This window comes from Rhinatrema bivittatum, chromosome 2, assembly GCF_901001135.1.
Source record: "Rhinatrema bivittatum chromosome 2, aRhiBiv1.1, whole genome shotgun sequence".
NCBI classification, from domain to species: Eukaryota; Metazoa; Chordata; class Amphibia; order Gymnophiona; family Rhinatrematidae; genus Rhinatrema; species Rhinatrema bivittatum.
This window is the reverse complement of record NC_042616.1, coordinates 546,107,773-546,251,951: the sequence shown is the minus strand read 5'-3', so window position 1 is coordinate 546,251,951 and position 144,179 is coordinate 546,107,773.

The window sequence follows — 144,179 nt, the reverse complement described above, 5'->3', positions numbered from 1 at the left end:
TACGCGCGGCTACGCGCGTATCTTATAAAATCCAGCATACTTTTGTTCACGCCTGGTGCACGAACAAAAGTACGCGATCGCGCAAGTATTTAAAATCTACCCCTTTGCATAGGCCGCCGGTGCGCGTAAAGCCCCGGGACGTGCGAAAGTCCCGGGGCTTTCGAAAAGGGGCGGGAGGGGGCATGTCCAGGGGCGTTCCCGAAATGATGCGGCGTTTCGGGGGTGTGCCGCGGCATTTCGGGGGCGAGCCCGGGGGTGTGGCGCCGGCCCGGGGGCATGGTCGAGGCCTCCGGACCAGCCCCCGGGACCGGAGGACGGAGCGGGGCTGCCGGCCGACACGCGCAAAGTTACGCCTGCTTTCAGCAGGCGTAACTTTGCCGACAAAGGTAAGGGGGGGGGTTTAGATAGGGCCGGGGGGGGTGGGTTAGGTAGGGGAAGGGAGGGGAAGGTGGGGGGCGGGTGAAGGAAAGTTCCCTCCGAGGCCGCTCCGAAATCGGAGCGGCCTCGGAGGGAACAGGAGTGCGTGCTGGGCTCGGCGCGCACAGGTTGCACAAATGTGCACCCCCTTGCGCGCGCCGACCCCGGATTTTATAAGATACGCGCGGCTACGCGCGTATCTTATAAAATCCAGCATACTTTTGTTCGCGCCTGGTGCGCGAACAAAAGTACGCGATCGCGCAAATATTTAAAATCTACCCCATACTGTACGTTGGCTTGCCAGGGACATGGTAATTTCATAACATACGCGTGCATATGTGTGCAAGTTATAACCCTGGCTGCACACACGTGCGCCAAATTGTAAGTGGGTGTGCGCATGTCAGCACAAATGCCGCTCCTACAACATAAATAGGGAGATTTTAAAAGGAGCGTGCACGGGCACTATTCCCAGTTTTACCAGTTCGCCCCCAGTTCACCCAGCTAAGGAATAGGTCCTCCTTTAATAACCTTCACTGCCCCCAGAAAACCCCACAGATCTGGCTGGATTTTTTTTTTTAACATAAACGTCATCTATAGCAGAAATAAAGTTGCATGGCAAGGATCACCTAAATATTTACGCACTCATCTCAGGTTCATGCCCTGAAATATACATGCCCCGCTCAGACTATGCCCTTACCTCACCCCTTTTTGATAACTTCTAAGATGTGTGCGCTCCGGGACATATGTGTGTATCTTGGCTGCTTTTAAAATCTGCTCAGCGCACACAAGCCCAACATATTCATGTATCCCCTAATTAATTCACATGTGAGGCTTTTAAAAATCATCTTCTTGGAAGAAAAAATCAAGATGTATTTTCAGAATTTCCAGTACACACATATTCAGCCCAACATAATATCTATTTATTTATTTATTAAAATGAATTCATTGCTTTCCAGATTCAAAAGGAATCACTCAAAGCAATTTACTACCAATATAAACTTAAATACAAAACAATAAAACACAAAATATAAAAGCAAAACATTATAACTGACCCTGGGGTGATGGTAAAGCAGCGACTTTATAGGATTCCAGAAGCTAAGCAAGAAGCCATAAAAGTACAGAAAATGCTACAGCTAGGAATAATTGAAGAAACAAATAGCAAGTGGCCCTCCCCTATTGTCCTCGTCCCCAAACCAGATGGCTTGATAAAATTCTGCATAGATTTCATAAAATTACGTTTCCAGATTTGATGCTGATCCCATGCCATGGATAGATGAGCTAATTGAACAACTAGGTGCTGCAAAATTTATGTCCATACTGGACTTGAGAAAAGAGTACCGGCAAGAATCCTTAGTTCTCACAGAAAATCAAACACCCCCCCCCCCCCCCAGCCTTTTCTATCCCTGGGAGGGTTGTATCAGTTTATATTTCTCCCCTTTGGATCACAGGGATGGGGGGGATTGATCGACTGTTTCATATGGGCCCATGGCAACTTTGCAGCCACCAACTTAGATAATGTCATCCTTTACAGCCCAGACTGGTAAACTCATCTTAAACAACTTCAGGAAGTCTTAAATATACATTAAAGGAAGCTGGCCTGATGGTTAATCCCTAGAAATGCCTTTTTGACAGACAACAAATGCAATATCTAGAGTATAATATTAGGAGATGGTAAAGTTTGGACACAAGTAGATAATGTAGATGATAGTAGGAAAACCACAGGACTAACAATGAGGAAACAAGTTATTTTTTTATGGGCAGCATTTGGTGTTTCCTTCCACATTTCACTATTATAGCTGAATCCCTAATATTGACCTTAACAAAAGTGGAACCTCAAAATCTCCTCTTGTCAGGGGAGTGGAAGAAGGTCTTCCAAATTTAAAGGATATCATATATGCAAAAGCCAGCCCCAATTTCAAGGAGCCATTTGTGATCCATACAAACACCTCATATGCAAGTCTCAAACTTCCTTTTTACAGTACTAAAAAGGGACAGGAACCCCCATTGGATTTTGTCAGCAGAAAACATTTTCCACAGGAAAGAAAATACTCCATTGTAGAGAAATAGGCATTTGTGAAAAAATGGGCCTTAGAGATATTCTTTATTGAAGAAAATGTTTTCCCTGCTTAGACATCATAGACCAATAAAATGGATCAAAAGGAATAGGGAAGCCAAGCCTATGGTAAAGTTGGAACTACAACCATTTACCTTATTCATAAATGAACACTGGCTAGGGAAAGACAACATAGGGACATTAGAACATATTGCAGCCTTTCCTTCTAGATAGGTGGCGTTTTTTTGGAGCAAGCGCTCAGGCCCATGGCCTCAAGCTAAAGGGGAAGGATATGTGAAGGAGTCTATAGATTCTTCTGGACAACTCATGCAAAACCTCCTTTCATGAACCAGAGGATCATTAGAAAGGTCAAGAAAGAACAACGGAGTCATGCAGACACACAGTGCTCTTATTTAAATACCTCTCAAGGAAGAGACACGAAGAGAGATAGATTTGGCTAAGCTTCCTGGAGAGCAGCTGCCTGATTTTTCCCAGTCAGATAAGGCAAACTTTACTTAAAAGAATTTTTCTGTGAGGTTTTTAACCCATCCATTTTGGTTAAAATACCTGTTTAAATCGTGGCTGGGATCTCTCTCTCTCTCTCTCTGTGTGGCAGCAGAGCAGTTCTACAGAAACCTTAATTTGAAGGAAAAATGTTCCTCTGATTAAGCCCTAGGTATAGGTATCTATAAAGACCCAGTACATTTTGCCCCATTGCAATCCTAGAGCCTGGCTGTGGCTGTAAAGAGACCAGTCTTCTTCTTGCTTAGAAGTAAGGGTTTGGTTCTCTAGCTTGTAATATTGGAGTTCCATTTTTGTAAACTGTACTGCTCCAGAGCTGCCATACTATACTAATGTATTTCACTGAAAATGTTGTTTTCTTAAGGCCAGGAGCCCAAGTGACTTTGATTTTTTGGAGAACATATGTTTTCCTAATAAATGTGACCTTGCTACCTTTAACTACTTCATGTAGTCAGTCTAGTGGGTCCCGCACACCTGCCAAATTGCTGAAGATGGGAACAGAAAAATTGGCAAGCAAGCTTCATCTATTGTTTTATAAAATTCAAGGTGCTAAAGAAATTCCCTTTAAGTTATGTAATGCTACCATTTTCAAAATGTGAGATAGGGATATATATGTGAATTAGAGAGGCATTGCCTTTCTCTCTACTATTGGGAAAATGCATGAAAAATTTTACAGCATTATCTGCTTCCATTTGGGTAGCTTACAAAAGACACCTGAAAAAGAATCAACATCAACATTTTATCAACATTTCTCAATATAAAGTGGAAGGATCACCACATTAATGCTAGAGTTGTTATGGAGATCAATATCCATTTTATTGGAACTCTGATTATCTAGCACAGGCATAGTCTATGATGTCTGATGTACATTCTCCCAAACAATTGCTATATGCCCAGCTTGTTAAGGGTGACAAACAACTGGGATTCCAAAAGCAACAATTTAAATATATAATAACGCAAACCCTAAAAGATACAGCATTAATCTTATATACTGGGAGATGGCAACTAGAATAGAAATAGGAATAGCTGGTGAAAAATAATACATCACCATCTCTGAGGAGAACTCTATTGCCCTCGATGCAGAAAAATGACACAAAAGGGAAGATAGACAACTGTTATGCTGCAAACATTCTCAGTCTTTATCTCTGGTACCATCTGTACAGTGTGCATATTGTGGTTCAAGAACTGGACTTTTTAGTCACTCCAGAATTCACTTAAAATAATTGTTTTCTGGAAGGAGATGATTCTTACTTCAAAGGTTTATCATCAGTACTAAAAAACATCTCAACAGAAAAACATTCAGAATTGGGCCCAGGTTACTGCATAGATTTTCCTTTTATCCCTAAACCTCTCTTAGCAATGTTAGAAATACTTTCAGCATCTAGTTGGGATTATTAACGATATGCATAAGATAAGAAATTAATTCCTTGTAGATTCATTTTTACCAGTAAATACTCTTCCATAGATATAACTGTGAACAACAACATAACAATAAAGTTTCGCAAAAGTAGATATGAAATGAAACAAGGAAAAAGTAATAAGTAGAGATAAAGGTTATTCTAATTGGGCAGTAACAGTTCTGAATGGGGTACATTCAAAAAGATCGTGAGCAGTGAAGTTAACCAACTAAGATAGAATGCAAGGTAAATAACAGTATATTCTCAAGAGATTTCTCTCTTTTATGCTCTCTTTGTTAATCCCCAAACTCCCTTTCACACACTCAGTTCTGAATAGTGCTCTCGTTTGTTCTGAAACTCATTCCCTCCTGACATAATACAGTGCAGACACAAAAAATTAACTGGATTTTAAAGGTCACTCCCAGGGTACACTCAAATCCAATTTCCCCTAACTCCCTCGACACCAAACAATCCACTAAGCATTTTGGTGCTTCCAAATACTAAACTGTATTCTGCTCTTAACTTACATGTTTTCTCATTGAATTCAACAAGTATAATAGCAGCATGACACAACTAGCATGCAATTAAAACTCTTCTGACTTACCAAGTTCAAATTCATACTATTTCTGCATTCTGGTAATATAATATAATATAATACCAGAGAATGCAAAGCAAGATTTTACAGTGATGGACTTTCACTGTCATATCAGTATTACACAACCATTAAGGATAGACATTAAAGTGGTCATCTCCCTTTTACCCTTGTTCCAGATAAAATCTGGAAGCACAAGCTTTCTGGATTCTGAGAAACAACATAGTTCTATTCAAGGGGCACAGGTTGATATCAATGCAGCATATTTGGTGATTTACTGTTGATTTGACCATATTCTTTTTGCATGTTTCCTTATAATATCTATGAGTGCCCTCTCAGGTTTTCTTTCCTGGACCACCTTTCATTGTGCTTCTGCTTGGTTTTTATTTCTTTTTGTAGTTTTTCTATTGGTTTTGTTTTCTTTCCTTTGCCTTGTACATAGCTTATTTGACATGCAATATGTATTATTTGAAGTTTAGTATATATGCAAATAAAAATTTAGAAAAAAAAAAGATCTAACTGGATATTCAGCCACAACCTCAGCTAATTAGCTGCAGCTGAAAATCTGGACAAAGTAAACTAGTTAAACTAAAATTAGTGACATACTTTTTTTATTGAAAACTTTCATCAGGTCCTACAATATGCGAAAAGCATAACACAGACAAAACAACATTATAGCCTAAACAAATAATTCCTAACCAGAAGTAGACACTGTAAATAGCAAATAACTGTAGATGTTTGGTTACTTTCAGAAATTTTAAATGTAGACAGCAGAGGACAGGATGCATTTTTTTTACTTTGAGTCGCGTATTAAGTTCAAAGTGTTCTCTCTGATTTTTAAAGTAATTCGTGGATTAGCATTTCAGTGTATTAATTCCGCAATGAAAATCTATCACCCCTGCCATACACTTTGTTCTTTGCTTTGGAATCTCCTTGAGATTCCCTCCTTCAACAAGTTCATCTCATTGAGCTCTAAGATCATTTATTAGGTGTTGCTCTCCCTCATCTCTGAAATCTTCTTCTGGAAGAAATAAAGAATGACTCATCTTTGTCCTGCTTTAGGAAACAGTTAAAAGCCCATTTATTCAACAAGGCATTTAATGACACTTCATAATGTGTGATGTTGTCATCATGCATTTGTGGTTGGTCTGTGATTCAGTATAATTATTGGGTAAGGGCTGGAGAATTATTCAGTTAACAGAAAACAGCCAGTTAATGCATTCACCAGTTAGGCACATTCTCCTGTCTAATTATGTACAATGTCCTGAGCACTTTAGACTTGTGTATGATTTTTAATTGTTTGTATTTTCTTTAATCTTTTATTTTTATTGGTATATGTGTATTCCTATTGTGAATTGCCAAGAATATTAGATTAAGTGAGATATAAATGTCTTAAATAAATAAATAAATGTGTGTCTTGTAACCTGATTTGAGAATTATTATTTTTTTTTTTTTTTAGAAAAATGGTCTGTAAATACAAATGAAAACTGGAAATGTATATGCATTTTTTGTGCATATGATTTTCCAGCACCCTTCCAAATAATATTTTATGGATTCTATTCATTAATCTGCAATGAAGGATTTTTCCACATCATAACTGTTGTGTTCCATGGCTGTGGAAGGCCACGACCGTGGTCCCCTACCGTGCCCGTGACGGCGAACCGCCGCGGGAGCTCCGGAGGAAGCCCCTGATCCTATGCCCGTGCTGGGTGGGGAGCCGTCCCTGCTCCTCCCTCGCGGCGTCCAGCAGCGTTTCCTCCGCAGAGGAAATCCAAGATGGCTGCTGCCATCTTAAGGTATGAGGCCATGCCTCCTTGTCAGATTTAAAGGGACCTGATCCCTTTAACTACACACAGCTGTTCCCTATGGGCCAGAGCAGAGGAAGTATAAAAGGAAGCTTCCTCTGCTCATTCCTTGACTTGGCAATGTCTCTTGTAGCGCTGTTTAAGTCTGCTTGCTTCGGTGAGTTCCTGTGCTTCGGATCCTTGTTCCTGGTTCCTGTCTCGTCTTGGTGTTCCTGGTTCCTGACTTTGGATTGGCTAGCGGTGACTCCTGGTGTGTGACTTTGGACTGGCAAGCAGTGATTCCTGGTGTGCGACTTTGGACTGGCAAGCGACAACCCCTTGGTGTGTGACCTCAGACTGGTAAGTGACGACCCTCTGGCACCTGACCTTGGACTTCTTCTTGACCATCATCTCCAAGGGCCCACCTAAGTCCCAGCGGCCCAGGTCCCTATGGGCTCCTCCCGGGGGGACCGCGGGCTTCCAGGGGTGATGCTCCAGTCAGCCCTTGCACCGAACGCTCGTCTCCTTGACCTCTCAAACGTCCACCTAAGTCCCAGCGGTCTGGGCTTCCAGTGGCGAAGACACAGTTCCTCTCCTCGACGTCATGACTCTTCATCTACCTCCACAGTTGCCTCAGTCTCCAGTGCCGAGGGTCAGCTGGTCACATCTTCTGTTCCTGCCTCACCACCCGACGGGAGAACCTACGGACCTTCCTCCTAAGGTATTCCCTCCTCCCGTCTGCCCAAGGGTTCACAAGCCTGAGCATAACAATAACATCCATTTTGAGTGAAAACAATTATTGCCATATACATTAAGGTCTTATTACACCAAAATATTACACCAAAGATCTACTTTTAATGATTGGAATGTTCTTTTGGCTGAAAATCTTGCAATATATACATTTCCATGTTGATGAGGATTTATCACAAATTATGGTATTCTAATTAAGCAGAATATATTGTAATATGTAAAATAGATTGGTAATGAGAAAAATGCAAAATTAAGGGTTCAAGTGCTATTCATTAAACTGATAAGCTGTGAAAGCAAAATTGAATGGAAAAAATAAGAACATTTTTAAGACCTGCTGCAAGTAGATGCTAGAGTTCAATTAAGATCCTATATAAATTACGTGTGGATTGGAAAGGGGATTTCTTTTTCGCACAATGTAGCCCTTTGGAGCTTGGATGCTTTATTTCCACAAACTGTGGCGAACCAGGCATAGAAAGAAAACAATTCACAGAGAGAAGGCAATACTAAGAGAGAAAGAAAAAGAGAAGGAGAGAGAAAAAAATGGACTGGAAAAGGAGGAGCAAGAGACATGAAAAGAAGTAGCATTTGTTGAAGATGAGTGTTAGGTTTATGTGTTGCGTTCGTGCCTGCTCTTGCCCTCGCTCCACCCTCTCTACCTCTGAGGTGACTCCCTTCGGGTCTGATGGACAGTTGCTGCTGCGGCTTCTCCTCACCGTTTCTTCCCAGAGTCCCCGGGCTGGCCTGACGCTGCGGATCCGCCATGTTCCTGATGACGTAGGCACTCACGCGCGCTCCGAAGTTTGTACCAGCAAGGGCGCGAACCTCGGGGGCGTCCCCCCGTAGTGATGTCATCCGCTTCCAACATAAAAGGTCTTTGCTTACGCTTATGAATTGAGTTAGCAAGGGATTGATTGTGGGGATCATCTCGACCCGCTTCATTCTCCGCTGCTCAGCCTCTTCGAACTTACCAGGGGTACCTGCTCCTCGGGGGCCCCGCTCTCTCTTCTTGTTTTCAGATTGCTAAGACGGGATCTGGTACTCACTCCTCGAAGGCCTACATCCCTGAATGCTCAGAAGACTCCCTATTGCCTGGAAGCGATCGCAGACGTGAACATTGTGAGTTTCTATTCCAGTTGCATATAGGAACCGGTACTCGCTCCTCGAGGGACCATGTTCCTAGAACTCTGAAGATTCTCTTCTGTCTAAGACGCTATCGCAGGTATGGAGATTGTGAGTTATTATTACAGATTGCAGATAGGAACCGGAACTCGCTCCTCAAAGGCCCATGTTCCTAAAACCCTCCAAAGACTCTTCTATTTCAGAAGTTATTTCATGCACAGATATTGTGAGTTCTTATTTCAGTTTGCTTATAGGAACCAGTACTCGTCTTGCTTATAGGAACCAGTACTGGAACGAGGAGCGAGTACCTCGTTCCAGGGACAGCTCTGAGAGAGCGATGGTAACTCACAGTTATCTATCTCTGTAATGGTTTCTAGGCAATAGAAACCATTCTCTATTGCCTAGAAACCATTACAGAGATAGATAACTGTGAGTTACCATTGCTCTCTCAGAGCTGTCCCTGGAACGAGGTACTCGCTCCTCGAGGGCCTAACTCTCTCCAGCTACTGAGCCTTCTTATTAATCTATTTGAGTGTATCATCTGCTTCTGGTTATGTATCCAGCATACCCTGTCTACTCATTATCTATGAGTCTCTCTCTACAGCTCAGCAAACCCGGACACAGCAGTTCCAGGATCTGAGGGACTTCAGCCCTGCTGGGCACATCAGCTCACTACTGCCACCTCTGGTGGTTCTACTACCTGTCTAAGAAAGAACTATTTGTGTCTGTCTCCATACTCCAGCCTAGCCTGTGGTCCCTCTCATGATATCCTCCTGAGGGCGCTGTCATCTGCCATCGGCCCAAGGATTCACCATTCTACATTAGAGTGCTCATCTCTCACACTTCAAGAGCTGAGTACAACAAACTGCTACCTTGCAGTCTACCCTCAACTGTTGCTAACATCTCCTTCCTCAGGAACTGTATTATAACCAATTGCTACTTCTTAGCAAGAACCATACAGATGGCTAACACCTCCCTTCAGGGGAACTCTCGTATATCACATTGCCACTCTGTGCGGAGATCCATAACCGATACTAACTCCTCTCCTCTGGAAGATCAGATCTTATTTGGTTGCTGACCTCTCCCCTCTGGGGAGCAACTCCATAACAGTTTGCTAACAGATTGCTAACCCTAGCAGAGTCGCTATGAGATTGCTAGCTCCTCCCCTCTGTGGGAGCAAAGCTCCCACAGAGGGGAGGAGCAATCTGTTAGGGTTTGCTCCTCCCCTTGGGAGGAGCAAACCCTAACAGACTGCCAACTCCTAGCAGAAAAGATAACAGATTGCTAACTCCGCCTACAGAGTATAACAGATTGCTAACTTCCCATCTGCTTGCTGCTCCCATCAGCATAGCAGATTGTAACATCATGTGAACCCAATGATAGAAAGACAGCCTTACCTGAGCCTAAGCCAAGGTGGATGCCGGCGAGGTGGGTAAGGATGCCGACCCAGCCCAGGTCATAGGGAGTCAGCAAGCAAGAGAAGTCCAAAGTCCAGTCCGGGTCCAAGGCAGGCGGCAGGCAAGAGGAATCCAAAGCAATCCGGATTGTAGGCAAAAGGCAAATCCAGCAGAGAGACAGCACCAGCACAAGCAAGCCTATAGCCGAGGTGGTTTGTGTCTGGAGGCCAGGTTTAAATAGCCCGTTTCCCGTGCTAGCACGGGGACCATCAGGAGGTGCACCAATTGCCAAGGGAGTGGAGCCAAGATGCTGCACAGGTCGGCCAACGTCATGTGACCGTGACGTCATTGCTGCTTCATGCTGCTTCAGTGTTTTGCAGGGTAAACACGATACACAGTGGTAACAATGAGGAAGAGGGAAACAGCAGCTGAGTTCCAATGCTGAATGGTACTACATGTGAATTGGATTCCCAGACAGGGATCATATAATCTCATACAAACAAAATTCCACCTTAAAAATTATTCCTCCAAATCTTCCTGTTCACATTTTCACCTGCTTTTTTAGTACTTTTTAGTGCTTTTTAATGGAAAATTAAAGTGCAATTCCTTTCCTAGCTCCACTTACATAAACACCCCCACTCAGTCCAGGTAAACTTAGGTGTGAACAGGACATACATGCACAGGTTTACCCAAATATTGGACAGTCAGTTTTTTAAAAAGCCCATTTCATCACATAAAGCACTATTATATCTGTGCAAATGCTTTTGAAAATTACCCTCCCTGTGAACAGCAGAATCTGTTTCTTATGTTACCAGCCTCTTTTACGTGGCATTTACTCTGTGAAGTTAATATGATCCTGACTGGGAATGGGCACTTGAAATATCAGTAAATGAAAAGGATACTACAAATGGGTTATATTACTATATGCAACACATTTATGCTATTTATCTTTACCAGGGCACAAAGAAAATGGAAGCTGGGCCCAATTCCTCATACCAAATATTGTTAATGCCAGGACCTCTACGGCAAAACAGTATAATAAGGCATGCAGGTCACTTGTTCTGTTATTAAGAACGTATTTTAACTGTTGAAAAGTTGTTTGTCGTATATATATAACTGAACATATGATACAATAATGTTCTGTATAAGCTGCAGCACTTATGGGGATTTGCTGCATTTTGCATCGTAAAAGGGTAATGAAGACCAGCTTTAGAAACAGAAGTACGTCTTAATTCAGGTCAGGTTTTCCAGCCAATCAGCTGAAGCTGGCTGACTAAAGCCAGGTGAAGATATTCCTCTAATTAAGGAGCAACTCTGATATCCTAAAAGACTTGATTGCAATTTAGGGGAAAATTTGTCTGGCTAAGTTAGGGAGGTAGCCGGACAAATCCCGAGTTTTGGAATTCCCCTCTCTCTGCTGAATGGATACGTTTTAGCCGGGTAAAACTTAGCTGGATTAAGAAAGAATTGCCATGGGGGTATTTCAGGGGTGTGGCTTCGTCATCCAGTTTGTGCCAAATAACAGTGCTATCCAGATAAAGTTATCAAGCTGTCCCAAAATAAGAATACCTTTTTAAAAACCAAAAGTAGGATCCTAGCAGCAGCTGATACCCCTTCTCACTCCATCCACCAGAACTAACGGTAATTCTGAATGAGGATTGGTCCCTTCACTGACAGATGACAGAGAACAAACATTAATTGTAAGCATCACTTAGCTATCAGAGCTATCGACACTCAGTGTTAAGCAGAATGGGAAGATGGAACAGCAGTTTCTCCACCTGCTCTGTATTGGGGAGACTTCAGGGACTTCAAGGATGGGGGTGGAGGGGGAAGGGTTTGTGGACACATATTTTAAAGGTAATAAAATGGAGAGGGAGAAATAGAGTCACAGAGCAGACTGATTTATTTTACCATATCTTGTGTGTGTGTGGGGGGGTGGGGGGGTACCTGTTTGGCTCATTTTGGGTGGGAGGAGTCATTGCTGCTCTGCCACATGTTTTTTGTTTTAATTTTTTTTACAATATTCAGTAAGGCAGTAAGCAGAAAAGTTGCCCTGATTACTTTATCCGGGTACCTTTGGCCAAGTATTTTCATTGGGAAATTTGTCCCTTTGAATATATCAGCTAATGTTATTTAGTTAACCTGAACTGTGCAACTTGCTGCTTGTCGTATTACTCAATACGAACCTGTCTTAAGAGGCCTGTGAGAGAGGATTGCAAATCTTTGCCCATTCAGTGAAAGTGCTGTTCATTTTTCCTGTTTCATCTGTACAGATGGCATGAAACTGTAGGGGTTAGGATTTGTGCATGCTTTTTTCTGCTGCTGTGAAGCCATTTGTTTTGCCACCAAGAACTGCCAAAATAAATGCTGTTTTTGCCTTGTTTTCTGATGTAGCTGAGCTGTCATGCTCTTTTCGCCACCCTAGTCTACCACGTACCATTGCACTGAACCATGATATTCCAAGTCAAGCAGTGCAGGAAACAGCGATGGATCCTCTCAACCACCCCGTCTGGAGTCCAGGAGATCACAGTGCATCAGTGAGAATGGATAAGATCTGCAACTTAATCACCAGGGATTATTTTTATTGTAAGCTTTATTTATAAATGATACCTTCTTTTTTTAAATACCATAAATATTCAGACACTCAAAAGAAAAGACATTTTCTCATGTGTTTAGAGAACATCCTTTGTGGATGCTTGAGTGTGCTGTGGCACCTTTATACTTTATATCACATGTGCTAGGGGTACATATGGAAAGAAAATGATTCAACTGGTTCATTTCCCTCAGTAATTTGTTTTCTTTGGTTTAGGGCCAAAATAGTTATTTGTATTATTTATTTCTATGTCCCCCATTAAAATCAATGGGGGACTCAATGCATAGTATTTTGGCTCAAAATTTGGGATTTCCTATCCAAGTTTAGGGTAAACTTGCAGGAAGACATCACCAGCCAAGGAAAGAGTTGTCCAGGATAACAGCAGTGTGGCAAAGTGACAGCAAGAGTGGCATGATTAGCCCAAGGCACCATAACAGGGCAAAGCAGTGCAAACAGAGACATCGGCATCAAAAGGCACTGTGAGAAGAATAAGGCCGCACCAACAGTAGCAAGAACACTCCAAGGCTCCAAAAGAGAGGAAAAAGACACCAACCACAGTGGCATGAACAGCCCAAGACATAGGTTGAGGGGTAAGGCAGCAAGCAGAGTGGCATCAAAACCCCAAAGCATCGCGAGGGGGGCAAAACACACCAACAACAGAGACATGAACGGCCAAAGGCACCAAAAGAGCAGCAACACAGCACCAACATTAGCAGGAATGCTCCAAGGCACTGTGAGAGGGAAAAAATGAGAGGAAAGGCTGAAGAGGTTAGGGCTGTTCAGCTTGGAGAAGAGACGGCTGAGGGGGGATATGATAGAGGTCTTTAAGATCATGAGAGGTCTTGAACGGGTAGATGTGAATGGGTTATTTACACTTTCAGATAATAGGACTAGGGGACATTCCATGGTTAGTAAGTAGCACATTTAAGACTAATCGGAGAAAATTCTTTTTCACTTAACACACAATTAAGCTCTGGAATTTGTTGCCAGAGGATGTGGTTAGTGCAGTTAGTGTAGCTGGGTTCAAAAAAGTTTGCATAAGTTCTTGGAGGAGAAGTCTGTTAACTGCTATTAATCAATTTACTTAGGGAATGGTCTCTGCTATTACTGGCATCAGTAGCATGGGATCTTCTTAGTGTTTGGGTAATTGCCAGGTTCTTGTGGCCTGGTTTGGCCTCTCTTGGAAACAGGATGCTGGGCTTGATGGATCCTTGGTCTGACCCAGCATGGCAATTTCTTATGTTCTTAGGAGTTCTCAAAGGCACCATGAGAGGGCCAGGAGCATACCAGGCAGTAACAGTGGCAGAACCACATAGCAAGGCACTTAATCAGGAGAGAGGCTGGGTAGTAGGAGAGGTTTTTTTTTCTTTTTTTTCCTTATTTTCTTGTTTTTTGAGATCAGAACACTCAAGTATAACCAAGAGACAGGGTGGGAGGACTAAGCTAGTCTATAAGAGTAATGCAACAAAACGGTAAGGTGATGAGTCAGGGGAGAAGCAGGGAACAAGGACTGGCCAGTGCAGCAGAAGCAAGTCTGCAGGAGCCCAAAACATCCAGACAGGGGCCAGAGAGGAAAAGGATTTTCTTTTTTTTGTTTTGTTTTGGGACCAAAGCAGCCCAGTAATAGAGAGGAATGGCAAGAAGGAGAAACCTGGCCACAACAATACAGCCAGGAGCTAAACCAGGAGAGAGACAGAGCATGGGGAGTGGGCTAGATTGTTGTGTCAAGAGTAACAACTAGCAACAACACAGCAAGGTACTTTGGGCAAAAACTGTGGGGAATAGTTTACTGTGGGATCTGCAATTGGTCCTCCTTACACTCACATGGAAATTCAAGGAAATCCAACAGAGGTAGGTATATTTTAATGAAGATAAACTTTTCCACTATCCCTGGTGCCAGCTGTGAACCATGCGAGCTCATAATGTCTTCTGCCTTTCAAAATAGACATCTACTAGACTCACTGGTTAGTGGGCAGGAAAGGAAATGTTGGCAGCCATGGCAAGGTCATGGCTTCTGGTCAAATCAATGAGCTCTGTGAGATTGCATAATGACTGAAATTTGTGCTGGGGTGTTCTTTGCTGGGGTAGAATAATCTTCTTTGTTGCCATATCGCATTTCAGGAGACCCCCATTCTGTGGCGGCTATTGGGGGTGATGCATAAAGTGGGGGGGGGGGGAAGATGTGGTAGCTGATAAGGTACTGCTCGTGCTGATAGTACTGTGTAGGTGCCCACCCTTTCCTGCCCATCTCTTTGTCCCCGACACTCCCATTCCTGAACCCTAGCCACCAGCATCACCTTCCAGTGAATTAGACAGTGGGACCAGAAAATGACACTCTCTTTCTCCTGCAGGTCATACAGAATATAAATAGCCTTTTCTCTTAGGGGGTGTGAGCTTATATTTTTCCTGCTGACACAAGAAATCCACGAACATTAACACTTCTTGTGCCAGTCCCTGTTCTTTCCAGAAACCCTATGACTTCAGTTCCAGGATATTGACTATGAGGGATGATTTCATCAAGAGTGGTTCTTGTGGATCTGAGACCTCTGTGGCATCTTGGAAGTATCATGTGTGGCCAATCATGATGCCCCAGGGGGGTAATTGACACCTACCTTGCTTTCCAGAGATAAGTCATGAGGGGCCATCTGTTGCTCCACTAACCTCTGCAGTGTCAGATAGGTGGAATTCCACCTATCTGGCACCCGTACTGCTTCCTTTTTTACCAAAAAGGCAGGAATATGTTTCTGCTACCTTTCCTTGCCCTAAGGTGGAAACTGTAAGGAATGTTTTCAGTGACTGATCTTTCCTTCTGAAGGCTGCATCTGCATCTGTTTTAAAAAGGAGTTTGGAGGGAGAAAATAAAAGAAGGACACCTAGAGATCCCCAATGGAGTTTCCATCCCTGGGATAGAGGATGCTGCCAGTTTGGAGTTTGGTATTCTTTGTGGACTTCAGGTACTGGGCATGGTATCCATCATGGTTAGGATACCCCCAGCCCACTTGGGATACTTATTCCCTGCCATGGAGGATAAGCCAGTTTCAAGCCCCTGTCTGAAGAGACTGTATTAGTAGTAGTGGGTTCTGCTCTGAACTTGCCCTAAGGTCTGGATCACACAGACAAACTAAGAAAATAATAACACTCACTATGTCCTTTTGTGAAACAAGGATGTTATATTTTCCATTTTATATATATTTATACTATGAGAGAGAGAGAGAGATACAACAGGTGCTTATGAGAACTCCTGAGGTAAATAATACAACTACATATATACAGTAAATCAGCACAATAAGCAAAAGTAATTTCCCCAACAAATAGGGTATTATTATATACAAAAGCTTAGTGGAAGCTGTCACCTTTCCTGAAAAGGGTGTCTCCTTGCCTCCCAGACAGGTGAATTAGTGAAGCGAGTTCTCGTTTGGAGACAGATCAGTGCTGGAGATTCCTATTCTCAGTTCTCTGCAGGAAATCTGGCTAGAGTTTGAGTTGTTGAGGGTTTTATACCCCTTGGGATAGGACATGCGCTATCTAGGCTTCTTTGTGTAGACTTTTTTGATATATTGCCAAACAAGTGAAAAGAAAAACTTTCTGCATATGTACTCTATCATGATGGATGTCTTATCTTTTTGTCCACCACTTATAATCGCCATATTGTCTTTAAACCTAACATTGGACATTTGCCAGATGTTTCAGTGCTCATCACTAGTTTGTGACCTTGAAGCTAGCACATTAGAGAAAGGGAGGGCTACCGGAGGAATCTGAGGTTGAAGAAGGAGGGGGAAATTGTGTAAAGGGGCCATGGGGAATCAATGAAGGAGGATAAAGTTGGGGAATTGTGTGAAGGGGAGCCAAAGGCTAATTCTAGCAGAAGCAGGAAGAGAATGCCTGTGTGCATGTGAACCATATAAGCATGAAGCAAAAATGTTTCTTAGTGACACAAATCTATATGCAATCATTATAACTATATGATAGTATTTTTCTTTCTTAAAAGACATAATTATATACACACTAATATAGGGGTACATCCACAGAATTAGGGATCATTTAAATCCTGGCTCATGTAAACCTAAGGACCCTGGATGTAACTGGACATTTCATTTGTTGCACCTCTTGATTATTTTGAACTCAAAGTAAATTGTAATTTAAACACACATCCAGAGAGTCTGGTCTGATTTGTAAGTGTCATTGTCCCAAAGAGCAAGGGTTACACACACCCATGAGATACTACACAACCCTTCCTGGGCCAAGAAGATTTTCTGTTATCTCCACAGAAGGGACCCACCCCTTGGATAATATAATGTGGAACAAGAGACTAAGGAGCTAGCCACATATAATAAATTCATTTATGACCCTTTATAATATGGGCCATCCACCAAGAAAAAGTTACATTTCATTGTAAGGCAAAGAATTAATGGTGCACAAAACATTTCCTTTGACTTTTGGAACTTCTATTTTGCTAAAGCCAGAAGGCCATTAGACTGCTTTTGTTTTCCACAGTAATATAATGGCATTTCAATTCCCTCCATTAGTTCTTTGGGTTCCATGGTATAGGAACCCCCAGGTCTCTATTAGATGGACCTAGATCCCTGCCCTAGATATTTTCCAGCTTAGTGGGAGAAACCTTTCCCTTGTAGCACCTGCCTCTGAGGTTGGATATGCTCCTGGGGAGGGGGGGTTAAAGATTCAAAGTGGGGTCAGTTTGAGTTAACCTTTGAGGCATGAGGAGAAAATTTTGGTTACTCTGCTGAGCTAGAGCCTATCTCCCTAACTTGCTTTTTTTCTGTTTTAGAGGAGATTCCTGACAGTGCACTGCCTGTCTGTGTGGAACTGCCATCTTTTTGAAAAGATGCTCTTAAAAATTTGACTACTTTTTTATTTCAACTGGAGGTGTAACCTGGGTCCTTCCTGGTGATGACCATTTCCCAGATCCAGAGGCCAGGGAACTGAAAATCTATGAGCTCCTGTTTTAAGTGAGGAAAAGAACCACAGTAACAGTGTTTATTCCAGAGGAGAATTTTGGATATGAGATGTTTTTCCCCACTTTTGGTTTGGTGAGAAGATTTTTCTACCACCCCTCCTCACCTTGGGGCTGGGGTTGAAGAGCTGGGTTCCAATTTTATACAACAGACCTTTCCTCCAGAGAGGTCACATTCATCAGAAGATTAGAGAGAAGAATAAATATCTCGGGGATCTACCACTGGATCTCCACCCTACGGGACACAGGACGTAGGTTGGGAATAGAAAATTGAACTTTGTGGACTCACAATTTTTGCTGTGATTTAGGAGATCCCCTCACTCATATGATTTCCTTGGCTCACTGGGACAGTTTAAGCACTCAGCCAGGAGTGTTAACTTCATCCCAGGCACCTAAGATCTAGGATATCTACTCTGTGAGAGATAAAGGACAGAACCCATTGTAAAAACTCAATTGTAATTGTACACAGTTTTTCTACTTGATTGGACATGTATTTATTCTAAGAAATCAAAGTACATTTTTTTTAAACCCACTACTGTGTTCTGTATAGTCTCTGCAGCACAGCATCACCGAAAGAGAGAGAAATTGCAACACACACATACAGGAAAGAAAATCACACCACCACATGGGCCAAGAAGGTCAGCCTTACCCCCCATAGAAAGTGCCCACACCTTGGGACATGCAGCTAGAGGGAAGTATGCCATTGGCGTCAGCCCCAGAAATAAATGATTTTGTGTTCCCTCAGGAAAGAGTAAAATACTCCCAAAAGGGTTACAAGCTAATTTAAACCTTTAGGTGTGTGTGCTTGATGTACTTTTTGCCAATAGTTGCCCCCTTTAGACAGTTCTGCTGTGAAACAGGGCTTCTGTTGGGTTCTGGAGATTTTATCCCACTTACTCTAAATAGAAACTACTGTACACCAAATTCTTACCTCTAAAGCTGAAGACTTCATGCAGCCTTAAATAAAAAAATTATTAACTACATTTACTTATTGCTGGACTATATATAATTTTCTTGCTACAACTCCTGGACTTATCTACTCCATGTTATGGGTATGCTGTCAGTTTTCTCCTTTTGCTGTTTAGAATAGTGAGAGTCTTGATGCCCTATGTTTCCGCAGATGGGGTAAAGGCCAGTAGAACTACTTTCATCTCTGTAGCTGGTCACTGAGCTGAGGCTTTGAGAATATTGAAGGCTACATAAATGAAATGGAATCAAAGCTCTCTTTTCTTCCAGTAATGAAACATAAGTGAATACAGAGCTCATGAAGGTCCTCCCTTAGTTGTACAGTATATTTACTTTGCCAAGATGTTTTACAATATACCTTGAGTTCTATCAAATCTGAATTTATGAACCATAAAAAATGCCTATTCTTATAATTTTAAACACAAAAGTCTCAGTTCAACATACTGGATAAACCTAAATCAACCAGTTGCATAAGTAGGGTCCTATGTTTTCAATTTTTATTTTACATTTTTTATTTATTGAATTTTACAACTTTCAAACAAGTAACCACTTTGTGAAGAAACATGGCATTGAGTACAAAAAGAAAATTACATAATGAAATTCACATTAGCTAAGAAAAGCCAATACCCTTTAGACCCCCATAAATGGGGGGGAGGGGGGAGGAGAGAGATCAGCAAATATAGGAGAACTTCACTGAAACAAAAAAAAAAGTGTAGCAATGGCTTAACTTACAAAGGCATACACATTCCAATAATGGATGATTTTTAAACTCCGATGTTACTGGAAGGGATGTGCACACATTTTTTTTTTGTTGGTGTTTTGTTTTTGGGTCCAGGGTGGGCCATTTCGGTCCACTCCCCGAACTCGAAAACTTTTTTCATTTATATTTCAAGAAAAGCCCCAAAAAACAAAAAAACCCACCCCCAACCCTTCAAATTATTTAACTATAATCTTCCCACCCTTCTTAACACCCCAAGACTTACCGAAAGTCCATGGTGATCCAGCGGGGATCCTGGGAGCAATCTCCCCCTCTTGGGCTGTCGGCTGCTAATAATCAAAATGGCCCCTGTCACATAGTAGGCGCAATGGATGGCCCACGCCATCTTAAAAATGGACCCCCACTGGACCACCAGGAACTTTCAGCAAGTCTTGTGGGGGGTCGGGCAAGTCTTGGGGGGGGGTCATAATGGTGGGGGTTTATAATTAATTACATTTGAAGGGTTGGGGTGGGTTTGGGTTTTTTTTTTTTTAAGTGCCCTTTCCCCCTCCCCTAAAAAATGATAGGAAAACCAAACAAAATTTCGTGGGTTTTCCTTTCTTTTTGTCAGCCCCACAAAATGCAATGAAATAGGAAATATCTTTATTTCCTATTTCGTTGCTAATGATTGCACATCCCTAGTTACTGGCTTGAATCAAAATCTTCTTAGAGTCTATAAAGTTTTTAAGCTGTTCTGGTGCAAAAAATACATAAGGGTAGATTTTTAAAGTTATGTGTGGGCGTAGATTTGTTTGCACAACCTGGCGCGAACAAATCTACGCCCAATTTTATAACATGCGCGCGCTGCCACGTGCATGTTATAAAATGCAGGGTTGGCGTGCGCAGGGGGGGGTGCACAATTGTGCAACCTGCGTGCGCCGAGCCGAGCAGCCTGCCTCTGTTCCCTCCAAGGCCGCTTTGAAATCGGAGCGGCCTCGGAGGGAACTTTTTTTCCCGCCCCCCACCTTCCCTTCCCTTCCCTTCCCCTACCTACCTAACCCACCCCCCAGCCCTAACTAAATCCCCCCCTACCTTTGTTAAGAAAGTTACGCCTGCCTGAGGCAGGCGTAACTTGTGCGCGCCAGCCGGCTGCCGGCGCGCCATTCCCCGACCCAGGGGCTGGTTCGGAGGCCTCATCCATGTCCCTGGAATGCCCTCAGGCCGGCACCACACCCACGGTCCCGCCCCCGGGACGCCCCCGAATGCCGCACCACCCTGACACGCCCCCAGCACGCCCCCTAGCAAAGCCCCGGGACTTACGCACGTCCCGGGGGTTTGCGCATGCCGGCGGCCTATGGAACATAGGCACGCCGGTGTGCAGGGCTTTTAAAATCTGCCCCATAATTGTCTCTATTATATTTAACAATACATGGGAATCTTAGGAAGAAGGTTGATCCAATAGCCAGGGTATCCTGGCGCAAGGCCAGTTGTTTAAGTTAAATCAGGAAATATCCTGATTTTTTGCCCCATGAACAATGCGTTTGATTTTTTAAAATAATTCTTCATAACAATACTAAGATCCTTTTCAGTGAATAGATATCAGCAAGGTAGCTCGCTCAGATATTTCAAAATTAGATGATTCTAAATATTCAGATAAATTATCTGTATCAACAGGAGAAATCTGAACCCGGGCACTGGTATAAGAAGGTAAAAAATACACCTTATCCAAGGGGGGGAGGAGCCAATTCATTTGTAAATTCCAAAATTTCTAGGAAATAACTTCTAATGGTAACTCGAGGAGTCTCTCCCAAAACCCTGGGAAAATTCAGTACGAGCAAGTCCAAATGTCTTAAGGAGTTTTCAATAAATTCCACTTTCCTGTTTAAAGCTGAACAGTCTTGAATAATTGTAGACTGAACATTTTTAACATGTTGTATTTCTTCTTCCATACTTTTGAATTTATCAAAAATTTCCTGTCTGTTCACATCATTATTTTTAACCATAGTATCCACTTGCTGTTTTAACAAATTAATCTTTGACAAGCAGTCTGAGAAAGCTTTCCCCAAAGAAGACAAGTCCCACAAAGAGTCTAAAGTGACCACCGAAGGTTTTTTCAAGCATTCCAGTAATCCATTAGTTGAAACATTCAGTGCGGGTGAACTTCCACCTCCATCCTCAGTCCAATTTAATGGAGCACTCGGTACAGTTGAAATAGAACTCTCTCCATTAATCAATGAAGAGCTGAGCATAGCCATTTCCAATGATGTTGCTCCCTCGACCTCCAATAACTGGATCTCCTCTCCAGGACTCCATGTGGGGTACGGCGTCATGGCTTCTCGTGCTGCCGGGAGTCTCCGCGAAACCTCATCCAAGGTCACGGCGGGTTCTCCTCCACATGCCGAGACAGCTGGAACTTGAGCCCCTAACTGCGTTGTAGTTCCTGTGCACTGGAAGATGGTCTTCTGTCCAGGTAAGGTTGAAGGGACCGGGGGATATGTTCTAATTCTCCCTTTCCTCTTTGCAGGCATTCCGATTCAAATAGCAGAAAAAATTTCGGAGAAAAATAGCAAGCAGGCAGCAGGGTGCACAGTCTAAGCTGCCATCTTGACTCCTCCCCCCTCAGTTTTTATTTTATTTTCCTAGGAATTTCAATGTTATAACAAAAAGATTAAGTAGAAAAATGACTTTTCCACTGATTTTTCTCCTGTGTATTATAACAATGTTATTTTTCCACAGATTATTTTTTGGTATAGCATTGAAATTCCCATAAAAAGTAAAATAAAACTGAAAACGAAGGTTCCTACACAGAAGTCAATTCCAGCTTTTCTGGCATGGAGATGATTCCATATGACTTATAAGTCATCTGAAAATCTACTCTCTATAGGATAGTATTTTTCTTTTTTTATTTCAGTACAGCTAGAGAAATGTAACAACAGCAGCAGAATAAAATTAAAAGTTATTAAAACTAATAATGCATACAAGCAAACAAAAATTGTTCTGGTATTCTCACTAGCTCAGTAGTTTATGTGTTCATCCTCTTTAGACGATCAGTGGAGCCAAGTTCGAGTCAGAAATTATCCTAAACCTGAAAGCAGCCTTGCCTTTCTTCTTTCTGTATGTTTTAGAAGGATCTGTCTTCAGAGGAGAAGCCTCATAAAGCAATCAGTGGTGCTTGGTGACCTTGCCTGTGCAATCTATTGCTCATTGCAACTGGCATCTTTTTAGCCTCTGGTTATGCCGGCACTGACAGCTGGTTTGTCAGATTGCCTTAAATTGCAATAGCAGTGGAATTAAAAGGGGCTTTACTTTTTACAACAACAGCTGCAGCAGCGAAATCAGCATATGCAGCCAAATCTTGATAGCAGCAGATCCTATTCACTAAAAGATTTTATTCCTTCATCTGTGATTCTTACGTTTTAAGCAGTTTTATTAATCTCAACAAAATGTATAGATCATCTGTCTGAATATTGGTTTAGCTATTTTAATATTGTAAAGGATCACTTAAATGCTAAAGATGATATTATTTTATTGAGAGAATGACAAGCTCTTTATGGAGAAGACCTACCTCCCTACAAGTGCACCCTTGGTGTTATGTATCATGAGGAGTTAATGCATCAATTCCCAGACAACCAAGATTCTCCCAGGAATAGAGAACACAAGCTGAGGCGGAAATGTTAACAGTTATTATACTATGAAAGGACTAGCATTTATTTCTAAGCTCTCTAACAGCTCCTTTCGCACTATTATAGCTTTAATCTATTTTAAAACAAACGCGGGCGGATTTTCAAAGCCCTGCTCGTGTAAATCCGCCCAGATTTACGCGAGCAGGGCCTTGCGCGCTGGCGCGCCTATTTCCCATAGGCCGCCGGCGCGCGCAGAACCCTGGGACGAGCTTAGGTCCCGGGGTTTTCGGAAGGGGGCGTGTCGGGGCGGGGCCGAACGATGCAGCGTTTTGGGGGCGGGGCGCGGCATTTTGGGAGCGGCCCCGGGGGCGAGGTTTTGGGACGGGGCGTTCTGGGGGCGTGGCCGCGCCCTCCGGAACCGCCCCCGGGTCCGGTCTCGGCGCGCCAGCGGGTTGCATGGATTTAAGTCTCCCTCCGGGAGGCGTAAATCCATGGATAAAGGTAGGGGGGGTTTAGATAGGGCCGGGGGGTGGGTTAGGTAGAGGAAGGGAGGGGAAGGTGAGGGGAGGGCGAAAGAGAGTTCCCTCCGAGGCCGCTCCGATTTTGGAGCGGCCTCAGGGGGAATGGAGGCAGGCTGCGCGGCTCGGCGCGCGCCGGCTGCCCAAAATCGGCAGCCTTGCGCGCGCCGATCCAGGATTTTAGAAGATACGCGCGGCTACGTGCATATCTTATAAAATCCAGCGTACTTTTGTTTGCGCCTGCTGCGCAAACAAAAGTACGCGATCGCGCAGTTTTTCAAAATCTACCCCATAGTGAACAAATCTGCAACTGGTGTTTTTCAAAATGTGTTTGCTCCAAATTACTTCAGGCTAGTTACCTGATTGATGTAGACAATTTAACAAACACAGGGAGTCATTTACTATGCATTTTTTCCATAGACACAAAATTGGAAAAAACCTTTAGTAAATGACCCCCACAGTTTTCAATGCTTTTGCTATATTCTCTGCTAATTGCATTTTCTTCAGACATAAATCCTTCAAGTTTAACGAAGTGGGAGCCCCCTTCTTGAAAGTCCTTCCTGAAATAGGCAAGGGGATTCCTTCATATATTGCACAGTACTGACCAACTTGTTACAGCTCTGAAAACAGGATTCTCCAGTGGGGGGCAGTAAAATATTTCAAAACCCAAGGGGATTGCCAAGGAGGGATGTGCATTCATTTGCAATGAAATAGGAAATAAAGATGATATTTCCTATTTCATTGCATTTAGGGGGGTTGACACAACGAAAAAGAAACCCATGAAATTTGGTGTGGTTTTCCTATCATTTTTTTTTTGGGGGGGGGGGAGAAAGGGCACATTTAAAAAAAAAGAAAAACCCCAAACCCACCCCAACCCTTCAGATTTAATTAATTACAAACCCCCACCACCCCAACTCCCCTCCCCCCAAGACTTGCCTGACCCCCACAAGACTTACCGAAAGTCCCTGGTAGTCCAGCGGGGGTCCCGGGAGCGACCTCCCCCTCTTGGGTCATCGGCTGCCAGTAATCAAAATGGTGCCAATGGCCCTTTGCCCTTACCATGTGACAGGGGCTCCTGGTGCCATTGGTTGGGATTGAAAACAGGAAGACTTTTCTCCAAGAAGATCCCATGGCCTCTTCCAGCAGTCAGGTTGTAGGCCAGCAGTCTCTTGACATGCGTCTGTGACAGAAACTCACCATAGAGCAAATGGGTGGTGTTCCATATAATTGCCTTAGGGCAAGAGGCAGGTAGCATTGAACATACTAATGAGCAGCATGGGGAAATGATTACCCAGCATGACTAGCCCCTGCAGGTAGCAGAGAACATATGTTTTAAGCATCTGCTGCATGTGTTACCCACCATTTTTAAAATCACCTCCATCACTACATTTAGTAGGCAGATTATCCCCTCCCTGTACAACCAGTGCCATAGTCACATGCAGACACAACTGGCTAAGGCAGAAAGGAGTGACATGCATTTCAGCAGTGTTATCTGGACTAGCATGGACATTGTACACACTTACCTCTTCCTGATGGTGCACTGATGGAAACCTTTCTGAAGCAGGGGAAGACAGCAGCTCTGGCTGGATAGAGAATCAGGGTGCAGATGGTTTGTGCTAAACACTCAAGTGATGATAGACACTAAAACCTTGTGTAGTATTTTATCAGCCTTAAGAAAGATGCTGGAGAGTTAGCAGCTAGACTGGAGAAGTAGATGTCTTCAGGTAGGTTTTTGTGAGAGATAATCAGAAACACATGTTAAGTGCAATAAATGACTGGGGATTTGTATTTATCTGTTGCTTTGCACATTGCAACACTTGACAGTGAATGATGCCTGGTTCTGGGACCCAAAGACAACAGGAATCTATTCTTGAAGGACCTGATAAAGATGTGCAGAAAAATAGCAGAACATTTCCATAGAAGGTTGAAGGGTGGCCAGCTTCTTCATGACCAGCAGAAAGAATTTGGGATACCTCATAAGCATTTGATTCAATATATTAGTATCTGATGGAACTCCACCTATCTGATGCTGCAGAATTTAATGGAGCATCAGGCACCTCTTAATGATTTGTCTCAGGAAATAGTGTTGTGTGGATTGACGCCCCTGAGGCATCATGATTGGATAGTGATGAGGCAGTTAATACAAATCGCAAAGTCCTTTAAGGATGCTACGAAGGATCTGAGTTCCAGAAGCACCACCTTGGGTGAAGACATCCCTAAAGTAAATATTCTGGAGGGAAAATGAGAGGGTTTCCGTGAGCAAGAAGAAATGGAAGCAGAGATGTTGCAGTTTGTGGACTCCTTGCAGAAGCTGGAGCAAGTGAATCTGAAACCTCTGACAGGTTGCCACACTTTGTGATTCTTGGGTAAAAAGGAGTCTCACCCTCCAGTCCTGATGCCTCACTTCCATGAAAGAGATGCTGGTAGTTAGAGTGTGTGAACAGGAGCACCAGAGGCAGAGGCACAGTGGCAATTTAGCACAGGAAATAGTGGCCACTCCAGAGAGAAGTGCAAGTTTGAGCAGTTCTTTGCTAGCAAGGACTTTCTCCCCATCCTCACTATGCCAAAGCCACATTGCTTGCAAAGAACCATCTCTCCTGACAGAGACCATAGATAAAGCAGTTGGCAAGAGAGACCATCGGTCCACCCCAGTAAAGGAGACTCCAGCAGAAATTTCTGTAAAACTCTATTTCACAGAGCATATTGAGGACAAGGACACAGAATGTTGGCATATATTTTGAACACAAGATGGTAGTCTGGCCAAATCTAGCCAATTTGGTTTAGCAAAATCTTTCCTGCCCACCAACAAAGATGCCCAGGGAATGTGTCTTCTCAATGGCAAGGGACAACATAAGCCCTCATTCTTTAAGGATAGCACAAGACTTGATGAAAATATATTTTTTTAATGAATATGCAGTTCTGGTCTTCCAGAATTCCTGGCAAGTGTCAAGATGACTTAAACTACTTTTAAAGTCTTCCTGCTGCTCTGCCTACCTGTCATGCCGCAGATATGCCACCTTAGAACGCTTAATACCATTCTTCCTACCTGCCAGCCTGTGGTATACCACCTTGGGTGTTTTGCTGCCACATGACTCTCTACCATGGGCCAGATATACCATCTTAGGGGTCCTGTAATCATCCTACTTACATACCAAGCCCTAGATATATCACCTCAGGGGTATTGCTTCCATTCTGCCTACCTGACATGCCCTGGATATACTAACCTAGGGATCTTGCTACCATTCTACCTACCTGCCATGCCCCTGATATTCTATTTTAGGTGCTATGTTGATACTATGCCTATCCACTATGACTCTGATGTCCCTCCTTAGGAATCATGCTGCTACTATGCATACTTGCCATGCCTCAGATGTACCAGTATGGCAGTTTTTATACCTCCTTGTTGTTTTCTGTTTGGATCTCAGCTTGATTCTTCTACCCTTCCTTTTTCAATGTTATACTGGGGTGTTTTTTTCCCCAGAAGAAAAGTATGAAAAAAGAAGCAAAATGAAAGTTTCTCCTCCCACCCCCACCTCTTTTCTGATTTTTCACCTTGGTGTCTAGGCATGTCTAGGCTTTTGTGCTGTTTGCGGTGGATCTCAATCTATGATTTGGGGTTTTAGACATATGTGGTTTGTAATAGAAAATACTCTATGCCTTGAGGCTTTAGACACCTTTGTGCTGTTTGAGATGGGCCATAATCTATGTCTTGGGGGGTTTGATGACTTTGTGCTATTTTCAATTCCCTAGTCTATGTCTTGGGGATTAGCACTAACTGGTATATCTTAACTCTACAATTACTACAGTTATCCAAATAGCATATGGAACCATAACTGATTCAATGAACCATTCACAGTTTCACTGTACTGACCATGTGAACTTAATACGTGCATACCTGCATGGTTTGATCCATACTTTTTAAACAAAAGCATATGTTACTGGTAGGATCAACGAGGTAGCCAAGATGCCAACTGAGACAAGCACCCACCACTCTGGCTGTCTAGTAGGGATGTGCAGCCAAAAGGTTTTCATTGCATTTGTGATACGTATTCGTGGATGGTCGATTCCGTTTCATGCGGAAGTATGGAGAATTCCATACTTTGTCGATCTGTCAATACGTTTCCCGGTTCGCATTAAAGTCAATGGGGAAAGGATTTCCTAAATAAAAATTTAAAACCCCCCACCCTCCTGACCCCCCCAAGACTCCCTGGTGGTCCAGCGGGGAGTCCAGAAGCCATCCCTGCACTCGTTTGCCGGTTCATTATGGCGCCGATAGCCTGTGTCACAGGGGCTACCGGTGCCATTGGTCAGCCCCTGTCACATGGTCACCAGTGCCATCTTGTGCTCCTACCATGTGCCAGGGGCTGACCAATGGCACCAGTAGCCCCTGTGACATAGTATGGGCAAAGGCTATCGGCGCCATTTTGAGTCCTGGCATCGGAAGGCCGGCGTGGAGAAGGTCGCTCTGGGACCCCCGTTGGACCCACAGGGACTTTTGGCCAGCTTGGGGGGGCCTCCTGACCCCCACAAGACTTGCCAAAAGTCCAGCGGGGGTCCGGGAGCGACCTTCTACACGCCGACCGTTCGATGCCAATACTCAAAATGGCGCCGATCGCCTTTGCCCTCACTATGTCACACATAGTGAGGGCAAAGGCGATCGGCGATCGGTGCCATTTTGAGGGTCCGGAAATCATTTTGAGGGTCCGGGAATCAAAATGGTGCCGATCGCCTTTGCCCTCACTATGTGTGACATAGTGAGGGCAAAGGTGATCGGCGCCATTTTGAGTATTGGCATCGGATGGCCTGCGTGCAGGAGGTCGCTCCCGGACCCCCGCTGGACTTTTGGAAAGTCTTGTGGGGGTCAGGAGCCCCCTCCCCCCACCAAGCTGGCCAAAAGTCCCTGTGGGTCCAACGGGGTTCCCGGAGCAACCTCCTACACACCGGCCGTCCGATGCCAGGACTCAAAATGGCGCCAATAGCCCTTGCCCATACTATGTCACAGGGGCTACCGGTGCCATTGGTCAGCCCTTGTCACACGGTAGGAGCACAAGATGGCACCAGTGACCATGTGACAGGGGCTGACCAATGGCACCGGTTGCCCCTGTGACACAGGCTATCGGCGCCATAATGAACCGGCAAACGAGTGCAGGGATGGCTTCTGGACTCCCCGCTGGACCACCAGGGAGTTTTGGTAAGTCTTGGGGGGGGGGTCAGGAGGGTGGGGGGGTTTAAATTTTTATTTAGGAGGCCGAATAAAACAGAAATCTGTTTAATACGTGGGGGGTCGCGATGCGTTTCGCCTCCCCACGTATTTAACAGATAGCAAAAAATAAGTTGCGGATTACAAATACGTGGAAAACGGATGCACATCCCTACTGTCTAGGACCTTCTTTCCAAATCCTATTACCTTATGGTACTTGCCAACTCTTGGTCTTGCCCTAACCATCCATTGTGTTGCATGTTTGCTGAACCAGTCCTCAGGCTCTTGATTCTATTCTTTATCCTGCCTTAGTCCTCAAGGTACACCTTGTGGATGTTTGGCTTCTCTTCTTGCTTCATTGCTCTCCTCCTACTGTTTGTTTTAATTGCCAGTGCTAGTGCTGCTGCTGCCTCTCAAAGCCAGTTAGTACCTTAGGGTGCTTCCTCTGGTATTCCAGCTATTTTCTTGGTGCTTTCCATATCCCCTTCCCCTGCAATACTTGTCAACACTTGGTCTTGACCTGGACATCCATTGCTTTGCACACTTGCTGCACCACTCCTTTGGCTTTTGATTTCATTTTTCCTCCTGTCTAATTCTTCAACCTTGGGGTTGTTTTGACTACTCTTCTTGCTGCCTTGCTCTGCTCCTACTATTTCAGTTTTTAATCACCAATGCCACTGCTGCCATTGCCACTCTAAGACAGTTTTGGTACCTTAAGGTGCTACCTCCACTGCTCTAACTGTCGTCTTGGTGCTTTATAAATCCTTTTACCCTACGATACCTGTTCACGCCAGGTCTTGCCCTAGCCATACAATAAATTACACAGATCTTATCCACCCAGTTATCTTTAACAGTTTCATGCTGTCTTGGATATTTTTTTCAAACTCTGTTCTCTTACAGTTTTTGTGATTATTAGTCTCAGCTGGTATTTAACCTTTGATGGATTATACCAAAACAAAAGGCAAGGGCTGTAGAGGTGCAGCACCCAGAACTATGACTATGCTCCTACATGATTACTGCTTTTGAGGTAAAGGAGGCATATTTGCAAAAACGTATTCAGAGAAAGAATCTAGGTTTCCCTGAATTACAGGATATGAAACAAGTAGTAGCTGAAGAGCTTTTGGTGCCTCTAATCCATGGGTGGCCAACTAGGGACCTCGAGAGCCACAAAAACACAAGGATTTCAGGATATCTACAATGAATATGCATGAGATAGATTTGCATATTATTTCAATCATATGCATTGTGGATATCCTGAAAACCAGGCCCCAGAACTGGCTACCCCTGCTCTAGCAAATAGCATCTAACCTTCACTGAAGACCAACTCCAAATCTGAACAGCCAGCTCCTTCACCTAATGATGACATATGGAAATGACATCAGGACTCCTCCATGGATTTCCTTTGGCTTTTCCCTGCCTGGGGCTTTCTACCAATTTGATTGGTGCCCTTTTGACGCCTTCAGGTATTCTTGCCATTCTGGGTTTGTGCCTGTCATGATACTTTGTGGTTTCCATGCCTCCTGTGTAATAGCAAGCAGTCTCAGGGCATCTGTGGGGCATAAGGCAAAGGGGGTCCTTATCCCTAGCCTGTGGCAAATCTTATATGTGATGAGTTTAATACCAGTGTCAACTAGTAAGCCTAGCTCTATGCAGAAGACTGGATTTTCATATTTTCTGCTAAACTATGTCTTTGCCCTCCACGGGGAATCTCTCTTTTAACTTCAAACAAAACCTGGAAATGGACTTTCATCTCCTCATGTCATTTCTGGCCATGTTCTACTTCTATCTCCCCAAATCCTTGTACCATTCTAGTCCTTAGTAATGACTCCAAACCAAGCCACAATTCAATTTCCCAAATTCTGTTTATTCAGTAATAGCTAATACTCAAGTATAATAGTAACAGTTTGGAATAGGTATTTACCAAGCCTTAAGAGAGCACAACCTTTAAACTTTCCATTAGACACAAACACAAGCATAAAAGTACTGCTCATAGTCCTACTACTCCTGGGATGGCTTGCACAGATTAAAAGGATTCCATGCCAGAGTTTCCAAGTGATTGACTAAGATAACCCTTATAGCCTGGAGTTTCAATTGATATAGGGGGTCATTTATCAAACTGCTATATGGTGTTTTTGCATGCGTTAAGGCATTTTGCATGCAAAAAACACCTTTAACGCATGCAAAAATGCCATAACACATAATGCAATGCAAATTAGAAAAAGGGGAGGAGTGGTTTTTTTGGGAGAGAGAGAGAGAGTGAGAGAGAGAGAGAGAACGCATCTAGCCATAATGTGCCCATGCTAAGTAGATATTTAGACCTCTATATGAGGCCCACCCAGTCACTCGAGGTGAGGTTTAGGTGTTAGTGTAGGGGTTAGGGGCCACTTTGACATTCAAAGTGAGATGTACAAATAGAACAGTGCACCCTTGTGAAGATTTGATGACCTTCAGAGTGAGGAAACTCACACAAAGATGAGATTTGTGCAATGTTCTCTCAACCTCTCTCTCTCCTCCCCCAGTGATTATAGGAAGGCCCTGATAGCTAAGGCTGTTCTCCAGCAGCTTAAAATGGTCCCCCCAGTGGTTGTATATAGGAAATACAATTCTGGCACTTATCACAAAGTGCGAAAATGTTATCGCAGTTTGCGCTAATAACTATGCAAAGCGCTAAGCGCACTTTGTGATAAACTGGCTATTACCATAAAAAACGCCCCTTTTCCTATCGCAGGCGATATTTAGTGCATTTTGATAAATCTAGGCCATAGTTTGCAGTACAAGTTACAGACAATTAATGGGAGTACCTTTCAAATTTAAATGTTCAGGGTTTCTAAACACCACAGTTTCACACAAAGCATACAGAAATAGAACTTAGCAAATACGGCTCAGAAGTGCTAAACCTTCACTCCACAGCTTCAGTATTTCCAGCATAAGAGTTTCAGACCACAAATTAACCAATCAACCCACATGCAAGCTGCCCCATCATTGGTTGAGATAACTTCAGCCTAATACGGCTGGGTGTATACAGCTCAGTCTTTCTGCTGTCTCTAATTCTAGTCTGGTCTCTCTCTCTCAAACCAGGTTCTAGCCAATAACTTTAAACTTAAAGTACAGCAAAAGCTTCTCTACTTGAAATTGGCCACCAGCTTGATTAGTGTTTCATGAGGTTTGAAATAAGCCCTTTTCTTCTCTTTGTTTTTGTACTTTTTTTTTCTTTTAGAGCTCTCCCTCTCTGGGTTTCTCATGAGCTGTACTCTAACAGGCCTAGTCTTCTGCAGTAGTTTCTAAAACATTAATTCAAGAGTTTAACCTTTTGTTGCTTTCAAAACATGCTCCCCCCAAAACCCTAGAAATGGCCACCCTTTCCCTGCTATTTCTAGACAAGAGAATTAGCTTAGAAATGGGAATGTCAATCTGGATCTAGGTCATCCTCCTCAGCATTGCCTTCCATTGTTTGCCAGGTGCCTCCTGACTCCACCTCCTTCAGCCCAGTCCAGTTCTATTCCCTTCTGGTTCCTTTTTTGAGAACAAGCAGCCTATTGGAGAGCTGAGTGCATCTCCCTCTGATTCCACATCTTTTCTTGTACCACCTCTCTTTAACTAGGTGACTGGAATCCTGGGATTTGTAGTCTTGTTAGTGTAAACGTTTGTTACCCCAGCTTCAAGCTGTTGCTGCCTTTTGCTTAAAGTCTGCCTTTTTGCACAGTGACAACTACACACATACCTAAATCATCACACCTCCCTTCCTGCTACTTTGACCCTCTATCACTGCTTTCTTCTCCCTTCAAGTTGCCTTGAGCTGTTCATGTCAAACTTGATGATGCTGTGCCCCTCTTGTACAGCCTTGAGGGATTCATGACACTGTTGTTGGTGCCATTTGCCCCACTTTTGCATCCTTGGGATGATCTGGCCATCTTGTTTCTGTTGTGCTCCTCGGACTGTGCCTTAGATAACTCCTGCCACTACTTATACCATTTTGCCCTATTGCAGATCCATAGGCTCTTCCTTCCACTTTTGATGTTCACATATTTTGATGTGTTGGCATGCCTTCACTCTTCTGATGTCTACCCACCAATTTCATTAGAAATGATTGGAAAAAGCCAATTTGGGAGCCCAAAATAAGCTGCATTGCTTCCCCCCATTGACTATAATTATAAACAAATAAATGAATAAAAATAAATAAATAAATTGTTTTTGGTTTAACTAAACCAAACAACTGTGACCTACAAAACAAATGTATAAAACAAACAAATGTTTTGAATCTGTTCATCCCTATTAATTGGATGAGGTCATATTCTCTGGTTTCTGCCCTCCTAAATATCTGCAGTTCACTTCCTCTAAGAACATAAGAACATAAGAAAATGCCATACTGGGTCAGATCAAGGGTCCATCAAGCCCAGCATCCTGTTTCCAACAGAGGCCAAAACCAGGCCACAAGAACCTGGCAATTACCCAAACACTAAGTAGATCCCATGCTACTGATGCCAGTAATAGCAGTGGCTAATCTCAGAGGGATAGATTGTATAAAAGTACGCCCGCGCATACTTTTGTTCGCGCACCAGGCGCAAGCAAAAGTACGCAGCCATTGCAACTTTAAAGAGGACACAGACACGGCAGTGTAAACTGGAGATGGTATTCTCACATGTAAACCATCTCCAGTGTAAACTGGAGATGGTTTACATGTGAGAATATCTTTTCTTTTTGGAACATGCACATAAAATCATTCCTGGGCAAAATAGGTTGGCTTTTTCTGTCTTTATCTTCTGCCATTTAATATGTTACTATGTAATTTATTTTTAGATGGGGCAACCCAAATTGTGAACTTCAGCACTGCCATTAGTAAATGCAACTTTCTGTACTATGAGTGGCCATTTAATCTGACAAAAAGCATCTGCTGCTTTTTTTGTACACTGTTTTAATCCCCACCTAAACTTAGTTATTGTAGATAATTAGAAGTCAATAAAAATATAAAGCTGTTTTTTATTTGGAAAATTATATGTCATCATGTCTTCCTTAGCTGCACACAATTTCTAGACTAACAGGAAAAATTAAGGCCTGGGTTATAAAAATACAAGCCGTTAAGCCCGTTAAAACGGGCTACATCCCTCTGTCTCTCATCTCCCCCTCTTTCTCTCTCCCCTCACTCTTCACCACCCCCTCCCTCACCCACTCCTCCCCACCCTCCCTCTCCTATCACTCAGTCCCTCCCTCCCACTCAGTCTCACTCACTCCCTCCCCCCTCTCTCCCTCCCTCTCACTCACTCAGTCCCACTCACTCTCACTCAGTCCCCACTCCCTCCGTCCTCTCCCTCAGTCCCACTCCCTCCCTCCCTCTCTCTCCCTCAGTCCCACTCCCTCCCTCAGTCCCTCCCCCTCACTCAATCCCTCCCTCCCACTCAGTCACTCCCTCCCCCCTCCCCTCTCACTCACTCAGTCCCAACTCACTCTCCCTCAGTCCCACTCCCTCCCTCAGTCCCCCCTTCCTCCCTCTCACTCAGTCCCACTCCCTCCCTCTCACTCAAGTCCCTCCCCCCTCACTCAATCCTCCCTCCCACTCAGTCCCTCCCTCTCACTCAGTCACTCCCCTCCCACTCTCTCTCTCCGTCCCTCCCTCCCACTCAGTCCGTCCCTCCCTCTCTCTCTCTTCTCCCTCCCTCGCTACCGCCCGCTACCGCCGTCGCCGCTACCGCCGTCGCTACCGCCGTCGCCGCTACCGCCGTCGCTACCGCCGCCGCTCGCTACCGCCGTCGCCGCCCGCTGCCGGTACCGCTGCCGCCGCCCGCTGCTGCCACTGGACGCCGCCATTTTTTTTTCTTTCTGAAGCTGCCTCAGAGCGACGTGCTCGCCCGCACATGCGCGGTAGAGCTGGTCTCTACTGCGCATTTGCGGGCCATCGGTCACAGGCCATTTATAAGGTAGATGAACTGAAATTTTTTTTTAACACAAAATGGGCCTACCAAAATGAAGCTTGTAGATCACTGCTGCTTACCTTCCTTGCTATTCCTTGCAGAGCATTGTAAAACAGCTTCTGGTTCATCAGTTGAAGCAAAGAATATTTCATGTTCAGTGAAACTGAATTTTGTTGATGAGCTGATGACATTTAAAAATATCTTAGCTTGCACTAATATTCTGTCAGACGTGTTGAAGTCTTTTAAACTTGACCTTGTATGTGCTTTGCACTTAATTGCTTCTGTCAAAGAAAAACTGGAGAACTGTCAGAATGAGGTATCCTGGGATGGATTATGGATAAAAACTGAAGCAATATGAGGAAAACATTTCTAGATTAAAAGTAAATCATTTTTTCAAGTACTTACAGAAATCACTAACTGGTCTGACAGATAGTAAAGTAAATGAGACTTCTGGTTAATGACAGTATCTCAGCAGCCAGTCTGACTATTGCACACAATTATTCTGCTTTGGACAATATTATTTGTGAAACAGTTACAGTAATAATTTCTCTAAATCAAACATGATGTTATTTAAAGCAATATGATCAATTAACCAAGGGAGCTCTAACTTCTTATCTTACGAGGCCACATTCAGTCACTGGCCAGACTGCAAACTCAGGATCTCATTTAATATACATGTTTTCCCATAGACACAAAATGGGAGAAAATCCTTCATAAATCAGGCCCCTAATAAACTTATCTGGCTAACTTTGAAAAGATATTCAATGGTGCAGCCTTACTACTGAATCTAGATTACTATCTTAAAGATAGCAAATAAGTTTGTCCTGATAACTTTAGGATAGCTTTAGGGCATGACCAAAGTTAGCTGGATATGTTATCTGGCTAAATCTGAATATCAAAGTTAGATTGATAACTTATTTAGCAAACCTAACTCCTCCCAGAAACACCCCTGGAATGCCCCTACATTATCTGGATACATTTTAGCAGGATAATGGGACATCTGGCTAAAGTTTAGTTAGATATGTGCCCAATTTTTTCAAAAGTGAGCATTTAGATGGATACTCTCTGAGTTATTCAGCTAAATGCCTCTGAATATGGACTTCTATGATTTCATTATTCCTATGGCAGAATGCATGACAAGGAAAAGCAAAATAATAGAGGTGAATTAATATCTCCTTTACAGCTTTCATGTTTCTGAGAGTCATTCAAAGGTAAGCATTTCCTGCTTTGTGTCAGCTCAATCATATTGCACTTGCACTTCAGTACCTGTCACATCTGCATCCTATGAAAGGAATTTTTCAGCTCTCTGCAAAATAGAAGAGTATTGGCAGACAAGAGACTTGCTGATTTATCATTAATAACCATACATTCAGGAAAGGCTCAAGGGCTTAATATGGTTAAAGTAGTTGACAGATTTACAACATTACCCCAAAATAGATGGATTGATTGTGCTTGCTTAAATTATAAGTAGGGGCCTTTGTTTCAGATATTATTTTATTTCTCCTGAGATTATGTGTTTATTGCAACAAGAAAAAAAAGATTTACCCAGAAAAATGGGACTGCTGGCGCACGCAAGTGGGCATCCCCTTGCGTGCGCAAACCATGGATTTTATAACATTCGCGCGGCAACGCGCAGATGTTATAAAATCAGGTGTTCATTTGGGTGCGCCGGGTAGCACGCACAAATGTACCCCGCGCGCACTGGGGTACATTTTAAAAGACAGCGCGCGCGTACTTTTGTTCGTGCATCAGGCGCAAACAAAAGTACACTGTATTTTATAAGATATGCGCGTAGGCGCGCGTATCTTATAAAATCCGGGGTCGGCGCATGCAACGGGATGCACATTTGTGCAACTTGCGCGCACCCAGCCCTGCGTGCGTTGCCCGTTCCCTCCAAGGCCGCTCTGAAATCGGAGTGGCCTCGGAGGGAACTTTCCTTCTACCCTCCCGCACCTTCCTCTCCCTAACCCACCCTCCCGGCCCTATCTAGACACCCCCCCCCCCCCCCCCCACACACACACACACACACCTTTATCTGAAAAGTTACTACTGCCTCCGGGCAGTAGTAACTTACGCGCGCTGACACGGGGGGCCCTGACACAGGCCGCTGTGTCGGGGCACTCGGCCATGCCCCCGGACCGCCTAAATGCCCCCGAACACGCCCCCGATCCAAAACCATGCCCCCTGGCCACACCCCCGACCGCCCTTTTTGCAAGCCCTGGGACTTGCGCGCATCCCGGGGCTTGCGCGCGCCGCTGAGCCTATGCAAAATAGGCTCGGCGCGTGCAGGGGGGTTTTAAAAGGGTTACGCTCATACCTTATGGGCGTAACCTTTTTAAAATCTGGCCCATTGGTTTCAAAATCTGCCCCACAGTTTAAGATTAGCACAGCTTTACTGCTCTCAGTTTGTTTTCAATTTGCTCAGAAGGAAAATTATTAAAGAGTAAATACAATTCTTATTTTAAGACTAGCATATAAAATCAAAATAGGTTTCTAATAGTCCTGTGTCCAAGTAAGTATATTTTATATACATACACATACACAGTTGTAATGACCTGTGTCACTTAAATAGATTTAATCAATTGTTAAACTTATCAAACTAGCATGTGAATTATTTCACATACACACACACACACATTATTTTAATGAACTAAGAATAGCATAATAAAAACAGTGTAAAACTGACTTTTTGCCAACATGTGAATACACTCCAGATGTGGCTGCATGTCTCACATTATTTAAACATCTACATTCTATATAGACCATATAAATATTCTTCCTTACACTATGCTTAACAGTGATAACAAAACTAGAATTTATTTTATTATGAAAATAAAAATTCATTAGTATTCTCGAAAGGAAAAGCAAAACAAAATACGGATATATCTAAACTATGACTGCATGGAATAAAGCCTGCAAATTTTTGCTATATCTCACAAGAGAAGAAAAACAATAGTTTTTCTTCTCTTGTGAGATATAGCAAAAACACCTTTAATGGGAGTAACTCTAAGCATATGGTTTCATTTTACAAGATCTTTAGCCATTGGAACTGTTTTAAAGTATGTTTTAAATCAAATCTGATATTGTTTCTAAACTTTGTAAAATATATAGCATTTCCCTGTTTTTCTCTGTGTTTTAGGTTACTTTTAATATACATAATAATGTTGGTAGTTAGTTTTTCCTTTAAGAGAAAGAGAGTGTTTGCCTATAGCTTGGCACAAGTGTGAACTAGCTAACTAGCTTCAAAGATATAAGAAGAGATCAGTTAAAGCAGGAAGTAGAAGAAAATTCTAGAATGGATTTATATTTTTCAGCTTTCTAAATACAGAAAATGACAAATGACAAAGGATATTTTTGCAGAACGTCAACCAGAATCTTTTATAAATCAGAAGATAACTCACTTTAGAAGATATTTATACGATACAAAAATACACTATTTCCAAATACACACAGATCTTAATTTTATAAAGCATTTATATGCTTAAAATTGGATTTTTTGCATGTAAATGCACTTTACTTGAGTAAGTGGGCTTTTGAAAATTGCTACAATATAAGCCATTGAATTGACCAAAGGATTTATTTATGTAAGTGCACTTTACTCGAGGAAATTGCTTTTGAAAATTGCTATGATATTATGTTGTATTTACAAGAGTAATTCCTTTGAAAATAACCTCCATACAGTTTCCCTGTTGGCACTAGTGAACAGTTCACACAGAGCACAGATATAAAAATCCATCACCATGAGGGAGGAAGGAGAGCCCTATGCACAGGGAAGACCCCACTGTGAAATGCTGTTGAGCTGCGCTGACATCGTGAGAGAGAGAGGGAGAGGCGTGTCCTTCAGAGGTGCCATCATCATCAGGAGTAGCCCGGAAAAACTTTAAAAAACAGGGCCCGGTGGCACACAGGGCAGGGAGGAAGGAGAGCCCTATGTGCAGGGAGGACCCCAGTGTGAAACATTGTTGAGCTGCGCTGACATTGTGAGATAGAGAGGGAGAGGCATGTCCCTTGGAGGTGCCGATGTCATCTGGAAGAGCCCAGAAAAACTTTCAAAAACACGGCCTGGCAGCTCACAGCAGCTGGTACGCAGCCAAAGCCGTGTGCCAAAGGGGCGCGCCCCTTGGTAAAAGAAAATGGGAAAGAAGAGGAAATCTAAGACCTGGACTTCTTTACCATTGCCCTCCATATCTATAAAATTTGGGGCCGATGGATAACCACATTGTACATCTGGGTGGGTCATCCATGAGGGATAGTACTGGGGTTAATTCACCCTTGGGGATATCCTTGAGTCCTGGGCCCCTACAACCACCTCTTCAACCTGCAATATTACTACTGGATATTGGGACATCAACTGGGGTAATTATGGGAAACCCAGTCCAAATCCACAGTTTATATCTGTAGGGGGAAACACTGGGGAGGAGAAACTTTTGGGTTCTATTTCTAAATCCTCAGCTATTAATGAAAATAATTTATCATGGATACCTTTTCCCTCTATAATTCCTGAAGTGAGTGATTTATCTGAAGGTGATACAGAGTAGAGATGTGAATTGGAACCGGAACGGGTTCCGATTCTGGTTCCGATTCACATCATGATTTGTTTTTCGTCCTGCCTGATCGGGTTTTTTTTTATCGGCTGCGCCCGAGCCGATAAACAAAAAACCCACCCAGACCTTTTAAAACTAATCCCTTAGCTTCCCCCACCCCCCAAAAAACTTTTCCAGGTACCTGGTGGTCCAGTGGGGGTCCCAGGAGCGATCTCCCGCTCTCAGGCCATCGGCTGCCACTAATCAAAATGGCGCCGATGGCCCTTTGCCCTTACCATGTGACAGGGTATCCGTGCCATTGGCTGGACCCTGTCACATGGTAGGAGATTGGATGGCCCGCGCCATCCAGTGCTCCTATCCAGTTCTATGATCCTTTACACTTAGAGCAATTTATTAGGAATAAGGCTACTGTCTAAGTAAAGTAATGTTGCTTTGAAAGTTTGTATAGGTTGCAAAAGAAAAAGTGATGATACTGCTCAGTAGGTTTTCTCCTTCTCTCTAGATATGGGCTAAAATAAATATATATGTGGTGGATTATGTATGCTTATTGTATATGATTTTCTCTAAATTCCTGAATTATTTCATTGTAAACAATGTTATAAATCTAATCACCACTTACAGACTCTCTAATCACTCTTGTCCTACAAAGCATCACAAGCACTATAGGCATGGGTTTCACTAGCACCAGCACTCATGGTACACATGAAGAAGAAATGGAAGAGGGAAAGACAACAAGGGCAGTGTTGGGAAAGTGAACCCTTGAGCCAAGACGAGGTTATTGCTACCTCCAGGGGATGGCCCCTGGAGGTCCTCATCGCTGGGGGCAGTTCTGGGGGAGAAGACCCAACAGGACCTTCACCTATACCAGCCCTCATTCCCTGCAGGTTAATCCCTTGGATACTGGGGCTGGCAGAACTTAGGCGCGGGTCTTCCCAGGCATGGAACCAGTAGGCAAGGGTAGAGGCAGCATCAGAGGAGTCCAGGTGTTAAGGCCAGTGGAAATCAAGTGGATTCAAGTACCAGGTAAGGAATCAGGGCAAGTGGAGATCAAGCAGAGTCAAGTACCAGGCAAGGAGTCAGAAATGAGAAACCAATCCAAGGGATGAGAAGCAAGGCAGGTACCAGAGGCAAAGAACAGGAATGCTGGAACCAGGGATCAGGAACAAGCAAGGCAGAGTCAGGAACACAGATAACTCACACTCTCAGAAGAGCAGGACCCATTGCTGAGGCAAATTGGAAGCAGAAAGGCAGGGTTTAAATACCCGCCTAGCCTGACGTCATCAGCCTGGGCCACAGGGAACTTTCCTGCTGCTGGCCCTTTAAATCCCATGACTTGGCGGGAGGAGACCACGAGGAGCTGTAGTCGGCAGCATTTGGGGAGCCACACGAGCGGGGTGTGGGTAGAGTCGGCGTCATGAGCAGTGGTGGCATAGCCAGGTCTCTGGCTGGTGCAGGTGAGGTGACCCGGTCGAGGGCCAGTATGGCCGGGGTTCCTAACAGTACCCCCCTTTTTGCTCCCTCTTAGAAGGCCCAGGCTTCTCAGGATGCAAAGTGTGAAACTGAAGAAAAAGAGTTTTATTGAGTATGTTGGAGACGGGCTCCCAAGTGTTTTTATTGGGCCTGAAACCTTCCCAAGCAATTTCGTACTCCCATCTCCTGTGATGGCATCATACATCCAGTATTTCTTTTACCTGATAGATTTCTTCTACAGCTAAAATGTCCTGGGGTTCCAGGATCTCCCAGCATGGCCAGGTGGACACCAGGGCTTAAGGAATGAGACATGGAACGTGTTGTGTATTTTTAAAGAGGAAGGCAGTCTCAAGCGGTAGGTGACCGGGCCGATTCGTTCTGTGAAGGAGAAGGGACTAATGTACTGGGGAGCCAGTGTCATCGAGGGTACTCGCAGCTGAATGTGGTGGATGCTAAGCCATACCCGGTCTCCATGTTTGAAGAGAGGCGCAGGCCACCGGTGCTTATTGGCCGTCTATTCTGCTTCCTCGGCCACCCATTGAAGATGGACCTGTGTGCGGGCGATGGCACCAAAAGGGTCATGGGAAGTGGCAGAGCTGGTTGCCTACCATAGACCACCAAGAAAGGTGAAGAGCCGGTCGCAGAATGGACGTGCGAGTTGTGTGAAAAAGCCCAAGGGTGTAGAGAGGCGCAGTCGTCCTGTCTGCTGTTCACAAAGGTGCATAGGAAGGTTTTTAGGGCCCTGTTGGTGCTTTTGGCTTGGCCGTGGCTCTGCGGGTGGTATGCTGTGGTAAAATCAAGCTGGATCCCAAATTTCTTCACAAGGAGCGCCAAATGTTAGCAGTGAACTGCACTCCGCGGTCTGATGCGATATGCTGGGGGAGTCCATGTAGGTAGAAAATATGTTGGGTGAATAGGTGGGCTAGCTCTGGGACCGAGGGCAGTTTGGGAAGGGTGGTGAGATGGACCATCTTTGAAAACCTATCTTTGAACACTCAAATAATGTGATGGCCATTGGACCGTGGCAGATCCACCACAAAGTCCATGGAGAGATGGGTCCATGGCTCCTTGGGAACAGGTAGCAGTTGGAGTAGACCCCATGGTCATCCAGCTAGGGGTTTCTGTTGGGCACAAGTTGGGCAGGAGTCGACATAGGCCTTAATATCCCCTTCTCCTGAGGCCACCAGTAATAGCGTTGCAGTAACTCAAGGGTGTGGGGTTTCCCAGAGTGTCCAGCTATGAGAGAATCATGGGCCCTGGACAGGACCTTCTGTCAGAGTCGAACAGCTACCATGTCTCCCTGGAGAAAGCGGACTGGGTGACTGTGAGAACCACCTTCACCTGGTCGATGATGTGTTGGGGAACAGGCGGAGAGTCTTCTGTCTCAAAGGCTCTAGAGAGCGTCAGCCCGAGTATTCTTGGAGGCCAGTTGGTAGTGGAGGGAATAGTTGAATCTGCTGAAAAATAGCGATCAGCAGGCCTGGCTGGGGTTTAGTCATTGGACGCGGCTGAGGCACTCAAGATTCTTATGGTCTGTAAAGACTGTAATGGTGTGCTGAGCCCCCTTGAGCGACTGCTGCCACTCCTTGAATGCCATCTTGATGGCCAGGAGTTCCTTGTCTCCAATGCTGTAATTCTTCTCAGCAGGCATGAAGTTCTGGGAAAAGTAAGAACAGGGCAGCAGGGCTCCTTTCTGAGAGCATTTGCTCAGAACCACCCCCACGGCTATGTCAGAACCTCCACCACAAATGGGCATGTGGGGTCCGGGTGCTACAGGCAGGTATCTTGGAAGAAGGCACGCTTCAGGTCTTTGAAGGCTTTTATCACCATGAGTGGCCATTGTTTGGTGTTGGCCCCCTTCTTGGTGAGGGCAGTAAGGGGTGCTACCAGCTGGGAGTATTGCGGGATGAAATGCCTGTAGAAGTTGGCAAACCCAAGGAGCCCTGTTGGTTGGGGCCAATTCTGGATACTACAAACCTTTTCCGGGTCCATGTGAAATACTGTGGATGAGATGATGAAACCCAGGAAGGGAAGCACCTCCTGTTCGAACAGGCATTTTTCTAGTTTGGCAAAAAACCTGTGATCCCGTAAGCGTTGAAGTACCCATCTGACCTCCTTGCGATGGGAAGCAAGATCCTTGGTGAATATAAGCACGTCATCAAGGTACACGATGATGCAGGAATAGAGCATGTCCCGGAAGACCTCATTCATAAGGTGTTGGAACACCGCAGGTGCGTTAACAAGGCCAAAGGGCATCACTAAGTACTCATAGTGGCCATCTCTTATATTAAAGGCGGTCTTCCATTCATCGCCTGGCTTTATGCGCACAAGGTTATAGGCCCCTCGAAGGAGCTGGAGTCAGCGGCGTTCGGGGCGCCACCTGAATGGGCCATGGACAGAGTCAGCGGGTAGAAGCAGCAGTAGCAGAGCCAGGCCTCCAGCTGGCACAGGTGAGGGGCCCAAGTCGCGGGCCAGCATGGCCAGGGTTCCTAACAGGCAGACATGAAAATACAGTAATTCCTTATCATAACAGGCAAGATTCCATGAGGAGAACTCTGAAGTCTGTGCAGTAAGATTATCATGACTACTCTGGTCACCCAGAGCTTCTGGGCAGAAGAACCAAGACATCAAAAGACAATTAAACACAAAATTGGCCCACTCGTGTATTACCCAAGATTTAAAGTTATTGTATATTTCAGCAAAATAGACAAAACAAACATTATATCACCCCAATAATCAGTTTCAAGCTTACATTTATTCTGGATATCCCTAAACACTGTTCCTAGTCTGAGAAACTTTATATTCTACCTATCTCTAGCAGGAGGAACATCCCAGAGGCTTTAACCCTGAGATTCATGTCACTATTACTAATCTGAGATCTCCTGCCCAGGACCAGTGCTGCTCAGGGAACTAACTGTTTTGTGTGCCTTGGGTATTCCTAGGCTCATCCAGATCAAATACTTGCCCCTCAACTACCAGGGAAGTCTGCCCAATTATCTTACAGTAAAATTTAGCCAGATCTGACCAGAGCAGTGGAACCTCCAAGCTCTAGATATGAAGGTAAACCTAAAAAACTTTATATTCACCTTATATCTATTAGGCAAGTCTGCATAGTACCCCAGGGATATGCCCTATATTTCTCAGGTAAACCTAAAATGCCTAAAATTAACAAGTCAAGTTTAAAAGGTCCTCGAGTATGACCATATTGGGCACCTGAACAAAATATACTCAGTTTTATATTGTGCGTGCAAGTACAGATTAGGGATGTGAATCGTTTTTTGACAATTTAAAAAAAAATCGTCCGATATGTTTTAAATCATCAAAAATCGTTAGAGTGCACAATACAATAGAAATTCCCCCGATTTATCGTGAAAAATCGTTAATGGGTTAGTGTCCACTAACGGGAGTTATTTGGGGGAGGGCTGAAAAACCGGCACACCAAAACAACCCCTAAACCCACCCCGACCCTTTAAAACTAAACCCTTACCTTCCCCCACCCTCCCCGAACCCCCCCAAAACGTTTACGAGTACCTGGTGGTCCAGTGGAAGCCCCGGGACCGATCTCCTGCTCTCGGGCCATCGGCGCCATTTGGGCTGCCACTAATAAAAATGGCGCCGATGGCCCAATAAAAAAAACAACCCACCAACCCTTTAAAAATGACCCCTTTGCTTCCCCCACCCTCCCGAACCCCCCCAAAACCGTTTTAAAATTACCTGGTGGTCCAGTGGGGACACGGGAAGCAATCTCCCGCTCTTGGGCCATCGGCTGCCCCTAATAAAAATGGCGCTGATGGCCCTTTGCCCTTACCATGTGACAGGGTATCCGTGCCATTGGCTGGCCCCTGTCACATGGTAGGAGCACTGGATAGCTGGCGCCGGCCATCCAGTGCTCCTACCATGTGACAGGGGCCGGTCATCCAGTGCTCCTACCATGTGACAGGGGCTGGCCAATGGCACAGATACCCTGTCACATGGCAAGGGCAAAGGGCCATCGGCGCCATTTTTATTAGCGCAGCCGACGGCCTGAGAGCAGGAGATCACTCCCCGCGCCCCCACTGGACCACCAGGTAATTTTAAAATGGTTTTGGGGAGGTTTGGGAAGCAAAGGGTTCATTTTTAAAGGGTCGGAGTGGGTTTTTTGTTTATCGGCTTGGGTGCAGCCGATAAACAAAAAACCAATCGTGCCGGACTATAAAAATTGTAAGATTTTAATCAGAACCTGAACCGAACCGATTCCGGTTCTGATTCACATCTCTAGTACAGATACACCATTTAGCATATCTCTAGCATGCATATGAGAGAGAGAGACTCTTTTAAAGGGCAATTGTGAAACTCTCTATATATTAGGGATGTGCATTCATTTTGTGATGAAATAGGAAATAGAGACGATATTTCCTATTTCGTCGCGTTTCGGGGGGTGACGAAATGATAAGAAAACCCACAAAATGTCGTGTGGTTTTCTTATCATTTTTGGGGAGGGGAGAAAAGGCACATTAAAACAAAAACACCCTCCTGACGCCCCAAGACTTGCCGAAAGTCCCTGGTGGTCCAGCGGGGTCCCGGGAGCAATCTCCCCCTCTCGGACCGTCGGGTGCCACTATTCAAAATGGCACCGATGGCCCTTTGCCCTTACAGTGTGACAGGGCTATTGGTGCCATTGGTCAGTCCCTGTCACATGGTAGGAGCAATGGTTGGCCCGCGCCATTTTTTAAGATGGCACTGGCCGTCCATTGCTCCTACCATGTGTCAGAGGCCAGCCAATGGCACTGATAGCCCTGTCACACTGTAAGGGCAAAGGGTCATCAGCACCAATTTTTTTTTTTTATTTATGCAGTTTATACAATTTTAGACTATAATCAACTTGTCAACGACAGGCTTACATGTATAGATTATTAATCCTTGATCAACTTAATACAATAAAGGAAAAAAAAGAAATAGTCATAATCTTTATACATATGCCTTTTTATAAAGAAAAAGAAGATCCTAGTTCATTCAAACTGGAGCAAGTTTAGGAAAGTTACATTTAGAAATAGGTGGGTTTAAATGCTATTTCTCTATATACCAATGACCAGCCTGGTGGAAAAAGTATCATTTTTTAACTCTTGATTCCAAAAAGTTTTGGAGTTCTAATGGTTCTAAAAAACATAATGCTCATTTAGATGTTTTATAATGCATTTACAGGGAAAGTAAACTGTCATCTGGGCTCCCAGTTGTTTAACTTCTGAGCCCATCTGAAGGAAATTTTTCCTTCTTATTTGTGTGTTTCTAATAATGTCTGGGTACATCCAGATTTTTTCAGTGAGATATAATTTTTCTTGGTTCCTTAGAAATAATTTTAAAATATTATCTCTATCCTCTATCTTTTGAAACCTCACACACAAGGTACCCCTTGACTCAATTTGATCTTCCATTGAGCCTTCTAAAAAAATTGTGGGGTTATCTAATGGTTGGATTTGATTTAAAACCTTATCATCTTCTTGCTTTTTGGTTACAATGTGAAAGATTTTCTCTATTGAAGGAATATCTTCAGGGGCAATTAATACATTTTGATTTAGAAATCTTTTAAATTGTTCCAAAGGAGATATAAGTTTCACTGAGGGGAAATTCAAAATTCTTACATTTTTATAGTGAAAATTTTTTTCTATGACCTCTAACCTTCTTCAATTCACTGTTTCTCCCTTAATCAATCCTATTTGTATCTCTTGAACCTTAATTAGCTGTTTCTCTAAACTCTCACATTTCTGTGAGTTCTTTTTTACTTTTTCATATATTATTTTCCCTTGTGTTTGTACCTCAGACATTTTAGCTTCCAAGTTATTCATTGAAGTTTTTAAATCCATTAATACTTCCCATATGTTTTCAAGAGTAACCCCACAATTGTCCTTAAATGGAGAGTTTTTCTTCTTAACACTATTTCCACCTTGCTGCGGGTAGCTATCGATCCTCAAACCTGGGGATCCTACTCCTTCTATAACGCCTTTCGGTGTTGATGTTGAGGGATCCAAAGATAAAGGTCTTTTTCCATTTCTATTCTCTCCCACCGATAATTGGTTATCTCTGGAACTTCCTCCAATACCTGCACTTAGTCCGTTTCCTCCCCCGAAGCTAGGCAATAAGTCCACATCATCGGTAGGACTTATCACCTCTGGATTCAGATTTTGTGAAGGCTTAGGCAGATCTGGAGTCAGAGGAGCTCCGGGACTTAAAGAGATCTGAAACTGTTCCTGAGATACCAGAGACTGCTCCTGCTCTATACCTAATTCAGAACCTCCTGGAGATTTCTCACTTAAAACCTTGAGAAAGTTCTCAGTTAATGGTTGGGAAGGGACTAGATTGAGGGCAGTCGGGGTCTCTGGGCGCAACCTTCCCTTCCTCTTAGTATGCGGCATTTTCAAGAGGAAAAACAATTTTCTTTCTCAAACACCATAAATATCTCATCTAGGACCTTCGTGAGGGACAGAGAGATTCTGGGCGAGAAACACAAAAGTTGAAACTTACTTTGGAAGAACTATTTTGCATTCTTTCTTCATTTTTTCTTTCCAAATTTATCAAGTTCCAAATTCCCAAACAAAGCCGCCCGCCCCTTTGGCGTGTGTGGCTTCAGCAGCACGCCAGCCACGACTGTGTGCTGCAGGGGGGCTGGTTTTGGCACTACCGATCCCTCCCCTTTGATGATGTCTGACGCGGCTGGGCAGGAAGTAGTCCATGAACCTCCATAATTCATATGATTTCTTGTAAGTTGAGACAAGAAGGCAGAAAAAAAAGTTAATATTGACCTTTGACATACTGACTAACCTTTGGCATACTTTTACTATTTCAACAGCCTTGTCTTGGGCTGTTATTATCATTTGGTTTCTTTAACACCACCAACTGGTCTGGCTTCACAGAAACACTCTTACACCTGTAGGCTAATGGTTGGAATTTATCTGAGTGGTCATCAGCCATAGTTGAGAGAGAATTTCCCTCTCAAAGAAATCCTTTAAGCACAACTCCCTTGGCTGCCCCACCCCTGAGCTCTGTGTAAGATGTTTATCAATATACATCAAAACAAAACTCCTCAGACACCAGACTCCGACTCCTTTCTTTGACTCATATATATCCTGATCTTACATATCCTGTTACTCACTGATCCACCCTTTGATGGAAGGACCCTTCTATCACTCATTTAGGTGCTTTCACCCTTAAACCTCCCATTTCTGGAAAATTATCTAAGTTAAGGAGTAGTAGGGCCTAGACAATCTTACACTTATTTTCATAACTTCTCTTGTTTGAACAAGCTTCCAAGGGCATTACCACAAATGCATGTTTAGTTTTATAGACTTGTAGATTTTATTTCACAGTTTGGGGCCTTATGTTCAGCTGAATCACTAGATCTATCTCAGTACTCCTACCCCTGAGTAATAATGATGGTTCTACCAGATCAATAATCTGAATTGTTTTGCCGTTGGAAGAAATTAGGCTTATGATCATTTGTTCTTGTGGTTAAGAACAGAAGATTTCTAGAATTTCCAGCAGACAAATAAAGATTATTTTGCATTCTTTTCAAATAAGACATATTCTTACGAAAAGTAAGATATAAAAATAACCTTTTTTAGAGCGTAGGTTTCAGTTGAAGGAATAATGTTTGTTTTGCACATCCACAATAGGGTTAATATGCAAACTATAATTTTCAAAGAAATAACTTGTGTCCAATTTTCTTTGCTAATTATTATAAGAACGGTACAAGCAACAACAAATAACATAAGCAGGAGAGCAGGTTCTACACAGTTTCCACCCAATAATGTCGGCATTCTGGATATGCATGAAGGAGCAGAAGATACTTTGATTATCTTTCTTTAAAAGTTGTTGTTAGATATCAAACCCAGATAACTTAGAAACTTAACCAGTGATATTCAAATTTAGCTAGCTAGCTAGCTTGGGGTGGAGTCAGCCCCAGAAGAGGAGGAATCAGGACGGCATGGGAGCCGACGCTGCGGACAGATCGCTGGTGGCGAAAGGTAAGATTCCTTATCGCTGCCAGTTTCATGCTGAATAACTACACTTTTTATGGTTTGGTATTATTCGGCATGAAAGCCAGCAGCGATCACACCACTGAGGTGAGATCGCTGCCGGCTATCGCAGGACTGCCCCCCACTTTGCCCCCCCCCCCCCCCACTCCCTGTTACCACCGGATTCTCTAAGGTATTCGACCTTAGAGAATCCAGGCCTTAGCTGGTTAGGATTCAAAGATATCCAGGTTGCTATACATAAAATTAGATATTTTTTTTGTTTATGCTGTGATACACAGGTGCTGTTTTTGACTGCCAATTATAACCTAAACCTGAATGTTTGACTTACATTTCCTGTTTCAATGTCAATATTAAGCAACTTTCCTGTTCTAAAATAGCAGAGACATCCTGCACACAGAGGGTTAACTTGAACAGCACTGTGTTTCCAGGCAGTGAGAAAACACCTATTTCCTGGCAACCAGTGAGTGGTAATTTTATCATCCAGTCAAGAGTAGAGCATTAGGCTTCCTGTTGGTTTTAATTACCTCACGAGTTGTCAGGATGCCAATTTCTCCCTGGTGCTAATGTTTCCAGAGACAAAGAGAGGAGAAAAAAAATTCAGTGTCAAGCAGCGTACATTCAAGCTAAAGACAGACCCAGTGTTTTAGCAGGGTGAGAAGTCCTCTCTGCTGAGCCTAGCTACAAGAGCCTCATAGTAAAGTAGGTGAAAACCTTGACCGGAGAAAGGAAAGAGTACAGTAGAGGGGGAAAAAAAGAGTCTCCTAGTGTTTTATGAAACCTGAAGAGGGAAACAAGCAAAATGTGGGAGAATAACCCCTCTGTGATGTGTTAAATCCCTTTGGTGATTTCAAGCCTTGCTAGCTTTTCACATACCCACAAACTGAAAACAGCAACATTCCCAGAGTGGGAAAACTTCCCACGTTCTCAGAGAGATATTGAGATAGAGGAAGCCTATTAGAGCATAATATACCGAATCATACCATTGCAGGCTTGCTTCCCCATTCTTTGCTATAACTCACTACATAACAAGGAAACTTCTTGTTATGTGGATATTTGTGCGGTTGCCAGCCTCGAGGCAGCCTTTTATTTTGACTGCCCCCCTCGGATAGCTCCAGTATTTTATTCTTTATTTCTTTTCACAACCAATTTTTTATTAATTTATTTTTGCATTTTATTTATAATATCATTATTCTTTCCAAGTCCATTGCTCAATTCCCCCGTTATGCGGATCGACCCTTTACCTTCCGAAAGTTATATTCAGGTTCACTTATCTTTTAACAATTGCCGCTGGTTTTCAGGTCTATCTCCGCCTGCCCAACATGAGCCATGTTTCGGCGTTCACTGCCTGCTTCAGGGGCCACGGGAACAAGCTTGAGATGGAATCTGCGAGTGGACTGTGTCTTGATATTTGTTCATTAACGTGAGCGGGTCGATCCACATAACGGGGGAATTGAGCAAATGGACTGGGCAGGCGGAGATAGACCTGAAAACCAGCGGCAATTGTTAAAAGATAAGTGAACCTGAATATAACTTTCGGAAGGTAAAGGGTCGATCCGCATAACGGGGGAATTGAGCAATGGACTGGGCAGGCAGAGATAGACCTGAAAACCAGCGGCAATTGTTAAAAGATAAGTGAACCTGAATATAACTTTCGGAAGGTAAAGGGTCGATCCGCATAACGGGGGAATTGAGCAATGGACTTGGAAAGAATAATGATATTATAAATAAAACGCAAAAATAAATTAATAAAAAATTGGTTGTGAAAAGAAATAAAGAATAAAATACGGGAGCTATCCGAGGGGGGCAGTCAAAATAAAAGGCTGCCTCGAGGCTGACAACCGCACAAATATCCACATAACTCACTACATAACAAGAAGTTTCCTTGTTATGTAGTGAGTTATAGCATTATTGCACGAGGTTGGTTATCCCCATTCTTTGCAGCAAAAGGAAAGGGTGCGGCCCAATATTAATGACAAAACTTGTTGCCCTTTTGGAGACCTGGCTGGGATGTTTGGAGCAGATGTTCTCAAAGAATCTAGACCTTTCTCCAAAGGTATAGAACCTGCATTTATGCACATTTTGGCTGTGTGGTATATAGCCACACATTGTATAATTTTTTTTCAATGGTGACCAACCTTGCTTTCCTAATCTTACACATCTATGGGGGGGCTCACAATTGGCTAGAAGATTAAAAATCATAACACTTTAGAGCTGTTTTAGTCTATGGCAGCAAAAAAAACCCAAAACAAAAACACAATAAAGAGGCTGGTGGTTCCTTAAGACTGACTGAAATATTAAAGCATGAGTTTTCGAGGACAAGAGTTCACTCTGTTGAAAGCTCATGCCTCAATTAAATAGATAATCTGTAAGGTCACCAGCGTCTTTGTCATTTTTAGCACATTGTATAAAATATAAAAAGTGCTTACAGTTTCTCTTTTGTCTGTTGATCCATCCATCTATCTGTGATATTGACATCACAGATGGGCACTAGCAGCAGACAAAGAAAGGCTTGAAGCAACCCACTCATTGAAGAAAAAGAAGAGCCATGGAGAGTCAAACATTTGCTGCTGGAGTTTCCCAGGACCTCCAGCTGAAGACCCATAGGAATCCTGGAGAAAGAAGAAGGGTTTCAGCGGGAATCTTAAGGCCCCACTGGGTAAAAGATCCAGAATAGCATAGCTTCTCATGTGGCCCTTCAGCTGTCATCACTGTCTACACTAAAACCTCCTCCAGTGGCCGACTGCCCTGTCTGCTTTGCAATTAGCAATGGAGGTAGAAGGGAGAGCATCAGTGCATCCCGGGGGGGGGGGGGCAATCAATATTGGGGAGATGGAGATATTAAAGGGGATGGGAGAAAGTAACCAGGGGGGATGGGGAGAGTAAGTGGGAATGGGATGGAGGAAAGATCACATGGGAAGGAGAGTAAGTAGTATGGGGTGAGGAGTGGGGAAAGAATGCTGGTTTGGGAGAAGGACTGGGAAGCTTGGAGAATGTGCGGGATATCTTATAACACCTTGTCCTACACTTTTCCCCAAGCACCCCCAACAAATGTCTTTATACATACACACACACATACAAACATTCCCAAACACACTAATTTACTCAATACATTTCCCCTGCACACACACTCCCTTTTTCCCATACACATCCATAGCCCCCCCTTATATATACACAATCACACCTTATTACCCCTCCACACACTCATATGCCTATATGTATCCCCTACATCCCACATAACACCCTCCCCCCCCACACACACACACACACAGCCACCACATCTAATTCCACCCACTTCTACAGCCTTCTCTTTACAAATACAGTTACCCACCCAACCAGAAACAACTGTAACTTATAAACATGCAGGTCACAGAGTTATAGAGCATGGTCCTTGAAGTTGCCATGAGATTTAAGGCTTGTAAAGTTTGGATAATACTTGTTAAAGCAGTGACATTCTGGTATACAAACATAGCCCCCTTTTTAATAAATCTTTGGATCCCTGCCCACGTATCCAAAAAATGCATTTTTGTATGTACTTTTCATATTAAATGTGATCAAATATATAATAATATTATATATTATCTATCTCAGCAATGATGATTTGAATATTTATACCCATGTAAGTTGTGATGAAAATTAGAGTAAAGTAAAATTACAACTAGTTTAACAGCAGGTTCCAGGCCCATCTAGATTGTTAAAATACTCTGTATTACCAATTAGTAACTGAAGTTGTGATTTTAGCCAGCAGGATGTTATTTCAGATAATAAAAGATAATTGCTTGACAGTATTTAAAACTGCACTGAAGTTTAATTGAGCATTAACCTTTATGAGACAAAAGTGACATTCAGAAATTCATTTTTAGATACTCAGATTAAAATCAAAGTGTTATCTTCTCTTGGGACTCCTACGCTTTCCTTTAAGGACTATGAATATTTTATAGATTTTGCATAAAAAAGCTTGTTTATGGTTCACATTACACCACAACCAGATCACTTAGAAGACAATATAACATGAATAACAATAGCAGAAAAGCATCTTAAAACAAAGGAAACCTATTAAGGGACCTCTGTTATAAAGTATTTGAAATATAACATTATTTTATGTGACTAACACAGATGATACATGGATGGGCTGCTAGCTAGCTAGATAAAGGGATCTATTTACTAAGCTTTGTTAGTGCATGTTACACATGACGTTTGGTGCTTAAGGGGTGCAGAATAAAGAATGAGCTTTGGGTCCATCAGCACCATTTAAAATTTTGGCGCTAGAGTGGCATGAGTGGCTACACAACTCTCCTGCCCTGCTGAACATTGGGTCCAAGAGAGGTTGCCATTCTGTTGAGAGGTTTTGTTTTTTGTCTTCAAGTGGGAAGACAGGGTTTGAAAAAGGATGGGATTTGCTATGAGGTGGGGAGAGGAAGGGAGGAGCTGCTTGGGGATAGGTTGTCTGCTGAGGGAGAAGAGGTTGTTTCTTTGGAAGTGGAATTTAATATGCGAGGCTAGGTGCAGAATTGGATTGCGGACTAGGGGCTGGTAACATGCTTTCTCATGACCAAAAATGACTATGTAACCACTGCTGTTAATGTATTCATAGTTACAGTCAAGGGAATTCATGAATATGGTGTGAATGTGGGATTTACTATGGGCTTAATACCCTTTAGTAAATCCCACATTTGCTATGGGATACTAAAGCACATTAAAGTATGTATTTAGCATGCTTTTCTAAATAGGCCACATAGGGCCTCATTTTCAAATATCACATGCGATACCAAAAAGGGGTGTACCTTATGCTAATAAGCATGTGTATCACAAATTGTATGTTTCTGGACAGGCCAGTTTGAGAGAGAGAGAGAGAGAGAGAGAGAGAAAGAGAGAGAGAGCACCTTGCTATAGTGCCTCCTCCCTAGACAGGTATTTGTATCCCTATGGGAGGCCCACCTAGTAACTCGAGGTGAGGGTTAAGTATTAGTGTAGAGGGTTAGGGGCCACTTTGACATTCAACGTGAGATGTACGAACAGAACAGTGGTCTCTTGTGAAGATTTGTTGTTGCCCAGGTAGAGTGTCCATCAAGCTAGGTTGAGAGAACATTGCCCAAATCTCATCTTGGAGTGAGTTTCCTCACGCCGAAGGCCAGCAAATCTTCACAAGAGACCACTGTTCTGTTCGTACATCTCACGTTGAATGTCAAAGTGGCCCCTAACCCCCTACACTAATACTTAACCCTCACCTCGAGTTACTAGGTGGGCCTCCCATAGGGATACAAATACCTGTCTAGGGAGGAGGTACTATAGCAAGTCTCTCCTCTCTCTCTCCCTCTCTCTCTCCCAGACCTGTCTGGAAACATTGTGAACCATGATAAACCTCTAGCGCACAACGTAACACAAATGAAAGAGGTATAGTTATTGGCTGCATTAGGAGCTGCACTAACACTGCAGCTGTTTCACAGCACATGATAAATCCTCCCTACTTTACATTTGCTCCACCCCCTGAATACAAAATTAAAATTTTGCATTTGCAAATCGCGTTAATGGCTGTTAGCGCGATTTGCGGAATTATCACCCGCGGTAACTCCTTGGAAAATGACCCCCATAGTCAGTAGAATCCTCGAGAGGCCATCTAGTCTAGTCCCATTCCTCTAGGCAGAATCCACTATATCTACAGTATCTCAGACAGATGTTTTTCTAATCTTCTGTTAATTGCCTCCAATGACACAAATTCAGTCACCTTCAGTCCTTAACTAACCTTACAGTTAAAAAGTTATTCCTAATGTCTAATATAATTTTACCTTATTTATATTTAAATCCAATACATCTTGTAATATCTCCTTGTCAGTTCAAATCAAATGTTTCTGGCCTCTGGAGGGTAAATAGCAGAAAATATTCATATTTTTCTGAATAGCAACTGTTATACATGCAGATTATCAGCACAAATTTGGCTGAAAAAAGAAAATATTTGTCCCAATTCTGCATCCACAGATTTACCCCCAAAACAGCTATTTTCCCAAAACTATTAGCCCATATAGCAGTGATTTTGAGATGTAAACCTTTTTTCTCTACTTTTGGATACATAAGGAGGCTATTTTGGACAAAATCCTTTTCTTTTACTTTATTACATACCTTAACAAATAAAACGTATAACAATCTTCCCCTATTGGGTTGTTTTCCAAGAATGGAAAAGTCAGGCTAAATCATCATCCAGAGCCTGAGAGCATAAGCCTTGCTGCCTGCAGCCTCCATCCCTCCCTCCCAAGCTGTAATCAAGCTGACCATGCCTCCTAGTTTAAGGCTGGAAGAGATGCCAGAGGGCACCATGACCAGGAGCATGCATGTGCCTCATTGCACCACACAAAGGAACATGGCAGAGGAGCTGCTCATTTGTGTATGCTTTGTGCCTTGTGTCCTGTGCCCAATTTCTTTCTGGCGCCGACTTTTATGCCTCCCTTCTGCTATGGACCAATTTGATATTACTACTGCCATTGCCACCATTCAAGATAACTATGGAAACCTGTTTTACCACTGATACCAGACTACTTAGGAAGGTGCCCTGTGGCCTAGTCTCTGTTCCTCTCTCCTTTGGTCCTACCTTGGCAATTCTAACTCAGACATTGACAATCGTACTTAACACTAGCTCTGTATGAAAGAAAGTGCTTGCCATTTTCGATCTATTGAGAGACTTGCGCCTGAACTTCCTGTGCCTGACTGATTCTTACTATCTGATTCTTGCCTATCTTATTCAAGTAAATCAATTACAGTATGTCTTTCTGATAATTGTGTGGTTTCCTAACCATGCACATTCAAGTAGGGAGCTGTCTTGCTCATCATATATAAACAATTGTTTAAGATGTTGAAGAACCCTTTGCTAGTCTAGCTTGATGGACTCTCTAACTGGGTAACATCAAGCTAGGTGGAGAGAACATTGCACCATTACCTTTGGGTAAGTTTCCTCTCTCCGTAGGTCATCAAATCTTCACAAGAGACCACTGTTCTGTTCGTACGTCTCACATTAAATGTCAAAGTGGCCCCTAACCCCCTACACTAATACCTAAACCTCACCTCGAGTTACTAGATGGGCCTCCCATAGGGATATAAATACCTATCTAGGGAGAGGACATCATGGCTAGTCTCTCTCTCCCTCCCTCCCTCCCTCCCTCTCTCTCCAGATGGCTAGGCTAGTGCTCCAGGAGCTTCAAACCTACTAAAACAGGCCTTTCAGGAGACATCACAAAATGCACTAACACCTTCCCACCCTGCAACACAAGCTAACACTACTGAAAAAGATATAGTTAAAATCAGCATTAAGCCTGTGCAATAGCACTTTGCAAACCCAGCCCACTCCTCCTCTTTTTTGGATTTGCATCACACCATACAATATGGGGCTTTTCGCATGCAAAAACGCCTTAGCACATTTTGATAAATGACCCCCTTAGATTGTAAGCCCTCTAGGCATAGGGAAATACCTACAGTACCTGAATGTAAACCAATGTGATATCTCAGATCAAATGTCAATAAATAAATTCTTTAGCTCAGGTGATTCTTTACTTATAGGCACATGGACTACTTTTGCTTTTACTGGAACCTCTCTGTTGGGATGCCCTAACTCTCCTGTTTCATTAGTATCCTTCAAAGATACATTCCTCTGAACCATGCACTGCCGAGTGACTGTCAGGTTTCCCCCTTATTCTAGTTTATAAGTTGCTTCACTACCATGTTCGATTTTCTAGCATCAATCTTCTTATTGGTTGGAATAGGAATGTCCCAGGCGATCACAACTTCTTTATTCTCTTTTATTCTGTGAGGGTTGTGCTCCCAATGAGATTTGTTTTTCTTTGTTTGTTTTGTTTATCAATGTTATAATGTTTATATAGTTTCCAATGAATAGCCATGCCACCTTGATGTGCCTTTCTGTATACAGGCCTTCTGGCATCACCATGTCACATCTAGCAGTGAGAAGTATAACCATTTCTAGTTCTGTTTTTCAGAATCTGCATTTATTGTTTTACCATTCTTTTCTATGCAGATTGTGAACCATCTTGTCCGTATTCTGCTATCCTGAACTGCAATTATTAATCTCTCATCTATAGGTTTGAGTTCACCTCTCCATAACAATTGTTGTGCCAAATCATTCTTCTAAGTTTCTCAATGTGTGTATCACTTTAATTTTTAATGATTGTGTCTTGATGTACCCTGCCTTGAACTGTGGAAAGTGCAGGAAATCAATTTTTTTTAAATAAATAAATAAAAATACTTTAAAGGGCCAGAAGTGCTTAGCCAACTAGAAATTGTGATGATTGCCTTTTACAAATCATGTTGGCCTACCCTAACTTCTATGATTATCCATACAAAAATAATACCATCTCTCTTATTTTATTCTAAGCTCTTTCTTTCCTTTCATTTATCTTTCTGTTCTTTCATTATCACACATCCAGTAATTCCTTCAGATTTGTACTCCATGAACAACATCTCACATACTGATACATACCAGCAATTCAAAGAGATATATGAATCTTTAATACTGACTCAGTGCAAATTATATACATGTGCACCTACCTGTGCAGTATTGTTATTCACTACAAAAATTGATCCTAAAACTTTGTCAGGCACAAATTGCATTCACAGCCACAGGCTTTTTTGTAGCATACATACAAATCTCAGCAATAATTTTACTTTCAAATATACTTTTATTTTGATTTATTATTACAATTTGATAACCCACAATCCCCTGCAGCATCAAAGTGGGTTACAACCAAAGCAAAATATAATAAAAATCATAATTACAGTTACACAAAATAAAGATCCCACTGACCCCTACATAAAAATTCAATACTCTAAAAACAATATTCATCTCCTATTAGCAAATCTCCACTCTACTACTGATTCCCAATATCACATCAAATCACAGACCCCAAGCTGATCCTAAATATCTTATTTGAAGGCTGAGGTAAATAACCATAACTTAAATTTCAAATATTTAATCTTGCTATGGATCTCCAAAGGGACTCCATTCCAAATACTTGGCACAAAAAGCAGTGTTATGTTTCAGCTGAACAAACCTCACAGAATTGGTAGATAGCAACAACTGGTAGGAGGATCTCAGTGCATGAGTTGGACTATACCATGATAAGACATGGTTGCAATTCAGCTCATGGGAGGGCCCTCTGAGCAGCCTTACTCACCCAATACTGCCTCTGTCTTGTTGCTGCATCCTATGGTGGGAGAGACACCACTATAGCACCTGGTCTCTGTGGCCTGGAGTGCCATCAATGCTGCCTATGGCACTGAAATGCTGCCACCTCTCCTCCCTAGCACCACTGATACCAACAGTTCCATACATCGGTGGAACTCCGCCATCATTGCTCCCTCATTCTGCTCCATCTCCCTAGTCACACACGTGCCCATCGTCACAATTTAAAGGGACCATGGTGGGAAAAACCCTGCAGTCCCTCCTGATGACATCCTTCCTGCAGCCCTATAAAAGAGCTCTTCAGTCTGCTTCCTGTTGTTTTTGATTACTGGTCCTCCAACGTCTTCTGTTTCTTGAGGTTCTCCATGTTCCTGGTATTCTGGTTCCCACGTCCAAGTCTTCAGTCCAAGTCTTCATTCCTGTATCCAAATGTTTAGTCCAAGTCTCTGTTACGGTATCCAAGTCTTCATTCCAAGTCTTTACTCTGGTACCAAAGTCTTCAGTCCAAATCTTCATTGCTGTAGCCAAGTCTTCAGTCCAAGTCTTCAGACTCCTGTCCAAGTCTTTGCCACTGGTTTAAGTCTTTGGAGTCTCTTCCTGAATCTGCATTCCTGAGACTGAGTCCAAGTTCCAAGTTCTTGAGTCTGAGTTCCAAGTCCAAGTTCTGAGTTCCAAGTTCCTGAGTCCTGTCCCTGGTCTCTGGATTTCTTGTTCCAGCCCTGAGCCCTCATCTAGTTTTCAGTGCCTTCATTGTGTCAAGAATGTCCAGACCCCTCAGGCTTTGTCAGGCCTACATTCAAGCCATTCCTAAATGGTTGATCTGAAAGGGCTTACGGAGTGGCCAGAGGGCTACCCAGAGACCAGCATAGGTTGCTTGTTCTCAGTTCCTAGTGTATGTTGGACACCCAATTGTTCCTGTTCCAAGTCAAGAGTGTTCCAGTTCTAAGTCCAAATGTTCTTGTTCCAAGTAAAGAGTGTTCCTGTTTCAGCCAGCCCATGCCTGGATGCATTCGCCTGCCCCGAAGTTGTGTCAGTTACATTGTGGCACAGGGGCTCATACTCACATCCATCCATGCTCACAACAGGCATCTACCAAATATTGTGGTCCCAATTCGTGCAAGCAAATAAATACTAGCATATGAGTACTTTTGTACATTCATTGTGTATGCTGGGAAGATTTTCAAAAGGGAACTCTATGAGGAGTTTCCCTTTGAAAATGAACTTGCAGTCCTGCTGCCAGTTTCAAAATTGCCCTCTGAGAGACTTAAGGAAAAGCAAAAGATAAAAACAGAGAACAGATGAGAAAAAAATGGAAATGTTTCTCCAGTTGAACTTAATGCTCACATGGCAATAAGGTCCATATTTAAAAGATTTATGAGGGTAAAATTGGCTTTTCCCTGGTAACCTTCTTACAGGGCATTTGAAATGATGAAAGTGTCTGATGTTCATAAGAGCTAAGCACTGATTTCTCAAGGTCCAGTCAAAAACTGGTCAAGCAGATGATGTAGTGGATTTGGCTCTGAGGCAACGATAGTATTTTCTAAGCTGGTTAGGGAACATTTTACTAACACCTCTTTCACGCTAAGACCCCTCTGACTGTTTCCCATCCTCCTTCAGCACTGATATCAGCCTCTGTCAAATCCACACCATGGGATAAAAAAGGGCTTCACTCCAAAGGGTATCATCAACACAAAACGTTTTATTTGGAATCTGGGGATACCAGCAGTCAGAATAAAATTTACACAAAAAATCACAGAGTTTGTAAGGGAACACAGGCTTCCTACAGCAAGAAAAAACACATTTTCTTCCTCCAAAGTTAAAAACCGTGAAGTTTCTAGGTAAAATATCTACATTACTTTCACTCTTCCCTCTCCGGAAAGATAGATTACTCCACATTCCTCTCAAGGTTCCCTTCAAGCATAGTCACATCATTATTTATCTCTCAGGTGCAGTCTAATTCTGCTTACTATGCTAGAGCCAGTGAGCCACTCAATATCCTCCCAGGATTGTACAGGAACACTCCTTGGGACTATAGGCCAGGCATCCGTGGTCTCCCCATGCCTTCATCCTTCTGGACTGCACATCCTAGACCTAGACTCTTCATGCACAGTGGGTCCTCAACTCATTTTTTCAATGTTTGGAACCAAATTCTGATCTCCTAGTAATTTCCTCTTGAGGAGAAAAAGTCTTCCTGCCTTGGGGCTCTCTCTTTGAGGGAGAAAGCTCCTGTCGAGCCCTCTTCATGAGGAAAGGCTCCAAGACCGTAGCCAGGCAATTTGGCACTATAGCCAAGTAAAAAACTGCACCCTTACCCATTACACACAACATGACACCATGAGTTGGGAGAATCTAGTAGTTATTTGTATAGCAATGTCCAAGGCCGGTACAAGGGTATTAGGTGCTCTAGGGGAATCTTACAGCCTTGCACCTCACCCCCACCCCCATTATGGTCTCTCCACACACAATTAAAATGTATGCATCTATAATAAATTTTACATGAAAAAGAATATTCAAAGTCCAGTCTTTTGAGGTAAAAAAAAAATCACTTACAATATGAATATTATATTTATATGCATTGCTGTGGTGCCAACCAGAAAAATCCTCAAAACAGTAATGACACTTGGAACTTTAACACTTCTTCAGCATGGGCTTGGCCCTCAGAAAGCCATGATAAAACAGAGTTACAATACAATAAGAACATAAGACTTACCATACTAGTCAGAGCAAAGGTCCATCAAGCCCGGTCTCCTGTTTCCAACAGTGGCCAATCCATGTCACACGTACCTGGCAGGATCCCAAGGGTAGATAGATTGCAAGCTGCTTATCCTAGGAAAAAGCCATGGATTTCCCCAAGACCAGCTTAATAATTGTTATTGACTTTTCCTCCAGAAGCTTGTCCAAACCTTATATTAAATAAGATACACTAATAGTTTTCACCATATCCTCTGACAATGATTCCAGAGCTTAATAATGCATGAGTAAAACAATATTTTATCTCTTATTAGTTTTAAATCTAGTAATGTCATTGTTTGTCCTTTGGTATTTGTAGTCTTTGAAAGAATAAACAACTGAATAATGTTTACTCATTCCATTCCACCCATTATTTTATAAATCTCTATCATAATTCTCCTCAGCCATCTCTTCTCCAAGCTGAAGAGTCCTAACCTCTTTAGCTTTTCCTCATAGGGAATCATTCCATCCCTGTTATCATTTTGGTCACCCTTCTCTGTTCCATGTTTAATTCTGCTATATCTTTTTTGAGATGTGGTGACCAGAAATGCACACAGTACTCAAGATGAGGTCGCACCATGGAGCAATACAGAGGCATTATGATATTGTCTGTTTTATTCTCCATTCCTTTCCTAATAATCCCTAGCATTTTATTTGCTTTCTTGGCTGCTGCTGCACACTGAGCAGAATATTTCAATGTAGTTTCAACGATGACACCTAGATCCTTTTCCTGAGTGGTGACTACTCATGTGGAGGTTTGCATTATGTAGCTATAATTTAGGATACTCTTCCCTAAATCTATCACTTGTCTACATTAAATTTCATTTGCTATTTGAGTGCCCAGTCTCCCAGTTTTGCAAGGTCCTCTTGCAATTTCTCAAAATCCTCTTGTGATTTAACAACTTTGAATAATTATCTGCAAATTTGATCACCTATTTCCAGGTCATTTATAAATATATTAATAAGCAATGGTCCCACAACAGAACTAAATCACTCTTACAAGTTTTCATGAGGACGGCTCCTTGCCTCCCTCCCATACTCTCTTGTATATAGTACTCTATCTTCATTCTCCCTTTCTTATTTCCTACTCCCAGTTAAGGCATTCTTGTTATAATGTAACTTTATGCTCCTTCAAATTGTCTCTTGTTGATTGGTTGGTTATAGTTACTGCTTAGTTCGATGTAAACCGAGTTGATTTGATTTGTATCAAGAAAGTCGGTATATAAAAGCCTTTAATAAATCAAATAAATAAAATAAACTTTCTATATCAAAACAACATTAACTGCCAGCACTCAAATAGCAACAACCCTACCTTTGAAAAGGCAACACTGTAAGTATTACACCAATATATCCCCTATTAAGAAAACAGAACAAGCCAAGCTGCTATAGATGCCTACATATAAACTACACCCAATTGGAATACCTCACTTCAGTCACACATGCAAAACACAGATACACCCTCAAATACAGAATAAAGAGACCATAAATATAAATAGAAATGTGCAGACAAAAACTGAACTGGAAACTAAAACAAGCCAAATTCTGTATGTAGTGCAACAATGGAAAAACAGAAACATCACCATTCCTCATAAAACAATAAAATCAAGAAATATAAATATCATCAAAGTAGTAAAGACATAGCAATACAAAGAATAGGTAAAAACAGCTAAGGCACAGAATAATATCCAAAAATTAAAAACTCATATAAAAATTTTCCAATCACCAATAAAATATTTCAAAATGGACACATCAATTAACACCTAATAAATAAAACTAATACAGATTTTAAAAAATACACTTTCCATACCTAGGAACTTTTGATTTCCAGATGACTTGAGATTGTCATGGATTAGCAGGCAGAGGGGAAGGTGGGTTGTTTTGCGTAGACTTTGTTCTCTCTCCTACACATACACACACACACACACACATACACTCTCTCTCTCTCTCTCTCTCTCTCACGCACACACACACACATGTGCTCTCTCTCACGCACACATACTTGCATGCTCTCACATGCATATACACATGCTCTTGCATACTTGTGTTTATCACAGTCACACACACACATGTGCTCTCTCATTCTCACACACATATACAACATGCATGATCTCTTACACCCACAGGCTCTTTTACCTTGCCTACATACACATGCTCTCATACATGGGCACTCTCTTACTCTCACACAGGCATGCACTCTCTCTCACACCCACAGTCACATAGGTACTCTCTTACTCCCATAGACGCACAGGCACTCTCTTACTCTCGCATAGACATGCACTCTATCTCACACCCACAGACACACAGGTACTCTCTTACTCCCATAGACACACAGGACTCTCTTACTCCCACAGACACACAGGCACTCACTTACTCTTGCATACACATGTGCTCTTACACTCTCACACACAAACAAAATATGCATGCTCTCTCACACACACAGGCTTTTTTACTCTCAACCACACACACATGTTCTCATACAAGTGCACTCTCTTACTCTCACATAGGCATATGCTCTCACTCACTTCCACACACACACACACAGGAACCCTCTTATACACACATACTTATGCAGATGCTCTATCTCATACTCCCATGCTCACCCCCGCCTTCTGTCATTCACTTGAAAGAGCAGCAATAGGCTTCTTCTTCAGCATTCATACACAGCCTATACCCCTCGCGGCTGAAAGGACTACTTCTTTGGGGCACAAGGGCCAACTCTGCTGTGTCCATGTCTTCTTTCCTGAAGTACGTTTGACGCATCGCCTCCTCTTCCTAGGCCCCACTGGGAAGGCTGTTGTTTCTGGTGGGCAATTCAAAACCATGCAGCTGCTCCTCTTCTTAGACCCTGCTGGTGTCACTGCTGCTTCCGGTGGGTCAGCCCAACACAATACATCTCCTCCTCTTCCTAAGCCCTGCTGCTTCTCCTTTTTCTAAGACCCCACCAATGTGTGTTTTATTTTCGTCCCAGGCCCTGCACGCCATGCTTCCAATTCTGGTGGGACCACACTGCTTTTGACGGCTGCAGAGGGCAACATCTTCCCTTCTTCCAATTTTTCCTGATGCTGTGTTCAAAACAATTAATATAGTAAGTGAAGAGATTAGATAAGGTTTGAGTAAGAATTATAGACCTCTTTGTTTATTTTGATAATAAAGATTTGATTGAAGGGGGTCTCTGCTTGGCTATATTACAGTTCACCTTTAAAAAATATCCCCTATTTCTCCAGGTAACTTTGTCCACAAAAATTTTTTGAGCAAAGTTATCCAGACAGAAGTAGAGCAGGATCAGAGGCATGGTGAGAGCAGACTAAAATAATTAGCCAAATAATGCTTTATTGAGAGCACTATCCAGCTAAACATGTACAGACAAGTCAATCCACACAAATAACCGTTCTAAAGTTAACTGGATAACTCTATCCAGATAACTTTATCTGGATATTATTAAGTAGACCACTTTTCTTGATAAGTTCTGCTGAATATCCAGATAAAGTTATCCAGACAAGTTATCCATTTGGCAGGGGGGGTTAATATGGGCCTATAATGTCAGCAGAAAGTTTCCAGTCTAGATATATCCTCTCTAGGGACTACAAATCTAAGTAATATTTTGAACAGAAAAATGTATAAGAAAAATTAAGCATATAGAAATGAATGAAGTTCCTTTGTTTTATAATCAGTAGTTAAGATGTAAAAAGCTAACAAAAGGAACTCAGCATAGCAGGTTATGGCTGGAGGTTGTGGTCGGCCAACATTAAATATCTGGAGTAGAGTAGGAGATATGGATACAGTGACAACTCACATGGCAAAAAGAAGAGCTTGTAATTCATAAATCTAATTGGTAAATATTTATCATGAATCACCTCCAATCAAAGAGGATCAAATTAAAAATGAAAAATCCTGCCCATTTGATCTATTTGCCTACCTTTATTTACCTCCATATTCAGAAGCATTTATCTGGCTACTTCAGAAGTTAGCTGGCTAAATGAATATTTAATCCTATAAAGAACAAAACTGCTGTTATATCACTGTGAATAAATAACTATTTTTTTGTTATATTTTTTACCTTAGTTTATAATACTTTTCACGATTATTCTCAATGCCTATACAACCCGTGGAAATGTTTTTAAGAAAATGTTTTTATCCCATCTAAAATATATAAAATGAATATTTAGGCACCTCTCTGGCTAAATTCTAGCTGGCTAATAAGTACAAGTTAGCCGGCTAGAATATAACCAGCTATTTTCAATAGTATGGTTGCACTATTGAATATACTTCTAAAGTTAGACAAATAAGATTTCCCAGTTAACTTTGTTATCCAAACTGTGTTTGAATAAGGACTTCCTGGTTTATAAATTTGAGTCCTACATTTAGTCAGACAAAGGGAGGTGCAGAAAATGGATTTGAATCACTAGGCTAGACCATCTTACATAGCATATTTGGATTTTTTCCTTCTGAAATGTATAGATTGGTTGAATAGATTCCTTTGCTATTTCTCATTCTAAATATGAAAAGCAAAGTTTACCTATAGTTAGGAAACAGCTAGCATAATTAACCAAACATATATTTTCCCCACAGGGGTTTACAACATCATTTTGTCTAATTATGCCTGACATTTTGAATACCATACTGTGAGGTGCTTTAGGAAGGAGAAATAAATAGTTCAACTCCTTGACAGTGAAGAAGGAACAATTAGAAGCAGTAAATCTTTTTTGATAACTCCCACTATGCAGATATTATATGAGGCAATTATCACCACAGAGTTCTTGTTTTCATATGCATAGCTTTTTCTATTTTTCTTCCTCTTTTTCCCAGAGTATTAGTTTTGAAAACTAAGAGATTTATTTTCCAAACAGATTACCCAGAGGCATAGAGAAGAAAGTTGTAATACAGAGAAAATTGCCAAACTTACTTTTTGCCTCTGAGATTGATTATCTGAATAGATTTTCTTACCTGATCTCATGAACTTACTGAGTATATTTCTATCATTGGTAAATCACTTGATTTATGTAATAAAAGCCATTGACTCTTCTTCAGTTACTTTATTTATTTATTTATTTGTATTTATAAGTCACCTATATCTTGACCCTAGGCAATGTACATAGAAACATACATAATCAAATCGACATACAAAAACAGTAAAACAGAAAAGAAACCAGAATGTAGCTATATTAACATGGGATTACTCAGAATCATAAGAATGCTTTCCTAAAGAGAAAGGTCTTTAGCAAGTTTTGAAAAGACTTTGAATTGTCCACCAGTCATAAATCATGTTGTAATGAGATCCATAGAGTGGGAAAGGCCACAGAAAGTGCCTGCTCTCCAGTATCTGCCAAACAAACAAGCTTGATATACAAACAGAAGACCGTAAATACTTTGTAAGATTAAAAATCCAAAGGAGCTAATTGATCCGGGGGAAAGTATGCAGAGATAACAATTTATACACAAGTGCTAAAATGTTATATTTGATCCTCCACTGGATAAGAAGCCAGAGGAGGTCAAATAGAATAGGTGTAGTATCCTTCCTTATACTATAACCTGAAATGACAATTAGAAAAATGCATTAGTTTGAAACAAATAGGTAATCCAAAATGGATCAGGGCATTTTCATGTCATTTCATTTAAAATGAAACAAATGGAGAGTGCCTAAAAAATGAAGAACATTCTCATTTGCCTTTGTAATCAGATCCCAATCTAGCATATGGAGCAAGCAAAATTACAGGTTTATATTTTTCTACACAAGACAAGGCAGACAGAATGAAGCCAGGGTGAGAAGGGAGGGGGTAGGTTCAATCAAAGTTAAGCATATTTTTTTCAACCATCCTATTCCAGCTGGTAACTGCATGGATTGACATTGAAGACGAGTTCCCAATTTTTTTAACCTTAAATTGAAAGCAAAATGTAACTTTGAGCAGTCACCATTTTGATCCTTCATTTCTCTGCTGTATTATAGACAGAAGGGTTTGGATTCTGAAGTTCTTTCTCAGATCCAAATAAAAATTTAGAAACATGTTTGGATGGGACTGTTTCCTGTTGCCAATGTCACTGGGTAAGAGTGAGCATTTGGCGAGCACATAAGCTTTGTCTCCGAGCAAGTAAAAATGGGGGAAACATTCATGGCTTGAGCAAGTTACAAAGACACAAGCACGGTTTAAATGAAAAGTACAGGAGTACGATCCAAAGGAGACGACAGCACAGGGGTGGATAACTCCGGGTGGACCACGACACTCATTCAAGATAAGTCGGAGATTTCTTATATTTTAAGTCTAAGTTTAAAATTAAACTGGTACAACTTAATACCTAGCGAATAGATTAAGAGCAACACATAACAACGATTGTGCCGTTAAAATATTTGGAGAAACAGAAAAAATTCTAAAGACATTTATTTTAATTCACGTATAGCGCACATTTCATAAAATAAAAAAAGAATAAGGACGGAGGTGGAGAGTTCATGATTAAACTATTCATTACATTAAATGGTAGTAATGTTATAAAATGTATGAAACATTCCACCTTCTCCTTTAATATTTGTTTTGAGATCTTGAATAGATTGCAACAAAAATAAAGAGATAATGTCTCAGATTGAGAAAGCACAAGAATATTAATTAAGAATATCCATTCGGAATATTTTTGGAGTTGGGATTGTTTGATATTTAATATTCCAAAAAAAAGGTTTATTTGGAGGTGCAAGGAATCACTGGGTAAGAGAAGACATTGGAATCTAATTTATCTGTTCACTGTTTCAGAGTTATCAATTTGAACAGGCAGGAGTAAGAATGTAACTCTCTGTGCAGCTCAGAGAGACAGATATGTTTTTATTTTACAGCTGCAGTGTCTCTGACCACCAATTAGGTATAACACAAGCCTTTCTTTTCTTTGTTTTCTCTGACTTTTTGTGTGCAGAAAAAGGAATCAAGAAACATTACATTATGTGTGTGATTCTTTTTCCACAAGCTGTGTCTTTTACTAGTGGAAGTCTACTTTCGGGATGAGTATTTGTTAAAAAAATGTGTGTCCATATAACACTCTTTTGTTTCAAAACATGCCATACATCATCTGCTTGCTGACTATGGCTTTTGGGATGTGCATTCGTGCATCCATTCATTTTTTTCATTTGGGTGCCTAGCACATATCTAATATATGGACGAATGTGTGCACAAAACTAATGGTGTGCGCTTATGTCTAAAATGCATCCATATAGGCGCACACCATTCATTGTGCATACATTCGGCCATTTTTTAGATACGTGCTAGGTGCCCAAATGAAAGAAATGAATGAACGCACAAATGCACATCCCTCGTCTACATAGCCATAGTCAGCAAGCAGAGGATGTTTGGCCTACTTTGTAACAAAAGAATGTTATATGTTCAGCTGTCAGTGCGTCTCCACTCTAGTACTTGTATACAGAGTATTATTTATTTATGTATTTATTTATTTAATATATATTTCTATACCGGACTTCACGAATGGAATTCACATCAGGCCGGTTTACATGGAACTTAGGGGAATAACAAGTGTAACCAAACAAAAGGCCGAAGCAAGCAAAGTTACATATAACAAGGGTGTAGAACTTGGGGGCAATAGAGCCAGGAAGAAAGGCAGCGCGTATGGTACACTGTAAGAAAAAAAAACCCCTTTAGCCATGACTAGTGACTGAGATGGTAATTTTAAAATGAGTGCATGTGCACCCATACACATGTGAATCAGCGTGCAAGTGAAAGTATGCTGGAATTATTAATCATATGCACACTTGCACACATATGTTTTAAAATCACCAACCACATGAAAATATGCTCCTAATTTTAAGAGATTACTTGAGCAAAGCTAGTGCACATGTCTTCCATAAGACTTTGTCGGTTTCTATGTGCTTATAGAAGCAGATTTTAAAACATGCCTACATAAAACACATTCCAAATTTTCCAATTAGTCCACCAGTTTATCCAGTTAATATCAAGGTCTTTCAGACGTTCTGGTCCTTCATCCTGCACAACACACAGTTCACCTGGACCTCTCACCCTGTCCTTTAAGCCCTAAAACTCTAGATCTACAGACTTGCTACTCATCAGGAGCAGCAATAAGGTTACATGGATATCTGACCTACACATGTTGTGGTTTTCGGTTTTAAAATATTTCTCATGTGCACACAGGTAAAATTGTATGTAATTTACAACTTTCTAAAATTTGCATTGCTCACGCAACCAACATATGCATGTTTGTGGACATTTATTTATGCATGAGCAGCACTTTTAAAATTGACCTCTGAGTGTTTTAAGTTCCATCATGTCTCTGGGAGCAAAATATAGATGTGGAACTACTGGCAACAACAATGGCAGAGGAAGAGGGAAGACTCTTTTTTCAAAGAAACCTAGGATAACCACAAGTAGCACTATTGATAATAGTATTGAAAAAAACAGGAGTATTCCACACAAGATAAAGAGAGATTTTTTTAGTAGGTGGAAACTGCAAGCAGGGTCAGGCAAGAAGAAGCGCAAGCTGGAAGATAATTTTCTGCTTGCTCCCACTCTAATCTCTGTTCTTATGGTGCAGGGGCAGAAGAAGACATAGTCAGTGGAGGCTGGATTAGCAGTGGAGGGGTAGGGACATTAGGAGTGGAGCACCAAAAAGCACAGCACACTAGGGATGTGAATTGTGTCCTCGATCGTCTTAACGATCGATTTCGGCTGGGAGGGGGAGGGAATCGTATTGTTGCCGTTTGGGGGGGTAAAATATCGTGAAAAATCGTGAAAAATCTAAAAATCGCAAAACCGGCACATTAAAACCCCCTAAAACCCACCCCCGACCCTTTAAATTAAATCCCCCACCCTCCCGAACCCCCCCCAAATGACTTAAATAACCTGCGGGTCCAGCGGCGGTCCGGAACGGCAGCGGTCCGGAACGGGCTCCTGCTCCTGAATCTTGTTGTCTTCAGCCGGCGCCATTTTCCAAAATGGCGCCGAAAAATGGCGGCGGCCATAGACGAACACGATTGGACGGCAGGAGGTCCTTCCAGACCCCCGCTGGACTTTTGGCAAGTCTCGTGGGGGTCAGGAGGCCCCCCACAAGCTGGCCAAAAGTTCCTGGAGGTCCCGCGGGGGTCAGGGAGCGATTTCCCGCCGCGAATCGTTTTCGTACGGAAAATGGCGCCGGCAGGAGATCGACTGCAGGAGGTCGTTCAGCGAGGGTTCCGGCGCCTCGCTGAACAACCTCCTGCAGTCGATCTCCTGCCGGCGCCATTTTCCGTACGAAAACGATTCGCGGCGGGAAATCGCTCCCTGACCCCCGCTGGACCTCCAGGAACTTTTGGCCAGCTTGTGGGGGGCCTCCTGACCCCCACGAGACTTGCCAAAAGTCCAGCGGGGGCCCGGAAGGACCTCCTGCCGTCCAATCGTGTTCGTCTATGGCCGCCGCCATTTTTCGGCGCCATTTTGGAAAATGGCGCCGGCTGAAGACAACAAGATTCAGGAGCAGGAGCCCGTTCCGGACCGCTGCCGTTCCGGACCGCCGCTGGACCCGCAGGTTATTTAAGTCATTTGGGGGGGGTTCGGGAGGGTGGGGGATTTAATTTAAAGGGTCGGGGGTGGGTTTTAGGGGGTTTTAGTGTGCCGGCTCACGATTCTAACGATTTTTAACGATAAATCGTTAGAATCTCTATTGTATTGTGTTCCATAACGGTTTAAGACGATATTAAAATTATCGGACGATAATTTTAATCATCCTAAAACGATTCACATCCCTACAGCACACCCCCTGATTATTCCTGAGCAGTATCTGCAGCAGATACTTGGAGAACATACTGATTCAGACACAGAAGATATTTAACTTCTACTAGCTCTGTAAAGTTTGGAAAGCTTTGTTACTAGTGTGCTATCCTTTAAGGAGCAGCCACAGTAGCAAAAAGTGATACTGTCAGAGCACAGATTACATCCCAGGAAAAGCAAGTAGTGGACAGTGTGAGAGATGCCTCTGGCATTTTACCTCCTGGTGCACTCTTAACCATAGCTCCAGCAACAGTATCTAAGCATCCAGCGAGGGAGAGGAGATTGCACAAGACATCAGAGGTTTGGAGGTCTTTAGAATTAAGAATACCTAAATACCTACAGTACCTGAATGTAAACCGATGTGATATCTCAGATCGAATGTCGGTATATAAAAAATAAATATATAAATAAATATATAAATAAATAAGTATAGGGAAGATCAGTCCAGCTTAAAATCAGTGACATACAGCATCATTAGTGTTGGTTTAAAGGGAGGCTGCCAGTACTAACCTAGGGACCCCACTCAAAGCAGGAAAAAAAGAGAAAGGAGGACATCTGTCTCTTAAGCCAACCCCCCACCCCAGACCCTTTCTCCAGTGATGTAGTAGGAAAACAGACCCCAGCCCAATATCAGCAACAAGCCAATATGGACCACATGAGAGGCTTGATATTCAGTGCTACATATCCGGCTAAGAGCTAAGCAGTAGCTTTTAATATCCAACTGCATTCAGATACCATATTAGCTGAATAACTATTTATCTGGCTAAATAGTTATCCAGCTAAGTGAAGGGCAGGATTGGGGTATAATGGGGAACAGCTACTTATCCGGTTAACATAGCCAGATATGTGATCTACACTTCTTGCTGGCGGCCACATTGTTCCAATTTGGGCATAGTTAAATTCCAGGCTTACAGTCTATACTTCGCCAGAGCTTGCTTTTCATGGTCCTAGAGTTGGTCTTCATGACCTAGACTTGATCTTATTGTCTTGTGACCGTGAGGCCTACGGATCCTGTTGCAGGCATGGCCTAAGGCTGCTGTTGAGAGCATGAAGGTACGGTCACTAGCTCATGGGAAGGCGTGAGCCCCTGGACCATGGCATGACTCAGGGAGGAGCCCCAAGGCACACCGTGGGAGATGAGAGCATGCAAGCACGGGTGGAGCAAGATCAAAACAGGACTGGAACCAAGGCAAGAAACTTCAGAACAGGAGCAAGGCAGGATCAGCCCTCTGTTGGACCTACATGCACCAGTGTGACCCAGCAAAGCAATGCTGGTCACAAGAGTAGCCCTCCGGCCACTCAGTAGCCCTTTCAGACCCCCCGTTTGGGAATGACGAGTGTGTGAGGCGAGACGGAGACTGAGGGCAGGAACAGGACAAGACAGGAACTCAGGAACTAGGAAGACTCGGACGAAGACTTGGATAGATACTGAGGAGACTTAGACAAAGACTTGGATACTCAGGAGACTCGAGCAAGGATTCAGGTTACTCAGAAGACTTGGACAAGGATTCAGGATTCAAACAAAAGCACTGGGTGAGAACTGCATCGCAGCGCGCCCTACACAGCCGCCCATGGCTGGATGTGGACCACGCTGAACGTGAAGCAGACTCCAGGCGAGGAAGTGGAACTTGAGACTAGAACATGACAAAGATTCAGTAGAGGCCTGCACCGGGGCGCACCCTACACAGCCACCTGTGGCTGGTCGCGGACCACGCTGAAGCGAAGCAGGTTCTGGCAGAGTCTTAGGCATGGATGGAAGCAGGTGCAAGGGACTCTGAAGACTGGAACAGGATTCAAAACTCAGGATTCAAGACAGGATTCTCAGAAGCAAGGCATTAAAAACAGGAGTCTTCCAGAGGCTTGCGCTACAGACAAGAGGAAGGCCTTGTACCATGAGGCACCCTATACAGACCCCCATGGACTGGTCAAGGACCACAATGGTGGCACACCAGGAAAGGTGGATGCAAGGAATCTGGGAACTGGTTGCAGAGGCAAAGATGAAGAAATCAGGACCAGGACATCAGAAACACAGAACATCTGGACATCTGGAACATCAGGACATGGAACATCAGGACTTTCAGGAACAGAACCACGGAACATCTGTAATATCAGGACATAGAACAGGAAATGAAGGAGCGCCGATGAAGGTCAAGACCAGGAACATCAAGAAGAGGAGACCAGGAAAATGGAATGAAGAGCCATCTAGCCAAGTGAAGATCACAGAGGACCTTGATCTGAAGAGGAATACAGACAACTGTGAATTCTGGATCCAAAAGCCCTGAGGAACAGGAACTGAGCCCTTTTATAGGGCTGAAGCAGGAAGTGAAGAGAGACTGGCTTCCAGTGGGGCCGTGAGCCTTTCCCACCGCTGGCCCTTTAAATCAGAAGCAGAGGCGCACGCCGGCGTCTAGAGGAGGGCCCAGGGAGTGGAGCAGGACCAAGGACAGTGGTGGGCTCCAGGCCGCGAAGAACAGCAACAGGCAGGCAACGGGTGCGGCCTCCAGGCTACAGAATGACGTTGCAGTGGCAGCGGCTTCCCCTGCTGCTCAGGGAGAAGGAGCCAGGCGGCTTCCCACCACAAAGGAGGAAGAAAGTGGCAGCGGCACCATGCCGCGCAGGTGAGAGCATCCTGGGATGGCTCTAGGCCATGAGCATGCACACGTGGCAGCTCCTGCCGCTTGAAGGTCGCAGCAGCATCAACAGCAATGGCACTAGGCCACGCAGGGCAGTGGTGGCAGAGACAGCAGCTAGGCCGCGAAGGGAATCCCAGCGACGTCCTGCCACAATGAAAAAGGCAGCAAAGTCTGCCGAGCTGCAGGGAGAAGCCTAACAGTGAGGGCCTGCTTGCGGAATGGGCTCTGGGAGTAGGATCGTAACATCATGTTTCTGTTTACCCCTAGATTGCTTCTTCTATCCAATGTTCTTATTTGCACCAAGTTTGTTTCATGTATCCAGTGTCCCTGTTTGGTTATAGTTTTCTTTTCCTCCTGCAGTGTTTCTATGCTGCTTCTGTGGATGCCTTCATGTCTCCAGGTTTGGGTTTTATATTGCCTTAGTGTGTGACTTATATTTCCTGATGTTTCTCGTCAAGTCGTTCCAACCACCAGCATCTGAGGGCACAACCCAAGGGGAAGGTGGCTGTCACAGAGAGAAGATTCCTGTCTTTGTTATGATTAGAACCCGCCAAATTCATCTTGTCCATGTACCACTCACTCTGGTTTTAGGATCACACCTCTGGCAGACTATGTCATAATTGTGAGCCATTGTGCTGTGGCATGTTCAATGCAGCCTAGTAGGAGAACCTACTAGGCCCACACCGACAGCTGGTGGACACACCCCTGGCTGGGACTGAGCTGGACCTTCACCTATACAGCTCCACTGCCAGCAGATTGAGTTCTTGGGTTCTGGGAAACAGCAAGATTTAAGCAGTGGCCCTGAGGGTAGTCAGAAAGAGGGAATCCAGAGCTGGACTGAGGACAGGACAAGCAGTGATCAGGCAATTACTAAGTTCAAGGCAAAGGGCAGGCAGAAATAAAAGAGATGGCAGGTTCTGTAACAGAGGTCCATACCAGGTGGCAGGCAAGAGAATGGCCCAGATCCATAGCAAAGATCAGTACCAGGTGATCAGGCAGGTGGAGAACTGGGTCAGGGCAAGGCAAGAAGAAGGGATGAGGCAAAGTTGGAACCAGAGCAAAGCAAGGCAGAGACCAGAGCAAGGCAAGGCAGGAACAAGAACAAGGTGGTAGGAGCAAGGCAGGGCTGGAACAGAATAAGGCTGGAGCGAGTCAAAATGAAGAATACTGCAGGAAAAGCAAAATGTAAGGCTGTAGGAGGGCCTATTGCTGAGGCATCAGCAGGAAGTGTGGCTGGGGTTCTTAGATCCAGTCTCACTGATGTCATCAAGAAGTATCTGGGCTGCTGTTCCCATCAAATTGGCCTTCTTAGGCCAATTTGCAGTGCATACACGCATCTAGAGAGCAGCATCAGAGAGCATGGAATGGTGGCTTCCACGACATCAGAGGAGCTTGAGCATCATGCTGGCATCAGGGTGAGTGAGGCTGCTTATGGGGCCATCCCACGAACAGTCAACCTTACAGTCTATACCGTCCCATCAAGCTCTGGCCAAAAAAACCTTATAGAGTGTGCCTGATTTTTTTTTTTACTCCAATCATTACCTGTCCAGGTATTTATCATGTAAACATTTTCTCACTCTGAAAGAATAATACCAGAATAGTAAGAATTCTTCTATTACTAGGAGCCTTGGTTTTGGAATGAACTTTATTATGAAATCAGGAAAGTGGATCTATGCTTTCTGCTTTATAAGAAACATTGCTATGGTTGATGTGGCTTGCCAGTGCTTTTATTCAAATATGATTAGTTTTGTAAAAGCTGCCCCTCATCCACCTAGATTTGTTGGACAGTTTGGGGACTGTAGGCTTTATTTTGTGAGAAATGTGGTAACTGTGGTAAATTGTGTTTCTCGTTACATACCAAATTCAGTCCTTGCACCGTTGAATCCATTTCCTGCGCCAGTGAATCTGCCTCCAGCAGTTTTAGCAGTTCTGACTCAGGCATGTTCCAATCCCAGCAGTTCCATTGATCTTAACTTCATTCCTAGCTACTCTAGTTCTGGCAAATCAACCTTTCATTAGTTTCAGCACTAGTGAATCCAGCTGTAGCAGTTTTAGCAGATCCACTTCAGGCCATTTCATCACCAGCTGTTCCAGTGAATCTATCTCTATTCCTGGCCACTCTAGATCCAGAAAATCCAGTCCTTGCACCAGTGTCCTGTGCCTACTCTCTGTACAGCTCCAGCTCCAGCTCACGATACTTGGGGTTTTGATGTTGCTGTGCTTTCTGCGTTACTCCTCACTCTATGCCTTGGGATTAAGTTGCTATTACACTCGCTGCCTTTCCTTCAGTCTATGTCTTGGAGTGTTTATGCCACTGTGTTTTCTATCCACTCTGCACTCCATGCCTTGAGTGATGATGCTACTCTTCCTCTATTTTAACCTTCATTCTATATATTAGGGTGTTGACCACTGCTTATCCCTCTCTCAATTTTTCCTGGTGTTGATGCCACTGTGTGCTTTTTTTCTAACAAAAGTGACTGTTGTATATGTATGTATCCACACTACTAGGTGTATTATAATGCTGTAATCCCTTAGTTTGTTGCCATACCCTCTCACTGCAAGACTTGGGTTACTCATTCCTTGGGATATTCATGCCTCTTTTTAGGCTAATTTACCCACTCACTCTCTTGGCTTCCCTTGAAGTATTCATGCCACTGTAGGTACCATATTGCCCCTCTTTTAGTGCTTTAGGGTGTGTATTCTACTATTGTTAGTGCTCTTTGCCCCTGTTTTGGTGCCTTTGGTCTTCATATCACTGTTGGTGTTCATTTGCCCCTCTTTTAACATAAGAACATAAGGTATCCCATACTGGATGATACCAAGAGTTCATAAAGCCCAGTATCACTCCATGGTGAGACCACACCTTGAATACTGTGTATAATTCTGGTCGCCGCATCTCAAAAAAGATATAATTGCGATGGAGAAGGTACAGAGAAGGGCAACCAAAATGATAAAGGGGATGGAACAGCTTCCCTATGAGGAAAGGCTGAAGAGGTTAGGGCTGTTCAGCTTGGAGAAGAGACGGCTGAGGGGGGATATGATAGAGGTCTTTAAGATCATGAGAGGTCTTGAACGAGTAGATGTTACTCGGTTATTTTCATTTTCGAATAATAGAAGGACTAGGGGGCATTCCATGAAGTTAGCAAGTAGCACATTTAAGACAAATCGGAGAAAATTCTTTTTCACTCAATGCACAATAAAGCTCTGGAATTTGTTGCCATAGGATGTGGTTAGTGCAGTTAGTGTAACTGGGTTCAAAAAAGGTTTGGATAAGTTCTTGGAGGAGAAGTCCATTAATGGCTATTAATCAATTTTACTTAGGGAATAGCCACTGCTATTAATTGCATCAGTAGCGTGGGATCTTCTTAGTGTTTGGGTAATTGCCAGGTTCTTGTGGCCTGGTTTTGGCCTCTGCTGGAAACAGGATGCTGGGCTTGATGGACCCTTGGTCTGACCCAGCATGGCAATTTCTTATGTTCTTATGTTCTTATCCTATTTCAAACAATGGCCAATCCAAGTCACAAGTACCTGACAAGGTCCCAGACACTGAATAGATCCCATGCTACTAAAGCCAGCTACAAGCAGTGACTATTCCCTATTAATTAATAGCTGTTTATGGATTTCTCCTCCAGGAACTTATCCAAACCTTTTTTAACCCCAGCTATCCTAACTGCCTTAACCACATTCACTGGAAATGAATTCCAGAGCTTAATTGTGCATTGAGTATAAATTAATTTTCTCTGATTTGTCTTAAATGTGCTACTTGCTAACTTCATTTATTTTTATATTCCACTTTTTGCACTTTTTTCAGCGCTTCAAAGTGGATTACATTCAGGTATTGTAGGTATTTCCCTATCCCCAGAGGGCTTACAATCTAATAGGGTCATTTATAAAAATGCTATAAGGTGTTTTCACATGCATTAAGGGCTTATTGCCAGGACTTGTGACTTGGATTGGCCACTGTACCGATTTTTGACGATTTAAAAAATATCGGACGATTTTTTTAAATCGTCAAAAAACGATTCACATCCCTACCATACATTGCATTCGGGATTCGTATTTGTTGGGGGGCAGATACGCTGCATTCAGCAAGGGGGCCCCCGATACGATTATACGTTAATTCTTATTTGTTTCCCGGCTAAAATGAAATTAACTACAACCCCCCCCCCCTCCTGATCCCCCCCCCCCAAGACTTACCAAAACTCCCTGGTGCTCCAGCAGGGGGGTCTGGGAGCTATCTCCTGCACTCACAACTTCAGCTGCTGGTATTCAAAATGGCGCTGATAGCCTTTGACCTACTATGTCACAGGGGCTACCGGTGCCATTGGTCAACCCCTTTCACATGGTAGGAGCAATGGATGGCTGGCTGAACGAGGATGGCTCAAGAAGGCAAAGCTGGAGAGACAAGGCTGATCAAGGCAAGTCTGGATGAGGCAAGGCTGGCAAGGCAAGGTGTTATGGAATTGCACCCTTGTGCAGAGATGTGGTTGACATGGCTGAATGAGCAATCCTGTCAAGCCCACACTGACAGCTGGCAGACACAACCCAAGGCGCAAGGCGAGACTAGCAGGAGCTTTGCCTATACCAACCATCACCCTCCCCCCCCCCCCCCACAGGTTGAGCCCTTTCGGTTCTGATGGCCAGCAGGTCTTAGGAGGCTCCCTGGGGTGGTAGCAGGAACAAGTGTCCAAATACAGGTAAAGGTCAGGGCAGGCAGCAGACAGAGATAACCAGTAAACAGGACAGAGATCGGGGCAGGCAGTAGACAGTGAGAAGTCAAGTCAAAAGCATTATGACAAGTCCAGGCAGTAATCAGGAAGGTCAGAGTCCAAGCCAAGGTCAGTCCAAAGAGCCATGCCAAGGGAGACAAAGCAAAACAAGGACCAGGACAGGAACAGACCAATACAGAGTAGACCAGGACAAGACAGGAAGTGATAAAGCAAAATACAATAACACAGCAGGAGGCAGGAACACAGGCAACCAGGAACTCAATCCGACAAATGCAGGGAGAGAAGCAACATGCACTGAGGAACAGATCATTCAGCTCGCATTGCAGCACCGCTAAAAGCGAGCACTGTCGCTGCCATCCTCCCCTTTCACCTGGTGGCATCGGCACGTGACCCCACCCATCCACCCCCGCAACCAAAGATATACATGTATTAAGAATAACAATAATTGTTAACTTATTCCACTTGTACCTAATTGCATTGTTAGTTTGCTTCAGCATTTATAATTGCTCACTCTCTCCTTTGTTTTGTTAATTGTTGCAGTATACAACTGTGACACCACATGTCGCAGCTTTAGGCGGGTGCATGAGTTGGGGCCGGATTTGGTAGGCCTGGACCGGGACTCCTTTGCTAGTAAGAGCATGGCGGGGGGGCCGGACGAAGGGGCCGCCTTGCTAGGAGACACGGCGGGAGGCACCGAGACTATTGGATATATACAGCTATGATTAGTGACGCGTGCATCTCATTTTATTTGTTCCAGTTTTGAATTGTTAATACTACAATATAGCTGTGGCCTCTTCAACCACATAAAGCCTGCAACTCATATTTCTAGTTAAGTCTTAGCAGGTTCTGGCTGGGAGGGTGAGTGAAGGTGAGTGGGCCGTGCATCAGCGGTCTCGATGTTAATATATTTGTCAATTTTCAGTTCAATTCACCACAGGCTCTTTTGGCTTCCAGAAAGCCAATAGCAACTGAATGTTGAAGTTTTTTTTCCCAGATAACACCTGTCATAAAAGAAGATAATCTTCTGCTATTCAGGCTGTTTTCAAACTCACTAAAAATGTATTCACAAGGGCCCAAATATAGGTATTTCAACAAAGCAATAGCTGGATCCTTCTTTATGCTTTCCATTGTTGGACTCCATGCTGCATCCTATCCTGACCACAACTGGTGAGTCACTCCCTTAGGTGTGCAGATTTTATTAGGGGATTCTACCCAAAATATCTTTACTCCAGGTCAGTGTAGAAATAACTACAGCTGATTTCCCATTTGATTGAATAGCTCCAATGGTATTAATGTAGAAGAAAACATTTTTAAGTTTCCTTTCTTCTCATGGAAATTCACAGGAGCTAGCCTTATGCTGTATTATTTCCTTTCTCTGTATCTGATTCTATTGGAATGAAAGTATGCAGAGGATTGGCTTACTGGAATTGCTTTCTAACATTTGTCGAAGGGGTTAGTGGGGTTCCTACATCACATATGAAGTACATGTGATGCCTTAGTATTTATTGCAAATACACAAAAACCGATATCACCTCAGATCAATGTTCAATCAATTTTCCTAACATTTTTCAAACCGGAAAAAATCTCTCAACATTGAAAAAACTATCAAATGCAATTGTTTGTCCACCAACAAGACAAAAGAAAAATTTTTAGGGGAAGAAGATCACGTTAAAAATAGAAAACATATTCACGGGTTGGAGGAGGTCGGTTCATGATTAAAAATGCCACACATTGCTGGATGCGATGATATGAAATTGTATGAAACCTTCCTCTTCTTCCCCTAAAAATTTTCTTTTGTCTTGTTGGTGGACAAACAATTGCATTTGATAGTTTTTTCAATGTTGAGAGATTTTTTCCGGTTTGAAAAATGTTAGGAAAATTGATTGAACATTGATCTGAGGTGATATCGGTTTTTGTGTATTTGTGATATTTATATCCCTCAAAAAACAGTTTGTGCGTTGTTTTTGTGGTCTCTTAGTACTTATTGCAACATATTCAAACTTTTGTGTCCTGATTCAAACATATGAAAAATCTACTGGAAAAGAGGATACCAGGCTGTTTCAGAATGCAACATTTTGTTAAAGAATATAGTTAATTGTCTTTTAAATTTGCCCCAAATCCTCAGCTTCTTTATTCCTATATCTGTCTTGCAAATGTTGATTAATATTGATTAGCATTTGTGCCCTTACCAGAGATATCTCATTGATGATTAAAGCATTGGTCTTCAGAAGCTTGACTATTAACGTATTGGATATGTGTGCAGAGAGGTTTGTCACCTTCTTAACCACTTGATTGAATAGAAAGGATGAGTAAAATGTCATCCCTGCAGCATTGTGAGCTTCTTTACTCGCTGATTCACTGAACAGGGCTTTGATCTCATGGAAGCCTGTGGCATGTTCTTGAGAGAAGTATAGGAGACTCTGAAAGACTGTTTTAATTAAAACATGCTCTGTGCACAAATCTTGTTTTGTGCTCCTAATTTATGTTTTGTATACCTAACTTTTATTCCTCTAACTCACTTTTGGTGCACACAACTTATGTTTTATGTACATTTCAATATGCATGCTAAGCATATTTTTGTGGGCAAATTTTGGGGTTACCACACTAGTTTAAATCTTTTTCTAGCATGTGTCTAACGAAAATGTGTGAAGGTCAGCAAACATTTTTCACTCTTGTCTTATTACATCAGGACTGCAGGGGCTCTATGGCTCAACAGCAACATATATTAAATTTGAAGGGAGAGATTTGGCCTGCTGACCACATTTAAATCTTTTTCTTATTTTGATGGTGCAAATACATAGACTCCTATGTTTGGAAAGAGAGAGAGAGAGACTATCTATAATGCCCTCACACTAGATTTATTTTATTTATTATTTGCATTTCTTATATACCGGCATTCACGATGGGAGTCGCATCATAGATAGATTTTTATATCTCTATGGGAGGCCCACCCAGTCACTCAAGGTGAGGTTTAGGTATTAGTGTAGGGGTTAGGGGCCACTTTGACATTCAAAGTGAGACGTACGAATTTAAAGATATTTGAGCCAAGAAATATACACAACTACCGTCTCTGAGAATTCTGTTATCCAGCACATAGAGAAGGAATCTGTCCCTCCTCATTTGCACTGTTACTGATTGTTAATTTATTTACATATTCACCTTTTTTTTCAGTCATTCACATCTGTAGAAATCAAGTCCCTTAAACATTAGAATTAATAATTCATTCTTCTGCAATGTTCAGTCTGATATCAGAAGACCATTTGAAAGGTGCACTATCTCTAAACTTGAGCAATTTATCATTTTAATAATACAGGTGGCTGTGTGAAAGTGATAGAATGCACTGCACAAAGGCAAACATTTTTTTTTTTGTTTCTTTACAGCAGCTAGTCCTTGAGCAATACATCTTCGAAGCTGTTTCATAGGCATGATGAAACTTAACAGATGATTGATTGCACGTTCCGTAAGCAGAAGAATGAAGTGACAGTGCAAAATCCACAATTCGGTTATGCAGTGTGTCAGTTTATCAAATATCCATTGTTTGCAAGGACAAGAGTTTGATTGTAATCCACCCTGTGCGATACTATTTGAGAAAGGAGGAATAGAAATAATTATAAATAAATAAATAAACCTGCAACATCAGTGCCGATAGGTAAGTGCTACTCATGCTGGTGCTGCTGGGACTTCCATTTTGTAGTTGAGCTGTATGAGCTGAACGAAATAGCTTTCTGCCCTGAAGTTATAAGCTGCACTCATGTATGTGCAAATGTGAACGCACAGCTGTGGGCCCATTTTTTGTGCATACAACTTTACTCCACATTTAACAAGGAAAAAACTTAGGAACAAAGAAAATGTGCACACAAACATAAGCAAAACTGTGCATGCAAATGATCACTCCTCCATGCAAATCCCATACCAATCAAGGCAGTAATTAAGCCAAGCCCAAAACAGAGAGGTGCATAGGTCAGGGGTTCTATACTCAGGATTTATTAGCAAAGAACATGGTTTGTGCATAAAACATAATGTGTGCTTATAACACGTTTTCTGTGCAGAAAGATTGGGTTATGACCATGGTTTAATACACGCTAAGCTCGTCAGGTTAGCGTGCTTTTTTTAAAAACTCCCAATACATGGAGTTAAATCTTTTTTTTTTCTTTTTTTTTTTTTATAGTCTGGAAAAAGAAAATGTGCACTGATGTTCAGTGCACATTTTTTACCAAGTCTTATTACCTCTGGGCCAAGGAAAGGCTAATCAGCAAAAAGGTAACTAAAGTATCTAATGGCTGGCATGGACCGGTGAGTGGCCACAGCTTCTGTGATCCGCTTTGTGAAATCTGCTTACAGCACAGGAGAATGATCTGTGAGGCAACACAGATTCATTAGCAAGGGGAATGTGATGGTATAGCTTTAGAATAGAATAGCCATGATAAAGAAAATTAGATAGCATAGAAATTAGCTTTGTGCATGATTTCAGTAATTGAACCATGGTTAAATCCTGCTGAGTATATGACTTTTGTGACTTCCTTAACAGTAGCTCTTTTCCCACTGCTAATTATCTAATTACAAGAATGATGCAAACATACGACAGTGCAGCTCATTCCAGTATAAAGTTCAGGCACTCTCAAGCTCAATTTTAAACTATCTTAATATATTTCTGAAAGACTAAAATCTTTTGTATATCATGGCCATAATATTTGAAGTGGGAATAGAATGTGGGAAAAGAGGTAAAATGTCAATTTTTAATTTGGAAAGAAAAGGAAACTAGTAGGACAATGTCCCCAAGAGTATTTCATTTATTACAGAGTAGGCAATGCTGGTCCTGGAGTACCACAGAATATCCACAATGAATATGCATGAGCTATATTTGCATGCAGTGCCTGCAGGTGTACCTCACGCATATTCATTGTGGATATTCTGAAACCAAACATGTTTATGGCACTCCAGGACTGAATTTGCCTACATCTGATTTATGAGGTCTAGTTTAGCACACAGGAAGGAAACTGTGGTCTTGGAGTACCACAAATACATTTTCAGAATATCTATACGGAATATGCATGAAATATATGTGCATAGAATAGAGTCATTGCATGCAAATATGCATCGTATATATTCATTGTGGATATCCTGAAAACTAGAGCAGGACCAAAGTTGTCTACCCCTTAGTTTTTAGGAGCTGATGTTTATTTATTTATTTATTTATTTATTTATTAACTTTTATTTACCGACATTCGTGGAGCACATCATGCTGGTTTACAATGAACTGTTATAGATAATATGTCACATGGAGTTCAAACTTCTACTTCCTTGCACGGCTAGCCTCATGTTCATTGTTTCATGAAGCTCCATAAATGCTGTAATATTTCTCAGTCCATAAATCTGATTATAAAGTGGAGAAACTGTAGCTTTTATTAAAATGTCTGTCATATTAGTTTCCTCTATTGCAGAGTGGTAAAGATGGCAATCTGTGTGCCATCAGTAATGTGATATGTTTTTGTGATATGAATTGCTACCTACTGATCCGAGATGACCAAACTAATATTTCACTGAAGACCTCATGAGTCAGACTTCAAAAGAGGCTCCCTTGATATGAAATGCCATGGGACTGTGTGTACAGAATTAGAAAGCCTCCACCTAGTTAATTTGTCCAATAAATGTTACAGTATATATCTTCAGTTAATGCTTTTACATGCTGCTCCATCTAGTGGAAGATGTGCACCTGTTTTTTGTCATCCTGTCTTATTGTAATAGAATTCTCATATAGTTTTACATTTTGAAAAACATTAGGGTACACATCTTTAATACTGTATTTATTGTAGCATCCTTGAAATCAAAAGATTTTTAATCCAGTACTTTTAAGGAGGGGAAATACTCTGAAAAACTAAAAGGAACTGTCTTTAATATGAGGTAATGAAGACTTTATATGCTTTAAACAAATCTCCATATTTTCAAATTGCAGGATAACCTGAAGGGTGAGGCTTTGATGGCCCTTCATCCCCAATGGTGCAATTTTGAAGTTGCATAATGCTTATTCAACTTTTGCAAACTGAAATTCAGCAGTTGAGGGGGTGGTCATCCTTGAGGATTGAGAATGTTTAGTAATTAATGTTTAATAATTGAATTATTGTATTGATTTGATCTATCCTCTGCCATATTTATCCAATAAACATCTTCTTTTTGAATAACATTATGATAGTGGACGAGAGCTTGGATAGTGGACGAGAGCTTCAAGTTCATTGACTCTTGTAGCTGATGTCACCACTATGAGGAACAGTAGTTTCTATGTCAAGAACTTAAGTAAAACTGACTCCAGTGGTTCAAAGGGAGGCTTCATCAGTTGAGAAAAGGCAACATTCAAGTCCTATGGAACTGCCATTTTTGTACTAGAAGCTTGACATGCCATAAACCCTTCAAGAATCTAAGTATCAGCAGATGAGTAGAAATTGGTTTACTATCCACCATAACATGGTATACTGCTATGGCGCTGAGATGTACTTGCACCGAAGAGATAGTGAGACCTGAATCAGAAAGGCACAGCAAGTTCTTAGTCAAATGCTTGGGCTCACAAGAAACAGGTCCAAAGCATTCTGATGGAACCACTTGAAATATCTGTTCCTTATGAAAGCATAATTTCTTTTAGTTGATGGTTCTCTAGAGGAGACTAATGTGTCTACAATATCGCTAAGCATATCAAAATCTACGATTACTGAGAACTTAACCTCCAAGCTTTTAGGTTGAGGGCTGAGTGATTGGGATAATAAGGCATCCCCTCATTTTGAGTTAACAACATATGGTCTGTCCACCGATCTATGGCAGGACTGCTGGAAAGTTGTACAAAATATGCAAACCATACCTGTCTGGGCCACACTGGAGCTATAAGGATCAGATGAGAATGATTCTGGAGAAGCTTCTGCACTGTTCTAGTGATGAGCAATGTCAGCAGAAAAATGTACATGATGCTTCTCCCCCAGTTGAGGAGGAAAGTGTCATGAGCTAGTCTGAGATCAGTGGGCAGAATTGAGCAAAATTGATTTAGATTTCTGCTCTGTTCTGAGGTGAATAGGTCCACCAGTAGTAGACCCCATAAGTCAAATAGTCTGTTGGACACTGATTGCTGCAGATACTACTCATGTGGAAAAAATACTCTGTTGAGTATATCTATCAGTATGTTGGAGATCCCTGGAGGATAGGTAGCCTGTACGACGGCTTGATTCCTGGCTGCTCAATTCCAAATATTCAGTGCTTCCTGGTAGAGATGCCATAATCATGTGCCTTCCTGTTTGTTGACATAAAACATGGTGACTTGGTTGTCAGTTTCTGCCCTGAAGAAGATGCATGAATGCTGAAAGAGAGTATATTATTGCCCTTAACTCAAATAGGTAGATTTGAAAACAGCTTTTCTCTGAAGACCAACTGTCCTGGGTTCGAAAGGATGTTATGTGAGTGTCCCATCGTTTTGTGGAGGTTGCCATCACCAGTGTTACTTGATGGGGAATTGTGCAAAGAGGAGCTTCTTTCTGGAGACTTTTTCTTCTGGCTTCACAAAGTTTTTCCTCTTTTTTTTTTCTTAAGAAGCACTGAAAAATTATGTTATAGGTGCTGCAGAGGCAACAAAGGAACTAGAAAATGAATTCACTGAGGAAAAAATATCAAATTCAATAATTTGGAGAAAAATTGTGAGGAGAGACTGAGTTCATGTCTGCGCTGATGATCAGACAAAAATGACTAAGAAGGCTCATGAGGCAACACCCATGCAGAGAACTCCTGCACATGCTCAGTAGAGTTCAAAGCTCTATTAGCTAGAAGAGACTTTTCCATCCATTACCGCCAGATGATGCCACCGACATGCAATGGCTAATTCAGACTGCTAATTGACAGAAAATGTCATTAAAATACTATTTATTCTTCTGCCATTATTCACATTGCTTATGAGAATGAGAACAAAACTACTACAGTAGTTTAATGGAATGAAAGGGTAATTTTCAAATACTTTTCCTTGGGTAAATCGAACTGTTTTACCCACAGAAGTAGGCATTTTAAAATTGTTCATTGAATATATGGGTACATTTACAAGTGTATGCCATGTTTCTGTATAAGATTTTCAGGAATTAGCAGAAGCATTATTGGGGGAGGAGATGGGGAGAGGTATGCACTTATGAGCATATGTTTGAAAATGCAAATGTATTCATATAATTTTTTCTGAAAAAATGTCAGCACATTAAGTAGCAGGTGTAAGTATGTGCAGATTTGGTAGGATAATTTTCATTATGGAATTATGCACATATTTGCCAGCTAACATATGCGGTTTCAAAATTACCCCCTAAGTAACTGACTCATTTTATCCCACCAATAGCACAATGCGACATTTTAATTTGTTCTTGGTTATTTATTTCCATCCTTCCAAGGAGAATCTTGCCAGGGGAAGAGGGGGAACACTGCCAATAGTAATTAAGAAAACTGGTGGCATCTAAACATGAGTAAAAGAAATATATTTTTAGCTGAAAAACATGTCAGCTCACTTGCAGTGTGCAAAGAGTTTAATCCCCATTCCACTCAGTGCAAGGACTATAGTCCCTGAAGCACAGGCAGGAGCAGTTCCAAAAAATGGATGGAGGGAAATTGATTTTCAGTCTGCAGAAAAATAACAGTAGGCAAGGCCTCTAATGCTGTGTAGAAGCTTAGAGAACAAGATTGCAACAAAGTTTAAGAAAATCTTTGATCAAAAACTTAAAAGTCTGTGGGAATTTGGCTCATTCCTATGCTACAATTATTTCAATATATTACATTTAAGTAGAAGTAGGCAAATTCCATCTGCCTCCCCTGCGATCAACTGATGAAGAGGATTGGAAGGCTCATCTACATACTGTTCCCAGCATCCCCTGGAAGAGGACTTCAGATATCACAGAGAGCGATCCAGGTTTTAAACTCCACAGCTCCAGCTTCCAGAGGGCCTGCACCCTTTGCAGTAGAAGAGGACCGTAAGGCTCATCTGCATGCTGCTCCCAGCATCCCCCCCCCCTGTAATATAGGTGTTAAAAAAAAGGTAATAATAAATAAATAAATAATTAAGTAAATAGAAATTTGTATTTATCTGATATAGTCATTTGTTTTGCAGCCAGAGTTTTGGAGAGCGCATTTGGTGTTGGTTTGTTAGTTGCTTTGGGGAGTCCTGTTATGCAGCTTTGTTTTTTTAAAGAGAGAGAAACAGGAGAAAGGGCTGTGAAAGCTCTGGTGCTGACTGAGGCATTTTTTTTTTTCATTTTTGTTGTTGCTCTCTGGCTAATTGAGGGAGACTGTAGTGTCTGCCTCGGTGCAGATAGGGGGGAGGCAAGTTTTGTGCTTCTGGCTGGGCCAGAGACTTGCGTGAAGCAGGTCGCTCCAAAAGAGAGACCCGATGTGAGAGGTGCAGCACAGTTTGTTTTGCTGCGCTGGGTTCCTGCTGTTGCTGCTGATGCCGGAAACTGAAGAAAAGAAGCGTGGGAGGAATCTGCCAGCTGGCTGCTGCCGGCGATGTCCTTTTCCTGCGCTGAGCTGAGATGTTCCTGACTGGGCCCGACGTTTTCCCTGGTTGTTGCTCAGACAGCATGATGGTCCTCCTGCTGCTGCTGCTAGAGCCACCATTGTCGCAGATTTTAGAATCGGAAAAGTTACCGATCTATTTTTGTTTGATACTGCCGCATTTTGTTAAAAAGAAAATTAAAAACTGGGGAATTGGCGTCGGGGAGGCCCTGACAGAGAATTGAACTGACTTGGCCACAGTATTGACATCAGAGATGATGTCAGTGGAGCCCTCATTGTACCGAAGGGTAGGCAGCCAATTTAATAAAATTAAGAAAACATAAATAAAGAATTTGGGGAAAAATGGCAGGGGTGATCAAGAGAGGAAACTCTGACCACCCAAAGGACACCACTCACTAACTTCAGAGATGAGTTTCTAAGGGGATATTTAGGGAGATGACCTATTAAAGGACAAAACTGCTTAAAATCCCTAAAACTTCAAGAAAACTTAATTTTGTGTGATAGAAGACAGTCTGAGAGCCCCATTCATAAGAACATAAGAAAATGCCATACTGGGTCAGACCAAGGGTCCATCAATCCTAGCATCCTGTTTCCAACAGTGGCCAATCCAGGCCACAAGAACCTGGCAAGTACCCAAAAACTAAGTCTATTCCATGTAACCGTTGCTAATGGCAGTGGCTATTCTCTAAGTGAACTTAATAGCAGGTAATGGACATCTCCTCCAAGAACTTATCCAATCCTTTTTTAAACACAGCTATACTAACTGCACGAACCACATTCTCTGGCAACAAATTCCAGAGTTTAATTGTGCGTTGAGTAAAAAAGAACTTTCTCCGATTAGTTTTAAATGTGCCCCATGCTAACTTCATGGAGTGCCCCCTAGTCTTTCTACTATCCGAAAGAGTAAATAACCGATTCACATCTACCCATTCTAGACCTCTCATGATTTTAAACACCTCTATCATATCCCCCCTCAGCCGTCTCTTCTCCAAGCTGAAAAGTCCTAACCTCTTTAGTCTTTCCTGTTCTCCAGATAAAAGTTTGGAGAACAGATTTTGAAAATTTTAAATAAAAATGATAGATATTTGTTATTGGCTACAGAATGATTTTTAAGAATAAAAATGACTTGAACCCATTTTGTAAAAATTAAATATTTAGAGGTAGATCTTTAAAAAGTACGCGCACGCATACTTTTGTTTATGCAACCGGCGCGAACAAAAGTACACCGGATTTTATAAGATACGTGTGTTGCCACGCGTATCTTATAAAATCCGGGGTCAGCGTGCGCAAGGCTGCGCAAAATCGGCAGCCTGCGCACGCCGAGCAGCCTGCCTCCGTTCCCTCCAAGGCCGCTCTGAAACTTTCCTTCGGAGGGAACTTTCCTTCCAAGTCCCCCCACCTTCCCCCTCCCTTCCCCTACCTAACCCACACCCCAGCCCTACCTGAATCCCCCCCCACCCCTACCTTTGTTGGGCAAGTTACGCCTGCTTGAAGCAGGCGTAACTTGCGCGCGCCGCCTTGCATCCCCCGGCACAGGCCGCAGTGCCGGGACACTCTGGACCGCCCTCCCGGCCCGCCCCTGAACCATCGCCACGCCCCCAAACCCACCCCCGGACCACGGACACGCCCCTGGACATGCCCCCTCCCGCCCCCTTTTACGAAGCCCCAGGACTTACGCGTGTCCCAGGGCTTTGCGAGTGAGTGCCCTGCGCGTGTAAATCCAGGAGGATTTTCATCATCTTTGAGAACCAGATTGGTTTCTTTTTCTTCTTACTTTGGTTTACTTTTCTAACATATAGATTTGTTGCCTTTCTAATAGTTTTTTTAATCTGGCCCACTATTGTTCCACCTTATCCATTTTCTCCTAGTCTTCCAGTTCTTATTCCAGGTACATCCTCATTTTGTCAAAGTCCGAATTTGTGAAATTCTGAACTTGGGTCTTCTTGTGACCTCTCTGTATCCTGATCATGATATCAAACATTGCTGATCAAGTGGTCACCTTCCTGGATGTTAGAGATAAATTTTCCAGCAGCCCATCTGTTTGAGAGTGATAAACTAATGTCTATATAAACTTGATTTTTGACAAAGTATAATCATCATTCTTCAGTTAGGACATCAATTAATCTCCTGATCTATCAATATATCCTTAGGGATTTCTACCTATAAAACTTAATTTCAAAAACTGTATAGATAGAAATGGATCATAACAGCATAACTTCTGGGTATCTGATAGCATTATCTAATATTACAAGGATGTACTTTTCTCTAGGAGCCCAAGTATATCTGATGCGATTCTGCTCGCAGGCCTAGCCGCGAGCAGCCTCTCACCTCTCCTCTGTCTCCTCCCATGGCCCAGAGGCCGCCAAAGCTTCTTTAGTGCGACTGGAGCTGCTAGCCTGCCTGACACCACCCTGGTGCTGCTCCTGCATGGCGAGCCTTACCGCCGTGCTTCTTTGCGGCCTGGAATCGCTGCTGTCATCCTGCCTTAGAGGCAGGAACTGCTGATGTCTTCGCTCCGAGGCCCATAGGCCGCAGTCCTTGACCTCTTTGCAGCACGGAGCCACCGTGGACACTGTCTCCCTGCAGGCCTGAAGGCCTGCTCCTCAGCGGCAGGACGCCATCTTCGCTCTGCCTCCAACATCAAGGCCTGTTTCTCAGCCTTGCTCTTGCACGTAGCGGCAGGGACTATGCTGTCCAGAGTCCTGCCCATTTCCCCTAAGGAGTGAGGCTGCGCCTTCCTTCTATATTTAAAGGGCCTGCAACCGGATATGCCCTGGGCCCCACCTGAATTCCTCCATGGGCATCGCCTCCTCTTCAACCCTATTTAAGGGCCCTGTTTCCATTCCTTCCTTGCCTTTGCAAGGGGCTAGTCCTCCTTAGGACTCCGTGTTCCTGCTCCTGCTTTGCATTTCCTTTCTTCCTTTTGGGATCCCTCATCATCCATGTTCCTGGTCTCTACTGATGTCTCGTCTGTTCCTGATGTTCCAGTCCTGATGTTCCAAATCCTGATGTTCCAAGTCCTGATGTTCCAGGTCCTGATTAGCCCGCGCCTCTGGAGGTTCCTTGTTTTTAAAGTTCCGAGTTCCGGGTTCCAAGTTCTGAGTTTTAATTCTGAGTCTAGTATCCTGTTCCGACCTCAGAGGGTCTAGGGGTTGCTTCGTTCCTGACCTGTGTTGGTTGTCCAGAGCTTGCCCCGCTCCCCTCATGGTCTGCCGACTGGCTATGTAGGGTGCGTAGGGGATAATGTGGTCTGCGACCAGCCCGGCTGGACTGTGTAGGGTGCCTGAGGGACCTTGCTCACCTGTGTCTGAGTCTGAGGTAGCGCCGGCGCCATTTTGCCCTCACTATGTCGACATAGTGAGGGCAAAGGAAGCGCCGGCACCATTTTGAATATTGGCAAATTGGCCCGAGTGCAGAAGGTCGCTCCCGGACCCCCACTGGACTTTTGGCAAGTCTTGTGGGGGTCAGGAGGCCCCCCCAAGCTGGCCAAAAGTCCCTGGGGGTCCAGCAGGGGTCCGGGAGCGAACTCCTGCACTCGTGACATCAGGTCACAGGAACCAAAATGGCGCCGGCGCTACCTTTGCCCTATCATATGGTAAGGGCAAAGGGCCACCGGCGCCATTTCTCTTAACGCAGCCGTGGCCCGAGAGTGGGAGATCGCACCGGGGACCCCCCCCCCCCACTGGACCCCAGGTAATTTAAAACATTTTGGGGGGGTTCGGGAGGGGGGGGGATTTCTTTTAAAGGGTCGGGGTGGGTTTTAGGGTTGTTTTGATGTGCCGGTTTTCCCGCCCTCCCCCCAATTTACGATTTTTGACGATAAATCGGGAGAATTGTTATTGTATCACGGCTCTAACGATTTTTGATGATTTAAAATATATCTGACGATTGTTTTAAATCATCAAAAACGATTCACATCCCTAATAATTAGGGTCCTTTAAAATTATTAGTGTATTCACTATATATCTGGTAGTGGCCTACAAGTGAATAATCGAACTCTCAATAAGATGTTGGGAATTTGTGAAGTGAAGTTATAGGGTGGATTTTTTTTTTGTTTTGTTTTGTGTGTGTGAAAGTGTCACCTGCCTATAAATTAAAGGATGAGCTAGGTGTGGGTGGGTTGGAAAATGAAACACACTATTAGCTGCTTTACTATTAAAAAAAACCCTACTATTTAAAAAACAAACACTAACTTTTGTTTATAAGCTGTCTTACTGACTATTTACAAAACAAACACACAAAACACACTAAATAATATACCCCAATAGTTTACTTCTCCCCAATACTTTTAAAAAATTCCCCAAGCAGAACTTACTGATTCCTTTCAGCCACCAGCAAGGTGATCCTCTCCTCTCAGTGCTGTTAGGGCTGTTTAGCCTGGAGGAGAGACGGCTGACGAGGGATATGATAGAGATCTTTAAAATCATGAGAGGTCTAGAACGGGTAAATGTGTATCAGTTATTTACTCTTTCAGATAATAGAAGGACTAGGGGGCAATCCATGAAGTTAGCAAGTAACATATTTAAAACTAATCGGCGAAAATTCTTTTTTCACTGAATGCACAATTAAGCTCTGGAATTTGTTGCCAGAGGATGTGGTTAATGCAAATAGTGTAGCTGGGTTTAAAAAAGGTTTGGATAAGTTCTTGGAGAAGTCCATTAACTGCTATTAATCAAGTTGACTTACATAAGTGTTGCGCGTCCCGGCAGCACTGGTGCCGTGACTGGGCCTGCTCACCTCGGGCTGCCCTTCTTGGGCTCTGTCCCATCCTCCCTTGCCACAGCAGGCAGCTCTCAACATCCCCAGCACCTGCCCCAAATGCCTCTGACTTCAAAGGCCTCACAATGGAGCTCCCGCATGGGCTCCGTGCCCTCGGCGTCCTCGGCCCCAGACCCAAACCGTCCCTTTATTGTAGAGGTTGACGTGTCTGCCGTTGGCGCACGGGCAGCTCTCAGCCAGTATTCTATGAAGGGAGCTCTAGTCCCATGCTCCTTTTTCTCCCATAAGTTCTCACCTGTGGAGCGCAATTACGCTATAGGAGACCGCAAACTCCTGGCAGTTAAGCTGGCCCTCCTAGAGTGGTGCCCCTGGCTTGAGGGGGCTCAACATAAGTTCACCATATATACAGGCCATAAAAACCTTGACCATTTCAAAGAAGCCCAGCTACTCAATGAACGGCAGGCCCGATGAACCCTCTTCTTCGCGAGGTTCCATTTCGAATTACGCTTCCATCCAGCTGAGAAGAATCTCCACGCCGATGCACTCTCATGCTCAGTACAGCCGGAAGCTAACCCCCAAAACTCTGACTCATATTATAGATCCTGCCTGTATCTCCATCGCAGTCATTACCACTGTGCCAGCTGGTAAGACGGTGGTGCCTCGTCGCCTCTGAGAACGTGTACTACGTTGGGCCCACGTCTCCCGGCTCGCTGGCCATCCCAGCCAGGTCCAAAACCTCGAGATGCTTCGCAGACACTACTGGTGGACTAGTATGATAAAAGACTCCTCAGACTACATAGATTCTTGTCCTGTCTACACTCAACAAAAACCTCCCATTGGATATCCGTGAGTGCTTCTTCAGCCCCTTCCTGCACCCACAGAACCCTGGACTAGCCTTTCTACAGAATTCATTGTAGATCTGCCCCCTTCCAAGGGGCACACCGTAATCTGGGTCATAATAGACCGTTTCACCAAAATGGCCCATTTTGTGTCTTTACCTGGCCTACTGTCAGCTCTTGAACTCGCCCAACTCTTCCTGAATCACGTCTTCCGTCTCCACGGTCTGCCGCAGGAGATCATCTTGGACCGAGGCCCTCAGTTCATTGCGAAGTCCTGAAGATCCCTCTGCAGAAAATTTAACATTACCTTGAACCTGACCTCCGCCTACCACCCACAGGCTAATGGCCAGGCCGAGAGAACCAACCTCTCCCTGAATATAGAAACATAGAAATGATGGCAGAAGAAGGCCAATTGGCCCATCCAGTCTGCCCAGCAAGATTTCACACTTATTTTCTCATACTTATCTGTTACTCTGACCGCTGAGCTCAGGGCCCTTATTGGTAGCTTTTTTATTCTAATTTCCTTCCACCCCCACCATTGATGCAGAGAGCAGTGTTGGAGCTGTATCAAAGTGAAGTATAAGGCTTAATGTTTAAGCGTAGTATCCGTCATATCGAGCAAGTTACCCTGATATTTGTATACTCACACTGCTCAGATCAATGCCTTGTTAGATGTTGGCTGGATGTAAATCCTATTTCTTCATTCCCCCCCCCCACCGCCGCTGAAGCAGTGAGCGGCATTAGATATGCATTCAAAGTGAATAATCAGGCTTAATTTGTTAGGGGTAGTAACTGCCGCAATATGCAAGCTACTCCCACGCTTATTTGTTTACCAAGACTGTACAATTTAGTCCTTGTTGGTTGTTGTCTGAATATAAATCCTCTTTTCTTCATTCCCCCTTCCGTTAAAGCAGTGAGCTGCACTGGATATGCTTTCCAAGTGAAGAATCAGGCTTAATTTGTTAGGGGTAGTAACTGCCGCAATATGCAATCTACTCCCACGCTTATTTGTTTACCCAGACTGTGCAATTCAGTCCTTGTTGGTTGTTGTCTGAATGTAAATCCTCTTATCCTCATTCCCCCCTGCCGTTGAAGCAGAGATAACGTTGAAGCAGAGATTTACGCTGGATATGCATTGAAAGTGAAGTATCAGGCTTAATTGGTTTGGGGTAGTAACCGCCGCAACAAGCAAGCTACTCCCATGCTTATTTGTTGCCTTCTTGGTTGTGCTACCTTCTTGGTTGTTGCCTGAATGCAAATCCTCTTTTCCACATTTCCTCTTGCCGTTGAAGGATAGAACAATGTTGGAGTCGCATTAACCATGTGAACATTTATTGAATAAGGGTATTAATCAACAGGCAGTAGCCGTCATTCCTGCAAGCCACCCCCATACCTCTTCTCTTCATTCTCATCCTTCAGGCTTTATGGATCCACAGTGTTTATCCCACACCCCTTTGAAATCCTTCACAGTTTTGTTCACCACTTCCTCTGGAAGGTTGTTCCAGGCATCCACCACCCTTTCCATGAAGAAATACTTCCTGACATTGGTTCTGAGTCTTCCTCCCTGGAGTTTTAAATCCTGACCCCTAGTTCTGCTGATTTTTTTCCAACAGAAAAGGTTTGTCGTTGACTTTGGATCATTAAAACCTTTCAAGTATCTGAACATCTGTATCATATCCCCCCTGCTCCTTCTTTCCTCCAGGGTATACATATTTAGATTCTTCAATCTCTCCTCATAAGTCATTCGATGAAAACCATCCACCTTTTTGGTCGCCCTTCTCTGTACCGCCTCCATCCTGTCTCTGTCCCTTCGGAGATACTGTCTCCAGAACTGAGCGCAGTACTCCAGGTGAGGCCTCACCAAGGACCTGTACAAGAGAATAATCACTTCCCTTTTCTTAATCAATATTCCTCTCTCTATACAGCCTAGCATTATTCTGGCTTTAGCTATCGCCTTGTCACATTGTTTCGCCAACTTCAGATCGTTAGACACTATCACCCCAAGGTCTCTCTCCTGCTCCGTGCACATCAGCCCTTCACCCCCCATCAAATATATTTCTTTCAGATTTCCACACCCCATATGCATGACTCTGCACTTCTTGGCATTGAATCTTAGCTGCCATAACTCCAACCAGTCTTCCAGCTTCCTTAAATCCCGTCTCATTCTCTCCACTCCTTCCAGGGTGTCCACTCTGTTGCAGATCGTAGTATCATCCGCAAATAGACAAACCTTACCTTCTGTCCCGTTCGCGATATCGCTCACAAAGATATTGAACAGGACCGGTCCCAACACTGACCCTTGCGGCACTCCGGTCATCACTGCTCTCTCTTTAGAGTAAGTTCCATTTACCATAACACATTGTCTTCTGTCCTTCAACCAGTTTGCTATCCAGGCCATCACCTTGGCACTTACACCCAAGCTTCTCGTTTATTCACAAGCCTCCTCCTGTGCAGGACCATATCAAAAGCTTTGCTAAAATCCAAGTAGATGACATCGAGCGCTCTTCCTCTATTCAATTCCTTAGTCACCCAATCAAAAAAGTCGATCAGATTTGTCTGGCAGGACCTTCCCTTGGTGAAACCATGCTGCTTCTGGTCCATCAATTCTGCTGCTTGTAGATAGTTCACTATTCTTTCCTTCAGCAGTGACTCCAATACTTTTCCCACCACTGAAGGCCTTCCTCCAGTCCTTTATTAACAACCAACAAGAGAACTGGGTCGATCTTCTCCCATGGGCAGAGTTGTCACACAACTGCGTCACCTCCACCACTGAGACCTCTCCATTTGCGGTGATTTTTTGTTGGCAGCCCCACCTGCCTCTTCTGGTTCCACTCAGCATGCCATCACCTGCAGCATGGTTCACGGCCCAAACCATCCGCCGGCTGTAGGACCAGGTCAAGGAACATCTCTGTCAGGCAGCCGAATGTGCCAAACGGGTGACAGACGCCCACTGTCGTGCCGCCCCAGAATTTTTTCCAGGACAGAGAGTCTGGCTCAGCACGTGGCATATTCGCCTCTGACTGCCCTCGCAACGACTAGCTCCCAAATATGTGGGGCCATTCCCCATCCTACATTGAGTGGGAGCAGTGACCTATCAGCTGAAGCTGCCTGCAAGCCTCGGGATTCACAATACATTTCATGTATCCTTGCTCAAGCCCCTAGTGCTATCCTGGCCCTTGCAGAGACCACCACCACCGACTCAGCTCTCTGCGGAACCTGAGGCCACCCTCCAGGTCCGGGAGGTCCTGGATGTTCGCCGCCAAAGAGGGCGCTGGGAGTACCTCCTGGTATGGGAGGGCTTCGGACCTGAGGAGAACTCGTGGGAGCCCTCCCACCACATTCTTGACAAGAGTCTCCTGCGAGCCTTCCATCTCCAGCAGCCAGAGAAGCTTCATCCGGTAAGGGTGAGGCCTAGAAGAGGGTGTACTATTGCGCATCTCAGCCGCACTGGTGCCATGACCGGGCTAGCTCACCTCGGGCTGCCTTCCGCAGGCTCCGTCCCATCCTCCCTAGCCGCAGCAGCCAGCTCTTGGCGTCCTCAGCATCTGTCCCAAATGCTTCCGGCTTCACAGGCCTCACAACGGAGCTCCCGCAGGGGCTCTTTGTCCTTGGCGTCCTCGACCTGCCCCTAGGTGCATGTGCGGCTGATGCTCCCTCATTTAAAGGGCCCAGGGTAGAAACCTTGGCTCGGATGCCTCCCGATGACGTCACATAAGCACAGTATATAAGGCAAGGCCCTTCCCTCAGTTCCTCACCTTGGCAATCGGGTCATCACCTCTGTGTGAGCTAGTTTGCCATCGTCGTTCCTGTGCTTGTTCCAGTGTTCCTGCGTTCCTTGTTCCTGTGCCTGTTCCATTGTTCCTGTCTTGCTTCTGTGTTTCCATGGTCCTTCCTGTGTTCCAGCATCTGTTCCTGGGTCCTTGCATTCCTGAGTCATGTTCCTCCTCTTGCCACCCAGGTAATACCTTCTCGGATTGATACCCGGTACAGACCTCGCCTTGTCTTGACCACATCCGGACTGATCCTTGGAACTGACCTCTGTTCACCTTTGACCACACTCAGACTGAAACCTGGAACTGACCCTTGCTTTGGCTGACCATTCTTGGATGGATACCCTGGCTCTGACCCTTGCGCTCCATTCAGACACTCTCTTCGCTCCTCCTGTGATCACCAAGCCTGCCTGCCTCGACACCACCCACGGCCTTCTTCGAGCTGGACCACTAGGCACTGCCTATCCTATCCGGAGGACCTTCAGTTCCTGTCTTGTTGCAGTGGTGTCTGGTACTCTTGGTTCTGGTCTAGCTTGCCTGTTCGCTGACAGCTGCGCACTGCTCCTCTTGGTGGGCACACCTCTCTGTCCTCTCTTCGGTAGACCCCCTGAGGCCCACCTAAGCCCAGGTGGTCCAAGAAACCAAGGGCTCAACTTGTGGAGCTCCCAGACTGTTATTGGTGAAGTTCCTGTCAGCCTCTGTCTCCTTGTGTGCTCCGCCTCCTGGCAGCAGGCACCCTCTGGGATCCCTCAGGGAGCCATACCAATCCTGCGCCAGCCCAAGGGTCCAACTCCAGTACAAAATAAAAACATAGGAACATAAGAAATTGCCATGCTGGGTCAGACCAAGGATCCATCAAGCCCAACATCCTGTTTCCAACAGAGGCCAATCCAGGCCACAAGGACCTGGCAAGTACCCAAACACTAACTAGATCCCATGCTACTGATGCCATTAATAGCAGTGGCTATTCCCTAAGTAATGGCATCAGTAGCACGGGATCTTCTTAGTGTTTGGGTACTTGCCAGGTACTTGCAGCCTGATTTGGCAACTGTTGGAAACAGGATGCTGGGCTTGATGGACCCTTGGTCTGACCTAGTATGGCAATTTCTTATGTTCTTCTGTTCCCATTAATCTCATTCGCAAGCTTTTAAATTGGCTCTTCCACCTGGCTTGCATCAGCACTTTGCTAATATATGCCTACCCATCAACTCCGCTCAGCAGAAAAAAAACAACTGGAAGTTCCAATCCCAAAATTAGCGTGTCTGGGCATAATGAGAAATAGAATCTTCTTGGTAGTAGCACCATGTCTCTGGAACTCTTTGCTTGATTCTATTCATAGCTTCGTTTCACAAATCCTTTAAGAAAGCACTAAATACTTTCCTTTTCTTGCAGGCTTACCAAACCAACATGAGTCCAAATTGATTTAATTTGCCATTTTCTGTTTTTATTTCCTTTAATCTGTAAATACAATATGTGTAAAAGGTTATGCTTGTAGCGATGTGAGTTGCCATATACTGTCCATGAAACATGTGGGCTATAGATTTTAATAAATAAATAAAACTGCAGAGGTATCGGCAAATTAGTGATTTCAAGTATGTGCACAAGTCAGTGTTTTCAAAACAGTACAAAAGAACATAAGAAATTGCCATGCTGGGTCAGACCAAGGGTCCATCAAGCCCAGCATCCTGTTTCCAACAGAGGCCAAACCAGGCCACAAGGACCTGGCAATTACCCAAACACTAAGAAGATCCCATGCTACTGATGCAATTAATAGCAATGGCTATTCCCTAAGTAAACTTGATTAATAGCCATTAATGGACTTCTCCTCCAAGAACTTATCCAAACCCTTTTTTAAAGTATACTTATATACTTTATAAAAAACCTTCTATGCATAGATGTTATATTTTTTCATACCTAAATTATACCCGAGTATGTTTCTAAAATAGGTAGAGAAAGTAAGCACTTTCATTGCATTGCAATTATTCGTGCATACTGAAACATATGGGTGTACTTTAAGAGCAGGACTATGTAGTATTTTATAAACTGTGCATTCATATACAAACACAAATCCAGTACCACGAATAGATTTGAAAGTTAGGCTTATTGTGTCCAATTAAAGATTCAAATAGGTGGCAATTTTCAAAGTACCTGCATTGATACAAATTCCGAGGGTACTTTATACCCACGAGCTTTGCACCAGTTCTCAAAGGGAACAAACATGTATACTTTCCCTTTGAAAATATCCCCAGGGAACAAGCCCCCCTGCAGAGATTTGCACCTTCCTTATCTGTGGGTATTTTGTTTCATAGAAAATAATGTGTGTAGATTTTGAAAATGGTATCCAAGTACCTTATTATGCTCTTTTAACCTAATAACACTTCTAGCAGCACCTCTTCTCTATCTTTTCACATCTAAGGGGGTTAGTTTGGAATCTCTTTTCAGGGTGCAACCGTTGTACATCAGGTTGATAAGACAAAGCACATCACCATTCTGGAATTATTCACAATTATGAAGGCACTGCCAATAGAAAGAAGGAGGAAGTTGGCACACAGGAGACTAATATTCAGGTCACAAAGCATAGTAGTAGTAGATGTCATTAATAAGATTCCAGCATGGATGTAAGTAGTGGTCAGTTTGCACTGCTTGATGGTTAGCATTTTCCTTTCATGCTTCACATGTTCTATAGATACAGAATGTCATTACTGTTACTCTTTGATTTAAGTGGACTATTTTCTAATTGTTATGATCGTTGGCTGCGGGCGGCCGCAGCCGACCCAGCTTACGTCATGTCATGCCCTGCTCTCCACTTTGAGTGAACTTGCGGCTGTGGTTACCCGCTACTGCCACATACTAGAGATGAGCTTCATTTTTCTGGCTCGGGTCGGGTTTCAGTTCGGGCGGATCATGGGAAAAATCATTTTCCCACAGATTGTTTTTCGCCAGTAACGAAGCTGAAACCCGAACCCGAAACTGGAAAAATGAATAAAAAAAGAAAAACCGCAAATCGGAAAAAATCCCACCCCAACCCTTCACATTTACTTTCTTACAACCCCCCACCCTCCCGATCCATCCCCAAGACTTACTAAATGCCCTGGTGGTCCAGCGGGGTCCCGCGAGCGATCTCTCCCTCCGTGCCGTCTGGCTGTTGGGCCTGCTACGACTCAAATGGTGCCGATGGCCTTGCCCTTACGATGTCACAGGGGCTACCGGTGCCATTGGTCAGCCCCTGTTACATGGTAGGAGCAATGGACGGCCGGCACCATCTTGTGCTCCTACCATGTGACAGGGACTGACCAATGGCACCGGTAGCCCCTGTGACATCGTAAGGGCAAGGCTATCGGCGCCATTTTGAATACTGGTAGCCGACGGCCCGAGTGCAGGAGATCGCTCGCGGGACCCCGCTGGACCACCAGGGCATTTAGTAAGTCTTGGGGAGGGATCGGGATGGTGGGGGGTTTGTAAGAAAGTAAATGTGAAGGATTGGGGTGTTTTGGTTTTTTTTTTTTTTAATAAATGTGCCCCTCCCCCCCCCGCACTAACCCGAAAAACAAATTTTCCCTGAAGCTCGGGGAAAATCCGTTTCGTGGTTTAGGCCCCCCCAAACCACTACGAATTAGGCAATTTCTTTGAAATTGCCTAATTCGTGATAAACAAATGCACATCTCTACCACATACCTCCTGGCTCTCAAGACTCCACATGGCGGCTGGGATGCCGCCAACCTACACGCCGACTCTGGGTCTTCCTAGGCACATGCGTCCACCACCGGGCCTCTCTTTAAAGGCCCAATGGCGGGAACTACAGGGGCATCCCCGGCTGAAACATCAGAAGCCTGAGATATTTAAGCACCTCCTTTGGCCTATGCTAATCGACTTGGCAACAAGTTCCCTGAGCTCCGTTGGTGCTTGTTCCAATCTTCCGGATCTGCCGTTCCTGCCTTGGATCTCTGCCCATACATTCTGGACTCTGGCTTGGGTACCCACTCCTCGGAGGCCTGCTCTGTGCTTTCTGTTTGGGACTTTGTCTTGCGCTGTCCCACTCCTCGGGGTAGCCTCAGCGTTGCCACATCGGAGTTCCTGCCCCTACACTTCCCCACGCCTCGGGGTAGCCTCAGCTTTGCTACATCAGAGCTCCTGTCTCTACGCTTCCCCGCTCCTCGGGGTAGCCTCAGCTTTGCTACATTAGAGCTCCTGTCTCTACGCTTCCCCGCTCCTCGGGGGTAGCCTCAGCTTTGCTACATCAGAGCTCCTGTCTCTACGCTTCCCCGCTCCTCGGGGTAGCCCTAGAGGTGCCACACCAGAGTTACTGTCTTTACGCTTCCCCACTCCACGGAGTAGCCTCAGTGTTACCACACCGGACATTCAGTCTCTATGCCTCCCCGCTCCTCGGGGTAGCCTCAGCTTTGCTACATTAGAGCTCCTGTCTCTACGCTTCCCCGCTCCTCGGGGGTAGCCTCAGCTTTGCTACATCAGAGCTCCTGTCTCTATGCTTCCCCGCTCCTCGGGTAGCCTAGAGGTGCCACACCAGAGTTACTGTCTTTACGCTTCCCCACTCCTCGGGGTAGCCTCAGTGTTACCACACCGGACATTCAGTCTCTATGCCTCCCCGCTCCTCGGGGTAGCTCCAGCGTCACTACACCAGAGATCCAGTCTCCAGGCTTCTCCGCTTCTCTGGATAGCCCTAGCGGTGCCACACCAGAGTTACTGTCTCTATGCTTCCCGCTCCTCGGGGGCACCCAGCAGTATTCCTCCAGTGCAGGTGTCTGCGATCACGTGGCTGTGCTACAGACAGCTCGGCTACGCCTCCTTTCTACCGGGCTACAGCCGTGGTCCAGTCGCTTGTGTTTCCAATCCACCTCGCCTCCCGACGGTGGGGCCCTGTGGGTTCAACCCCTCGGGGAGAGTCAACTCCCACCTTGGGCCAAGGGTCCACGAAACCTACAAAACCTAACACTAATCTCATATCACAGTGGCTGATGTAGCAGGAATGCTCATTCTCAAAGTCATATGGCAATGTGATTGGCTGAGGCCTGGAGGATGGTGCTAATCTCTATATTCAAGAATAAAGTGAAAATGAAATGAAAAAAACACTGCTGAAATTCTTTTTTGTTGACTTTTGTTTCAGGAAGTCAGTAAACAATAAACCCCTAAGAGACACCGTCATTTTCTAATTTATCCCCTCCCCTGACTTTTCCCCTTCACCCTTTACAAGCAGTAGCTTAAACCTGATGTGCAGTCACAGCAATCCAAATTGGGCAGTAGTAATCCCCAATTACCCATGCCCCAATTGCAAAATTGTGCTGGCTGTCCCAGAGTTTGCCTCCATTTTTTTTGTTTTTACAACTAAATGTTGTTCAGTCCTCCAGCATACAACTGTACAGCAGAATGGCACCAGCCTCAGTGTCAGCCAGCAGGGGTAGGAGCACCTGGGAATCTTTCCAGTTTCATTTGGACAGCTACGACCAGATGGATAGGGCAAAATACTACTTACTGGAAGGATGGGGAAAAGTCTGAGACTATTATTTTTTATTGCAATGGCGGTGGGGGGGGGGGGGGAGTGGTGTAGGGAATAGTTTCTTATTGCTTTTTCTCTTGGGGTTATTTTTCTATTTCTTTTTCTTTCCGTTTTATTTTTATTTTGTTTCAACTGAACAAAACAAAATAAAAATAAAGAAAAAAAATGAAACTTTTTGTGCACTTCTCTAAAACATTCTGTGAAAAAATAGAGTGCATCTTGCACTGATTATTTACCACTCATTTCTTGCAGTAGAAAAGAGAGAATGTTTGTACCCACAATGACCTTTTATGCAGATCTTATCAAGTATTTTGCCATAAGAATTTAATGCACAGATGGTTCAAGGTGAAATCAAAGGTTAAAGGCATGACTTGTAATGTATAACTTGCTCACAAGTCTTTTACAAGTTTTAAATGTAACCCATCTTTGGGTATTTCCCAGAATACAGAACTTCTGGATGCTGGGGCTGTTCAGCTTGGGAGAAGAGACAGCTGAGGAGGGATATGATAGAGGTCTACAAAATCATAAAAGGACTTGAATGGGTAAATGTGAATCAGTTATTTTCTCTTTCGGATAATACAAGGACTAGGGGGCACTCTATGAAGTTAGCAGGTAGCTCATTTAAACAAATCAGAGAAAATTCTCTATCACACAACACATTATTAAGCTCTGGAAGTCATTGCCAGAGGATGTGGTTATGGCAGTTAGTTATAATTGGGTTTAAAAAAAAAATTTGGACAAGTTCCTAGAGCAGAAGTCCATGTACTGCTATTAATCAAGAAGAATTAGTAGCTTTGGATCTATTCATTTAATATTTTGGTACTTGCCAGGTAATTGTGATTTGGTTGGCCACTGTTTGACACAGGATACTGGGCTTGATAGACGTTCGGTTTGACCCAGTATGACGTATCTTATGATCTTATGTTCTTAAGAGCCCCTTTAACCCCATCTAATGGTCCAGCCAACTCCCTCTCAAATTCCTGCTTCGGATATAGTTTTAAAAGTTTTTATTATAAGTTTTTGCCTCCATATCGCTCCAGGGTGAGACTGCGCCTTGAATACTGCATGCAGTTCTGGTTGCCGCATCTCAAAAAAGATATAGCTGCACTGGAGAAAGTGCAGAGAAGGGCGACCAAATGATAAAGGGGATGGAACGGCTCCCCTATGAGGAAAGGTCTCATTGACCTGGAGAAGGACTAGAAGAACTAATGGACTAATTGGTAAAACCAGTAACTTCCGTGCCACTCACGTGTTTTAAAATACAGCTCCTTAAGTGTATAAAACTCGCTTTATGCGAGTAAGTCCTACTTTACTTTGCACATAAAATATACGTACATATATTTTTTTAAACAGGTAAGAAATGCATGCATGTTCAATGCATTGAAAATCTCACTTCCAATGTACTACAGGTATTCAAGCACAAGCCTACATATGTGTATATGTTGTGGGGTAGGGATATGTGTATTTATAAAATGGTTGCATGTCATATGTGTGGGTTATAAAACACTAGTATAGATTTGCTTGCGGCCATATACGCACATATATGCCATCATGCACATTTGTTTGAAACTTATCCTCCCTTTGTTCAGAACTGAAGCCCAAAATAGTATCTCTCAGAATCTCTGTTGATCATTATTTTAAATCATAGGTTGTGAAATATTTTTAGCCATGCATTCTTATTCCGGTTGCCATTCTGACAATTTATTCTGACCCTACTTTTGAACATTTTTCAAGATCTCCTTTGGGATTGGAATAGATGGATTTGAATAAAAGACTTCTGACTTATCTCTTTCTCCACTAGCTTCCAGCTGACCTGTGATCTGGCCTGTCAAGAAAGGAAAAGCAAAATCTAAAAGTAAATATAATACTAGTTCTGCAACGATTTGTAATGCAGAAGGATATATTAGCCCTTACTCTAATATTTTTGAGCTTATTAATTTTAATTGGTAGAATGCCAAACAAGATAGAACACCAGAAATTCCAAAGAAACCCTGCTTGACTCAGATAATTAAATTCACTTCTAGCGTGAATATGAAATCAAGGAGAGACATATAATTGTAGCTTGGTCTCTGCTAAGATCACATATGGTACTTGATTGCAGAGTATTACTCCGTTTAACTAATTACCATTCTTCAGTCTTTAGTTTATGGATGGTAAACAGCTTATCATTTTCCTCCTAAAGTAATTCTTGGAAACATATACTGATTTAAATGCATGCAGTTCTATTCCATTTTTATTCAAAATCTAACTTTCAGAACTAGTCAAGGTATTGCATTTGTGGCGTGATAGTGTGCAGAGATTTATTCTTCTGTTTATAAACTGTACAGCAGGAGCTGATCCCATGGCCTCTTCCAGCAGTCAAGTGACAGGCCAGCAGCCCTCTGCCATGCATTTGAAGTGGCAATCCATCATAGCAGAAGTGGGGTGGTGTTCCTTTGCACTATCCCAGGGCAAGAGGCAGGCAACATCAAAAGCTTTAGGGGTAGATTTTAAAAGGTACGTGTGGGCGTACATGTGCATGCGCTACCCAGCGTGCACACATATACATCCGATTTTATAACATGTGTGCGCAGGCGCGCGCATGTTATAAAATCAGGGGTTGGCGCACACAAGGGGGTGCATAATTGTACACCTTGCATGCGCCGAGCCATGCTGCCTTCCCCCATTCCCCCTAATCTGACCTTCCCACCCCTTCCCTTAACTTTTCCCCCCCCCAGCCCTACTCTAACCCCCCTGACGTTGTCTTACCTTTTTGTGCGCAATCCTTCGACACAGTGGCAATGGTCGCTGTGTCGGAGGCCTCTGGTCCCGCCCCACCCCACCCCACCCCTGGACTGGCCCCGCCCCTTTAGTGAAGCCCCAGGACTTACCCTGTCTTGGGGCTTTACACTCGTTGCCAGGCCTTTTTAAAATTGGCCCGGCGCGTGTAACCCACCCTACGCATGTAAGTCCTCTGGATTTACAAGCGTAGGGCTTTTAAAATCCAGCCCTTAATGATGAGCAGCAAGGAAATCATTGCCCTTGATGACCAGCCCCTGCAGGTAGTGGAGAACATGGGATTTAAGCATCTGCTGCACATGTTCACTCCCAATTACAAAGTCTCCTCCAGGACTATATTTAGTAGAAAGATTATCCCAAGCCTGTACAACCAGTGTCATACTCGCATCCAGGTGCATCTGACTAAGGCAGAGGGAAGTAGCATGCATTTCATCAGCGATATCTGGAATGCCAGGAACGCTATGCATGCTTACCTCTCCCTGCTGGCACACTGGTGGGACCTAGCTGAGGCAGGGTTAGGCAGCAGCTCTAGCAGGGATGGAGCATCAGGGTGCAGGTGAGCTTTGCTACATACTCACTTGGGGGTAGATTTTTTTAAAAAAAGCACGTTCGCGTACTTTTGTTTGCGCACCAGGCAAATCCTGGATCGGCGCGCGCAAGGCTGCCGATTTTGGGCAGCCGGCACGCGCCGAGCCGCGCAGCCTGTCTCCGTTCCCTCCGAGGCCACTTCGAAATCGGAGTGGCCTCGGAGGGAACTCTCTTTCGCCCTCCCCTCACCTTCCCCTCCCTTCCTCTACCTAACCCCCCCCCCCCCCCGGCCCTATCTAAACCCCCCCCTTACCTCTGTCCATAGATTTATGCCTGCGAGAAGCAGACGTAAATCTACGCGTGCCAGTGGACTGCTGGCGCGCCGTGCTCCAACCCGGGGGCTGGTCCGAAGGCCTGGACCACGCCCCCGGGACGGCACCACGCCCCTGATCCCGCCCCCGAAATGCCGTGCCCCGCCCCCGAAACGCCGCGTCATCGGGTCCCGCCCCCCAACACGCCCCCGGCACGCCCCCTTCCAAAAACCCCGGGACCTACACGCGTCCCGGGGCTCTGCACTCGCCGGCGGCCTATGGAAAATAGGCGCGCCGGCGCGCAAGGCCCTGTTCGCGTAAATCCAAGTGGATTTACGCGAGCAGGGCTTTTAAAATCCGCCCGTTGATGTATAGCCTCCATACCTTGGCCAATATCAGCCATAGGAAAGATGCTGTAGGGTTGACAACTAGACTGGAGAGTCATGAGCCTAAATGCAGGTTTCTTTATAAAAGACAATGGCTCAAATATGGTAAAGGCAATAGAAGATGGAGTTGGGGTCCAAGGACCATAGTAATGTCTTCCTACAGGAGATGATAGAGAAGAGCAGGAAAAGAGCAGGGAATTTCCATCAAAGTGTGAAGGTAGGGCAGCTTCTCTGTGAAAAACAAAATTTAGGATGTTTCACAAGCAACTGATTCAAGATGTTGGCACCCACTTGAATTCCACCAATATGATGCTGCAGTAGACATCCCTTCATGATCTGTCTCTTGAAAGAGAGTCAGGTGTAGGTTCCCCCTGGGGCATCATAATTGGGTAGTAATGAAGAAACTGCTACAAATCCTTGAAGCCCTTCAAAGATGCCATGGAGGACCTGAGTTCCAACAGCACCAACTTGAGTGGGGTTATCCTAACAGTAAATATTCTGAAGGAAACGTTAGAGGGCTTCCATGAAGAAGAGAGAATGGAAGCAGAGGTGCTGCAGTTTATGGATTCCTTGCAGCAATTGGTACAAGAGAGACTGAAACCTCTCATAGAAAATGATACATACATGCTTATACTCCTACTCCGTGATTCATGAGTGAAAGGAAGGTCTTGCCCTCAAGCCCTAGCAACTCAAATATATGAAGGAAATTTTGGTAGCTAATGGGGTCAAAAGGAATGCCAAATACAGAGACACAGTGGGGATGCAGCACAGGAAACAGTGGCCACCTCAGAGAGTAGTGGCAAGCAGGAGCTATCATTCTGCTTTCTATCTACCATACCCCATATACCACACTAGGAATCTTGCTGCCACATGCCAAAATGACATACCCAAGATGTACCATCTTATGGGTCTTGCTACTACTGCTCTGTCCTACCTGCTATGTCCCCATATTCCACCTTAGGTTTCTTACTCTACCAGGCAGGGATTTGTCAATAGGCACACGAGGCCTGTGCTAGGGTAGTGTAAATCTGTGGGTTAGCAGATTCACTGAAGGTTTGCTGTCTTTTAGCTGGGCAGAATCTCAATCAGCAGAGAACCTTCTGCTTCCTGATCCAGCCCCTTCCCTCCAGGCAAGCATGCAGGGAACAGGAGCAGCAGTCAGAGTAAAGGGGAATCATTTTGGGGAAGGGGCTAAGTAGAGATCATTGAAGGGTGGGAGAGAGGCTGGGGGGGATGAGAGGGGGATCAGCTGGGGGGCATAAGTGTGTGTGAGAGAGAGGGGAAAAAGGATAAGAGGCAGTGTTTGTGTGTGTGAGAAAAGGAAAACTCATGTTGTGTATTTGTGGTGTGTGTATAATCTTTCTCTCTATCTATATATATATTTACTAGCGGAATACCCGTGCTTCGCTACGTGGAGAAGTTGATAGAAACGTGTGAGTTTATTTCACGCAAGTTGAAAAGTAATTGATTTGAATGAGTGAGGGCTTGGAATTTATATATTTAAAATGAACATATTATTTAGAGTGAGGTTAGTGGTAATTAAAAAAATGTGAAATGATATGTGGAATGAATGTCTGTGAGTTCCTGTCACGACGTATGATTTCTTTGTATACAACATTTGCTGTGGCAACCCTCTGGCTGCGGTATGATGAGGCTATCAGCTGAGCTGACTCTAGAGGCAGGCCACATACAGCTGGCCATGCGAGAAGCACCAACGACCCTTGAGAGTCTGGCCCTGAGATTTTTTAATAGTCATCGCGAAGCACTCTCTGACCGGGAAATGAAAGCATTTAAATTGAAAGGGTACATCTGATGGTATAAGGGGGATGCGAGGGATGAAAAACTGTTTCCCCTTGTCCACAACCTGTGAAAATGATTGCTTCAATTGACATTCTGTGGAGGTACTTGACTTGAAGTCTGACCCCCTTGTAAGTTGGCTTTTATATATATGTCAGGGCGGGATTTTATAAACATGCACATGGCAAGGAATAACCATTTACCCAATTAGTCTACCAATTTACCCAATCCATCTGCAGTTCATGAAGACTCTCCTGGCTCTTCAACCAAAAGTCCCCCTCCATGTCATTCAAACCCCTCCACCCAGTCACTTTTCACTTGTAAGACATTTACAATCACTTACACCCAGATATTGAGCAGAAGTAAATATACACAAGTAAAAAATTTACATGTCATTTTGGCAGTTTGTAAAATAGTAACTTAATTGCATAAATGCTGGCTCCCTCTCCATAATGCTCTAACCTGCTCTTTTTTACACATGCGATTTTACTCATGGTACCCTGATTTACATGCATATATTGTGGTTTCTAAAATATCTTGCATTTGCGTATATGCTATTTTATTCACACATGTGTGATTTTTTTGCTTGTGCATCTTTTGAAACTGTACCTCTTTATTTTTTGGAGGATGCAACTCTATCCTGAGGGTCCACAAAAGAATTTGTTTCTGGGGCTGTCTCTGAAGGCGTATTCTCCCATCTCTGTTAGTCCCAAGGTGTGGGTCCTTTTTATGGAAGGAAGGATGTGTTCTAGGCTCAGGTGGTATTCTGGAATCCCTTTCACTTGTGTGCCCATGATTCCTTTAAGTGATTCAGTGATGCAGGGACCAGACGGACACAGTGTTGGGTGTTCAAAATTAACGACTGTGATTCTTCAAAATTTAAACAAATATTCAACCAATCAAATGTTATCCTCTTTGCATCTGTGCTCACTCTGGGGTATTACAGTATGGGCTCTGCTTCCTTTCCTCTGTGAAAGTGTCCTCAGTACCAGATCAGATCCTGGGCTATAACTTATCCCTCAGGGAGTGAACTGATAAGAAAAGCCCAGTTGAGCAGGGAAATCCCTAAGTGTGGCAAGGATCCCTTTAGTCACAAAGATGTACCTGAGGTCCACATGAGACCAGATTGTTCCCAGCCTGCATCCTGTGTCATGAATACCGAAGGGTGGAGATCCAGATGGGGGCATCTTCAAAAACATCTTGTCAATGCTCCTCAGAATCCTTCAGTTGCGCACTCTGGGGTAGATTTTATAAATCTACGCGCACGCGTACTTTTGTTCGCGCACCAGAAGCGAACAAAAGTACGCCGGATTTTATAAGATACGCGCGTAGCCGCGCGTATCTTATAAAATCTGGGGTCGGTGCACGCAAGGGGGTGCCACGCCCCCAGAATGCCCCGAAATTCGTGCCGCCCACCCCGACACGCCCCCAACATGCCCCCCTTGTGAAGCCCCGGGACTTACAACGCATCCCGGGGCTTGCACGTGGCCGCCGAGCCTATGCAAAATAGGCTCGCGCGCACAGGAGGGTTTTAAAAGGGTTATGCGTGTAACCCTTTAAAATCTGGCCCTCTTAGTGAAAAGTGCTGCACTGAGCAAAAGAGGCTAATAGAACCAAGCTTATACTGTGAGGAGGGGTGACACTAAACCCTCCTCACAAACCACAAAAATACTTGCAAAGTCCAAATGTTTCTGCTGAGGTGATGATTCACTGTTGCCTTTCTAGTTCAGGGGAAAGGGGTACACAGGTCTTCTCATCCCTGGATTCAGGTCTTGTTCCTCATCAAAAAAAGGACCAGGGACTCACCTAGAGTAAACTCAGGAAAACTGCCCCAAAAAAGAAACCAAAATCTATTTTTCCAAAAACTGGAGGCAGACCTTGATAGGCAAGAGGTGCACTGCAGAGGTCTCCTCAGAAATCCATAAGCTCCCAAAAACTGGCTCCTTACTCTCCAGAAGCCAACTCAAAATGACCACACTCTCTAAGCCACTACCTACCACCCGCCCCTCCCCCCTCCCCCAAATGACCTAAGGAGCTACTATTCACAGCCAGCCTCAGAGGGAGGTACTGTAAGGAAATGGTCTCTTCAACTAAGCTGGAAACCCTGGGAAAGAATCTAGGGCCTTCTAGTGGAGACCAGTGGGTCTCTACATTGATTGATATACTATGAAGGTTCTGAAATTGTAATATTTTTATATATTTGATTGTGATCCACTTTGTTTGAGCTTGCTTGAAAAATATTAATTATAAGTGAAAATTAAATTAAAATTGTGAATGAAGGTTTATGGCACTACAGTCCAAGTTCAGGTAATTCTCAACTTAGCTGGAAACCCAAACGGAGCAAAATGAAGTGCGTAAGGCAAAAAGAATATAGAGAAATAGAGAGAGGTGGTGGGGGTGAGAGAGAAATGCTGTGGAAACCAGACACACATAGAGGCATATGAATTAAAGCTCAGTGTACATGCTAAGATCATACATTACAATGGCCATTGTAGAGTTTCAGAAACCAGAAGTGGAAAGTTCGAAGAGGAGCATCTAACCTTGGCTGAGAAGAGGCTGCTTTAGGAGCCAGAAGAGGGAAATGAAGAAATGCAGTAACCTGTGGTACGTTTTGGTGTAACATTTCAGCATGGGGGTAACCTACATGGAAGTAAACAGCAATTGCAAACCTAAATACCTTTCTGGGTAGACTGGATGGATTATATTGATATTTATCTGGCTTCATTTATTTTATTGCTATATTAATATGTATCCCTTTTAGCTCTAATTCGATTACTTCTGTGATGTGTTTATGACGCAACTGATACAACCTTGTCTCTGAAACAATACCTGTTTTTCAAACTGTTCATATCATTGGAAACCATGAAGGATAGAGGACAAATGCAGTGCAATATTTTAGCATAATTGTGTTGTTCGTTGGGAGAGAAGGTGGAAGAAGCTTTGGGGAATGGGACATGTGATGGTGGTGTCAGCCAACTGAACTTGCTTTGCTGTCACATGTTGATGGTAATTGCTGACAACTCTGTTAGGTCTTTTCAAAGACAACTGTAGGCATTCTGGGTTTCTGCATTAACCCAGCAGGGTGTTCATGAAGGGGGAATGGTTGGATGTCAGTGTTCTCCTGAGTCAGGGCTGAAATGTTTCTCTGCCTGGCATCGATGGGAAGGATGTTCTGGTTTTGGCTAAGGCACCCTATGATCCCAGTCCTTCTTATCCCTGAACAGTCCTGCAGCTGAAAGCAGAATTCAAGCCCATCTGGCAGTGAAGGCTTGTCAGTGCCTTGGATCCTATTCCTTCTTGCAGTGGCTAGCACTAGGGGAGGAAGGAGGGAGTTATAAGAGAAGCTGGAAGGGGGATGAGGGAGTTAGAGAGCTCAGAGGTTGGGGGGGGGGGAGGAATAAGGAAACTAGGGGATGAGGGATGGGAACAATTTTGTGAAATGGTGAGGGGAAAGGGGCCACGATTTGAAGCTCCAGGGAGGAAGACTCAGAACCAATGTCAGGAAGTATTTCTTCACAGAAAGGGTGGTGGATGCCTGGAATGCCCTTCTGGAGGAAGTGATGAAGACTAAAACTCTGTAGGATTTCAAAAGGGCATGGGATAAACACTGGATCCATAATGGCTAGAGGATGGGAATGAAGAGAAGAGCCATGGGGGTGGAGTACTGGAGTGGAGGCTACTACCTGGTGATTACTACCCTTACTTAATAAGGCTTCGCACGGTTAATGCAACTCCAACATTGCTCTCTACTTCAATGGCAAGGGGAAATGTGGAAAAGAGGATTTGCATTCAGATAACAACCAACAAGGACTGAACTTCACAGTCTGGGTAAACAAATAAGCGTGGGGGTAGCTTTACATTCAGACAACATCCAACAAGGCATTGATCTGTGCAGTCTGGGTAACTAAGCATGGGGGGTAACTTGCTTGATGTGGCCTCTGTTGGAAACAGGATGCTGGGCTTGATGAACCCTTGATCTGACCCAGCATGGCAATTTCTTATGTTCTTATGTTCTTAAGAGGAGAAAAACGAGTGGGATGATTGTGTGACAGAGGGTGAGTCTGAGGGGATAAGGGAATAGGTTATAGAGTGTGTAGAGGGGAGAGGGCTGGAGGGGTTAAGGGGAAGAGGTGATCAGAGGTTGTGTGAAACAGGGAGGGGTGTGATGAAGGAGCTGGGGGGAGGTGTGACAAGGGGGGCAGGGAGATGGGGTATGTAATTGGGTACTGGGGAATCAGGATTTGTGTGAAAGAGTATCTGGGAAAGGGTGGATGGGTGTGGGTGTGGGTGTGTGGGTGTGAGTGTGTGTGACATTATGGGCAGGCAAGATGGGTCCAAGAAAAGAACTGGGAGTAGAGAGAGGATAGGAGCTGTGAGAGAGAGGAAGGGGGTAAAGGAGACCAGGGCTTGGAATGTGAGGGGAAGCAGGGCTGGAGCCACAGTAGGGACATTTCTCTCTTCTCCCCCAAGATCTCTGGACTTCCCTCTTTTCCCATCCCCAATCTTTCAACCTTCTTTTTCATTCCCAAAATTATTATTGCAGTGATACAAATGGATTTATTGTATGCTATTTCCTTGAGATAACTCCTTTCTGAATACAGCAAAAAATTAATATGCATTAATGGCCATTTCCACATGACAATTTGATTATTGTCATTTAATGAATAGACCCCGCAGAAAGAAGTGTTTCCATTAGCAACAATGGGTATTTCTTCAGTTCATTAGAATGGTAAGCCCACAGAAAACTTTAAACATAATCACAATCAGCATTTTAAAATGTAAAAATCACTTTATTCTATTTTGAATGTATTTGTAGCATGTATATGGCTTGTATAGAATCATACAATACTGTAAATCTCAGGCTTCCAAATCCTCCTCTTGTAAATCTACAAATCCGACAATTCCATTCACAGAGGAATTATATTTAAAACATACGATCATAAATTCACTTGGGAAATTGATCAGAAAAAATGTGCACTTACAGCCACTGATCAATTCCCAAGTGAATTTAGGATCGTATGTTTTAAATATAATTCCTCTGTGAATGGAATTTTCGGATTTGTAGATTTTATATAGAATTATATACATATAGATAGATATATATGTTTATACTAAGGGTAAAGACCACCAGAGTCAGCAATGAATATATCCCAGTATTTTTAGTGGGAAGAACATTGGTATAAAACTGGAATAATTTATACACAAGAGCAAAATGAGAAATTTCCTAATGACTCTAGCAAATTCATATATGCCACAGCAACCCTACAAAGCAATAAGTATTTATTTATGTATAAAAAGTTTGCTATAATAACTTGGTCGCATCAGCAGTAAATTACTAATTTGGCTGTTTGACATAAATAATTCTGTTTTGCTATTCTTAAAATGCTCGGTTTTTCACCCTTTTTTTTTTTTTGCTGGTTAGCTCTTCTTACCTGTTTTGGGCACCCCGTTCAAATGAAACCTGTCTACACTGGAAGGTTTGACACCATGGGCCTTCATTCATAATCATTCAGGCCAGTTTTAATTTCTCTTTGTTAGCCCAGTCAACTCAATGCTAGCCCTCTGGCTGAGAAGCATAGATCATAGATCCCTCTAGAACCCAGCAGAAAACATACACTTGTGAGCAGAGGTCATCACTGCATTAAAGCTGGGACTTCCTTACTCCCAAGGGCTGTGAACACTGACTTGAAGCACCATTAGTCCTGGCCCGTTTAAGATGCTGAAACCAGATGCAGGAAATTGAAAAGCGTCATGCACAACTCTGCTGCTAGAGCATGGCACTGATCTAAGAAGCTCACCTTATAGATTTAAAGGAGCAAATATTTTTTCAGGCAAAAGATTTTACCGTGATACAGCAAAAAACACAAAGGCTAGCCATACGACACCATTTATTTATTTATTTTATTTTTTATATACCGTCATTCACCATCATAACGGTTTACAATAGGGCACCTATAACAAAAAATATGGGTCGTGCATTACATAGCTGGTGCCATTATTATTCGGTAACAAAGAGGCGTTTATTTGGGGAAGGTGGGCTAAATATATTAAGCCTCACTGAACCTGCTCACTGTAGGCAGCTCTAAACTTTGCTAAGCACAAAGAAGACAGATAGCATTTATCTTAATGATGCATGACATGAAAGTGCTATTGTACTAAATGAGAGAGCACCTTCTTACCCCTGTTTAATTAACTCCAATTTTCTTAGTTCATATGTCACACTAAAATAAGAGAAGGCCATTTTTCAAAGTCTCCTAGTTTAAGAGGACCGCATTCTTTTTTTCCATGTGCATAATTTGAAGGAACAGCTATGTATTTTCATAAAGGTCCCAGTCTCTAGTATTTACAGCAAAACTTAATTTAAAATAGAATCCCCCCCACCCCCTCCCTTGAGTCTTTCTAGTTTGGTCTCTGGTATGAATTGTCTTAGGTGGATAGCTGTGCAGCTTTTGTTCTGTTGCAAGAGGAAGATTAGAAGAAATACAATTGAGTTGTAACTCCTTTTCTTGCCAGGGTTAAATATAATTTAAAGTTGGTATTTTTAGCATTTAAAACTTTCCATGGGATGGTGCCAATCTATAAGGTGAATTTTAAAAGCCCGGCACTGCACCAAAATCGGGAGATGCGTGCAGAAAGTCGGCCTCGCGAGTGCCCACCTAATTTTAAAAGCTGCCCAGATGAAGGGGTATCTCTCACTGCGCGCAGAGCTCACGCAGTTTCAAAATGGGGTGTGGTATGGGCTTGGTCTGAGTGGGAGTGGGCATTTTGGAGCATGGCCAGGAGACGTGCGTGTAAATATTTACACGCTCTGGCATGCACCCATGTCTACTGTCACGTAATTTTACTTCTGCTGTAGAGGAAGTGTAAGTTAAAAAAAAAAAAAAAACAGCTGTTTTGGAGGGATTTAAAGGGTCTGGGGTAAATAGGGGGAGTGCTGGCTATTAAACCTGGAAGGTTTGGAGGACCTAAATAATAACTGGGCGAAACTGGTGGACAAACTGGTGAAAACTGGTCATTGCGTGGATGTACATCAGTTTTAAAATACCTTGACTTACATGGTAGAAACAGGATTTACACGCCTAAGTGCACGCCCACTTAAAATTAGGCACAATGCACGTGTTTAGGATATTATTTTATGTGCACACAAGTTTTAAAATCACTGAGTCCCCCGGGTGCGTGTCTATGCACATGCGCCAATGTGCGCCCGCAAGCCACCTTGAAAGTTACCAACCCTCTCTAAAAAAAAAATCAGGTAGGAATAGCCAAATCAACAGCTCTGTTTGTCTCAATAGGAGGTGATAAAAATTCCTGTTAAAAACCAGATGTATGTTTACATCTTGGGGGAGGGAGTGGCGAGAAAGAGGATTTGGGTTAAGAGAAAACCAACACCAGAGCCCTGACTATTTTTACAGGTTAAGGTACTGAGGCACAGACATAAGGGAAAAAAACATAGGACTGCTTCTACGGCCAAGTCTATAAGCAAAGCACGTCAAGCAGCACTGTCTGAATTTTCAAGAAGGCTCATCACCCAGTAAAAATGCTGCTAGCGATACTTTTTTATGGGTTATCATAAGGTTTGGGAATAACTGCATGGCGTGGTACTTGCTATCCTTAAGAGAAACATAGGGGTAACCTGCATGGTATAACAGATAGTACCATAAGAAGCTTGCTGGGCAGACTGGATGGACCATTTGGTCCCATTCTGCCATCATTTTTCTATTACTATGTTACTATATTACCTCGGTCTGTACTTTTTCCATAGCTGCTCCTAGTGTGTGGAATATCATACCAGATGAACGTCGTTTGCAGCAGGATTATTTGATATTCAGGAAAATAAGAAAACCTAACTATTTAAGAAGTTTCATCTGGATTATGATTATAAGGCCAGAAATGATAGAGCAGCTATTGTGAGGGTTGCAGAAAGGGAATTATGGAGGTGCTTTTGATGATTTCTTTAGGCAATGCTTTTAGGTTTAAGCAGGGACGGTTCTATAATGAGGCGAGGTGAGGAGGTTGCTTCAGGTGGCAAAAGTTTGGGAGTGGCAGAAAGTGTTCCCCCAAAAATCCCCTGCAATGATCGCCTCCCTGTGCCTTTAAAATTCTAATGCCAGCGAGGAGTCCCACTCCCTGCGAGCAAGAATGCCCCACTGTAGCCAGCAGTACAAAGAAATTACGCTGGCGAGATTCCCACTCCTTACCAACCTGAAGACCTTATGGTGGCCAGTGGTGCAGAAGAAAGATACTGCAGAGTTCCCACTCCCCACCAGAAAGAAGATGCTGGGGCAGTCGGTGGCACAGCAGAATGAAGTGCTAGTGGGGTCTCATGACCCACCAGCAAAATGATCTCGCGGAGGCTGACAGCACAGCAGAATGAGGTGTTCGTGGGGCTCCCACTCCACACCAGCAAGACCATATGGCTGCTCCTAATTGTGACCAACCAGCTTACATAAGTAGAAGGAAAAAAAAGGGGGAAGGGGGTAGGGGTGAGTAAGAAGGTAAGGAAGGGGAGTGAATGAGTGAGAAGGAAAGGAAGGGGAGTGCAAGTGAGAGGTAACGGGAATGAGGGATTTAGAGGGAATGGAAGGGATTTGATGGAGAGAAGAAAAGAGAGAGGTGATTAAAAAGGGAAGGAAGAGGAGAGGGGTTGTCTGAATGAGAGAGCATGTCTGAGAAAGAGAAAGTATGAATGCGCGTGAGAAAGAGCAAGTATGTATGTATGTATGTATGTATGGGTTAGGGTTGCCAGCTGGCTCCAGATTTTTCAGGACAGGTTAATCCAGTCCTAGTTTTACCCCATTGCATGCTGGGACTTATTCTGATTTCCCCTGTTGCATTCCCTAAGAAAAACAAGGCTATAAGTACCTACATGCAGGGGTGTAAAACCAGGACTAGATCAACCTGTCCTGAAAATCTGCAGCTAGCTGGCAATCCTAGAGAGAGAGAGGGAGAAAGTGTGTGTGTGTGAGAGAGAGAGAGAGTGTGTGTGTGTGAGAGAGAGAGAGTGTGTGTGTGTGTGTGTGTGTGTGTTAGTGAGAATGTGTGTGTGAGGGAGAGAATGAGAGGAAAGTTTGTGCTCCCCTTCCATCACCCATTAATCCATTACAATCTCAGGGTGACTGGAAATCAATAGTTCCCAGGTATGGGAAGTAGGAAATATTTTTTTTATCCTTAATTTGATTATTGGGTGTTACTTGATGTGTCTGCTGTTTTGAAATATTTTATTAGTTTTTGGGAAAATTAAAAAAAAATAGTTTAATTATTGGATATTATTTTGTTTGTCAACTGTTTTGAAATATTCTTTTTATTAGTATGGTTTACTCTTATGATTGATATCTTATATTTCTTGATTTTGTTGTATAAGTAATTTTATGTTTTTTGTCTTTTCATTGTTGCACTGCATACAGAGTCTGGTTTGTGGTTTCTAGTTCAGTAATTGTCTGCATGTTTCTTTTTATACTTTAAGGCAGGGGTGGCCAACTCCTGTCAAAAGTCACAAACAGAAGTGGGTTTTCAGGATATCCATAGTGAATATGCATGAGGTAGATTTGAATGCATTGCCTCCCTTGTATGCAAATTTACCTCATGCATATACAATTGTGGATATCCTGAAAACAAGGTCTGTTTGTGGCTCTTGAGGACCGGATTTGGCCACCCCTGTTTTATGGTATCTTTATTCTGTATTTGGTGAGGGTCTGTGTGTTCTACATATATGTCCAAGGTGAGGTATTCTGCTGGCATGTAGTTTCTATATAGGCATCTAACGCAACCTTGCTTGTTCAGTTTTCCTGCTAAGAGGTGTATTGATATTTTAGGGCCTAGTGAAATATTTCCAGTATTGCCTTTTAATAGATAGTGTTGTTACTGTTTGAGCTGGTACTTACTGCTGTTTTGGCTTAGGATAAATATTATAACTCAGTTTACTTATGGCTTTCTGAGGACCAAGCCCACATCTAATGTGCTTTACAATAACCTTGATATAATATGAGTAAGGTGTCTTTTTTTGCAGGGTTTTCTGATTGGCACCACAGCAGTGCATGTAAATATAATATGATGTTGTGGTAAATGATGTTTTTATCTCAAGAAGACTATATTTTGAATGTCCTTTTTCATGTAAAATCTACCTTTCTGGTTCAAGGAAGTGGTCAATATGAAATTTTAATGCATGATATTTAATTTTGGGAAGGCCTGGGAGTGGGAGTAGAGTTGGCTTCAGGCTTTAAGGTTCCCCTTAGATATCTAATACCCTTGCACTGACCTGAGAGACCGCACAAAGTCCCACCATCATACCTGGGAAGTCTCCGGTTTTGGCCCGGAAACTCCGGAATTCTAAAAGAATTACCGGGTCTCCTGTCCAATACCGGAAATCTCCGGGTGCTGCAGCAAAACCAATCTGCTTGGGCCCAGAAAGAAAAAAGGAATGTCATTGGTCTTGCACAGCTCAAAAAGGAGGAACTCGACAGTGATTTCTACCACCTCTGGATCTTTTTAACTCTTAACTTCGTTTCCTCGTGACACAACTTGCTCCTGCACAGCCTGTTTCCTGTATCCAGCCACTTGCCTGCCCCATCCTGTTTTCCTTGGCAATTCGACATTGCAATTTCCTGCCCGGCATCAGGCGAGGAGTAAGAAATAAGCAGCGTCCACTTCCGCAGCACAGGAGGAGAAGGAAGAGGCTGCTGCTGCTCCAGAAGCCCAAGTTAGAGTCTGCTGTTGCTAGTGTGTTTTGAAAGGGGGGGGGGGGTAGACAATGAATGAGCATGGTCTGTGAGAGTGAGTGAGTGTGTATTTGTGTAGGAAGAAGAGATCTGAGAGTGTATGTAGGTGAGTAGGAGAGAGCTGATTGCAAGTGAGCATGGGTGTGAAAGTGAGTGGGCATGTATGTATGGAAGAGGGAGAGACGTGAGTGAGGGAGTGAGTGTGTGTGTGTGTTGGTGGGAGAATGGCAGAAGTAAAGGTGTAAATGGACATGTGAGAATGTGAGAGAATGAGCAGTGAAAGTAAGTGTGAACATGTAAGAGTGTTTGAGAGCAAGTTTGTGAGCATCTGGTCCCACTGTACAGTTGTTCCCCCGCCCCGCCCCACCCCGCTAATCCATGGTAATCTCAGGGTGACTGGAAGTCAAAAGTTCCCAGGTATGCCCACCATTCAACCATTCCAGGGAACCAATGCAAAGGAAGGGTGGGAGGTGGGCGATAGGGTTCCTAGGAGTCTGGCAGGGTTGTCAGCCTCCTAGGAATTTTATCATTGAGGCGCTATCTTCTCTGAGAACACTGACCTCTCTGTGACCCCCTTTCCAGCATTTCAAATAACTCTAAGTGAGAAACCTCTACCTTGGCCTCCTCAGTGGTTTGACCTGTGCTGAGCCAGGGGGAGGGGGAGTCTCCCTCACCTCCCCCCACTTCAGGCAGCAGATTGCCTTGAACTGCCCCTGGGTTTAAGTATATTATGGAGGGAGATGATGAAATGTTAGAATGCTACAGTAATGTTATTGATTTGATATTGTGTGTTTTGGATTGTAGTTTTCTTGTAAATTGCTCTGAGTTCTCAGGAAGAAAAGGGGATGCATATTAAGGGCCTCATTTTCCAATATCACATTGGTAATGCATTAAGGGCCGTTTCCCATGCAAATGAGGCTTTTTTTGTGCAGCGGGGAAACTTTGTGTGCCGCGATGTTTTCGCAAATCGCGAAAACATCTTTGCGGTGCGCGATAAAACAACCAACAAATCATCACAGTGCATGAACAGAGAGAGAGAGAGAGAGAGAGAGAGAGAGAGAGAGAGAGAGAGAGAGAGAGAGAGAGAGAGAGAGAGAGAGAGAGACTTGCTATAGTATCTACTCCCTAGACAGGTATTTGTATCCCTATGGTAGGCCCACCTAGTAAGTCGAGGTGGGGATTAGGTATGAGTGTAGGGGGTTGGGGGCCGCTTTCACATTCAACATGAGACGTACGAACAGAACAGTGGTCTCTTGTGAAGATTTGCTGGCCTTCGGAGTGAGGAAACTCACTCCAAGATGAGATTTGGGCAACGTTCTCTCAACCTAGCTTGTTGTTGCCCAGGTAGAGTATCCATCAAGCTAGTTTGAGAGAACGTTGCCCAAATCTCATCTTGGAGTGAGTTTCCTCACTCCGAAGGCCAGCAAATCTTCACAAGAGACCACTGTTCTGTTCGTACGTCTCATGTTGAATGTGAAAGCGGCCCCCAACCCCCTACACTCATACCTAATCCCCACCTCGAATTACTAGGTGGGCCTACCATAGGGATACAAATTCCTGTCTAGGGAGTAGATACTATAGCAAGGCTCTCTCTCTCTCAACATCGTGAACCGCAATAACCCTTTACCAGCCTGTATGCAGTGCAACAATAGAAGCTGCACTAACACTGCAGCTGTTTTGCTGCACACGATAACTCTTTCCTACTTTACATATGCTCTGCCCCAACTCCACCCCCTGAATACAAAATTAAAAATTTGCATTCGCAAATCACGTTAATGGCTGTTAGCGCGATTTGCGGAATTATCTCCTGCGGTAACTCCTTGGTAAATGACCCCCTAAATGTGACTAAATAAAGAAATTTAAATTTAAAACTAACTCATTTTAGAAATTGTTAAAATTAAATCACTTCCACTGCAGAACAGAGCAGGAAGTTCCTCCAAATCAGAAGGGAAAACGCAAAAGTAAAGATTTCAAAAATGTATGCAGTCTCTCATTTAAGTTGCCCCCCCGGGGGGTTTCTCACAAGGTAGAAGAGAGGTACTATTTTAATCAGGACAGCCTACCATTCCAATCCTGTCTTCAATTGAACCAGGCTGGTTTCAGTCTCCTTGCCCTGAGCATTCATTATCACTCTGGACTCCACAGCAAGACTTCAAATACGTTTAGTTTATTTCCTATTATGGAAGCAGCAAACGAGCCATGATGCAAGCAGTGCATAACACCATGAATCTACCGTGACAAGCTGAAGGACCGGGCACTGTGACAGGGACTGCAGAAAGGCTTCGGACTTGTTTGACTCAGGAGTCACCGTCTTAAAAATCCAGGTGCAATAGTGCCAAGCAGGGAGGCACGAAAGCATTCACAACCAGCTATCAAAAGCTACATGGAGGTGGCTTCTGGCTTCCTCACTGGTATTCCTGTCCCTTTTCCAAGGATTACAATTTTAATGTCCAAGTCTAAGGACACTTATGTGAGCGTGCAGGGAATGGGGTACTCTGAGCATGGCGATAGGCCTGAAATGGGATTTGCGCTAAAATTGAAAATCCTGTTTTGAGCAGGAAGGAGAGAGAGAGAGAGAGAGAGAGAGCCTCTTGAGAGGCACACATATTAGTCAACTTTTTATACCACTGTAGGAGGGGCAGCTAGTAACTTGGGGTGAGGTTTTGGTGGTGGCCTGGGTTTTGGGGGGCACTTTTACATGCACAGTCATAGGTTCAAACAGCACAGTAGACATCAGTGAGAATTTGATGTGATTTGGAGTGAAAAAAGATAGACAAAGATGAGATTTGCACAATGTATTCTCGACCTAGTAACAAGCTAGGGTGAGAGTATATTGTACAAATCTCATCTTTGTGTACCTTTCCTCACTCCGAATAACATCAAATCTTCACTGATGTGTACTGTGCTGGTCATATCTCTGACTGTGCATGTAAAACTGCTGCCAAAACCTAGGCCACTAGCAAAACCTCACCCCAAGTTACTAGTTGCCCCTCCTACAGTGGTATAAATGCTCTGCTACTGGGTCTACCTAAAGCCACCATTCAACCTTTGCAAATGCTGCAAAATGCAGCTGCCCGCATTATCACCGACACAAGCCGCCATGATCACATCACTCCAGCTCTTCAGTCTTTGCACTGGCTACCCGTGGCTCACAGGATAATCTATAAATCTATGACGCTGATACATAAAGCCATTCAAAATAGAGATATGCACTGGTTCACAGATCAACTACAATTCAAAACGTCTTCCCGCCCAACGAGATCCCAAAATTTAGCTAAACTAAAGATTCCAGCACCCAATCTGACTAAACTCTCTAGTACAAAAGAACGATCTTTCATCATTGCTGGATCAACAATTTGGAACACTATGCCCTCTGAATTACGCCAAGAACTTTGTCACAAAAAATTTAAACAAAACCTTAAAACCTGGTTGTTTAAAAAAGCCTACTATTAATGAATTGAACCTCAACTACTCTTCCTAATTTCCACAGTCTCTCATATATTGCTTATATTCTATTAATACAAAGTTATACATTGTATTGTATTTGTTCAGTTACTATGTTATATTGTAAAGCGCAATGCTGAATTACTGTTTGAATGTAAACCGAGGTGATGTTACTTACGTACCCCGGTATAGAAAAATCTATAAATAAATAAATACATAAATAAATAAATAATAGTTTACTTATAGGAGAGAACCTTATAAAGAGTCTCTCTCATAAATGTAGGTTATAGTTTTTGAGCTGGTCTGAGGTCTCCAATAAAGCACTTTTTCCTCCTGAGACAGCGTACAAGCTAAAAAAAACAAAAACAAACAATCCCTTCTCTGACAGTATGGGAGTGGCTGCAAGATTTTTGGATGATTAGACTGTTCAATATCAAGAGGGCAAAGTGATCTAGTTTTACATAAATCAGAACTACATCCCTATGAATACAGTGAAGTAAAATCCATGTCCCTTTTGAAATGAACACCCTAGGGATACTGTGATTATAATACATACCTTGTTGCTGTCCTTCCCATGAGAGAAATTATAAAGTGAAAACAGTCTTTACTGATGTAATGAAATAAAACAAATTCCTTAGGCTATAGGAAGCAATAGAGTGTTCTTCATAACAAGTAAGGGAAAATCACAAAGATTTCCATCTCATTATATCCTGTGTATAGTTGTCTGCTCCTACCTGAGCTCCTTCAGGCTAGACTGCAGCTGTTGCAAGACAGATTCAAGACTGCTTGGCATGTGACATAACATAAAATTAACTTTTACAATAAAATTAATTGAAACTTTATATATGTCCAATAGCCCATAGACTACAAAGCCTATAAATAAAGAAATGCTGTATTTATTGGAAAGTCAGTTAAAATTTAAAATTTTCAGTTTAATATCCAATTGTTATTCTGTTTTGGTCTATAAATGCCTGCAACACAAGAGCAGTTTGCGCATCTGGTGTGATATTTGAAGTAGAGATATAAAAAGAGTTGTAACTGTGAGCTGCATACATGTATTTAATTATTCACTCTACTAACTAATAATTGCCTAGAGTTTAAAAAAAACAAATAATGCCAGCCTTGCAACACCTATTCTCAGCACAAAGTTGCAAGTAATACACAGCAGATTAAAATGTGAGAACATCTAATACTAGAGCTACTTGTATCAGGTTGGCTCCAACAGTGGCCTTCACCTTCCACTTTTTTCCAATGGGAAATGGTGACCTGTTTGTTTCAAACAGTGTGCACTAGGACGATAAATTTAAAACAGGTGCCCGCACGCCCTTATATGCATGTAAGGACACACACACACTATATAAAATCCACTTAATTCAACTCAACAACATGCATACATGGCATGGATTTTCAATATAGCTGGATAAGTAGTGCTTTAACACTTATCCGTCTATATTACTTAGCTGGATCAGTAATGTTTTATTAGACTTATCCGGGTAAGTGGCAGCATATCCACCACTTACCTGAAGGAGTTAAAATTTAGCCCGGAGAGGTCAGGGAGGAAACAAGATGGCTGCTGGAGCGGTCGCACGCTGAGTTGCTCCTGCTTTCTACGATAAAAACTTTGTAAGTTTCTTCAGCGATACCCAGACAAGATGCCACATAAAAGAAAGGGGAAGGTCCGTGTATTTCCTCCTGACCCGGACAGCCCTTGTGGGCAACGATTAATATCTGAGTTTGCGACCCCAACACTGGGAATGAGGACGTCGAGCCCCGCTGGAGAAATGGGGAGAGGAGCCCCATACTCACCTGGGGAACTATCGCTGACTCCTCCCGATCCCAGATCCCCGCCGGAGGCTTCCACTCTGCTAAACGCCGCGGCTGCTGAGCTACCGGAGGAGGACCTCACTGGGCATGCTCAGCCAGGAGGAGCCATCGGCGTCGGAGCAGAGGTGGGGGGGGAGCAGCTCCTGCTCGGATCGCGACCCTGGAGAGAGAGGCGGAGAAAAGGGAAGCTGAAACCTCGTTAAGAACTGAGAAAGGCAGAAATGCCCTAGAACATGGAGCTAGTACAAGCTCCCCCCCTTGGATTAGTTAAACCGGCGGTTGTAACCTTAGATGCCCTATGGGACCTGATTGCTGGCATGGCGACGAGCTCCAAGGAACAGGAGAGAAAGTTGGAGGTGGTTTCAGCAAGAATGGAGGAATTTGAACAATCCCATCGACAGGAAAAAATGGATCAAGCTCAAGCTATACAAAAGGTAACCGAAGATGTTAAAAAATTACAGGATTTAAGTGCCATTACAATAAAAGAAAGGACTTCCACTTTGAGAAGACTTGAGTCTGTTGAAAACTACCTTAGGCACTTAAATCTGAGACTCCTCAATTTCCCTAAGGTAATGGGTGAGTTACCATTGCAAACTTTTAAGAAATATCTACATGAAATCCTCAAATTGCCTCCTGAGAATGTTCCCTCTGTAAAGAAAATATTCTTCTTACCACAAAGAAGAGCCTCCAATATTGCAGTTCCCAATTCAAATGGGATGAATATTTTGAATCTATCCAATTTTCTGGAAAATTCAGATGTTGAAATTATTGAGAGGTCTTCTTTATTTGTTACTTTCTATACTGAATATGAATTGAGTGTAATTATGAAGAATTATTTCAAAAATATGAATGTTCAGTTCCTAGGGGGAGTGGTTCGTATATTTCCTGACCTTGCAAAAACCACGCAAATACGTAGGAAAGATTTCTTAGTAATGAGACCCGAGGTTTTAGCACTAGGGGCTAGCTATACATTACGCTACCCCTGTAAGTGCGTGATGAAACTTTCAGGGAATACCTATATTTTCTTTAGTCCTGAACAATTACGCTCTTTCCTGGATGCTCGTATACAGCAGCCACAATCATAAGGAGGGATCTAAATTTGTGCCTAGTGTATGTCAGTCTTTCTTCATAATTTTGTTTTCTTAATGTTCTCCTTGTTATACACTCCTCTCCTGCATTTCCTATGAATGTTTAGAGATTCACTAAAATGCAATTTTCTAAAGATTAAATTAGATCTTAGATATTAGTTTCCTTTGTAAAGCTAAAAATGTAAATCTCTTGTGTTTCAAGCAAAGTTTTACTTTGTAATATGTTGAAAAATTGGAAAATAAATAAATTAAAAAAAAAAAATTTAGCCGGATAAGTGGTGAAAATCTCCTATATGCAAGTATGTGTTCTCCTAATTTTCATTATGAACACGTGGAGATTTTACTCGCTTATTTTCCATACCACTTGTCAGCATTTACGCATGTAAATCATCAAATTTTGTAACGTGCACGTGAAAGAAATTACATTTTACCAAATAGTCCACCAGTTTACCCAGTCTTTCTCTAGGTCATTAAGGCCCCCCCCTGGTTCTTCAGCCTAAACTCCTCCCAGTTTACCCAGACCCCTCACCAGGTCAATATTTGATGATGAGACATTTTATTCTCACTTTTGCCAGATAATTAGCTGAAGTAAATGTACACAAGTAGCAGATTATATGTATAACTTACAGAGGTTATAAAATGGCAATTTATGCATATAAATGTTGCCCCTGCCCAGATCGTGCCTGGCCCACCCCTTTTTTATACATGCAAATTTACTCACGCACCATTACTTGTGCATGAATGTTTAAGGTTTATAAAATTGCATTATGTGAATATGTGCTATTTATGGGCACATCTGCTGATTTATATGCACACAACTCTTCACCATTAATTTTTTTAGTGCTCACTAAGTTGAAATAGTGCTCCCTAGATTGAGTTTAGGATGCACAAAACGTAAATTTAGTGCACACTAAAATAAAGCAAAACGAAAAAAACTAATGGAACAAAAACAATGAAAAGTAAAAAAAAAAAAGAAACTTGTTTTGGTTGTGCATTCCTAGATTTCAAGAGAATCTGCATGTATTGTTCTGTATTGCATAATGTTTTTTCAATTTTATAAAATAAGAGGTATGCATAATGTCTTATTCAATTTTATAAAAATAAGAAGTAGAACATACTTGATGGAATCAAGACATCTGATATATTCAGAAATATTTGGTACATATTAAAGATACAATTGTGTACCCAAAAATCACCATGTCTAGTGACTAGTAGGGATGTGCAGAGCAAAATTTTATGTTCATATTTTTTATGTCCGAAAGGGGGTCCCACTTGCGGCCAATATGGACATAAAAAAAATCCAATGAGTTGGGTATATGTACATATGTGCAAAAAAAAAATTTAAACCCCCTCACCCTCCTTAATCCCCCCCCAGACTTACCACAACTCCCTGGTGATCGAGCGAGGAGTGAGGACGTCATTTCTGCAATCCTTGGCGAGAAGCATGTGACGTCGGTGGCACGTCGAGTGACGCGGCGTCACGTGATTCCCGGCGAGTTCGCGCCGGACAGCTCGTTCGGCCCAAAAAGAACTTTTGGCCAGCTTGGGGGGGCCTCCTGACCCCCCAAGCTGGCCAAAAATTCTTTTTGGGCCGAACGAGCCGTCCGGCGCGAACTCGCCGGGAATCACGTGGCGCCGCGTCACTCAGACGCGACGTCACGTGATTCCCGGCAAGTTCGCGCCGGACGGCTCGTTCGGCCCAAAAAGAACTTTTGGCCAGCTTGAGGGGGTCAGGAGGCCCCCCCAAGCTGGCCAAAAGTTCTTTTTGGGCCGAACGAGCCGTCCGGCGCGAACTTGCTGGGAATCACGTGACGTCGGCGTCACGTGATTCCCGGCTCGTCACGTGATTCCCGGCTTGTTCGCGCCGAACGAGCCGGCGCGAACAAGCCGGGAATCACGTGACGCCGGCGTCACTCGACGTGCCGCCGACGTCACACGCTTCTCGCCAAGGATTGCAGAAATGGCGTCCTCACTCCGCTCCATCACCAGGGAGTTGTGGTAAGTCGGGGGGGGGGATTAAGGAGGGTGAGGGGGTTTATATTTTTATTTTGGCTCAACAATCGCGATTTCCCACATATCGAACATATCTATGTTCGATATGTGGGAAATCCGATCGTTTATGTCGAATCAATTTTTTAAGTAAAAAAAAAAAAATGAGTTGCGTTTCACTAATGCGGTCAATCCGAATGCACACCCCTAGTGACTAGACATAGTCTCATTAAATAGACAAAAACTAATACAAAGTATAAAAGCCCTCAGCTAGGAAAGGAATACCCTAATGCTAAACATGACCATTTGGAATTGGTATGGTAATTTTCAAAGCTCTTTATGTGAGTGAACATATGATAATAATTCCTTGTGTTGGAAAAATATGGAAGAAAAAGAGAATATTATACCTCAAAGAACTATATAAAGAACAACAGTTCAACTTTATGCCCATACACGTGCAGATTGGCGCACAAATAAAGAAATGCTAGAATTTTTAATTGTGTGCACAATTACCTGAGTATATTTTAAAATGCACCAATTGCATGCAAGTATGCTCCTAATTTTAAGAGGCTACTCGAGCCCAGCTAGTGCGCGTGCATCTTCAATAGGACCGTGTCATCTTTTATGCACATATGTTAGCAAATTTTAAAACATGCTCACACGAGGGAAACCAGTTTTTCCAATTAGTCCACCAGTTTGGTTAGTTAATATCGAGGTCTTCCAAACCCCGCTGGGTCTTCATAATGCATGCTGCCCAGTTGACCTGGACTCTCATTCTATCCTATAAGTTCTAAAACTTGAGATCTACAGACTTGCTCATCATCAAGGGAAGCAGTAAAATTGTGTGTATATCACTCAAATGCTGCGGGTTTCATTTTTAAATTCAGTTGTGTGCCTAAGCATTGGCCTTGCCCTAGAATGCCCATGCCCCACCCCTTTTCTACCCTCTTATTCCTCAAGAGTGCACAGGTACATACCTGCATATTTTGTGGCTTTTTAAAATCCACGTTGCTCACACGTGGCCCACATACACACATATGTAGGCATTTTGTGTGAGCAATGCTTTGAAAATCAACCTGCATATGTATAACAGTTTTGAGGATATATTAGTGGAACTTTAAAATTACAAAACTCAATTCTGGCAGTATTTATTAGAAAAAGACTATTTACAAATCACCCAATAATCATTACCACAATGATCTCAACTTGAAGAAGTGTGCAAGAACATAGTAGTGTTTTCCCCACAGACATGGCCCTTTAGAAAACTGCATGAGCAATATGAACGTAAACGTGTTCGCATGGAGTCTGGATGGGGCTGGTACTTACACAAATACTTTTTGATTTTCAAAAGTATGCATGTAAATTCTCCAGACAAAACTATGTGTACCAATTAGCAGATGTAATTGAGGGCATGTAGTTTTACCAGGATAATTTTCTATGTGAACTTAACACAAATAAGTTTGCTGTGAAAATTGGAGTAACTTGAGTGCATAATACCCTTTAAATATATGCTGCCACCTTATAAAATTCTCTCCCCCTTAATTAATGTGGTAATCCTATGTCCGATCCCTTTTAGCAACATAGCCAGACAAAATCCATCCAGCTAAGTCAGGTACTTGATAAGATATCACCATACTAGATCAGACTCAATGACCATCAAGCCCAGTATCCTGTTTCCAACAGTGGTGAATCCAGATCCAGTTTATTTATTTACCTGGCAGGATGCAAAACACAACTACCATAATGCAAGCCCAAACAGAGGCCTGAAGAGTCATCAAAGAGACTTGGGTTAAATGATATAGCAGATAGCGAGCTGACCCTTTGATGTTGTCCAAAAAGACATTGTGTCCTCCCATCCCCACCACTGAGCAGCTACTGACCTCCCTCTCACCCCTCTGATGCAAGAAACCCCCATGGGGACCACAATTGCAAGATGATCCCGGGACTCCACCTACCCCGAGGCAAGAAAATACTCCAATAGATTTCCACATGAAGATCCTGCCCCTGCCTCCCAACTCCCAGGGCCCTTCAACTCCTCCAATGCAAGAAAGACACTTAGGGACCACTTCCCTCCCTGATGTAAGCAAAAATGCCAGCAGATCCCTCCAAAATGATTTGGGGTCCCCTGCCGTCCTTCCACTACTCCGGAATCTCACTTCATGATTCCAGAGGGCCTTCTGTCTTTGTTCGCAGGAGGGACACAACATCCCTCCTGTAGGTACTTCAGAGGTTTACCATGGAAGTATTTTGTTGAATGTGTGGGGTTGGGGTATGTGGATTTTTGCACTTTTATTTTTTTAAGTATTGTGTACCACCAGTTGGCCCCATCCTGCATAGCTCAACAGTGCTGTGTGAAGTGAGATCATGTCCTCCCTGTCAATTAAGAACATAAGAACGTAAGAATATGCCATACTGGGTCAGACCAAGGGTCCATCAAGCCCAGCATCCTGTTTCCAACAGTGGCCAATCCAGACCATAAGAACCTGGCAAGTACCCCAAAACTAAGTCTATTCCATGTTACCGTTGCTAATGGCAGTGGCTATTCTCTAGGTGAAATTAATAGCAGGTAATGGACTTCTCCTCCAAGAACTTATCCAATCCTTTTTTAAACACAGCTATACTAACTGCACTAACCACATCCTCTGGCAACAAATTCCAGAGTTTAATTGTGCGTTGAGTAAAAAAGAACTTTCTCCGATTAATTTTAAATGTGCCCCATGCTAACTTTATGGCGTGCCCCCTAGTCTTTCTATTATCCGAAAGAGTAAATAACTTATTTACATCTACCCGTTCTAGACCTCTCATGATTTTAAACACCTCTATCATATCCCCCCTCAGTCGTCTCTTCTCCAAGCTGAAAAGTCCTCCCCTCTTCAGCCTTTCCTCATAGGGGAGCTGTTCCATTCCCCTTATTATTTTGGTAGCCCTTCTCTGTACCTTCTCCATTGCAATTATATCTTTTTTGAGATGCGGTGACCAGAATTGTACACAGTATTCAAGTTGCGGTCTCACCATGGAGCGATACAGAGGCATTATGACATTTTCCGTTTTGTTCACCTTTCCCTTTCTAATAATTCCCAACATTCTGTTTGCTTTTTTGACTGCCGCAGCACACTGAACCGACGATTTCAATGTGTTATCCACTATGACGCCTAGATCTCTTTCTTGGGTTGTAGCATCTAATATGGAACCCAACATTGTGTAATTATAACATGGGTTATTTTTCCCTATATGCATCACCTTGCACTTATCCACATTAAATTTCATCTGCCATTTGGATGCCCAATTTTCCAGTCTCACAAGGTCTTCCTGCACCCTCCAAAATCATTGAGTACCTTGAGTGCTGGGGGTGGAGAGGGTTGCAGGGGTCAGGATTTTCTTGGAGGTAGTCCACTGAAGGTCTTTTTTGTATAAAATATGGGGAGACCTGGGATCTTCTAGGGGAATGGTTTCTGCTAATGATAATTTTTGCATTGGGAGTCTTATTTGTTTTACACAATGCTTGATTTACAATCTAGCCGGCCAAATTTTGGTGAGCTAGATTTACCTGACTTTTCAACTGCAAGGAATTATGCTGCCTAGATTTATACCTGCCTAGGAGGTTAAGTAACATTCTCTCTAGACCCTTCAAATGCCTCCAGGGTTACCCATGTTTTGAGTGGCTACATTTTGTTGCCTAGTTAACCTAGGCAATTAAATTTATCCACACAGTTTGGTACATTTTCAAAGAGGCTGAATATAGCCAACTAGTTCTTGAAGCTAAGAATTTCCCAATAAGAGACTTTTGTAAGAATGGTCCTGTGAAAAGGAAAAATTCAGAAACAGACAAAATTGTTTAGAATTTCTAAAACTTTGGCTTTTAATATTTAGGCCTGGATTTTCTAAAATTGCAGGCCTTAGTGAATCGCGCGGTACCTGGGGGCGGGGGCAATTACACCTCCGCGGTGCTATCGCTGCTGGATTTCGCAAACCAATAGCGCCACCATGAAAAGTGGTGCTATTGGGCGCGTTACTGGCAGCGATAAGAGGCCTTACCTTTTCGCCGTCAGCGATGTCTTTACCGCGTCTGCCCAGGTGCCGCCCCGATTCCTCCCTTTCTGGTGCCGACTCCGCCCTGATCTAGCTATCACACGCGAAAGCTATAGAAAATGACCCCCTTAGTTTGTTAAGACAGTTGCTTCTCTGTCTTTTTCATAGTTTCTATTTTTAGTTATAATTTATTAACCCTTTCATTCCTTCAGGGTTATATATGCATAGACTATCATAGTTAGGGGGAAATTTTGAATAGTCTGTGTTTTTAACAACTTTTATTGTGAGCTTTGTAGCTAATTTTCAAAGGGAAACTACATGGGTACTGTTTCTTTGAAAATTAGCTAGCGTAAATTATGCTCACTTAGCAGATAACTTTAAACCAATTGTGTTCAAGCCTATATGTACACGCAAATGAGCACATGCGCTCATCCATGTGTATTTTAGATCATGCCCACAACTTTAACATTAACATTGCGAGTGTACTTTTGCATACATTTGAGCATTGTTTCCAGTTTCACGTACTGTCCACATGCACACTTCCATGAAGCGCAACTTCCAGTTCTTCAGGTGCATTTATTTTCTACAGTGCTGGCACTTGCAAGACAGCCAAATCTCACTGCCAGGGATATTGTCCACCTGGCTTCCCTGATAGTGAAGCATGAGTGGAACTTCTTTCCAATACCTGGGGAGCACTGCAATCTGTGGCACAATAAGCAGGCTGGTGCCTAGTGCAAATGTTATTTAACTGTGGACCTTCATACTCATATAGGGTAAGCAGAATGTGGGTAGTGGGGGGTGTGGTGTGATAAGGATGAGCATGGGGGGTTACTAGGGGGAGCTCTAGATGTGTGGGTAGTAGGGATGAGGTCAGGTAAGGATGTTCATGAGGTATAACTAGGGGGTCTCTAAGGGTGTTGGATGCAAGTGTAGTCAAGTAAGGCTGTGCATGGGGGGTCAGTCCAAGAAGGTCAATGGGCAATAGTCAATAATTATGTCTTGACACAGTAACAGATGCACATTCCAAAACCAGCATGATATATATAAATCTGTTACCTATGTACTATAAGTAAACAGTGAAATAGTTAGCAAGGATTATATGGGAAAACGTAAGCCAAACTCACAAGTATAATAAAGGTGCAATATGAGCTAGATCTTCCTATGGGACATGTCATAGATTTAATGGTGGCCACAATACCAGAAAAACCTATGCTCTTTTTTCAGCAGGGAGAGATTTGTTCCTTTTGCATAGTTTTTGTTCCTTACCAAAGCTATGTGCTCTATAGAAAGGGATATTCCTACTGGGTGGAATACCCAGCTTGCTCCTTTATGACAAGGGGTACCATGGTAGTTCATGGGATATTTTCAGATATGGTGGTAGCACACCACTTCTAGGTGCATTAAGGAAGGCCAAGAGTCATACTACTTACTTCAGATCTCAGTAAAATCAGTGATACATAAGCGTATGGAGGTTGCATTAATAGCTACAGTATATACTCAACTTTATCATCCTTTATAGATTGAGGACTTGAAGAAGAAGGCCCAGAAGCTGCACCCAAAGTGATGGAAGTGGATGGACTGGCTGAGAGCCAGGCAAGATGGAGCCTGAGGTAAGTTTTATGACATGTCCATCAAAGAGATTTTCACATGGTCTATGTCCTGTTTCTATTTCCATCACTGGCCACATTATAGGCTGACTGTTCAGTATGATCCTGTCTTTGCCTTGAGCTTAACCAAACCCTCATGCAAACATACACCTTGATAATTATTAGGGTCATGGGCAGCACCGTCATGCAGAATTATTTGGAAGGCAACCTAAGGCTTAGCTGAAAGCCCTTGGAGGTGTTCATACCTACTCCTAAATTTATTCCCAATGAAAGTATATGATACCTATCCTATGCAACTATGTACTGCCTCGTGGCCCTTAATATCTTGCTATGTAGACCACAATCCAAAGCTTCAAACCCTGACACTGAGCCTATATCACAAATGAGGCACCATCAAATAAAATACTGCTGAAATGAATCTGTACGCCAAGGGATCATTCTATAGCCTTGCCACCAACTATTTGATGTGGCTGTGCCATAGCCAGGAGCACTTTCCTTTGCCTTTCACCTGTCCCTGCAAAGGACTGCCCTCTAACTACCTCTATGACCATGCACATCATACCTTGCAGCACATGAGTACATATTGTGTGTGTACTCCTCGTTACCATTGGAGGGGGAGGCAAAGAAGAAGGAAAATGAAAACAAGGTCCCAGCCCCTGCAACAGCCACAGTTTATACCACCACTGAGGGGGAGCGGGATTATCCCCTCCCCCCACCTCCTCCATCACTGGGGGCCCAGCGCTGAAAGTCTAGCCCCTCCACCCCCAACCTGCAAGCCTGAGTCCTGAAGAGCCAGAAAAGCCTCCCTCTCCCCATCATGGCAGGGCCTTCTTCCCCATTTTTGCCCAGGGCTGTAGGAATGCTGGGGTTCAGACTGTGCTGCCCTTGCTGGATGAGGGAGTCCTGGATCCCCCTCTGCCTCTCTCATTATCAGCACCCACTCCAGATGAGGAGCCTATGTATCATGTCTTTTTGATGAGGGGATGCAGATAATGTGGAGAAGATGAAAGGGACCTCAGGAGTCCACTTGGTATGGTGGGCTGCTCAGTGAGACCCAAAGGCGTCTCATAGCTCATCACCACAAGACTCCCGGCATACCGACCACACTCCTAAGCCTGTAGCACCTGGCCTCCCTTCTTCCCTGGGCCTTTTTTTTATTTGTTTAAATAGTTTTACCCTAGTTTTCCCTACCCCATCCCAATTTATTTTTACAAATTGTAAATAATTTGTGAAAATGTATATTTTTATGATAATTCTTGTACAAGTTTTCTATGTTGCCCTAAATTTCAGGTGCGTGTTTCCATTATATTTACTACCTACTGTGGTTTGTGTTCTGCTACAGTAAAGACCCTCTCACAATATTCTATAGCCTTGACTCTCTCACTCACACAAAGCCCTGCATGTCGCTGGCCAGACTGTTTTGTCCAATAATTGTTAGACTCCATACCTTACATCAACATCTATAGTTTTAATAGTATAAATCTTGCACCTTAAAACAGCTACCAGTAAGGAAGACCACAAATTAGAGGTAGAAATCTACATGTACCACTTTCTTCCTCAAAGGGTACCACATCTAAATGTAGTATGTTAAGTATGTCCTTAAATGAAATCACAGCATAGGAAGAAAAGGAGCACACATGAAGTGGCCCTTTCTGACTCACTACACTTTACAATTGAGAAGAGGTGTGCTATTGATTTTCTCTTAGGATTTGCTTTCATCTGAAGCAAGCAACTGCTTAAAGATCTATTACATACTAGTCTCAATGTCCCATGGATTTCTGATGTAACAGAAAAGAAATACTATATTTCTTATACTACAGAGATGCAATGCCTACCTGCCTTAAAACAGCTGCTTGATTAATGACCCACACTCTGCCTATTCTTCTCCATGCTCACAAGGGCTATCCTTGCACGTAAGCCCCTGCTTTGCAGCGGAAGGATCCCATTAGTAAATCCCGTCAAAGACCAAAACAAACATTAGCTCTCAAACTCAAATCCTAAGCCATAAGGCATTTAAACTAGAGGGTGGGGATGGAAGAAGGAAATTGGAACATCACCCCTGACATCTCCAAGAAATGGGTGAAGACAATAACAAAAGTAAGCTGAATAAGGCAGAAAAGAAGCCCAAGAAGAGCAGTAACTTGAAGTTGAAAAGCTGGAAAGCTATGTGCAGAAATGCTTGTAGTCTGGGCAATAAAATCCCAGACTTGCAAGATCTAATGTTCAAAGTGGACCTGCACATCTTTGCTGTTACAGAAACATGGTTCACAGAGTCACATGAGTGGGATACAGCCAACCCAGGCTATAACTTATTATGGAAGGACAGAGAGGACAGGAAAGGGGGAGGAGTAGCGCTTTATGCCAGAAACAATATCCAAGCAATTGAAATGCAAGTGTTAGAACATGATGCAAAACTCACCCACCTCTGGCATTCTCCCACAGCGCTGAACACCTCTGCTGACACCAGCAGCTGCAGCCTCCTCAAAGGAGAGTGCAATGTGGGACACATTCCATTTTGGCACCTTCCCCTCACCATACCAAATGCCACCACTGGAAATTCCCGGGGAAGACATCAACAGCAGCTACTATTTGGGACCAGCCTCCCTGTTGCTCTTGGCCTAGGCAATGGGTTGGAGAGTTGGTGATCTCTGCTGCTCTGCTTGGATTGTGCTGTTCTCCGTGTTCCTCTTGTTCTCCTTGATGGCCTCCTTGTTAGTGTGAGTCTTGTTCTTGTCTCTTCTTTGTTTGGCCTTGACCCTCCATGTGGTTCTGGACTCTGAATGCTGCTTGCCACCTGTCTTGACCTTCCACCTGGTTCTGGACTCTGGACTTTGCTTGCCGCCTGCCTTGACCCTCCACCTGGTTTTGGATGCTGGATTCTGCTTGCCGCCTGCCTTGACTCTCTGCCTGGTTCTAGACTCTGGACTCTAGAGATGTGAATCGTGTAATCGATCATCTTAACGATCAATTTTGGCTGGGGGGGGAGGGAATCTGATCGTCGCGGTTTTGTTTTTTTTAAAATCGTTTAAATCATAAATCGGGGGAGGGAGGGAAAACCGGCACACTAAAACAACCCTAAAACCCACCCCGACCCTTTAAAATAAATCCCCCACCCTCCCAAACCCCCCCAAAATGTTTTAAATTACCTGGGGTCCAGTGGGGGGGTCCCGGTGTGATCTTCCACTCTCGGGCCACGGCTGCGTTAATAGAAATGGCGCCGGCGCTACCTTTGCCCTGTCATATGACAGGGCAAAGGTAGCGCCGGCGCCATTTTGGTTCCTGTCCCCCCGACGTCACGAGCGCAGGAGATCGCTCCCGGACCCCCGCTGGACCCCCAGGGACTTTTGGCCAGCTTGGGGGGCCTCCTGACCCCCACAAGACTTGCCAAAAGTCCAGCGGGGGTCCGGGAGCGACCTCCTGCACTCGTTGCCGTATTGCAAAATGGCGCCAGCCGTATGGCCGTATTGCCGTATTGCAAAATGGCGCCAGCCGTATGGCATATGACAGGGCAAAGGTAGCGCCGGCGCCATTTCTATTAATGCAGCCGTGGCCTGAGAGTGGAAGATCACACCGGGACCCCCCCCCCCCCCCCCCCCACTGGACCCCAGGTAATTTAAAACATTTTGGGGGGTTCGGGAGGGTGAGGGATTTATTTTAAAGGGTCAGGGTGGATTTTAGGGTTGTTTTAGTGTGCCGGTTTTCCTGCCCTCCCCCTTCCCCTCCCCCTCCCCCGATTTATGATTTTTGACGATAAATCGGGGGAAATTCCTATTGTATCGCGCCTCTAACGATTTTTTTACGATTTAAAATATATCGGACGATATTTTAAATCGTCAAAAAACGATTCACATCCCTACTGGACTCTGCTTGTCACCTGCCATTTGACCTGCCGCTTGGCTCTAGAATTGGATATTGCCTGCCTCCTGCTCTGATCCTGGTACCAAGGTAAGGCACTTAGATTCTTCTACTTGGGTCCACAGAAAATCTCAACAGCAAGGGACATGGGGTAGGGAAGAAACATTATGGGCTATCCTATAAAAATATTATGATGCTTCCATTTACATTGGTGTGGTCTACAGGCCTTCAATTCAGATAGAAGAACTGGACAGAGATCTGATTGAAGACATCAAAAACATGGGGAAAAAGGGAGACGTGTTTCTCATTGGAGATTTTAATCTGTTGGATGTAGACTGGATTATCCCTTCTGCAGAATCTATGAGAAGTAGAGAGATAGTGGATGCCCTCCAAGGAGCTATGATCAAACAAATGGTAATGGAACCCACGAGAGAGGATGTGATACTTGAGCTGGTGCTCACAAATGGAGAAGGACTACTAAAATGGTGAGGGGTGAGTAACAGAAAATCTATGAAGAGAAACTGAAGGATCTGAATATGTATATTCTGGATGAGAGGAGGTGCAGGGGAGATATTATTCAAACCTTCAGATCCCTGAAAGGTTTTAATGATGTACTAATATCAAACCTTTTCCGTTGGTTTTACTTCAATAAAATGTAGGGAAATGTGATGAAATGGCAGCATGTACATACTTCAAAAGCAGGACAGGACCTAGGTGCCAACATTACCTCACACATCACACAGGTGTTAGATCACACCTTACATTACAGCCTTGCTGAAAGCAAATGTGCTACCATGGTGCAGGTTTGAGTATATGCACAGCTTCCTCCAAGATATCATTCCTCTTTGTCGTTCCATGCACCCCTACACCCATGCACCTTAATACTCAAAGCTAGGCTATTTAGAAATATTTATGTGGAAAAGATGAGGGCCTTGCCTGTGGGGACGTCATGTAGGTGGCGTTGCCTTCTCGGGGACCCAACAGGAGGATGCATGTCCAACTCTGTGAATGCAGGATTGGAAATCTGATACTGTCCTGCCTTCACTTCTAATTTCCTCTGACCACTGACATGTCACCGTGACAGAATAGTGTATAACCACTCTTACCGTAGCCACATTAATCCTCATCAAACGTTCACATCATTCAGGCCAAAGGTTTACATGTATGTTAACCACCTGCCTTTAACTGTCCTGTCACACATAGCCTCACTCTGATTGGGGTTGCTGCAAGGTCACAGTGGATTATGTGCCACAGTCATATGGTGCCGCAGTATGCACATTTGTATGTACCCTGAGCATATCGCATTCTTTACCTTTAATCTATATCTACTACCTGTAACACTGCAGCTGTGATCTGTGAGCCCCGTTAAAGCACATTGGCTGAGCACTCCTGTCAAAAATACTTTGCATATAGTTGCATTACCAACATCACTGCACAGATTCCCATGCTTTCATGGTTGCATGCCTTTGGTGATGCACATGCATGTGACAATGTCTGTGGACTGTTGAACACTGCAATGCTCTAGGCTCAGCAATAAGTGGTGTAACAGACCTCTACTGTTAGTTGTGAGCAGGCCAGGTCTGGTCCTACACAGTCCATGTAGTCATCTGTGTATTGCATTCTGGGTTGTCCAAGTCTGCTTAGCTGAACTGGTTATGAGCCTACAAGCTGCCTCCATAGTAAATGCCACACAGTGCTGCTCCCACATATGTCATGTGCTTGCCATGATAGGTGATGGCTTTTATGTGCTGCTAGCATGACAGACACGCATTTTGTGCCACCTAAGCTCTTCAGGGTCCCATTTCAGAACGTCGCACTAAGTAGGGGTGATATATGCCTCTGTCAGAAGTTTATCCTGTGGGCAGCTATAGATAATGTATGGATAGGAAGGACTCACACAGCCTCATTAGAAATTACTGCAAGCTGACACACACTTCTATGTTGTTTTATGACAAACTTTGCAGGAACATAGGCCTTGCACATGTGTAGGGGCATGAACTGGAGCTTGGAGTCCCTACTGCTAACATAAGTGAGTGTATGACTCAATGACTGAAGTCCTGTGTGTGGTTTGCTCTATGGATATGTGTGGGTGCTGTGGCATTTGGAGGTTGCTCTCTTGGCCCTGCAATCCAATACCCTTTAGCTGGCAGTTTGTTTCCCTAAAGTGAACACAGACAGCTTTGGCACAGCATTGATAGACTGTTTGCCCTCTGGAGAAGGTGTGCCTCTCATAGACCAGCATAGGGACAGCGGTAGGAATGGTTGGACCCCTTGTACTGTTCATTTTCCCCAAGTACACTCACAGTTTATATGTGGTGTTCTCAGAGGGGCAGAGGTGGGCAGGTGGGCATGGGGACACATCCAGTATGTTGTACAACTTGAATGTTATACTTAATATTTGGCTGTTGGTCTGAGCAAGACCTCCACCCTCCCTGCCCCCCCCCCCCAACATTGATATTTTACCACCAACTAATTGGAGTAGGCCAAATAGTGCTGTTATTATGGGGTGTGCTGCCTACCCACACCTAGCACTGGCCTAGAGGCTTGGAAATTAATGGAGGGAGGTGGTGCTGGTTAAGAAACTGGCCAGTGAATGTGGGAATGCTGTGATGCAAGGAAGAGGCTGTGTGAAGGACTAGATAATAGGGATGTGAATCGTTTTCCATATCGTCTTAACGATAGAAATCGTGTGGCAGGGCAAGAAAATCGTCTTAGGCACGATTTTTTAGTTAAAAAATCGTTAAAAATCGTTTTTTCCGATTAGTGCGCACTAACTCGAGTTAGTGCGCACTAACGGGAGTTAGTGCGCACTAACTGGGAGTTAGTGCGCACTAACTGAAAATGATACAATTTGACACTTTTCAGGTCAGTTAAGGTCAGTTTAGGAATGAATATGTATTCCTATTGGCTGCCCTCTTATTTATTCATGTTACCAAGTTTCCTACTGACAGTATATGGGGGATGGGAAATGGAAACAGTTGGTAGCTTGACAAAACAAGTAATGTGATCAGTCAATGTGACTAGAACTTGTGCCCTAACCCTGATACCAGGGGTATTGTGATCTTCCTGCACACAGTGCCCTATCCCTATTAATACCAGGAGTGTTGTGATCTTCCTGCACACAGTGCCCTATCCCTAATACCAGGGGTGTTGTGATCTTCCTGCACACAGTGCCCTATTCCTGATACTGGGGGTGTTGTGATCTTCCTGCACACAGTGCCCTATTCCTGATACCGGGGGTGTTGTGATCTTCTTGCACACATCCCGATATCAGGGATAGGGCACTGCATGCAGGAAGATCACAACACTCCTGGTATTAATAGGGATAGGGCACTGCATGCAGGAAGATCACAACACTCCTGGTATTAATAGGGATAGGGCACTGCATGCAGGAAGATCACAACACCCCTGGTATCAGGGATAGGGCACTGTGTGCAGGAAGATCACAATACCCCGGAGGAGTGAGGGTCAGGCAGCCCCCCCCTGTCTGTGAAGCCAGCCTCTCACTAGTAATGCAGGGAGGGAGCTGTCTCAGACTTCACCATCCTCCCCCCCCCCCCTTACCCACACACCATTCACTAGCTGGGACATGGGGGAAGTCAGGAGTGAGGGTCAGGCAGCTCCCCCCTGTCTGTGAAGCCAGCCTCTCACTAGTAATGCAGGGAGGGAGCTGTCTCAGACTTCACCATCCACCCCCCCCCCTCACCCACACACCATTCACTAGCTGGGACATGGGGGAAGTCAGGAGTGAGGGACAGGCAGCTCCCCCTGTCTGTGAAGCCAGCCTCTCACTAGTAATGCAGGGAGGGAGCTGTCTCAGACTTCACCATCCTCCCCCCCCCCCTCACCCACACACCATTCACTAGCTGGGACATGGGGGAAGTCAGGAGTGAGGGTCAGGCAGCTCCCCCCTGTCTGTGAAGCCAGCCTCTCACTAGTAATGCAGGGAGGGAGCTGTCTCAGACTTCACCATCCTCCCCCCCCCCCCCACCCACACACCATTCACTAGCTGGGACATGGGGGAAGTCAGGAGTGAGGGTCAGGCAGCTCCCCCCTGTCTGTGAAGCCAGCCTCTCACTAGTAATGCAGGGAGGGAGCTGTCTCAGACTTCACCATCCACCCCCCCCCCCCCTCACCCACACACCATTCACTAGCTGGGACATGGGGGAAGTCAGGAGTGAGGGTCAGGCAGCTCCCCCCTGTCTGTGAAGCCAGCCTCTCACTAGTAATGCAGGGAGGGAGCTGTCTCAGACTTCACCATCCTCCCCCCCCCCCCTCACCCACACACCATTCACTAGCTGGGACATGGGGGAAGTCAGGAGTGAGGGTCAGGCAGCTCCCCCCTGTCTGTGAAGCCAGCCTCTCACTAGTAATGCAGGGAGGGAGCTGTCTCAGACTTCACCATCCTCCCCCCCCCCTCACCCACACACCATTCACTAGCTGGGACATGGGGGAAGTCAGGAGTGAGGGTCAGGCAGCTCCCCCCTGTCTGTGAAGCCAGCCTCTCACTAGTAATGCAGGGAGGGAGCTGTCTCAGACTGGTATCAGGGTTAGGGCACTGTGTGCAGGAAGATCACAACACTCCTGGCATTAATAGGGATAGGGCACTGTAAGAGATGACTGTAGTAGATTGAATAAAGATCTGATGTTTCTGCTCTCCTCACACCAAACAAAAACAACACACAAGCAGAGAAGCCCTTCTTACAAAGCTGAGCTAGTGAGTTAAGTAGGAGGAAAAGTAAACATACTGGTGCCAGTGTGGCTACTTAAAAAATACACTTACCAACAATCAATTACATATATTTGAACTGTGTACAGTTCCAGCCAGGACCACCTTTCTAAAATGCACAGTGATTGGCAAATTCAACATGCACTAGCATTTCAGGTGCCTGCTAACAAAAATAATAAACAAACAAGTTCTAGTCACGTGAGTGCTGATCATTACATTACTTTTTTTGTCAAGCTTCCAACTGTTTCCATTTCACATCCCCCCAACCATATTGGTAACATCAATAGATAAGAGCACAGCCAGCCAATAGGAATACATACATACATATTCATTCCTAAGTGACCTTTACTGACCTGGGAAGTGTGAACACTTTGTTTCATTTTCTGTTGGTGTTCGTTAGTTTCCAGTTCCATTTCCCATCCCCCCAACCATCACCTCAGTGGTAACCTTGGTAACATCAATAGATAAGAGGGCAGCCAGCCAATAGGAACACATATTCATTCCTAACTGACCTTCAGTGACCTGGAAAGTGTTTATTTGTATCATTTTCAGTTAGTGCGCACTAAATCGAGTTAGTGCGCACTAACGGGGAGTTAGTGCGCACTAACTCGAGTTAGTGCGCACTAACACGATTTAACGATTTTTAACGATAAATCGTTAGAATTTCTATTGTATCGTGTTCTATAACGATTTAAGACGATATAAACATTATCGGACGATAATTTTAATCGTTGAAAAACGATTCACATCCCTACTAGATAATGCTATGCCTATAGGGCCAATTCAGATGAGTGCTTGGCATCATGCTGCTTTACACGCTGCATGTACTGAGAAACCTGGTGCATGGGTTTGTGTGTGGGGGGTGTCTAGTTGTTGTGCTTTACTTGCCATGTGCCACAGGCATTGCGGAACTCCTATTACATTGTCCCTTTTTGCTCTCATTGTTCTCGTTTGGCACCTCTCCGTTGCTCAAATCATGCACAGGTGACATAGAGATTGCCACACCAGCCCCCATTTTTTTTAACATTCAGTCTGTGCTGTGTAGATGGTGGAACAGTAGGCCTACCGCCTTTTGCCCATATGAAGGACAATACCTTATGTGTGCAAAAGTAGATATAGTGCACCTATATCTGCCTATAATGCAGGGCTTCCCAAACCTGTCCTGGGAACCCCCTCAGCCAGTTGGATTTTCAGGATATCCATAACAAATATGCATGAGATAAATTTGCATATACCGAGTCTCCATGGTATGCAAATGTATCTCATGCATATTCACTGTGGATATCCTGAAAATCCGACTGGCTGTGGGGTCCCCAGGACAGGTTTGGGAAGCCCTGCTATAAAGGGAGGGGGCATCATTTCCTAAACACTGAATGAGCTTAACTTCTACAATAACCAAAAGTTTACTTCCACTATGCTGTGTACTTGCTGATTCTTGGAACACACTGGCAGCTGCTGTGTGACCAGTAGAGAGGAAGAGTGAGTGTGTGGTACACGATCTGCACAGGTGCACAGCACGGAATGTAGAGGGATGCTGCTGGTTTTGTGGACCAGGCAGATTTCCACAGACTGACATTCCTGGAGGGGCCTGCCTTTGGGATCTGGATGCTACCTGTAAGGTCATCCTTACCTTACACATATTATACAGACACCCAAGCCATGCCAGTACCAGGGTGGGAGCCACAGTATGGAAGTGAGCCTGGCCCCAACACCAGCAGCATCCTTCTAGGCACTCTGGTGGTTGCCCACGGACATTGTAGAGCAGATGGTACTCCCTCACTCCTCATCCCTACTTGTGACGCAGCAGCAGACAGTGTGTATCAACACTCAGCAAGTACACATTGTATTAGACTTTCAGTGTAAGCTACAAATGTATCTGGTCACATACGCTTGCACGCCTGACAGAAATATGGGGGCAGGAAATAAACAGTTGTATCATGATGACTCCAAGTTAGCCTTTAAACCATCGAACCTGTACATGCACACTAACTAATGTGTTGCCCATGAAGGTACTGAGCAGGACACATACAGGTGCATCTAAGCAGGATTTACCAAATGGTATGGTGTGTGAAGAAGGCAACAAAAGGCAGTAGTGAAGGTCCCCAGTAACGAGATTCTTCTTCACGTCTGTCTGTCATCCTTACCAGCATACACACAGCTTTCATTTTTATGCCATAACCCATATGGTCTGGAATGCTTGATAACTGCACAACTGGAAAGAGACAGGCCATTCTAGCATGCAAGGTCTTGTAGAGAGCAAACCTTGAAGCTTTGGTACCATAAGCACTAAAACCACACAATGAAAGGCCAGAACCAGAAAGTAGATTTTTCTAAGCAGTGAGCATTTTTTTTAGCAAACACATGTAGCACACTGTTTGAAAGTAATGCAATGTCTTAGGTAATCACATTCTGTAAGGACAAGATAGCTAATAGCAAAAAATATTGTACATTTCATGAACAGCACATTCAGTGTATACCTGCACATTCATAGGTTGAAATGGCATCATTACATATATAGGCATTGCAGCTTATTCTTTAGGCACAATCATGATTACAACTAAGAATACAAAAAAAAGAAGTGGCACCCCAAAAGCTATAGTAGTCCTTTTAAGTAACAGTTACATGCAGCACTACTATGCTGTCAAGCCAAAGGCCTTAGATAGTCCATGTTGAAAGAGTGCACTCAAAGGGGATAGCCTAAGGGTCACATCAGTAAAGTTCAGCATCAAGGAAGCAGGACAACCATAGAATCCACATTGATGCAGCAGCTTAGAGGCATCACTTGCAGGAAGTGAGCTGAAATGACACCCAACAGCATAGAGGCACTGCTGTATAACACATTGTGATGTTTTTTGAAGCTCCCAGAGCATCCACTGAGAGAGTGAGAGTGAGAGAGATGAGATTTGTGCAGTGTTCTCTCAAGCTAGCTTGATAGACTCTCTACCTGGGTAACATCAAGCTAGGTTGAGAGAATATTGCACAAATCTCATCTTTGGGTTAGTTTTCTCACTCCGAGGATCATTAAATGTTCACAAGAGAGCACTGTTCTGTTCTATATCTCACATTGAATGTCAAAGTGGCCCCTAACCTCTACACTAATACCTAAACCCCACCTCGAGTTACTAGGTGAGCCTCCCATAGAAATATAAATACATATATAGGGTCAGGGCATTTTGGCTAGTTTATTTCCCTCCCCC